The following is a 144,179-nucleotide window of genomic DNA, read 5'->3' on the forward strand; positions in this document are numbered from 1 at the left end:
TTGTTTTTGATGTTTCCAATTATAACTATAATCTAGGTTAAATGCATCTAGTAATATCCATGATGATGTATGACAGCTAGTCTGCTTTAAAATTTCATTTGCCAAATAAGCTATTTACATTACCTTTAAACTTAACTTCAAAATATCAGAGCATAGAAGATACACCTAGATATTTTACCATGGTGAAGCAAGGTTGACTTTTACTCCAGTTCCAAATAAATTTTTTTTATAACAAACCTCAGCATCATAGCATTTACTATTTACATTTCCATCCATCTTCTCATATTCTGAGACCTCACCATGTCTCCTGCTTAATGTTTGCTTTCAGCATTCAGGTTTCTCTGGCTCACCCCTGCAAATGAGATACAAACAAATTTTGTAAGCTTCCCAGATTGGCAGATACAAAGAAACATCAAAAACTTGTTCTCAGTGTCAACATTCTGTTGAACAGCTTACTGTCACCATTATGAATAACTAAGCTGATCTACTTATGGAGAGAAAAGGTTGAGTTTGGCTGGTGTGGAATATTTTGCCTGTAAGTAGTTGTCCCTGTTGCTTTCTTTGGACATGTGATATGATACCACATCATTACAGGCAGGGTGTGGCACAGTAAACCTACCTGAGAGCAGGCCAAAGAGAGAGAAGAGGGTCTTAAAATCCTCCTTAAGGACATGTCTCAGAGAGAGGAGACATGTTATTGGTCCCTACTGTTGTGAAAAGGAGCAGCAGCTCCCAGCAAGCTTTACCCGAAATAATTACATGGAAACTGTATTCATTTAAACACTGCCTGGCCAATTAGTTCTAGCCTCTTCTTGGCTAATTCTTACATCTTGATTTAACCCATTTCTAATAATCTGTGTTCACCATGAGGTTGTGCCTTACCGGGAAAGATTTAGCATGTCTGACCTGGCAGCTGGCTCCATGGCGGCTGTCTGCCTGCCTTCTTTTTCCCATTCTGTTTTGTCTACTCTGCATATCTAAGCTGCTGTCCTATCAAAAGGCCAAGGCAGTCTCTTTATTTGACCAATGAAAACAACACATAGAAAGAAGACCTTCCTACACCACCCTACCGGTTAACCTTCTGCTACCTCCCAATAGCATCATGCTTAGGGTCATTTCACTAAGTGTTCATGGACAGGAAATCACTGTCTATATAGGATGATTTCACAAAGTAAAGCCTTTTCCTTCCTTATATTTCTGTGTAGGAGGAGGGCCTGTTTGTTTGTCCTGGCCACCTGGCTAGCTTAGTCCCCAAATAACCACACAGAAACCGTATCAAATCATTGCTTGGCCATTAGCTCAAGCTTCTTATTGGCTAACTCTTATATTAATTTAACCCATTTCTATTAATCTGTGTATCACCATGAGGTCGTGGATTACCAGCAGAATATACCATCACATCTCCAGTGGCAGACCCACGGCGTTTCTCTCTGCCCTCCTTTCTCCAGCATTCAGTTCTGTTTTCCCTGCCTACCTAAGTTCTGCTCTATCAACAGGCCAAGACAGTTTCTTTATTCATTAACCAATAAAAGCAACACATAAACAGAAGGACCTCTCACACCATGCCTGTTGCAAAATTTATTTCACCATTGCTATTAGGAATCTAAAGGAATAAAAATCATAATTCCCTCTAAAGATGCTTGAGAACCATCTCTGCCTGTGAAGGACTTCACTGTTTCGCTAAGAAGGGCATATCTATTTTCCAGCCTGATTATACAAAAGTCAAAGAGGGTACTTTAATAAAAGTGACACTAATTATTTCATCAGTGTGGAAAATATCATGTTAAACAAGATTTAAAGATTTTTACTAATTAGTTTTACTAAAACAAGAATGATTCTTACTCAAGATATCTGGTCTATCTTGAAATCTGGATATAGACCAGAATTAACTTGACCACTTTGTTAAGATAATGATTTCCTTTGAAAATGCAAATGAAGACTTGGGAACTGTATTCTTTTTTACTGATTTTTATTGAGCTCTACATTTTTCTCTGCTCCCCTCCCTGTCTCTTCCCTCCCTTTCAACCTTCTCCCAAGGACCCCATGCTCCCAATTTACTCAGGATATCTTATCTTTTTCTACTACCCATGTAGATTAGATCTATGTATGTCTCTCTTAGGGTCCTCATTGTTGTCTAGGTTCTCTGGGATTGTGATTTGTGGGCTGGTTTTCTTTGCTTTATGTTTAAAAACCACTTATGAGTGAGTACATGTGATAATTGTCTTTCTGAGTCTTGGTTACCTCACACAAAATGATGTCTTCTAGCTCTATAGATTTGCCTGCAAAATTCAAGATGTCTTTTTTTTTTATTTAAATCTGCTGTGTAGTACTCCATTGTGTAAATGTACCACATTTTCCTTATCCATTCTTAGGTAGAAGGGCATTTAGGTTGTTTCCAGGTTCTGGCTATGACAAACAGTGCTGCTATGAACATAGTTGAGCACATGTTCTTGTGGCACGATTCAGCATCCTTTGGATATATATCCAAAAGTGGTATTACTGGGTCTTGAGGAAGGTTGTTTCCTAATTTTCTAAGAAATTGCCATACAAACATCCAAAGGAGCTGTACCAGCTTGCATTCTCACCAACAAGGCAGGAGTGGGGAACTATATCCTTAATTAAGACTATTATTTAGTTCCTAATACTTAGCTCAATTTATGTCATGATTATTAAAATAAAATAAATTTAACATTAGGAAAAATAATCACAATTTTAAATGACTTTTGATAGCTTATGGAAGAACAGTAGTTAAGTAGGTAGAGAACTTTCTCTGAAAGCAAGACCACCTGGATTTAAATAACAATTCACAGAAAAGGTGACCATGGTCAAACATGCCTAGCATTCCAGCGCAGTGAAGCGATGAGCCAGGAGGATGTCTAGGGCCAGAGCACTTTCAGGCTCAGTGATAGACTCTATCTCAAAGGAATGAGATAAGAGTGATAGAACAGTCCAGGTATGCTTCTCCTTTGGCCTCTACACCTACATGAACAGGTATGTATGACCACGTACATACATGCATACATACCACATATACACAAAATTTATATTCCCTCTTTGTCTTATCCTCAAAAGCTAAACAGAAGATCTAACTATTTGAAATTTGAATGTATTGTAGGTTTATTAATAGAGGATCAGCGATCTTCAACTGAACCATTACTGTTTTCAAAGTTGTGTCTGTATTTATTAAACAGTCCTTTAATGTTGATTTCCATACATCATAGATGTAAGCATTTACATATAGAAGATATGTTTATTGCCGGTAAGGTTTAGTTTTAGAATTTGCTTTAGTAATCAGAGTACCTCTATATAAACATACCCAAATATGTAAATAGATTTTTTTTTAAGTTAAATATGGAAAGGAAAACAAATAATGAAATGCTGCCAGTCAGTTCTTCAGTGCTCTTGGAGGATTTATTTCCAGTATCAAGTAGAAACTGGTCAAGAATCTAAATCCACTATGAAAACATTAACCAAATTCCCAGGGTCTGTGAAGAATGCTTTTGGCAGTAGTGAACACAAGGGAACAGGAACCCAGTCAGACAGAGGCCTTTCTTGCTATAACAAAATAGAGTCAAATAGAGTCAAGGATGTCATGAAGGACAGACAAATGGTCTTATTACACTGTGTATTTTCTTTAAGACCCAAGAGGACCATTTTAGAAATGTCATATCCGTTTTTTATTCCGTAAAGTAGAAAATAAGTATCTGCTAGAAAGTGTGTCATAAAAAAATGAGAATTACTTGGGTCACTCATGGATGAAAGCAACATTTCCTGACTTTTCAATATTTCAAATGAAAGTCAAATAAGGTTTATCACTAGCCTTTCTAATATCCTCGCAACTCTTCACTATGGGTCAGGACTTAATCCTTAACTCTAAGATTGTCCTCAAATGTATTCCTTGGAGGTGATTAGTAAACGGATCACTGTTCTCGAGCCAACAGGACACTTGATTGAGTCATTCTGACTCAAAATACATTAAGAATGAATCACTGAGGTTTGAAGGGAAAAATAGCCAGTTATCATATAATGTTCAGTTCTCTCTCTCTATATATATATGTACAATATTATACAGCTTCCTCCAGGATGAGAAGACTGTTCCCCATGAATCTTTATTTTAAGAATATTAAAATAATTAAAAGTTATAGTTGAAAAAAGTAAAATATTTCTAAGTGTAGGGATTAATTCAGATGTAATTCTACCAATACTGGATGTCATACTCTTGAAGAGGGTGGCGATGTTGCCACATATGTAAGTAGTATTCTTCTTCCACACTTCCATACCCTTTGTTTAGATTGCATCCTTGTGCATTACCATTCAAACCCAGAGCTTACCCTCAATACCAAGATTCCTTTTGATTATTTCTATCCAGTTAAGAAAACCACTGTAGAGGTTCTCCTGCTCTGTATTAAGAAGGGTCACTTGTTCTTCCCAGCTGCCTGGCTAGCTTAGACCCAAAATAATCACACAGAAACTGTATTATATAAATCACTGCTTGGCTCATTAGCTCTAGCTTCTTATTGGCTAACTCTTACACATTAATTTAACCCATCGCCATTAATCCATGTAACTCCATGTAGCAGTAGTTTACTGGCAAAGTTTCAGCATGTCTGACTCTGGTGGTGGCTACATGGCATCTCTCTCTGACTCTGCCTTATTCCTCTCAGCATATAGCCTAACTCTCCCTGCCTAGTTCTATTCTTCCCTGCCATAGGCTCAAAGCAGTTCTTTTATTCATTAACCAATAAAAGCAATACATAGACAGAAGGATCTCACATACCATTTCCCGTTTTCTGTTGAAACAAAAAGCAAGGCTTTAACTTTAACATAGTAAAATTACATATAACAAAACAAATGATCCCCTCCCCCAACAAATTGGCACCCACATGGCCAACTAAATAGATGCAAAACCTGGGCTTGAAAAGGAATTCTAGACACACAATACGCAGCTTCTTCCTGTTTGCTGGCGGCTTGTGGCAGCTCCATAAAGAGATGCCTTACTGATTCAGCAGCAACAGTCCTGTGGTTTCAAAATGGCAGCTTTACTGCCATGGGCTATGCTGTTAGCACATACTCTGTCTCTTTGGGGAGACTAAGCATTTGGGTGGGATTTGTGAGCAGACTGTTGCAGCTTGCTTAATGGCGGCATGGACTGGTTGTGTGCCTGGAAGTGGGGCAGTGTGCACGGCTCAGAGGCACAAGTGGCTCCGCCATGTTGAACTGTGTGCAACCAGGCAGTACCCTATATACCCTAGTAATGTCCCAGTTTAGATTCTCGTGCATTCTGATCAAGTATTATTTATTCTAAGCATGTTTGTCTCAGAGTCCTCTTTGATAGCCATTCTTGATGCTTCTATGACATACTAATTGACTTGTGTCCTATAATAAGAGAACTAAGATCATTTCCTCTGACAGCATCCCTTTTTGGATAGGGTCCTTCTGAGTCCTGAGCTCAGTTTTGTTTGGTTCCTGAGTGGTGGCTGAAGTCTTTGCCTCAGTGCAGTGACTCTGTTTTGTGACAAAGTCTGTCTTTGATGAAAACAATGATAAAATCCGATTTTGAATTACACAGTTAACATGTGGTAGGTGTTGAAATTGGGTTTCAGCCAGATGACAGTTAAAGAGAAATCCAGAATATGTTTCCTTATTAGTATTTAATTGATATATCTGTGTTTTATATGGAGTCTATTGTTTGGGGACATACAAAGTAAGTATCAAAATGTTCTCCTAAGAATTAGTAGACATTTTGCCTGTGTAATATATGTTTGTAGTGAGACCAATTTCTCTATTACAGAATTTTCAGACAAAAAGAAACTAAACCTCTAGAGTGTCAGCATCACTTTGGATGATGGAATGATTCCATTTGAGACAGGTAAAATCTGTTTGGATTTGAATGAGAACTAAAGAAAATATCAAAAAAAATTTACTAGTAAATAAAAAGAAAATCACAACATTCCTCAGGATTTCTATAGTTGTTCTCAAAATATCTAATGTGTTGAACCTGTCTTTGCATTTGTAAGTGTTTGATGATTATTAGTAGATATTGGCACTTTCATTCTACTACCAGGAAATGTTCCTCAATCTTGGGAAAGAAATTGTGAAATTTTATATTTTTTGAACATACACACACACAAAAAAGTCTCTACCTGTTATTAAAATTTGAAGTAAATTAACAAACCATAAGACCTCTTTCGATATTCACTATTAACAAACCCTAAGATTTATTTCAATTTTCAATGTAGTTAGAATCTATAATGGAATGAACAGGGTAAGAATTATTATTTACCATGAAAAATATCCCATTTGCTTAAACAAAATAGAACAGAGCTTACAAAACGACTCTTCTTAATGAAGGTGGGAGAAAATAGAACTGCCGTCCCTGAGAGAAGGGAAACAAATGGGATGAGCCTCATCCTGCTGTGGCTTCTCTCTGAGGGCGCATCTGGACTGGGATAGCCTCATCCTGCTGTGGCTTCTCTCTGAGGGCACATCTGGACTGGGATAGCCTCATCCTGCTGTGGCTTCTCTCTGAGGGCACATCTGGACTGGGATAGCCTCATCCTGCTGTGGCTTCTCTCTGAGGGCACATCTGGACTGGGATAGCCTCATCCTGCTGTGGCTTCTCTCTGAGGGCACATCTGGACTGGGATAGCCTCATCCTGCTGTGGCTTCTCTCTGAGGGCACATCTGGACTGGGACACAGACCTGGACCAAAACAAGCAGAAAGCAAGTGAAGAGTCAGGAACTGGGAACACTAAGTAACGCGGGAGTCATCTTAAAACTGACCAACAGAGGAACACTCTGAGAAGTGGCTACGGAAATATGAATAACTACTGCAGAAGGCTAAAATACCTGAAATTACACTGGTCAAATACTTTACAAAACTAATTTTTAAAAATGAAAAGGTCCATGATTTGCTAGAGCTGTTGTGACAGATATCACAACCTCAATGCGCTTAGTATAGTAGCAATTCATCATCTCTCTCAGGAGCTAAAGGTAGAGAGTGTTCTAGCTTTGTTTCTGTTACTGGGATTAAAAAAGACAAACAAAACAATTTAGGGGATGGATGGGTTTATTTCAGCTTACTGGTTCCAGTCAGTCATTGAGGGAGGTAAGGCTAGGAACTCTGGAGGAACTAGAAGCAGTAACTATAAAGGAACACTGCCTACAGACTTGCTCTCACACCCATGGCTGTCTTTTTATATATCATCTCAGAAGCCCTGATCAAGAAGTAGTGCCACCTACAGTGGTCTGGGACCTCCTCTCTTCCCTGTATATATCCCTAGAACAATCTAATCTGAGAAATTCCTCAACTGAGATTTCCCTTTCAAGAAACTCTAGGCTGTGTCAAGATGACAGTTAAAGCTAATATAGGAATTCAAATCTAATGATCACTTTCAAAGGTGCCATGAGCTCTAGGCCAGGCTGCAAATGAACAGAAAACACTAGACTGCTGCTAATGACTGTTAGTCTAGCTACTTTCCCTTACCAAAACTCTGCTAAGTTACCTCTTCACTCCCGCATTACATGCACAAACTAGAACAGAATAGAAATTGGAGAAATCAAGCAGGAACTGACCCAGAAGCTTCTACCCGAGGGCATATCTTTCATAGCTCTCATTGCAATATTCCAAGGGAGAAAATCAATCAATAGTTACATCTATCTATAAAACTTAAGAACAACAACAATGTCCAGCCCATAAATATACCCCAATGGTACAATAATGGTGCATTTTCATGGAAGCAACCAGTAGCTTTCTAATTGTACTTAAGTTCTACTCAGTAGGAAGAAATGCGTGTCTAATTCAAAGTTAGTCAAGTATATGTGGTTGGTAACATCATCAACTTTATAAAATAACAAAATAATAACTTATTTTTAAGTTAGAAATACAATTATAACATTAGAATACTTAACTAATGACTATGAGAATATGTCTCACAGATCTCGAACTGCATGGGCGTTGGATGACCCCAGTTGCAGTGTTCTGGAACTTATCCTGTTTATGGTAAAGCCTGTTTCCATGACATTTAGCATCACCAGCAAGTGAAACTGTGCTCATTCCTTAGAAAAACAATACTTTGAGCTGACGATTTCAAGAAAACTCTAGAAATTGTCCCCTCAGATTTGCATCACATTCCAAACATAACCATCAGATCTTCTTTTTCTCTCTCACTTATGTCAGGTGTCATGATCTGATGGCTCTCTCAGCCTGCTTTGGCTCCTCCCAGTGTTCTCTCATGCATAACCAACTCCTCTAATACATTTCATATATGTAATCGTATCTCATTCTTGCTGTCTTGGAGTACCTTAACTGATACCTTCTCTTTCCTTTATCTTCCATTCTTGAATATTTAAATTCTAAATTCATTTTGTATAGAAGGTAAGAAGCATCTAGGCATAGTGATTGCTTGACATGATGTGTCGTAATTGTTGGACCTGTATAGAGATCCTCCACAAGGCAGGACTGAGCCATCCACCTGATAGTGCAGTCTGGTACAAATCATTGGGTGACATGGAGTACAGAGGGTGTCTCTGTGGAGAATATGCCCAGTTGGGAAGTCAGAGCACAGAATACAGGCATGATGCAGAAATCAAAACCTATGAATAGCTACATTCTAGAACAGATATAAATATGCCAGCATGCATACATGTACATAAGTCGCTAGCTAGGTCAACTGAAAACTTCGTTGGGCAGCCACCCTCGCACACAAGCACTCTGGCCTCAGACCTCCATTTCTACAGATTAATTTTCTCTGGGAAAAAAAAAGACTGTGAAACCAGGAAAGGCCCAGGAGAAGTACAAGATGAGCCTGGAACTCTCTGTTATAGTATATGTCTTAGAAGTACTCATGAAATAATGGGACACAGTAATAAGAGATAAGCCAACTTGAACAATTCCTAGCCACTAAATTGAGGATAATTCGAGCACAAACACAAATAACATGATCAGTTTGAAAATCTATGAAAATATAATTAAGTTAACACAGTTTGAGCAGAAATAGAATAGGTGCCTAGTTTCAAAAAATAGTCCTTAATAATAGTAGGAGAAAGAACGAATTCTCTGTTAGAGAAGACACGGTGAGAGCTCCCAGAAGAAGTGAACAAAATGAACACTATCAGAGAAGGACTGGTGGAAGCTTGTGCTACTCATGTCCATTGAGCATCAGCAAGCACCATGGCTGCTGTGTCCCCAACACTGATGGATCAGCTGTGTTTAATCTCGGGAAAGCACAGGCAACAACAATAACAAAAAAATGGCCTGCCATTTTAAACAATATCAAAAACTAATGACAAAGAGTGAAGAACCATTCTAGAGAGAAAAAGCAAAGAGACACACAAGCTAAAAGAAAATCTTGATTCTGAGGTTTTTCTCTCTTCCCCCACTCTTCCTAGCAGGAAATTGGGGAGGCTCGAGAAGGCATGACAATGAGGTAGTGAAAATATCCGCTGTTTCTTTCCTTACTTGTCACAGAGTCCTGGGTATGTAGAGGCACATCCGTGTTTAGGAAATGCATTTAAACTTTCAAAGATGTTAGAATATCAGATGCACAATCCTTCCTAGTGGCTCAGAAAAACAACAACAGCAAAACCTTTCTTTGCTTGAAACTCATTTTGTGTGTGTGTGTGTGTGTGTGTGTGTGTGTGTAAGAGACAGAGACAGAGAGAGAAGGGGAGGTAGGGAGAGAGGGAAGAAAGGGAGGAAGGGAGGGAGAGAGAGAATTCTAAAAGCTAAAGCCAGATCCTTTGGGGGTCTATACTGTGGAGGTTTAGAATGTGATTTCTAGGTAAGCGTGGATTTTGGAATGTATGACACAAAAGCTTTTTTCCTTTGCAAGTGTTACACACAGCATTGTAAAATCATAAGCTATCATAGCTTGTTTAAAGATCTCATAGGTTCAGAGAGAAGAACAGAGTTAAATGTTTAACGGCAAATTCAGTTATCCAATAGAAGTATTGGCACCACTGGATTGATAAATAACTTTAATTCAGTATCCATAGGAACCTTGCAGTGGATTGGTGATTAAGTACGTGTGTGCAGTGAATAACACGAGCGTTCATTTTGCAGCCAGCAAAAAGGAAAGGGACTACTTGAATATAAACATCCTCCAAGATCTCAGGACAGATCGTCTTTGCTATTGGAATACATTTATAGCCACCTACTCCCTGGTTAATGTTGACATGTGTAAATCTGATGAAAATCACACTATTTTTGTTTTTTAGTAAAACCAGGAAAATGAAACACCAATAAGAGTTTTCTCAGAAAACCTCTCCAATATTCAGATTTAAAAGATGAGGACCGACAAACTAAAGCTAAATATCAGAGGCCCATGTTCTGTTTGGTGGAAATGATCCAGAACCTGTGAGATATTTCCCCAGTCTGTGGCTAGCAGGACACATTATTAACAGGGAAGGAGGAGGCTCCCACAGGGGGAAACAGCTGTTCATACTTTATTAAAACAGAAACTGAGCAAATCTGTTACCTTTTCCTTAAAGTAACCCAAGTTACTCAATTATAAGCAAATTTGTGGAACAACAAAGGCCTCTGTGAGTCTATGTCCCAGAGAATTCTAGGTCCAAATCTGGCCTGCTAAGTTCTAGATTTACGGAATTGCTATTTCTCAACATAGGAAATAGCATCCTTCTGTCAGACTCTTAAATATGTCCTCCCAAATCTTTGATGGAAATTCCACTTATAAGAAGTGCTATGAAAGGTCTTTCTGTGCGAATATTTCTTAGATATCCATTTCTAGTCTTACTTTCCCCAAAATCTTCCATGCATAATATTTTCACACTATTTAAATTGTATAGCTGACAAAATTTACAAGCTAAATGAGTATCATAGCTAGGTAGTCCTAAGGCTGACAATGGTAACACTTTCAAGAACATTTTTAGAATGAGGGGAAGGAGTAATGATGAACATCCAGAGGCAGTACCGGTGCAGAGGACCTGAAATAGTACAACATCAACCACGTAGATAAGGCGATCACTCTCTGAAGAGGATCGTCACTGATTAACCACTATTAACAGCAGCAGCAGCTGATACCTTTTCATTCATTGTCTGAAGATGTATGAGAACCCCCGTACTATCTCATTCACATCCAACATTGTGTGTTTTCTAAAAGCTCTAAAGGGTAAAGCATCCTTCTTCCCACTGGAAAGTGACTTCTGTCCTGAGCTGAGGGCTCGTTTGTGTCCCTGCACCCCTCTTCTTTGTCTCCACTCTCAGCTGGTTCTAGAGAAGAAGAATCAAACCCGTGGAGCTCCCTGGACATCCTAGGATGACACACGTTTAATTAACTGTGATGTGAACTAAGAGACAAAGCAATAGAGGTCTGGGCATAGGGAAAAGGGAAGAGTAACAAGATGTACTGTCAAAGAATCACCCAGGTCAAAAGCAATACCTGAAGGACATGTGGATGTGCTGAGGAAACTAGAGAGGATGATCAGGGTCCAGGCAGGAAAAGGTGGTTCTCTTAAGCCTTGGAGGCTTTAAAAAAGAAAGCACCAGAGCATGAAGACCTGAACTCACTTGAGAAGGTTTCAGTTGCTAGTGAGTGCACTGCTGGTTTGTTTTGGTTAGGGATAAGGTTGGAGGCACAGGAAACAGGTCAAGGCTTGTTTGTAAGTCAGAGTTAAGGAGACGGGAATGTGCTTTAGAGAAATGAGAATTAACTTCAGGTTGTCACTCAGAAAGTGACTCTTGGTTAGGATTCACCTTGTGTTGACCAACTGCTTCTGAGAATGGAACCTGCCCTGGGGTGTGGTTGATAAACCCAGAGATACTCCACTGGAGAAAACTGAATTCCCTTGTGTTGGCCAACTGCTCCAGGGAATGAGACCGCCTTGGAGAGTGATTGATAAACCCAGGGATACTCCATTGGAAAACACTGACTTCCTTATGCCAGCAGGAACCAGCTACAGATTGCATCTTAGTTGAGGATGTGTCCTCTCAGTGTTGAAATTTATCTGGCTTGAAACTACCTAGGTCTTGAGCATGCTGCCATGATCTGAGTTCATATGTGCACCAGGCCTGTTATATCCTTGTTCCTGCATCTAATAAATGTTTGTCCAATGCTAAATAATCCTATCCTCATCTTTAGTACTTTTCCCTAAAAATATCACTTAGTCACTTCTAATTTTGGCCTCCATTTCTTTGACTAAATGTGCCCCCATGCCCTGCCAAGAGTACTCTATGTCACAATGGCTATAGACTTTTCACTTTCTTCTGTTTTCTTGCACTTAGAGACCTTAGTCCTGACCAACCAGGTGATTTCTAGAAGGTTCCATAGACATTTTGGCATGGCTTCTGCTCCTTCATGGTGGAGGAAATCTGGTTCCAGCTACTCCATGGTAGCTGGCAGACAACCAAGGCTGTGGATACCACTTCTTGGATCAGTCCATCCTACTTCTTTGGAAGCAGCTAATTCAACTGCAGAGATTTACATGGCATTTAAAATAAAAAAGCGGCTATCACAATATATTATGTCTCAAACTCTGTAATGAATGATTTTTATCAATTATTTTATTTGTTATTTTTGCAAACTCTTGCTAAAATCTAGCAGGACACACGTGATTTTACTGACAAGGAAATCTACACTGCAATGACTGGCCCGCAATGAGCATGAACCCTGAATTCATCTGCTGCCCCGTCTACCATCCCTCTCTAATTTTTGCAAAAATGTCCATTAACAAAATTACATTTCAAGAAAATTAGTCCTCTGAAAACCACTTTTCTAGGGGACAGTATCTCATGAGACTGTTAAGAACCAATGCCTGCTCCGTTCCCATTTGCATAAATACTTTCTTCTCAATACACTCAAACTGTTTTTCCGTTTTCCTAGGGACAAAACTAAACTGAGAATCCATGTTCAACTTCAAAAACTACATTCTCAGTTCCAATTAAGGCTGCTCCATGTGGAGTTGCTATTAAGGTTACATCGGATTGTGAAGTCAAATTTACAGTGGTTTCTAAGAACTGGTGAGAATCCAGCATTTTATGGAGAAACATGCTGTGCGGGAATGATTACTGCTTAGTTTACTTTTTCAGAAAAAATAATAGCAGAAAACTCATATTTAAAAGCAGATGTGCCGGCTACAGCTGAAAAGTCTCAGGAGGGACATTTGCAAATGCTGCCTTAGGTAAACCCCACAGCTCATCAGAAAAAGAACTCATGCACTGTTGAAAAAAAAGTAATTGAATGAATTATTTGTTGGGAGTATTACCAGGTTCCGCAAACAAATTTGGAGAGCTTATTGACAAGGCCTTGTGCTTACACCAGAAACAGAAACTCCCTAGTATAGATGTCATGGTTTTTGGGATCTGTGACACAATTGCACTATGCTACCTATAACAAATATGTAATTATGTTCTACAATTTGTTTGTCTTCTCGTTCTCATGCAACTTTCTGATATGTCCCAGACAATTTTTTCACTTATCTATCTTCTGATTCTTATCAGTTTTACACAGTGAGTTTTTCAAACTATTTTATTATATAGATACACTTATTTTTATTTTAGGTATATGGGTTTTTTGGCAGCATGTATGTCTATGTACCACGTATATGTAATGCCCACAGAGGTTAACAGAGGATGCTGTTCTTCAAACATGGATCCCCTTGAAGAACAGACAGTGCTCTTGTTCTCCATGGCACCATCTCTTCAGCCCGATTCCTTTAGTTATTCACATTAATGGGGCTTAGAATTGAAAGACTCATTTTCTATGTGGATTAAAGATAAGAAAACCTTAGTTTAAGTAGTCAGATAGTAAATATGGCCATCTTGTGAGTCATACAGTTTCTGTTGCCTCTTCTACTCAGTCAAGTTTTTGTGAAATGACTATGGCTGTCTTCCGATGTACTTTTATTTACAAAATAAGCCACAGCACAGGATGGATTGTCCGTTAACACTGTCGGATGATCGACAAATGCTCTCCTGTGATCTTGACTTAAAGCTCAGGATGTTCTATTACAGTGCTTCTCAACCTTCCAATGCTCCAGTCCTGTTGTATAGTTCTTCATGCTGTGGTGAACCACAACCATAAAGTTACTTATAACACTAACTTTGCTACTGTTATGAATCATAATGTTAATATCCGTGTTTTCTGGTGGTCTTTTGCGACCCTTCTGAAAGAGTTGTTCAACCCCCAAATTGGGAACCGTTGTTCTTTTGTGTTTGTAAGGGTGATGTTGCTTAATTGTGTTACATGTGTGGCATTCAGTCTTTTTAAAACACAAACTCATGTATTTCCTTCCATATTTTAACATACTAGGAAGCAGAGAAGTTGGTGTGTTTCATAGTGAAAGAGAGACTGGATGGCAAGAGAACTTGAAACAAAGATGCAATTATAGTCATGGAAATTTTTGACTTTATAAACAGACTGCCAGAAATGCTGTACAGGAAATCTCTTCTGCTTACCTAGAGTTGAGGCTGCCTGATATGCAATAAAATGACAAAATTAAATTAATATTTACATCAAAGTCCAACTAAATAGCAAATTATGGTTTTAGTTCAATGATAAAAGGATATAAGTATCTCTAACACTGATGAGTTTGAGAGAAGGTAAGCAATCCTTTCTACCACAAATATAATAAGCCCTGATAAAAGTAGGTAGCCATACTTTGAGGGTCCCACCTCATTACTTCATGGAGGTAAGCACAGGCATCAAGAATTCATAAAAGATCTGGACCAAAGGAATAATAGGCAACACTATCTTTTCCACCAGAATTTGTGAGTACATTACCAAACACCTGTAATAAGCTGAGAAGAATTAGTGAGGATTGATCTTGCAGCAACAGCAAAAGGAACTGGATGAAAGAAAGAAGATTCTGGATACCAAACCCTCTGCTTAAGAGTCTGGATGACAGTCAGTGCAGTGAGGATGGATAGACTCCACTGTTGTGTTCCTCATCATCAGACTCCAGCACTCGGGGGCCTGGGAGCTCTGTACTTTTAACAGTCCCAACAACCTGATGAGCTACGGCCGCTTGAGCCTTCATACTGCAATGGTTGCTGCTGCACTGGAATTCATGGTCTAGAATCTTGAACTCCGATAAACTCAGTAATAGCTCAACTCCCTCTGCCACTGCATGGGCAGAAGGCAGAGGACAGAGAGATCAGTCCTGTTCTCTGGTATGTCTGATGCAAGACATGAGTCTTCTAGAAAACGTACTTTGTTCAGTGTTGTGCGGTTGGATGGATTGTTTAAAAGATACTGGTGTCTCAGCATGATTTAAGGATGTAGACACATTACAGAAAACGTCTCTCATTTTGAAGTACATTCTGTTTATAACCTACTGAATCCCTCAATTCTAGAAGACACAGAAGGTCTTCATACATAGGCCATTATAGCCAAAAGTTTATCTTTTCTCTTTTTCCCCACACTATCTTTCTCCCTGAGATCCTGGTATCAAGGCTGACAATGTGAAAGCCAACTGACTGAGGTTGCTACAAGAGCTTCTCAGCATCCAAGGAGGGTCTTCTATTAGTGACTGTGTTAGGGTTCTCTAGAGAAGCAGACCAATTGTTCATGTATGTGTGGGCTGATAAAAAATTATTTTCATAAATACCCTTATGTGATTTTGGGGATTTAAGACCCCAGTCCACAAAGTAGGTCAGTGTCATCACTCTGAAGGCCTGGGGAAACATCACCATTGCATTTAAATCTAATAGTTACCGGTTGCAGAATATCCTTCAGCTTGAGGGAGACTACTCTTATTCTAAAGATTCAATTAAGAAAATGAGACACACTCAAGTGACAGAGGGCAATCTACTTTACCTAAGGTTTACCAATTAAAATGTTAACCTCATTCAGATCTGCCCCCATGTAGCATTAAAGATAATGTTCAACAACGTAACTTAGAATTAATTTTCCTTTGTGTGAATAGTCTAAGACACACAAGTTTAATCCTAATCTCTAAACTTCATATTTTTATTATTATAATATATTATAAATTATATTATAATTTAAATTATCTATTACTGTATTGTTTATTTTTTCAATATGGGTGCAGTACATCCATGCAAAGGATTATGTATAGAACTCAGAGGACAGCTTAAGGGAGTCGTTTCTCTCCTTCTATCATAGGACCCAAGTAGCAAAGTCATGTTTGACTTTGAAGAAAGCACCTTTATTTTCTGAGCCATCTTGAAGGCCCAAAAGCTTCAGAGACCCCAAATGTGACTCTCCAGAGCCAACTGAAGTAGCAAACTACACAGAGTGATGATCCTCTCCCATTAAGGTGGCATACAGCTAACAATAGCGCATCCATCATCTTGACAGTTTAAAACAACCATTGTATAGACCTGTGTTCTGCTGGTGGGACCACAGTAACCAATGAATGTGAAATGACCCACTGAGAGGACTTCCACTTAGGACAGCTGTAATCTGTGTCCAGGGTCCTTCTTATTGCATTGATGTTTACATGAAACACTGTCATTGGGTGAGGAAAAAATAAGCATGAAGGTATATGTGGTGATAAAAACAAATGATCTCCACACATTTAACAGAAACTTCAACATCCATATTGCTGTTCCAAAAGGCAAATTAAACCAATAACGATGCTAATCAATTTTGCTCCACCCACTGTATTTGAAGAGTTTTCACATATTTTGTTTAAATATCCAAAAAATGTTATCAAACTTAATAATAACCAAAGACTGAGAAGCAATTCAAATTTTCTTTAGATGGAAAAATAATTCCAAATTTTCCTGTGAGGAAACTGAAGTTTTTCAGATAATACAGGTTTAGAAGGTAGCAGGTAAGAATAGCTGACCACATAAAGTGTTCAGTGCTTAAGGACATCCTTAAGCAATTAACAAAGAAACTTAACAGTGAGCAAGAAGATCAGTTTTTTTCTGATGTTAACTTCTTAGATTCTGAATTATAAAACTGTCCAAATGTATATACCAGTATTCCGCAAATGACCTGTGACTCAATATAGCTCTGATCATATTCCATCAAAATTTAAAGCCAAATAAATGTCTATGACTAAGTATTGTATGATTGACTAAATAGTCCAGAATTACTCTTAAAGTTCAACAATATGACATTGTTAAATGTAATAATCCATAATCAGGAGCATAAAAATCCCAAGATCAATACATTTATAATAATGTCAAGAAAACAAGATATATGACCATAATTCTATACAGAATAGGTAGAGTGGGAGTCAGGCCAATACATAGTTAGATACTAGGGAAAGGTAAAAGGATAGATTATGAAGTAACAATATCATTTGTAGTGAAAATGAACTACATAATTTTCCCTACTATCTAGATGCTTTAAACTTTATTCATATAAAATTTACCATTTTCAAATATCAACATATCTAAATAGTCAAATCTGAGTGAATTGGAATAGATCTCCTCCAAAGAGGCCAATTTTGTCTCATAAATCCATTATGATTGAAACCATCACCACAAATGATGCTAAAGTGTTTACTGAAGATAGTTGCTGACTCAGCATGAATGTTCCTCTAGGCTATGATTTGCCAACATAAGCAAAGTCCCAAAGTCAGTGTAAGGTAAACACCTTGGTCCCACGGGGGTGAGAATCACTTATTAGAAGCTTGCAATTCTTTGTCACATAATTTTATTGTATTGCCCCTACTCTTCTCTTGCCTCCCTCTGCCAAGTGTGGAAGGAGCAGTTCTCCCTGTAAACAGGTTGAAAGGCTCACAGGTTATAGAGTCTGTCTTGTTACCTTGGAATATTCCTCTTGGGACATTTTGACAATGAACAAAAGCAAGGGCTGAGGGAAAAGATCAAAATAGAGCAACTGATCTTTTCCACACTGGATAGAAAAGAATGACTATGAACATTCGGAGCAGTGTTTAATATGTGCTTTCAATGTCTTCGTTGCAACTTGCCCTTAAGTGTCAATACTGGTATTCAGTTAACTTCCACTAACTTCAATGTCGTTTTTGTTTGCTTGTTTGTTTGGATTTTATAATTTAATAGGATAACAGTTTTACAAATCTGCTTTGTTGTTTATTTAAAATTTATTTTTAGTTAAAATGGTACATCATTTTTTCTTTTCCTTTTCCCTTTCCTCTCTCCAATTCTTTTCATACCTGCCAGACTTTCAAAGTCATGCCCTCTTTTCCTTTATTACTTACATATATGAATGTGTAAATGAATATTCATTTACATATGTGTAATATGTGTACACATGTTCATACATGTACATATATGTATATTTGTGTACATGTATATATGAACGACCACTGGGCACTGGATAATTAATAGTTGTCAGTCCTACCTATTTTCCAAGCATAAGCAACACCTTCCTTCTCATGAGATGACTTCATCTCATTGGAATCTACTTAATTCCTTTCCTCCCTGTTCCTTGTTATGCACTTAAAGCCTTTATCTTCAAACATTTTGTTATTTTTTTTTTTGTCTTCTACACTGTCTGCAGAGCAGTACCCCACAGTTGTAAGAATAGTGTCTAGCCTGGGTTGGAATGAATTGAATCAGCATCATCTTAATTCTCACATTATGGCTTATACACATGATTGTTTGTCAGATGATCCCAGCCTAGAAAGTGTAAGCTATTAACTAAGTTCACTATGATACACGACAATACAGATAACAATAATTTAAATTAATTTAGTTATTGTAATTTTAATTATACTTTATCATCTCTTTTAATTGACTTGATGCTACTGTGACTTAAGGAAAATACTTTTATTAGCCAGGTTTACAGATGAATGTACAAAATTAGGTGACTTGATCAAATTTCTTTGGTAGGCAATAGGGCTTCTCATAATAGATTTAAAACTGTTTGCTGTACACCAACACCGTTGGACAGAATCAGCTTTTTATAAATACATAAAGCATATGTTACCCAGCAGAAATCATATTTGCACAGTTATTTACGTTACCTAAATTATATATATGCACATTTGTACTGTATATATATATATATGTGCATGCATGTATGCATATATGTATATTCAAACATATTTGAAGCCAATTTAACTTTGAGGGAAAGATTAATTTCAAATTATACGTTAATATGGAAGACAAATTTTATTGGTATTAAAATAAAAGATCTTGCTGGGCGGTGGTGGCACATGACTTTAATCCCAACACTTGGGAGGCAGAGGCAGGAGGATCTCAGTGAGTTCAAGGCCAGCTTGTCTACTAAGTAAGTTCCAGGACATACATATATATACATATATATACATATATATGCTTGTGTGTGTGTGTGTGTGTATACATACACACACACACACACACATATAAAATGACAAATCTTAAAAGGGGATGTCCCCAGCTAGGTCCTTGGGCAGCAGAGGAGAGGGTGCCTGAACTGTCCTTGCCCCACTATCACGCTAATGATTATCTCAAGTAACACCATAGAATCTTCGTCCGGCGATGGATAGAGATAGAGACAGAGACCCTCATCAGAGCAATGAACTGAGCTCCCAAGGTCCAGTTGAAAGGCAGAAGGAGGGAGAAGATGAACAAGGAAGTCAGGACCGCGAGGGGTTGGTCCACCAACTAAGACAGTGTGCCTGTTCTAATGGGAGCTCACCAAATCCAGCTGGACCAGGTCTGAATGAGCATGTGATCAAACCAGACTCTCTGATTGTGGCTGACAATGGGGGCTGACTGAGAAGCTATTGATAAAGGCACTGGGGCTTGTTTTTATGGCATGTTCTGGCTTTTTGGGTCCCAAGTCTATATGGATGCACAGTTCCCTAGGCCTGGATGTAGGGGGTAGGGCCTTGAACTTTCCAAAGGGCAGGGTTCCCTGTCATCTCTCAAGCAAAATGGGAGAGGGAGGAAGGGGTGTGGGGGAGCAGGAGGGAATTGGGAGGAGGGAAGGAAGTGTAAATATTTGAATGGAAAAATAAAAATAATAAAAAATAACAAATCTTAAATAAATTTATAAAATGGTGAACTGATTCTTGGGGCAGGAAGCGCAGGGTCTGTCACACAAATCTGTAGAATCTAAAAGATCAAGGAGCTTTCCCTTCACATCTTCAGTATATGTTTAAGAAAGAATAGAATCCTGGGAGCTACAGAAATCTGAAAAACTGACTCAACAGCAGCTCTTAAATGGTCAAGTTGTTAAAGCAGATAAGCAGAAAGACTGGGCACCGTCTGTTCAGTGATCCCCAAGTAATCATTTGCTCAGCTTAAGGGAGTGTTTCCAGTCTGTTTGAGTCACATTGTCTGAAGGGACGTGGAGCAATGGAGGAGTGGTTCTCAAATCTCACTGTGAAGCTGTACCAAAGAAGAATGGGGAGCAGAAGTGAGGGAAGGGAGAAGAGGAAGTTGGGAGGGCGGGGTAGAGGGAGAATACAGTGAAGGACGGAGGGGAGAAAATTTCTCAGACTCCATTGTAACGCAGCATTACCATTTTACACCCAGCACAGAATCCATCACAAGGGAACCTTATCCACAGATTTATTTTAAGAATTATCTAATGGAGAAAATTCTGTAAAATCAAAAATATCTGATCCACGATTGAAAAATAAAATAATGCAACATTTTAGAATGTCAAAATGCACATTGTTAATGAATTCTATTGCCAGCCTCAAAAGACATTGTTAGAATAATTTACTGAAATAAGATGATTTTAATGCTTTTTAACAGTCTGAAAACAGAAAGACTAACTTTATTGTAAGCCAAATTTCAAGTTTACTTTCAAAAGATATTCAAATAGGATTTCTATTTTGTTTCTGAAAATAAAATATAAGCTTAATAACAAATCCCATCTCGGTGCTAAAGTGGGTCAAATTAAAGTGTTTTAGCTATTTAGCAAAGATTGAATATAAATCCCACACAGAGTTTCAAAGCTAAATTTTGATGTTCAGTGAAAGAAATACTTCCTTTTAAGGAGGAGAACACAATGCCTTAAAGTTAAAAACTAAGGACAAGATTTAAATGTGCCACAAGATGGAACTTTTAAATTATTAGAACAATTCAGTAAAGCGGTTAGTCCCCCACTCCTGCACCATAAACTTGCTTGTGCTAAGTTGTCCTAGTAACTTTTCTACTCCCATGACAAAACACCATGACCAAGGCAACTAAAAGAATAAAGCACTTAATTTGTGTTACAGTTGCAGAATGTGAGTCCATCACCATCACAAAGAGCATGGCAGCAGCCAGGCAGGTATGATGTTGAAGCAGGAGCTGGGAGCTTGTATCTTGAAACACAAGCACAAGGCAGATAGATAACTGGGAATAGCTGGGCTTTTGACATCCAAATCCACCCCCAGTGACACACCTCCAACATGGCCATACTTCCTAATCCTTTCACCAACTGATGACCGAGCACTCAAATGGATCCTATGGGAGTCATTCTCACTCAGACCATGGCACGAGTGTTTTGCTTTTGTATACATGTCTTTTGTATCTAAGATTCTGATTATGGTGTCTTAGACATGGTCATATCCCTCTCCTCTGATCTATCTATCAGTGCTTATTTGACATCACATTGACCTTGATACTAACCCTGACACCATTGTAAGAGTATCTAGACATGAATAGAAATTTATCTCTCTTTATTGCTTTATTAAATGGATTGAGTAAGTCTCTGAATAAATACAAATATTTGGTGAGAATTTACATATATGTTTATATTAAAGTTCAAACAACAGTCTATGAACAAAAGCTGTTTGGTACTATTTTTTGTATTCCTTTTATCCCCTTTTAGTGAGAATTTTCAAAATATGTTTTGATCAAATCTACCTCCAATTCTCTCTCCTTCAATTCCTCCTGCTTACCATATATCATTTTTCTTTCCCAACATCATGTCCTCTCTCTTTGATTAAATTCCATGGAGTCTTCACAGTTTGGCATGTATACACATAGATGTAGAACCATTTAATGACCATGATTAGCCTTTCAAGCACTGCTTCCCTCAAGAAAACTGACCCTTTCTCCCCCAGCAACCATCAATTTCCAACAGCTCCTCAGCTAGAGATGGGAACTCTTAAGCTCCTCCCAACTTTGTGGGGTCTTAGCTGTCTTTATCTTGCATGGGTCATATCTATGTAGTCAGAGATACTGTGAATTTATATATGCCATGGCCCTAACATGTCCTGCAAATACTGTTTTGCTACAGACACTTACTCCTTGTAATGTTTAGAATCTTCCTATCGCTACTGCAAGATGATCCCAGAGCCTCACAGAGAACATGTGATGTTCATGTCCCATTTAGAGCTGCACATGTACTCCACTGTCTCTTATTCTCTGTATTTGACCAAGGTGGATCACTGTAATAATATTGCAAAAGGAAGTTTCTCTGATAACTATTGAGAGATCTCTTATTCTATCTGCATGAAGAAAGAGACTTAGGGGGCAATTTATTACTATGACCATTTAGCAGCATTATGTTTTACTATATTTTTAGGACTTATGTTAGATTAGGTCTACTGGGGGAAGAAGAATTAAAACAATGATTGGTCAATAAAGGCACCAAAATGAAATACCGGGGGACATTTTCCCAGCAGGGATACAGCTATCAGAAGCAACTTCAGGAAGAGTTCCTGATTTATATAGCTACCAAGTTATCACAATTATAAAGAGAGAGCACTCATGACATGTCAATCATTCAAACCTTGTGACACAGTCTTCAACTCAGCTGTTATGTGACTCCTTGCTAATAAGAAGACATGAGCAGCAATAATGTGCGCCATTTGTGCTGTAACGAATGCACTAGCTTCAGTCTGAGTTCACCAGGGTAAAAGATAATGATTACAGAATACTTAGCACATAATAATTATGGCATTATTTTAATACTAGCTACACATGAGTTTGTTGCACAACAACTTTGGGGAGCTAGACCAACACACGACTTTCACAGAAAGCCCTGATGAACGTACAAAGGGAACTTTAATCTTGTGTCCTTGTCCAGGTGTGGACTTGCCAAAGCTAGTTTAGGGCTAGAGCCGGTGTCTCAAAGAAGTCAAAGCTGCAGTTTCTGGGGACTTGACTCTTCCCTCTGGGCTGTGACTATCACTTATTAGGCAGCTGTGTCTGAGGTTTCCCATGTTTTTCTTTGTCAGCATTGTCTGACCTAGCTCTCTGTTGACCTTCACCAACCAACCAACCCCCCAAAAGTATATGTGATGTTGTACTTCTTAATAAACTTCATTGGCATAAGTCATCATCGGCTTATTCAAGATCTCCTGGACACAGCTATTGCCTTTGTCTTCTTTAGTTTTCATCTCCAGTCCTCTCGCTTGGCACCTCACTGCTCTGGATTCTTTTTCTGCAGGTTAGGGTCAAACAGCCTGGAGGCCTCTACAGTTACAGAGTCATGAGACCGCAACTGGACTCAACACCACTGCACCCTTCCACATGGGGCAGTGATCATGTGCAATCAGCCACCACCTGCAGATATTCATTTGCCTCTGCTTCATTATCCACAAGGGAAAATTCTCTTCAAAATATGCTCTAGAAAGAAATACTGTACGACTGTTCTCTGAAGTCCATTTTCATTATTGCAATTTTCCATGTATGAATCTAAACCATATACCCTGCCATAAAATGGCCTATAATAGCCTAAATCAGCTTAATTTTGCTGCACTTTGCTTTAATTCCCAAACAATTTGGAATATCTTGTCAAAATTACTGCTTAACACAGAAGTACTTAACACAGAATGAAGTCTGTAAGAGTTGCTCAAGAATGCAGTTCTCCCTGTTGCAGCCCAGACCATAACCTGTGTGATACCTGCCTTCCCTCTAACTTGAATGGGTGAAGGCACAGCCAGATAGCTAGTTGGACACAATTTAGTCAATTAGCAACAAAGAGTCATCTTCTCCAGTGTAGATAGGCATAATGCAATCCATTAAGGACTCATATCAAACAAAATGGGAGGAAAGGACAATTTTTCTCTTGCTTCTGAAGCCAGGACATTAATCTTCTGCTTTTGAACATCAAGGCTCTCAGTTCCCAGAGAGAATGTTCAAAGGCCTGGGACTGGGAATCACCCCACTGACCTCCTTGGTTCTTGGGCATTCAGATCCAAACTGAAGCATACCACTAACCTTCTTCACAGGTTACAGGAAAAATAATGGTGGGACTATGCAAGTGTATAAGCTAGTTAAGTTCAGATTGATAGATGGTAAATATATAAACAAATGGTAGATGAATATATAGCTGTAGATATAGAGATAGACAAATAGACAGACAGACAGGTAGACAGGTAGATAGACATACAGACAGATAGACAGACAGGTAGACAGACAGGTAGACAGACATATAGATATCTGTGAGTATACATAAGATAGGCATATAATAGAGATCCCCAATTAATATATCTTAAACACATGTAAAATTTCTCAAATTCCAGGCATAGTTTTTATTCAATAGTTAACGAATTGTTTAGTCAAATGGATGAAAGAATTTACACACTCAAGTCTAACTTTTAAGCCTAGTTTAGTTAGATCCTTTCCTCAAGTGTTTCCCATCTCTAGTCTGACTGACTTCAAGCTACTCCTTTACATATGACATGCTTAGATACCTAGCTAAATTCAATATGATTTTCATATTGATGATGTATAAAACAAAACAATTAAGAATTCTATGTGAAATTCTAGGAGACATCTTGGGTTGACATGGAATTATGTTCATTTAGTGCACACTAGTTACACTCACATGACCAAACCATGAAAAGGGTAAATCTTCAAAGAGGAAGGGCTTACTGTGGCGCATAGGTTCAGTCCATTTTGATGGCGTAGGTGTCACAGAGAAGAACGGAACCATATGCTGCACTGGGAAGCAGACAAAGCCAGATAATATTCTCCCAAAGGTCAGGTCCCAGAGATCCACTTCTTTCATCTAGACCCACTCTCCAAAGTATCTGGAACCTTCCAGAATAGTGCCACCCGTTCAAGAGTGATCATTCAAATCTGAGCCTGTAGAGAATATTTCAGATCCAAACCATAAAAATGTGGTGAACTGTAGCATCTGCATGATAAAGATTATAATAATATGTATAGACATATTATTAACATATTAATTAATTAATAACAACATATTAATGATCTTCATACTATTAGTATAGGGACAAATGCTAGGGAAAATTAAACTTTTTGTTGCTATTGTCAAAGTATTTCTTTGCATTTGATGTAGAATCCAAACAAAATTATAATATTAATGGGGCCATTAACTTTTTCAAAATTTGTGCTATAGCCTATGGTGATTAAGAATAGGAAGAAGTAAATACTAGATTGAGTATTTTAAAAAGGTGATACTTATTAAATTGTGTAGTAGCATTCCATTTGTATTTTAATAAATAAAGCTTGCCTGGAGATCAAAGAATAAAACTGTCCCACTGGTCAGCTTTATGGGACTAAAGATGGTTAATCCCACTACTATACTAGTTGCCATAGAAACTATGCAGTGCATGCCTTTCATTCCAGGGGTGCATGCCTTTAAACCCAGAACTAGAGAGGAATATAAGATGGGAGGAGACAGAGCTCAGGCACAGTTTCATTCTGAGATTCCTGGAGGTAGAATCGTCATTTAGAACTGAGGTAGAGGTAAGAGCCAGTGGCTGGCTGTTTTACTTTTCTGACCTTCAGATTGAACCCCAATTTCTCTCTCTGAGTTTTTATTAATAGTATATAAAAATTATGCTTAAGCTGAATAGATCAAGAAATAAATGTACTTGTCAAGTAGCATGTGTTAGAAAAGTACAAGCAAGTACAATGGGATTGAATAAGATTAAAATATATATATAATGTGTATGCATGAAGATGTCACAATAAAACCTATTATTATCTACAATTCATATATAAACTTAAAGTAGTGTATTTTTCCAGATGATCTGTTAAACATTTAAAACCATTAAAGAACTTGGGAGAAAGAAGGTGTGGAAAATGGGATTCTCTCTTCTTTATAATCATATTGGTGTGGATTTTAAAGGCATGCTGTATGCATTACTGACATCAGCAAGATTAAATTAGTAAGGAATATGAGCCCATTGCCACAGACATAAATAGAAAGGTGAGTCAGCACAGAACTTGGGGCTGAGCCACTGTAATGTTGCTTAGACTCAGGACTTGGATCTGCTGTGTAACACATCCCAGCTCTACCAAATACTGAACAAATTTTCAGACAGACATTTTATGCTTTATTGCTCTGGAAAGACACTTGGTGCAGTCCGCACACCTAGAGCCCAGAATCAAGTTAGAAAGAACTGAGTCATTCAGTTGCTGTATGGACCAAGCATAAATAGATAAATAGGAAGTCAGATCCATTCCTTTCACTTGAGTCTTAAGACTGAACACTCTCCCTCTTAAATATACAGCATAAGATAAAATAATTCACAAAGACAGCAAATAAATGAAAGCTTTGGATGTATCATTGACCAATGGAAGCTAGTGGGACAGACTCAGCATCAGGGCTCCTCTTCTGTTTGAACTCTGAAATGTACCCCATGGGCTCAAATGCTTGCACACTTGTTCCCAGCTAGTTGTGCTGTTTGGAGAGGTTATAAAACTTTTGGAATATGGGCCACTGTGTACAAGCTCTGGGAGTATTGTATCCCTGGTTTTATCTTGCTATATTCTCTACTTCCTGATCAGTCACAATGAACAGTTCTGACTTACACTCCTCCTAAATAAGGCAGCTGTTTTAATTACTATGATTTTTCTACTGTAATTGACCTAAAATCTCTGGATACCACAAGCCATTGTGAATCATTCCTTCCTCACTTAAGCTGCCCTGACAGGCATTTTGTTAGAGTAATGTGAAAAGTAAGGAATACACCCATAAAGAGATTTCCCCCTAAAATATGATGAGAAATGCTTGGATAGCCTTTTGGAGAATTTAAGGTCAATAACACTTATTTATTTTCATACTGCATTAGGACTAGCTCTGAAGAAAACAAAAGTTCAAGGGTTTCCATGTCCTCCTCAGGTTTGACAATTCTACAGAAGGACTACATGCAAATCTATTGAAGGAGCTAAAGAAATTTTACAATATAAGATAACGCTTGGGAAGGACTTCATGGAAAATGCATTCAGGAATAGTGTCTGAAGCATGCTGTGGTGCTGCGTCCAACTTTTATGAGATAGAAGCAGGAACATCAGGGGTTAGAGAACAGCCTCTTTTATAATGAGACCAGGGAGAGTCTGGGTTGCAGAGCAAACCTGAGGTGTGGGACAATTGTCTGTATTCTGTCAATTATATTTTAAATAAACACTGATTGACCAGTAGCCAGGCAGGAATTATAGGCAGGAAAACCAGACAGGAAGTAGAGGTGGGTCAATGAGAACATGAGAATTCTAGGAAGAAGGAAACCCATTCCTCGGCAGTCCTGGCCCAGCCACAGAAGAAGCAAGATATGACTGCCTCACTGAAAAAAGTACTGAGCCATGTGGCTAACACAGATAAGAATAATGAGCTAATACAAGTCATAAGAGTTAATAAGAAGTCTAAGATAGTAGGCCAATAAGTTCATAACTAATGTAGACCTCGATGTGGTTTATTTGGAAATTAAGAATTGTGGGAGCCAGGCAGCACAAGGACCGGGTGGGACAGAAACCCCGACAACAAACCTATTTCAAGTGATGCTGGAGGAGAAGGAAAAGAAGAAGAAATTCTTGGAGGACGTTCTGCATGCACTGAGCAACCATTCCTTCTCCCCACTGGGCCCTGATGCTTTGCCTACCTGAAATCTATGGTCACCAAAGAGGAAGTTTTTTGAGATGCAGTTGTCCAGAGTTTAGGGTCATGTTCTATCATTGGTCATGTGATGGAGTTCATGCTAAGTCTTCCAGGAGTGATCAAAATCCTGCATGAAACAATAATAAACATTTGTGTGGGATAGGAATTTGTTGTAAGAAACAACAAAGGATTTTGGAGCTCCATCTTCATTATTCCACGGGCATAATTTTTGAATAATTCTTTTCTTGAAGAATTCTAGCTTGAAGTAAATTTTTCTGAAGAACCTGGAAGGCATCACACCATGTATATTCTAGTAATTAATGTTGATTTGGGGAAGTCATTCATTGATTTAATTGTTCACTAAACAATTAAATTAAACATTAGGAACAAATAAGTTTCCTATATAAATAAATTCTCTTCCTGGTAATTTGAATGATATAAACAAATAACTTAGCAGTAGTTGGCAGTGTTGTATATGGCAGCTTCTTAAATACTTCACTAATAGTATGTCCATAAATTCACAAGTTCTTCTCTTTTTTCTTTCTTTTCTTTTTTCAAAAAGAAAACAAACTATTTTTCTCATTTTACATACCAATCCCAGTTCCCACTCCATCCCCTCCTCCCATTTCCTCCCTCCACCCTACCCCAAATCCATTTTCTACAGAGAATAAGGCACATCTTTGTGGAAGGTCCGAGGCCCTCCCTAATATATCTAGACTGAGCAAGTCACTTATCTATAGAGAATAGGTTTCCAAAAATCTAGTACAAGCAGTAGGGACAAATCCTGGTGCCACTCAGTGGCCCTCCAGTCCTCCCCATCCAAACAAGAGGTACCCACATTCCGAGGGACTAGTTTGCAGCTATGCTGCTTCCTTCCCTGTCTAGTTGGAGTTGGTGTGCTCCCATCAGCGCAGGTAAACTATTTCAGTGTGTGTCCCTTTCATGGTCTTAGCCTCTTTGCTAATACTCTCACTCCTCCCACTCTTCACTGGACTTTGGGAGCTCAGCCCAGTGCTCCACTGCCGCTGTTTCCATCAGTTGCTTGATGAAGATTCTATGGTGATATTTAAGATATTCATCAGTCTGACTACAGGGTTAAGGCCAGTTCGGGTACCTTCTCCTCTATTGTTTAGGGTCTTAGCTGGGGTCATCCTTGTGACTTCCTGGGAATTTTTCTAGGGCCAGGTTTCTTGCTAGCCCCATAAAGGCTCCCTCAATCCAAACATCTCTTTCCTTGCTTTCATATCTGTCCTTCCTCCATTTCCAGTACCCCATCCCCACTAGTTTTCCTCCCCTTTCCATTCTCCTCTCCTCTTACTTTTCCTCCCTCCCTTCTTCCAATTTGGTCAGATGATCCTCTCTATTTTCCCCTTCCAACTGATCTATGTTTGTTTTTCTTAAGTTTAAACTTGTTACTTAGCTTCTCTAGGATCATGAACCATAGGCTCAATATCCTTTGTTTTACAGCTAGTAACCACTTATGAGTGAGTATATACCATGTTCATCTTTCTGGGTCTGGGTTACCTAGTTTCTGTATTATTAATGACTATCATCATGACTCCAAAATAGATTGATGAACCCAACTTTCCGAATAAAATATGAAATTAGTTATAAACCACTATCCTCCCACTCAAGGCACTGACAAACATCATCAACTATCCTGACCACCCTCAAACTCTGCTCTAGTATCTGCAATAGTATCTAACTTCCACCTGAAAATACTTTAGACTCTGAAGTCAACTCAAGTAGCTTGGTTACTGAAGTCACACAGTTAGAATTTAATTCTTATTCATGTGTTGTATCAGAAATCAATCCAGTGTTTTTTGTTCCAAAGCAAAGAAAGGAAATATAAAAGTATGCCCTAAAGGAGGTATGCTTCAGCAGGAAGTAAAACCTGCATAATGTTTAATAAATCTTATTCTGTTTTTATGAAGTTTACTATTGGACATATTGATTCATTTACTCATTCCCACCTTGATAACTGTTTCCTTTAATAAATGAAAAGCACTGGCCTTTTGTCTTCTCAGTATAGAGCTGTCAGATCGCTATCAGTGCATTAAGACAAAAATAGCAATTCATAGTAAAAGTGTCTTTTATTTAAGTTAGGACAAATTCAGAGATCACCATAGGCTACCAAAAAGGTAAAGATGAGCAGTTTGCTGTGAATCAAATTTACATTAACTGAATGGACTGATTTAGAAAGTTTTGAGAGTCCTGTAATTTTTGCAACCAGCTCTGATAAACATTGGTTAGTTGACATCAAGATAAAATTGTCGGTTCAATTGACTGTTACTCAAACTAGTGGAAAATATTCTTGAAGAACACAATGCAGTTATAATTTTTTATTCAAAAGGCACCAGTATTTTTAATCTACCAGCATCACTGGCAACATCTATTCGGTGGCCACTCTCATAAACGTCATAAGTCCCTGACAATGCAGCACAAATTAGAGTGAATTTTCTTCCAGGAGTACCTAATTTTTTTTGAAAATATAATACAAATATACAAAAGTAACAATTTGTGGTATAAAATAGTTTGTAGAGAGTTCTAAAGACCATATTTAGATATTCAGATACCTGTCAAGCAGTCAGAGGTTCAGTAAGACACAGCAATTAAACTACCCCCTTTAAGCGATTCATAACAACAAAAAACAAAAACAAAACCAAGCAACAACAACAACAAAGAATGTGTGAGGTACTGTCTCAAGGTGTCCAAAACAACAAGATGCCCACTTGTAAAGGACCATCACCCAAAGAGGCTCTGAGAAACAAAATAACATTTACTTGCATACACAACTCAGGGGACAGAGATTCCTGTAGCAACCACTTTGCTTGCAGTTACAGAGGGTCTGGAAGGCTTTTTTAAGGGCAGGAGGAAAAAGTCTGACTTATAAAAGCCTTGTATCAAGAATTATGACTGTGGGGAAAATATTTCTAAAGTTCATAAGTTCAGAACATGGTAGAATGGAACATAACCATACACAATTCCCTGAAAATATTCTGGTTCAGCAGACAACTTGTCAAGTGTCAGCAAGTTCACCCAGTGGTCAAAACAGTGTAGTTCAAACTGAAGCACAAGATAGTAGTGAGAGAGGGGTATTCAGAGGGGGCAACAAAAACATTCCTGGAGGAACACTTGTTACATCATGCTAACAGGCATTGACTCAAGCAATGCAGGTTTAGTCTAAGTCACATCCCAGGCAATATTATGAGCCTTAATATGCCTAAGTATGCAAAAGCATAGTAGGTCACCAAGGTGGACTAGGGTTGTACATGTAGAGTTTATGGGCTTCCTAAAGTAGATACAGAGCTAAGAATTAGAGAGTTGAGGCACAGCATGGTGTGCTCTCTCAGCTGCATACTCTAGACCCCCCATCATCCTGCCATAGCCCCACACTCTTTCAGTCTTAGGGTTTTGAGTCTTGTGTTCCTACACTCTGTCTCTAGCTCCTGGGATCGTGAGCTAGAGGAGCTCTATTCTTTGTTCAATCTGGTTTCTTCTGAGAATCATTGCTATAAAGGTACATCAGAGCCTTTATTTTCTGCCTGTGTTTGCGTCCGAGCAACTAGACTAGTGGTTTAGAAACTTGATCATTGTGTGGCTAACATGCCTTGTCTCCTTAAATCCATTCACCTTATCCTCCTTTCTGAGCACTGAATGAGAGGAACTCACACTCTCCTGAATGAAAAACTGTGATTCAGGAAGTCATACTTCAGGCATGTCCTGATTGTATTCATGGAAACAGAAAGTTTTTTTCTTAACTCAGACAAAAGCTAATGAATCTATACGAGCTGCAATGCAGGTGAAGATGCATTGATAGCTGGGAGCCAAATTGGTGTGATACAATTGTCTATATTCTGTCAATTATGTTTTAAATAAATGCTGATTAGCCAGTAGCCAGGCAGAAAGTATAGGCAGGACAACCAGACAGGAAGTAGAGGTGGGTCAATGAGAACAGGAGAATTCTGGGAAGGAGGAACCCATTCCTCTGCAGTCCTGTCCAGACACAGAAGAAGCAAGATGTGTCTATGCCACTGAAAAAGGTATTGAATGTGGCTAACACAGATAAGAATAATTGACTAATGTAAGTTAAAAGAGTTAATAAGAAGCCTGAGCGAATGGGCCAATTGTCAGAGAATGATTAACTAAGCTGAAAAAAATGGTAAATAATATTGGAGGGAGAAAGAACAAAAGTGAAAAGTCAGAGTCAATAGTATGAGATCTGTTCCTTAAGTCAGGGAGAAGCACATGGCCAGTCAGATTGCCACAGGTTGAAAAAGAGGAGCCTCACCCCTAAAGTTAACAAATAACATGTGCATGGATGCAGATAGATTTACAAGTAAGAGTGGTTGAGAAATGAAGAGAACCTATAATTTTTTAATGAAGCAAGAGAAAAATTTTCAATTAAAAATTGAAACCAGAAACTGGGACATAGCTCAGACAGTAAAATGCTCACCTTTGCAGGCTCGAGGACCTAAATTGGAGCCTCAGAAATAAACATGCAGAGTACAGGAGCAAGTGATTGTAATTCCAGTGCTAGCAAAGCAAAGACACATGGACACGTGGAGCTCACTGGACAGCCAGCTTAGTTGAATCTGTGAGCCCCAAGTCAAATGAGTGTCTCTGTCTTAGAAAGACAATATAGATATCACCCAAACAACACTGGAAATTGACATCTGGTCTATGCATGCATGTGTACATACACGTCTACACACTATACATGTGCATACACACAAGCTTTTAAAAATAAATTTTAAAATAGATGAGATAAGGCCTGAGGATACTGTATTTCATTACACGTGGATATTCATGACTATTCTCTAGTTCAGGTTTTTATTCAAGTTCATTTCAAAGGACATAAAACCACAGGAACAGACAAAGAACTAAAGCCCTGTAATAGATAACATATTCTTCCGAAAACTTCCAATTTCAATATGGAATCATTCCACCAATGTTATCTTCTTTCTCTTTGCATTCATCATATTTCTTGTATCCCCATCAATCACTTGTGCAAGATTCATCTTTTATCTTCAAATCATGGTAATAACTTTATATTTACAACTCATTATGAATTTCCAGCACATTACTGCATAAAACCATTGAATGTAAAAGACATAGAACATATTCTAGAATTGAATATATTTCAAGATGCATTGACCTTGTGGACCCGTATTCTTGTGACAACGGGCAAGTTGCAACTGCTCCAACTTTACCTTCCTGAGATGATGCTGGGACCTTTTTAAAAAGAGCTGATTCTAATATAAAGACCTCACTCTTAAAGAAACTACAGAGTAGGGGAAAGAAAATGAAATAAAGTGCCCGTCTCTATTGTTAAGATCTATGTGAATTATATCTAGTAAAAGCTTAAAGGGGTCCTCAGTGGGATTCTCGTGCGGTAATTTTCTGCCTGAGGAGAGAGAAACTGGGTCCACAGAAAAGGAAAGGGGAGAAAGACAATAGATGGCAAGCAACCAGGGGTGTTCACTGTTTCCTTAATAGCCATCTATATTAACTTGCTCATTTTTTTTATTTTAGCATAGCTACCAAGTTTCAGACAGATGAGACTATTGATATAAATTAAATTCAAGCATCAATTAAATGGGAAATTCCTAAAAGAATAATTTATAATACATTGTTATAAAATAAAGATATGCATCATGACAGTATGCCATAGTACCTAAGAGTCATAAGAAATTTTGCAAAGACCAGGAGATGCTGCATAAAGAGGAAGGGGTGGCATAGGTTCTATTTAGGAGAGTAGAGGAGATGAAGTGAGGAGAAGGGGTAACGTAAGTTCAAACTAATGTAACCACAGAAGAACTGCTTTTAATAAGCAGTTTTCCAAAGGAGGTTTTGTAGCCCAGCTTGTGTTGGATTTGAACTCAACATGTGTGCTATTCAAGTTAGAAAAGCTCACTGTAATTTTGACATAATTATTCATAATCTGTTCAAATGTGTACTTCAGTACACATATTTTTGATACCTGTGCATATAATTAGTCACTTTTCAAAATATGAATCTCCACGCAATTGCCAATTGTTCCAAGGTACTTAACATAATTATCTGACAAACTCTTGTTGAATTATGCCCAGGCCTGTGCATGCAAAATAAAGTAGAAAAACTGAAGTTATTATGCAAGAAACTCAGAAGAAGCTTAATCACCTAAACCATTCAAGCAACTAAGGTAACTTCGTGACACTGAGCATGAATTTCTTTTTATTTGTGCTCACCTAGGAATCTGAAAACAACTATCCAGCCACTCTAGACTAATAGTTTTCTTATGCAATGGTACTAATCACAACAGGCCTTCATCTTCCATTCCTCCCATGCTAGTGGCAGTACAGAAATCAGTGATACAGCCTGAGACAGGAATTATCTTTATATTTCTCATGCCTTATAACAGTGTAACCTCCTATTAATAGCCTGTAAGTTTAAATCAGAGGTCATCTGAGCTCTATCTATTCATTAACACCACTGGCATCACCCTGGACCTTTAATAGAGATACATGTTGTCAGACCTCATTCTAATCCTATTGAACCAGAGACTTTGGGCCTGGAGACCAACAGAGCACTTTGTTGCTATCCCACAATTCTCATTATGTTCACTCCCTAAAACAGTTAACAAACACCATTAAGAACTTTAGAGAAGTGAAAAACACTTATTTGCCAGGAAATCATTGGCCGATCATGACCTATCAACAATGATACTGCTATCATATGGAACTGAGTAACAAAACATAGTTCTGATGATGACAGAAAAGTATTTGAATGTCTCCTGGTACAAAGAGCATTTCACAGGGTTCCAAAATTGGAATCCAACAGAGGACCTTGGAATTTGGGGCATGTCAGAAGTAAACATGAGAGGTAATAGAATAGTCCTATCTCTGCACAGGACAGTATCCAACATTGTCAACATAGTGATTAAACACAAAACACAAAACAGAGCCAGAATTGTCAGTAGTCTGTTGCCAGAGGTTTCTGTCCTGCCCAGTCCTACAGCCATTCAGTCCAAAATAAACACTGAGAGGCCTACTTTAATTATAAACTAGCTGGCCTATTCGCTCAGGTTTCTTAATAATTAACTCTCATTCTTAAATTAACCCACAATTCTTGTCTGTGTTAGCCACATGGTTTGGTACCTTTTTATCAGTGAGGCATTCTTATCTTGTTTCCTCTGCATCTGGGTGATGACTGCAAACTGAGCCTTTCCTCTTCCCAGAATTGTCCTATTCTGGTCACCTCCCCCCCATACTTCCTGACTGGCTACTGGCCAATCAGCATCTTATTAAACCAATAAAAGTGACAAATCTTTGCAGGGTACAAGACCATTGTACCACAGTAATAGTCCATTTATAACTAAGAGACACCTATATGTGCTGTCGTGACTACTAAATGCTAAGTGACCGTGCTTGGTATTGTAACACATTGTCTGTCTTATTGGTCTGTACTTTATTTGGAAGGATCATACAATCCCCATTTTACATACAAGGAAATTTAAACTTGGGCTAAATGAAAGAAATTTTCTCAAAATTTAGTCATGAAAATAGAAGTGTCAGGGAAATAAAAATCTATTGTTAAATTGATCCTTATATGCATGAACAAATGAGATATGATAGAAAATGGCCCCTATATGTGAGGTGGTTTAATTGATAAAATGATGGGTACACAGGTTGATTACAGATAGATAGATAGATAGATAGATGATAAATAGATAGATGATAGAGGTAAATAGATGACAGATGAATAAATTGATGATCAATATATAGATTTTTAGAATATTTATATATATTCTTTTATACATGTGTGTATGTCTGATTGTATGTGTGTGTGCATCACATGCATGCAGAAGCCGATGGATGTCAGAAAAGGAACCAGATTCCATGAAACTAGGGTTACAGATGTTTGTAGACTACTATATGGGTTCGGGAAACCAAACCTAGTCTTCATCAAGAGCAGTCAAGGTGCTTAAACACTGGCAAACTTTCAGCCCCAGCCCCAAATAGAGAGATATTGATCAGGGTGATTTTTTTTTTCTTTGTATGATTCTTCCCGGGGAGTGCCTTGATTTTGTCAATCCTCTTTTTTTCTATTTGACACTGTCCTCAGAGTAAAGTACAGACTTCCATTGGTGTGTTTTAGCTATACAGTTCTGTCACAAATTGAAAAGATTTATTAGCATGTCACTATGTACATTTCCCTATATAGATTGCATACTTTTATAAGTTTCTGTCACATGAACAATTTGGGATCAAAAAAAATGAAAAACTTTAGCTGTGACTCTATCTTTGATATAAAGAAATTGTAGAATGTCAGGAACATTTAAAAAAACTTCTCAAAATTTCAATTACTTTAAAAAATGAACAACTACACAAAGAGTTTTTTTTTTATTTTAAATCATGATTCTCCACACCATCTGTCCTGACAGCAAGGGCTCAAGTTTAAAATCGTTTCAAAGCAATTCTCTGTCTGTTTGTTAACCTGCTGTTCTGATTCCAGTCATTTCTTCTGGCTTCAGAGTGGGCACCTGGGACAGCAGTTATTTTGGAGCACCTGACCTCACTAAAGATTGACACTGTGTGAAGGCGCTGGTGATAGGCCAAATTCCAAGGCCTGAACCATCTCTTGGGATCCATTATTACTGTGAATGACAGAGCTCATAAAGATGAAAAGTGAATTTTGAATTATTATCAAGAGAAGCCTTTGAGATAATTCACCTCGGGAAATTTTATACGCAATCTTTTCATAATGTGTAAGCTCATGCACTTATTCGAATTCTTTAAAAAATTTTTCATTTTCAGTATTTTGTCTAAGCTACTTCTTATCTGTCAAAATACAGAGCCTTTCTCATACTTGTTATAATATTCAAAAAGAACTAATGTGTTCCCTGATGTTTCTAAATTTTAAATCTTTTATTTCACAAGAAAATTACATATAAAGAGAAGGCATACTATAGGCAAAATGCTTGTCTTTTCAGATAGTGGCATATTTAAACTCTCAGAAACCAGGTGCATTCTGTTTAATGGTATCATTAAACAGACTGAAACCGTGAAATGAGTTTTACACTTCTGGGCATGTCTGTCAGATGATTTTATAAACTGTAGTCCAGAAACTCATTTTAGCAGACTAAAGTTTCAGGACATTATAAAAATGCTTATAAAATAAATTTCATATGCTTCAAATTATGACCTTTTTATGGTAACTAATGGAGTATTTGCATCCCTATTTTTTCAGTAGTCTGAAGTTAATATTTTATGTAGAGGTTTTTTCATGTTTATACATGGAGGTTTTTGAGAATTTTATGCATGAGTACTATATTATGTCATTTGCATCTCTCCCTGTACCCCTTCCACAACTCCCCTCGCTTCTCCTCGTCCCTCTCTTATTGTGACTTCTTTTATAATTACTATTGTTACAGACACACTCACACACAGACATACACATAACCCACTGAGCTCATTAAGTGCTACTTGTATGTATATGTATGTAGAGCTGACCATTTGGGGTTGAATAATCTATCAGGGGGACTCATCCATGGAAAACATTGGTTCTCCCTCTCTCAGTAACCACAATTGCCTATAGTTCTTCATCTATAGGTGGGGATTATAAAATATTTCTTATCTTAATTGATATATATATATATATAATCTGTTATTATTTTTCTATCTTTAATTCTTCAGCTTTGAGTTTTTTGAATAGCATTATTAATATAAATTTCACCAAGATCTATTTGAATATGAAGTTGTTCTGATGCTGATGTGGTTGGGATACAGGGGGGAGGACAGAAGAAAACACTTGAAAGAAACTACTGTGACCAGAGAGACTATAGACCTTGGAGAACAGCCTACTGAAGCCATTTTCCTAAACCAATAGAATTTCTCACTCTCTCTTCACTACTAACCTTTATATCTGAAGGTAATTGTAGATCTCACCTTTTGTCTAAGAAGAAACTTTTTGCTACACATGGAGACTATTTCGAATATCCACATCTGTTCAAACTTCAGAGAATGAGTGACCATGAGGTGTCCCATGCCAATTGATGTGTTGATACTGTATCAGGGACCTCTAAGTGTCAGCCTCAGTGCCCCCTCAGGGTCCAGAAGAAGACTTAAATCTGAGGGCAAAATGGACTCTCCACTACACACTTTTCTGCATCAGTTTCTTTATTCTTCAGCTGAACTCCCTTATTCTGTAAAGTTTCTAGTTTATATACACAAGCCAAAGGCAATCCTCTGAACTTGGATGTCCCTTATCTTTGAAGGTTCCAAATATAATCTATATGAAAGACTCCATTCCTTGCTGCATGTCCTGCCAAATGGAAGATAGTTGCAGGGAGGTGACTTGGAATTTCAGGAAACAAAGCAGAAATTAGACTGTGGGAACCAAGGTCATTGACTGTGTGACTAAACTTCCCACTGGAGGTCCCACAGAATTGGGGGACTATCCAGTACCAGTACATGGGGAAAAAACAGAAAAAACTTGTGCGCACTTATCAAGACTCTGCTGAATCTTGCACCAAGGGAGAGTGCCTATAGCTTCACAACAGATCCACTGTGAGAATCAATCAATATGCAAAAGGTGGTTGTTGTAAGGGGGGGCTGTTAGCTTTTTTCTCTACAGTTCAGACCCAAAATAAACACACAGAAACTGTATTAATTAAATCACTGTTTTCCCCATTGGTTCTAGATTCTTATTGGCTAACTCTTACATATGAAATTAACTCATTTATATTAATCTGTGCATTGCCACAAGGCTGTGACTTACCAGATAAAGTTCTGGTGTCTGTCTCTGGTGGAAGCTCCATGGCTTCTCCCCAACTCCACTTCCTTTCTCCCAGCATTCAGTTTAATTTTCTCGGCCTACTCCTATTCTATCCTATCACTGGCACAAGACAGTTTCTTTATTAATTAATGGTATTCACAGCATACAGAGGGGAAATCCTATCACCTCCCCTTTTCTGTTTAAATAAAAAGGAAGGGTTTTAACTTTAACATAGAAAAATTACATATCATGTGTGATAAAAGGACTGAGAAAGAAATCAGAGAAACATCACCCTTCACAATAGCCACAAATAGCATAAAATATCTTGGAGTAACTCTAACCAAACATGTGGAAGACATGTAAGACAATAACTTTAAATCTTTGATGAAAGAAATTTAAGAAGATACCAGAAAGTGGAAAGATCTTCCATGAACTTGGGTTGGTAGAATAAACATAGTAAAAATTGAAATCTTACCAAAAGCAATCTACAGATTCAATGCAATGCCTCTCAAAATCCCAGCAAAATTCTTCACAGACATTGAAAGAATGGCACTCAACTTCATATGGAAAAGCAAAAAACTCAGGATAGCCAAAACAATCCTGTACAATAAAAGAACTTCTGGAGGCATCACAATCCTTGACTTCAAACTCTACTACAGAGCTACAGTACTGAAAACAGCCTGGTATTGGCATAAAAACAGATAGGAGGACCAACAGAGCTAAATCGAGGACCTGGATATTAATGCACACACCTATGAATACCTGATTTTTGATAAAGAAGCAAAAAATATCAAATGGAAAAAGGAAAGCATATTCAACAAATGGTGCTGGCATAACTGGATATCAAAATGTAGAAGAATGAAAATAGACCCATATCTATTACCATGCACAAAACTCAGGTCCAAGTGGATCAAACACCTCAACATAAAGCCAGCCACACTGAACCTTATATTATAGAAAAGAAAGTAGGAAGTACACTTGAACATATTGGCATAGAAGACCACTTCCTAAATATAACCCCAGCAGCACAGGTATGGAAAGAAACAATTAACAAATGGCACCTCTTGAAACTGAAAAGCTTTTGTAAAGTAAAGAACATGGTCAACAAGACAAAACAGGAGCCTATAGACTGGGAAAATATCTTTACTAACCCCACATCAGACAGAGGTCTGATCTCCAAAATATACAAAGAACTCAAGAAATTGGTCATCAAAAGAACAAATAGTCCAATAAAAGATGGAGTACAGACCTAAACAGAGAACTCTCAACAGAAGACTCTAAAATGGCTGAAAGACACTTGAGGAAATGTTCAGCATCTTTAGTTATCAGAGAAATGCAAATCAAAACAACTCTGAGATTCCGTCTTACACCTGTAAGAATAACCAAGATCAAAAACACTGATGACAACTTATGCTGGATAGGTTTTGGGGTAAAGGAAACACTCCTGTGTTGCTGGTGGGAATGCAAGCTGGTACAGCCCCTTTGGATGTCAGAGTGGTAATTTCTCAGAAAATTAGGAAACAATATTCCTCAAGACCCAATAATACCACTTTTGAGTATATATATCCAAAGGATGCTCAATTGTGCCATAAGGACATGTGCTCAACTATGTTCATAGCAGCAATATTTGTTATAATCAGAAACTGGAAACAACCTAAATGCCCTTCAATCAAAGAATGGATAAGGAAAACATGGTACACAATATTTACATAATAGAGTACAACATAGCAGAAAAAAAATAATATCTTGAATTTTGCAGGCAAATGAATGAAGCTAAAAAACATTATTTTAAGTGAGGTAATCCAGACCCAGAAAGACAATTATCACATGTACTCACTCATAAATGGATTTTAAACATAAAGCAAAGAGAACCAGCCCACAAATTACAATCCCAGAGAACCTAGACAACAATGAGGACCCTAAGAAAGACATACATAGATCTAATCTACATAGGTAGTAGAAAAAGACAAGAAATCATGAGTAAATTGGGAGCATGGGGACCTCGGGAGAGGGTTGAAGTGGAGGGGAGAGATAGGTAGCAGAGCAGATAAAAATGTAGAACTCAATAAAATAATAATAGAAAAGAAAAATTACATATAACAAAATTGGTATCAAGCAAGAATTATAATTACAATATTTATATCTATTTTATCTTTTATCATGAGTAAGGAAACTATAACTATCAATTCTTCAACTCCATTAAAGACCACAGAAGTATATAATATTACCTAAGTAAACAGGAAGTTTTTTGTAACCAACTTCCAAACCTCTAGAATTGACAGAGACATCTCACTGCCTAGACAGTCACCCAGAGTTCTTCTGTATCATTGGAGCCTCCAATCTTCAGCCCACAGGCCCATAACATTCAGCATACTTTTCCATGAAGCAGGAAATTTCAAAGACAATTCCACCTGTATTGTCAGTTTGTCAGTCCCTTTTTGCTGTGTCCTGCAGAATGTCTGGCAGACTCTTTAATGAAGCAGGAACCCTGAAGAACCATCTCACCCTTAGGCAAGTTTGGCAGTCATTTCTCTGAGAGTCCTGCATGTCCTATTCATCAAGCAGTCCAGGCAAGAGCAGTTCTTGTCCAAATGGCTAACCAACTCCATAAGGAGCCTCTTCGTTGCCTATCCCCCTCTTGGAATAATTGGTACTGCCAGAAGCAGATGGGTCTCATTTTATGAAAAGTCCTAAGTTCTTAAAACATGTTAAATGCCATATTCTGTTTGTCTTTGAAAAGTTTGAAGAATAACTATCCATCTGAATATATCTCTGTATATCTAGAAAATATAACATGACTACTAGATTGACTATTATAGATGACACTATATATTAACTTATATTTCTTAATTATTCATTACATTTTTTAATGAGCTGCACAAACACAATACCTTAATCAATAGCAGAAATATACACATAAAAAATTGACCTTAAATTTGTATCAATAAACCAAGATCCATACCAATGCAAATCTCTATAACAGGTAGTGGGTCCAGTGCCTTGAGAACTGGGTTTGTGTCCATCAGAACACATTTGTTCTGGTGGGTCAGCCTTCTGTCTTATCATCTGAAATCTCACTGCATGATTCTTGTAGATCACAGCAACAGTGCAATCCATATACACAATTTTTGGGGAAAGCAATGTAAGAGAGGCCAGAAACATTGGAGCAGTCAGAGGTCCAAGATACTTGCTCTAGGTAACACACTTAGATACAACAGAAAAAAAATTCATTCATAGAATCTCATTATGTACTTGTCAGGAGATCAATATAATGATATCAGTTGTTATGAGCACATGGACAGGGGGAGTTTCATGTATCCTTCCCATAGGTAAAGAGGTTCAAGTGGTCAATAACTGCTAAAAAAGAGCAATATTCTCCTTCAAATGAAGAGGCTCCTACATGAGTTATCCAATCCCAAAAGGACAGCCAAACATGTGTACTTATTTTTTTAATTTATTTATTTATAAAAATTTCCACTTCCTCCCCTCTTCCCAATACCTTCCCATTCCCCTCACTCCACCCCTCCATCTCCAGTCCTAAGAGCATTCAGGGTTTCCTGCCCTGTGGAAAGTCCAAGGTCCTCCCCCATCCCTCCATGTCAAGGAAGGTGAGCATCCAAATAGACTAGGCTCCCACAAGGCCAGTCCATGCAGTACAATCAAAACCCAGTGTCATTGTCCTTGGCTTCTCAGTCAGCCCTCATTGTCAGCCACATTCAGAGAGTCCAGTCTGATCACATGCTCCATCAGTCCCAATCCAGTTGTCCTTGGTGAGCTCTCATTAGATCAGTCCCATTGTCTCAGTGGGTGGACGCACCCCTCGCGGTTCTGACTTCCTTGCTCATGTTCTCCCTCCTTCTGCTCCTCATTTGGACCTTGGGAGCTCAGTCCAGTGCTCCAATGTGGGTCTCTGTCTCTATCTCCATCCATCGCTGGATGAAGGTTCTATGGTGATATGCAAGATATTCATCAGTGTGGCTATAGGATAAGACCAGTTCAGGCACCCTCTCTTCTGCTGCCCACGGAACTAGTTGGGGAAATCCCCTTGGACACCTGGGAATCCCTCTAGAGCCAAGACTCTAGCCAACCCTAAAATGGCTCCCTTGGTTAGGATAACTTCTTTCCTGTTCCCATATCCACCCTTCCTCCATCTCAACTATCCCATTCCCTTAAGCTCTCCCCAATCCTCCCCTTCTCCCTTCTCTCTCCCCATCTCCCCTTCCCCCAATCCACTCCCACCCCCCCTGCTCCCAACTTTTGCCTGACTCACTCATAAGTGGATACTAGCCATAAATAAAGGACATTGAGCCCTATAGTTTGTGATCCTAGAGAAGCTAAATAAGAAGGTGAACCCAAAAAAAAACCATATTTATTCTCCGGGATATTGGAAGTTGACAAGATCGTCGGGCAAAACATGTGTACTTATAAACAACATTCAATGTACTCTGCAGGTTATATATACATATGTGCATTTGTATGTATAAACATTTAATAATTAATAATTACTTAATGAGAGATCTTGAATTTGGAAGGGAGGGTAATATGGGAGGGTTCAGGAAGAGGAAGGGCAGGAAATGAAATAGATGCTGTGTACATGTATAAAATTATCAATGAAAATATATTTTTAAACTATTTAAAGTGTACAAAATTTTAGTATGATTTCCAGGGCTTACATTTCTTTTTAACTTATTATTATTATTATTATTATTATTACTATTATTAAAAATTTCCTCCCCCTCTCCCCATTCCCCCTCTCCCTCCAGTCCAAAGAGCAGTGAGGGTTCCCTGCCCTGTGGAAAGTCCAAGGTCCTCCCCTCTCCATCCAGGTCTAGGAAAGTGAGCATCCAAACAGACTAGGATCTCACAAAGCTAGTACATGTAGTAGAATCTAGGAAGGCTGACTGAGAAGCCAAGGACAATGGTATTGGGTTTTGATTCTACTACATGTACAGGGCTTACATTTGTAAAATAGCCTTTCTGATTTTTAATATCCAAAATGCTCTCTGAACTTCCTCACTCTAAGTTTGCTTTGAGAACTTTAAATTGTTCACACTCTAAAAACTTATATGTATTTAAGTATTTCTATAGTATACATGCATTTATTAGGAATTGATGAATATCTATATGAGATACTATTCCAAGAAAGCTGGAGAGAGAAAAAGGAGGATGAGGCAGAAAAGAATCATAACTAAGAACAGACCCAAAGAACAAAAAACAAAACATAAAACCCACGAAGGCAAAGTTGGCCTCCTTTGCCATTACTTTCCTACTACCATCCAAACGAAAGGCAGCAACCTCACCTTCCAAGAACTTGATGAAATTAAAGTTCCAGAAAAATAAACAATATTAAGAGTATTATGACAATGGACTATATCCAGAGATATTAAGAATGCTTTGAACCTAAAAATTACATGAGGAGAATTTCTCCTTCCTTGGGCTGCAATGAGTCTCAAGCCATGTCTTCCGATCTCACATTTGGTGAACCTCATGCAGCCTCCAAAGGTTTTCACAGGTACTGCATTTAATTCTTATGACAATTGTGGAAGTTAAGAATCATAGCACTTACAATGAGAAAGGAGTTGAGGGTTCAGTTGAGTAGCAGGGATGAAATGCCTAACTGTGTGAAGGTAGAAGGGACCATATTGCAATCTTCAACATGAAAAAAGAAAGAAATAGAGAAAGAGAAAAAGAAAGGAAGGAAGGAAAGAAGGAAGAAAGGAAGGAAGGAAGGAAGGAAGGAAGGAAGGAAGAAAGAAAGAAAGAAAGAAAGAAAGAAAGAAAGAAAGAAAGAAAGAAAGAAAGAAAAAGGAAGAAAGAAAGAGCAAGCAGGCAGGGAGATAGGAAATGGGAGGGAGGAACCACCACTCTTCTCTTCTCATTCAGAAATGGAGCAATCGGGTTTTGGGTGTAAGAAATTGTGTGAGACTGTGATTCTAAAAAAAAAAAAAAAAAAAAAAACAGAAAAGAAGGAGAGACTGGGAGAGGAAATGGAACAGAAAGAGAAGGGAAAAGGGAGGAGACAGGCAAGGGACGGGAAATGAAAAAGGACAACAGAGGTTGAAGCATTTTTATTGATTTTTTGTTTTCAAAAAGGCACAATGATTATGTGACACAGCTCAGCTTCCCAACCTCTTTTTCAGCATCGTCAAATATTGCCCTAGGAAATGCTGCATTAATTTATGGCAATCTCCAATCACTATATCTTTCGTAAATGGAAATCTCTGAAGGACTGAGAAAACATTGTCGTCAAAAAAAGATGGGATAAGCCCTAGGGATATGCTGACTTCCTCTTTCCTTCATCACGCAAAGGTTAACTACAGAACAGAAGCTCTCTTAGTTGACAGCTTAAGGGAGCTGAAATAAGCGGCATTTTGTCCTTGCTACAGACGCAGGTATTCTATGTGTCCTGTCTTTTTAAATGATGAAAACAAAGTTTTAGAAGAAAACAAGATTTAAGTAGAGTTAGAACTCCCTTTGTCCTCAGCAGACCTCTATTGGGCTCGGCGTTCAGCAAATCAGTTCTAGAAGAAGCAAAAGTCAGGCAGCTGCTTAGACCTGACCATCTCTCAAGTCTCTCACCTAGAAAGGTTCCTTACCCAACTGTTTGCAGCTGTTATTTTGACAGCTATGGTAAAGGACTCATTTCAAGAAGGCAGGTTGTTCTGTTTAAATGAGGGTGAAAGATTAGCAAATATACTGTGCTGCTTTGTGTGTGTGTGTGTGTGTGTGTGTGTGTGTGTGTGTATCTATGTGTGTCTGCTCTGTGTGCATGCACACCTGTATGCAGGTGTTCATGAAAGGGTGTGTGCATATATACACAGACATGTGAGTGTGGTAACCACAGGATAACATCAAGAGTTATTTCTTCTGTGCCTACCACCTGATGGTTATTTTTTGAGAAAGGGTCGCTCGTTAGTTTGGAGCATAGCAAGAATAGCTTGGCTGACCAGGGAGTCCCCCAACACCACCTGTCCCTGCCTCCCCAGTGCTGCTGGGATTAGAAGTGTGTATCACAACACTTGTCTTTTCTTCCTTCCTTCTTTCCTTCTTTTCTCTCTTTCTCTTGAGTTCTAAAGATTGAACCGAAGTTCTCATGCTTGCTTTGCAAGGACTTTACCAAATTATCCACCTCCCCAGCCCTGATTACACTTCAGGAATGGTAGGAGGAAGTTTGTCAGTTATCTCTTGCACACACATCTGTAACCCCAATCTTCAACCAACAAATCTAACTACGTAAGAGTTCTTAGGGTCTCTCTGTTCTCTACTCCTTCTAGTCAGATAGCTCTAGAGGAGAAGGTCAGGCATGTGATATTTATACTAAGTCTGTAAAATGAATAACTAAAGAATGAATGAACTAAGCTGGAGAGGCCACTTAGCTCCTAAGAGCTATTGCTTCTCTTTTAGGGGCAGGAGTTCAGTAACTTGTACTCACTTCAGTGGTTTACAACCGTCCCCCAGCCCGCACCTCCAGGTTTAGGGGTTCTGATGCCTTCTTTCGGTCTCCAACAGCACCCTCATCCATATGCACATCCCTACCAAGCACATGTGTTTCCACAAGCACGTGCACACACAGAGGAAGAGTTAAAAACTAAAATCTTTCAAAATAAAATAAAATGTCAAATAAATTAAGCTTTCCTCTACATCATTACTCCAAATAAACCTTGCCTGGAAAAAATAAAAACAAAATAAATAAATAAATAAATAAATAAATAAACAAACAAATAAATAAATAAATAAAGCAAACCAGGCTTTGGTTCGAATAGAATATGAAACTTAAAACTATTACTGGACAACTCAACATTTCAGTTTTAAAATGATCGAAATATGACTACAGGATAAGATTGTCACCTTCTCTGAGTAGAAATTATTTCCTTCAACTGCAGCATGAATGAAGAAAGCGTGAACCTCAGGAAGAGACAGAGTAATCTCTGTGTCCACTGAAGTTCCAGAAAAAAAAGATTTAGGTCTAAAGTTCTTCTCCAGTGTGCCTGTGAGGAAGAATACCCTTGCCTTCTGAAGCATCTTTCAGCCATAGGAAGAAGAGAAGCAGCCTTTGAGATCACAGATCCAACCCACCAGACAGTTCAACAGACACGACTCCTCTTACTTCAACTTCTTTCCCACCAACTTAATCATCTTGATCACACATTTTTCTACACTGTAAATTAAGAGCTGGGTACTTGATTTGTTTTCTTAAGAAACATTGCAGGGACTGGAGAGATAGTTCAGTGAAGAGCACTTGACTTCTCTTCCAAAGGTCCTAAGTTCAATTCTCAGCATAAAATACATGAATAAGCAAATCTTTTAAAAAGAGAACTGTTGCAAAGCGATGATATTGATGCAAAATAAAATGCAATCTTACTACCTTAATAAAAACCAAGCATGTGTTTTCTAAAAGACCTAATTATTTCATCCTTTGGAATACTAATGTTTTAAGAGTTTGGATTTGATACATTTTTTTTTCAAATAATGGAGGGACTCATATTGACTGATCAACTAATTACAGTAATAGTCCACATGAAAAACACTAGCCATCAGATTTTAGAAATGATCATAACCTCTTGAACTTGCTACTCTGTTGGGCTATCACTTGCCGTGTCCTCGTCCATAACTGAAATAATGTCATCATGAAAGAAGGTTAATAAGACTTGATAGAGAAACAATACCATTGCTCATCCAGCTTACAAATTCCACTTCTAAAAGATCTGCTTTTGCTTTTATTTTACAAGGGGAAGACAGCACCAGTGTAGTCTCATTTCTTTGTACAAAATTCTAGAGTATTTGAAATGCTTTCAGTTAAAGTAAGATACAGATATATGATAACACAGGATATTTTGCGTCTACACTGACAAAACCACTCTATTTCTTTCTTTCTTTGTTTTATTTTTATCTGAAGTAGAAATAGTAAGGCATGCTAATCTTACAGTATATTTCTACATAAAAACATATCCTATTATACCTCATTAAATCTATGTTGGTCAACCCAGTCATTAAAATTTGAACTTTGGGGTATATAACAGGCAAATTGAGGAATCTTTTATACAGAAATAATTTATCTCATAATTCCAGATTATGGTCTACTATAACAGGGAAGTCATGGTGGCAAGGACCTAAAGTAGTCATATAACATCGACAATCAGGAACACAGAAAAATGTGCACATGCTTACTACTCAGTCAGTTCCTCTACTCTTTCACAATTCAGGACCACACCCAGAGAATGGTGTCATTCACTTTTAGGTTGGATCTTTCCACATCAATGAACAGAATCAAGCCTATTTCCCATAAACATGTTCACAGACCAACCTGGTCAAGACACTCCATTATTGAGAGCCTCTATCTAGATGAGTCTAGTTGTGTCTAGTTGGTGATTAAAACTAGACATAGTAATAATTAACTTATGCTTTCTGTGTGAAGTGACAATTTGCCCACCTGGTATGTATTTCTGTTTCTTCTAGTAGCAGTGCCTTGATTTTATTCAGCTGAAAGAATAGTCAGCCCCAGGCTGTCAACATAGTTATCACTGTCCCTCAGGCCTGAACTAGTCAACATCACTGTTCACCTTCCTTGTCTTATAGATTTTTTAAAGAGACTGATTCAGTTAATCCCAGCATAATGAAGTCCATAAACTTAATTTAAAGATTTGGTGAAATGGTACTATTCCTTCAAAGAAAAGAGAAATGCCATTGACTCCAAATTGTGGGCATTAGTGGGGCTGAGAATTGAATTGACAGAGTACAGCCTAATTTCAAAGATAAGTCAGGTATGAAATCATTCAGGACCCTTACATTCCCTGAGAATATTAGGGGTTTGGGGGGGGTTGTCTGTGTGCCTGTGCTATGTGTGTTGGTGTGTGATTGTCTGTGTGTAAATGGTGTATGTGTGTGTGTATGAGGTATATACTTGTGTATGTATGTCTGTGTCTATGTGGTGTGTGTGTGTACACATGTATACTCACTTATATGTCTGTGTGTGAGTCTGTGTCTTTATGTGAGTGTGCTGAAATTTCCTTTTATAGCTTAACCTAGTCTCAGCTATAGTTTGATATTATTGTTATGTTTGTTACTTGTAGCAAAAGTTAGTATCAGTACTATGAAGATCAAACACATAATTCTTGAAGTGAAAGACAAAATTAAAATATAATAAACCTTTACAAAAGCTCTACAGTTCCAAAACAGAACAGCCATACATGGATTGTGTTCTGAGTACATTCATGGGTGCTAAACATTTAACTCAAGTGTAATGTGTTCTTTACAAGTTATTTTTAATATAATAGAGACTTTTAAATCTCAGTAATATTTACCTGCCACTTGCTATTAGGAGGTCTTTGTGCCAAATAGACATGGTTGAAAATTTGATTTGGCTAAAAACATATAATTACTCTTGCACAATACATGTGATGCAGAATACACAAGGAGTTCAGCTACTGCAATAATCTAAAGAAGTAATTTAGAGGAAAATTTATGTTGCCACAAAGTATTCAGACCTGAAAGGTAAGAGATTTCTTAATTTAACTGCAACAACTTTCAAATATGTGAGTCATCCTCCTACTTTGTAATGCTATCAAATTTTATTGGCAGTTTAGATCAGCTTCCAATGTCCAGCTTCTACTCCTTCGTTGCTTGAACGAGCATCAAGAAATTACTTCTCAATTGTCATTGGCTGCATCTCACTATAAATACTAATTAGTCAATAAACATTTCTGTCTTAAGGAGACATTCGTGTTGCTCGTTAAGGGTGGTGATGAAACCCTATATATGCACACTCAAGCCTATCCTCAAATCAGAGAAAACCTTGAAATTACTCATTATAAAAGTATGTCCAAAATAGAAAACTGACTTCTCTTTGATTTTCCAGACTCCCTGAAAAATCATCACTGCATTTAGACATGATAAATCATTCATATTTGTGTCAAAAACTAAACATCACAGAGCATTCCTCAAGGAAAATTTAATTTGAATACCATCTTAGGGGAATAGAGTCTGTCGTTTGCTATTTCTATTTAAATTTCCATCCTGGCTATCTTTCCAAATTGGCACCAGCAGCTGCACATCTTCCTATGCATTTATGCATTTATTGCTTAATATTGCTGTGCACATCAGCCATATTTAATGTTTTGAATAGTAAGGTATAGAACTTGGCATCTCCTCCTTGCCATCCTGCTTACACTTGCTATTTCTCTTAACTTTAACTAGCTAGAATTCGAGTTTGAAAAGCAGGAATCCACAGAAGTAGAACTCCCAGTTTGTGCATCTGATAAAAGATATACAAACATCTTTCTGTATACTGAGAACACATTTCAGAACACTACAGTATTTGAGTCTCTAATTCACGTTATAGACTAAGACTAATTCCAGCCACATGGTGGAGTCACAGCCTAAAAACATGATCAATATCAATGGACATTGATTTTGTGTCAATAAACCAAGATCCATATTAATGTAAATCTCTATAGCATATTCCCCTTTAAATGTAAACAAACATTTATAAACAATATTTGGGATTTTGAACATAGTTCTTCTCCAAACTGCTTCTTGTTTTTTATTGGGTGAAGTAATTTTTTGAGGGGTGTTCAAGGCAACCTTTCAGGGGATCTTGGTCCATCAAACCACATTCTCATCTTCTGTGGAAACTCTTTTTTTAAATTTATTTATTTATTAAAAATTTCCACCTACTCTCCACCTCCCTTTTCCCTTCCTCCTCCCCCTCCTCCCCCTCCATCTCCAGTCCTAAGAACAGTCAGAGTTCCCTGCCCCATGGGAAGTCCAAGGTCCTCCCCCTCCACCCAAGTCTAGGAAGGTGAGCATCCAAACAAACCAGGCTCCCACAAAGCCAGTCCATGCAGTAGAATCAAAACCCAGTGCCATTGTCCTTGGCTTCTCAATTAGCCTTTATTGACAGCCACATTCAGAGAGACTGGATTGATCACATGCTCCATCACTCCCAGTCCTGCTGGCTTTGGTGAGCTCACACAAAGCAACATATTGTAGACTCAAATACTGAAGTCAAGACCTATAAAATATACATGTTGGTTTAGCTTAGCAATCCCCAGAAACAAATGTCTCTCTGCAGCCAAAAAATTAAATAAAACACAATAGTATACACAATCCAGACTCTCTTTGCATATTCCTTGTTTACATGGCTTATTTTTCTTTATTTCTTTTAATCTTTGATTCTCGGTACTCTGTCTCTTTAAAGAATTTGTTTTATTTTTGATACCATTTATTTCTTTTCCAATTCTCTATATTCTTTTTCTTCTCTCTCCCAAGCCTACGTACATTTATCCAACACAGTCACCCATTTAGAGATCTTTTCCATCTGAATTTGTCTTTATTGTGTATCTGTAATTATTTTCTGATCAGGACAGCTTCTTAAAATGTTAAGCACTTCTTAAAAACTTAAGCTGCTGCATTGCTAGGATATATATGGCCCTGCCTGCTTGCTCTGTACACTCCAACACAATGGAAGTCCATTGTGTGTTAGTGTCTGAGACTGCTGGGTGGGAGCCATACTCACCACCTCAACTCTGATAACCAGTTGGCCCATGCTGCTACCAATTAACTTTCAGCATGTTGTCCATAAAACCCATTTAAATGCTGGACCTCCTGAAAGAGCTAGAGATAATGCTGGCAGCATGGCCCAGGAATCTACAGTTTCAAAATAGCATGGCTTTTTTTTTTTCTGCTACCAGTGAATTAGGAAAACCTCTCTTAAAGGAACTGCAGCATGCCACTAGCAAACAGCAAGAAGCTGTGTTGAACTCTGTATTTTTTTGCCTGGAATTCCTTTTCAAGCTCTTTCAGGTTTTTAAGTGGATTTAGCTGACCACGTGGGTGCCAATCTGTTGTAGTGAGTCCACTTATTGGTTCCCAGCAGCTCTGACCCAAAATAACCACGCAGATACTGTATTAATTAAATCATTGTTTGGTCCATCAGCTATACCGTCTTATTTGCCAACTTTTATATCTTATTTTTAACCCATTTCAATTAATCTGTGTATTATCATGTGGCTGTGGCTTACCAGGTAAAGTTCTGGTTTCTATCTCTTGTAGGGCTACATGGCTTCTCCCCTGACTCTGCCTTCCTTTCTTCCAACATTCAGTTTAGTTTTTCCTGCCTACCTCTATTCCTTGTGCTGGCCCAAGACAGTTTCTTTATTAACCAATGGCATTCACAGCATACAGAGGAGGATCCCACATCAAAAGAACATTAAAAACTAATGAACAAAGTATCAAGGGTGTATGCTATAGAGAATAAAGTCTGAAGAAACTGAAGACATACTAATTATAAGGAAACTTATAGTTATTAATAATTTAAAAATTAAAATGAAAGCAAAGTTCTCTTTGTAAGCATTGTGTTTATAAATGGTGATGATAAGGACGTACGAAGATCTGAAATTTGCAAAAATTACTGTGGATAATTAGTTATATATCAAAGACCTTTCAAGGAAAAGGTCAGTATTCACCTGTAGGATGGAGTAATTACCACCAAATGTAGAAATCTATACTTTAGTATTTTAAAATGATAATACAACCTAGAATCTGAAATATAATCTAGTAAGTATGAGTACTGAAGGTTAAAGCCATAAGGAATCATATTATTTTTTATTTATCTAAATTATATATACCTGTAAGTATATTATATAATATATAGATACGTAAGATACATATATGACTAAATGAAGGTATATCACTTAGGCTGGCTATGCTTCCCACAAGAAACATGAACCATCTAACAAGAAACGCTAGTACCAAACATGAGAAATCCTTTTTCAAGTTGTTGGTGAAGGGAATCCAAGACACTCCTAATACATATTGTTCCTGTTCTTGGTTGTCTCTCTGAGGCTGAAGATCCAATGCAGTTTGGACACAGGACTCAGAGGATTTTAGCTGGCTCTGACATGAAGGTGTCCTCCCTGAAGTCTTGCTTTGATAGTACTAGAAGGCACTATACAAGCTCCCTCGGGAGGCAAGAAAACATTAACCCTACCTAGCTAAGACACCTATGAACGACAACAATGGTCAGTATAACAAGATATCTCTATCTTATACAATAGGGATACTCATATATTGATGTAACCAATGGTTATCTAATTAGACTTAAGTCCCACTCAATAGGAGGAAAATTGTTCTTACTACTAGGAACCTGGGCAAATACCCATAGCTAGTGAGGTTATGGATTTTAGAGGAGAATCTGTTACCACCACCTTACTCATCAGCACCAATTATAACTGCATTCTAACCACTTGCCTTTAGAGCCACAGGTAAGTGCAGCTCTTGCTCCCCATCAAAACGCTTCTCTTTGCAGCAGGCAGGGACCATTACAGAAAACCACAACTGTCCAAATACAACTGATGGTCGGATATTTGGCAACCAATGGATACTTCTACAACACAACTCCTGCAGCTAAGGCTCAGTGAACACCACAACAAAGGGAACAGAAACATCGTAATAGTCAGAGAATCAGGACGTCTGCTGTGAGATTGTCTCCCAGAAATGGCAGAAAGGTGTCACTCATGATACCTCAACAATATGACTGTCTTAACAAGGCCTGTGTTTTGGAATCAGGTGCCTAGAGGCAAAAAGCTACTGCTGCCCAAGAGCACAGGGTGGAGGAACCATTTTTAAGAGAGTGGGAGTGGAGGATGGAAGGAGTACATTTTCAGAGTACAAATCAGCATGGCTTTCAGGCATCTGTGGGACAGATCTTCAGTAGAAATGCCAGAAGACCACCGGTGCTGTAGATCTGGAACTTAGAAACATCTTAGCTAAGGAAGGGGATTTGAGAGCATCCACAATATTACACATAGTTAGAAGTGGGCATGTCCATTCCTCTTGCATCCCTGTGACATAATGTCTTATGTGTCAATTTAAGAAAGCAATAGTTTATCTTGGCTTCTGCTTTCAGAGGGTTACAGTTTATCCTAGAATGTAGACTTGTCATCTCTGTTCACAGCAGTAGGCAAGGTATTCACATGACAGTTAACCAGGAAGCAGAGAGATCAAACTTGAACCAGAGGTAGGTATAGCCATCAAAGACCCACCCCTGGTGACTGACATACACCAGCCAGACTCTGCTTCTTAAAATGTTCCATATTATTCATAATAATCTCACAGTTGGAAGACAAAGTGTTCAAATCATGGGTCTATGAGATACATTTTAGATTCAAACAGCACCATGTAGGATAAAGAGATAACACAGAGGATCAGAAAATAATTAAGGTTGAGAGCTGAAAACACATCTACATATATCCTGAATGGTCAAAGAAGACCTGGACAGAATAATATATACTACTTTTCTTGCTATTGTTCTATGTTTGAATACTAAGCTTTCAGTGGGCAGCTTTGTTAATTCATGGTCTAATTAATACAATACTACCCTCTCTCTGTAGTCTCAACCCTGACCGGTCTACCATATATTCTCTGGTCTTCACAGTCTAAATCATATTTTACAACAACAACGAATGGTTCTCCTTACTCTCCTTTGGTCCTGTGAATTCAGGGCATCCCACTTTGAAGCGTCAATAGTGTTGGTCTGGAGCTTCATATCTTGAAACCTGAATAAACCCCTGTCCGGATCATGTCCTGTCTGAGCACATCTACCCACATCTGAGCACACGAGGGAGGGTCAGGCTCAATGAGAATCCAAAAACATGGCAGATATGTAGACAATTTTAGTAATACTCTTTCCCAGGGTCTGAGACCCCTGCTACACATCACTGGTTTCTCTTGATCACAGCTCGTATCTCAACGTCCTTCTCTTTTACGGTATCATCTTGCTGTCATAGGAGCCGTTCCTTACTTGTATTGCACCAATTCATAGCTAATCGCTGCTTTGACAAAGGTCTCTGAATGTGCTTTAATGACTCTTTGCGAAAAGTAGGTGCTGTGGAAGCAGAAATGGCTGCATCAAAGGCTAGTTTGTAAAAGTGAGTATTGGGAAGGAAGCTAGCTAAGATCCAATAACTGTTTTCATTGTACCCACCTACGGGGTAATGGCATTTGAGATTGTTGCAGCAAGTAAGGCCCCAGCACACATTTAGATCAATGTAAATCAAAGCAAGAATATGAGCACAATAAACTGCAGGCTCATCAATTGACAAAATAAACTTTCCCAGAGAAACCCGATTTTCCTGTGTCTCAGCCACCCCATGGTTTATAAATCTGTGAAGGAGACGGCTATGTTACTTGGACTTCATTTCTTCAATGTCCCCTTCATAGGATGAATCATGGCTCTTTCATAGTTATTAGGGGGATTAAACATTATTACATATGTGTGATTAACTGATAGAGTTGGGACATGGGTGGTGCTGGAGTTATGCTGGCTTCCCACATAAAGGCAGCAAATGTAATGGACAACATGTTAGGGGTTGGGGTGGCTGTTGTGCCTCTAATGTCAATCCTTTGTTTTGTTTTCTTTGTTTGTTTTCTGGCTTTTCAAGACAGGACTTGTCTGTGTATCTCTGCCTGTCTGGAACTCACTCTGTAGACCAGGCTGACCTCACAGAGATCCACCTGCCTCTGCCTCCCTGAGGGCTGGGATTAAAGGCGTGTGCCACTACCTCCTGCCTTGATGTCAGTTCTTGTGCACTTTGGGTACTACCCAGAGATGCTTAGAGCAGGGACGGCAAAGCTGGCCACAAAACAACAGGTGATAATATTCCCAACCAAGCATGTTAATCTGCAGCCAACAAGTCTCATGTGCTCCAGGACAACTGTGAATGTGCTCCAACATAAAACCATCCACATAATTAAAACATGAGATTTTCCTTTATAGCTATTCTGCAATTCGACTGTGCATGTTTCAAACTTGAACTTCGTAGATCACAGCATCTTGACAGGATGCTAAAAGTTTGTACAATCCGACGTGAGTTTCTTACCCTATATTCTCTTTTAAATACATGGAGATATAAAATATTAATTAGATACCGTGCACCTCCACTTCTACTCACAGAGTCCCATCTAGCGTACTTTTTCTGCAAGCTGACAAAGATTCCTTTCTAACATCAGGACAGAAGACTTTAGAAAAGATTAAAGACACATTTTAATATTAAAGAAAATCAGGCCTTTTTGGAAAGTGGTTTGACTAATCAAATCTGAAGGCATCAAACTGTCAGCGTTATAGAATCTGTACTGATCACCTCCACATGTGATCCCATGGGAATAAATGTCAATTTAAAACAAGATGCTAAGTGTGGGTTGTATGGAAGAAACCCTACTAAAATTTGTACTGTAAAGAAGATGTCAGCACATCTAGAGGTCACCCTAAAGTTCACCCTAGAGGTAATGTGGACATTGCCCTCAGGGACAAAGAAATAATAAGGGGAGAACTTAGCTTTATTCTTGGGGTTTATTTCCTTTTTATTTAATGTTAAAAACCAAGCATTCTATCATAAATGGTTCTGTTCACTTTCATTATGTTTACTTTTAAGTATCGTTTACAGTGTATTTAAGGAATATACCCTGATGCTAGAAAATATTAAAAAAATATAAATGAGTTACTAGAGAGAAATACACTGAAGGAAGCCTGGCATGCTTTAAGAACAACTTGAAATGTTCTACATAGTTGAGGTAGTGTTCTTGACTATGGCCAATAAGATCAATGCACTCAAACAGCAAAGAAACAAGGGACCAATTAGGCCTGGTATTTTTCAGTCTCGGTATTCCATTTCATCTCCTGCAGTCCTTTACCTTTGATTGTTCTGGGAAGAATTAGTGATCTTTGCCGAACTGAGCCGCTGCCAACCAAGTTGTCCATTTTATTATTACTGCACATAAAGTGTCTATGGAAATCACCTTTCGGCCCAGGATAATCACATCTCATGTGCTTTGGTTCATTCATATACTTGTACAGATAGCACTGAAGGCTGTTGTATAGCAGAGGCACACAGGACACTGTCGGGCTGTCCAGTAGTCATTCCTCAGCATGCTGCAAGTTCATTGGAAGCCACACGAACACACAGTATTTAGATATAATCCTTGTGCTGTCCTTTTCCAACTAAATGCACTATATGTAAATGAAAGAAGAGTGCATTAACATTTCAAAATAAGGTTATGTTCCTGTGAAAATAAGATGGCCCCTGTGACTCATGGAAGCTCCCTGTGCCTGCATTTCAAGACGGCTTATCGACAGATACATTTCAGGGAAGGAAATAGCCAGCTGACTCAGCCTTTCTGCAGTGGAAGGCTCTTCAGAGAAGTAAAGCATTGCTATTGCCAGTTTATAAAATGTTTTGAGGGAAATCATGTCTACAATCACAAAGAAGAGAATCTGGGCAATATATGTATTTAAGAGTTTTTCTCTCTCAAATGAAGTGATAGATTTTCAGAACAAGCTCAATGCACTTATTCATTTTCTGCCCCAATATGCCTCAAGATATAAGAATGTGGTACAGAATGAATTGATCTGAGGAAATGCTGGCTTGAGAAACTATATCCATACCTGGGATGAAAACAGCTGTGAGAAATACAAACACATTTTATAGATATGGTGACACACATCTGCCTGTGCAATCTTTTTTAAAGCATGGCTCCATTTAAAATGTGTCACCTGGTGTCTTGCTCTCTGTTTAGAAACTGCTCAATAAATATGTGACACTAGACTCACTGTTATGAAATAGAGTGGGGTCACATTAATTTTGAACAATAAGAAAAAAGGTAGCTATAAAATGCTTTGTCAAGCAGAAACCGCTAGAGACTGTTTGAAGTTAACTATGGAATGGCACCAGAAAGTCCAGGTCAGAAATGAATCCCACCATTAGGGAGAAAAGAAGCTCAAAAAAATTGGGTTACTTTGTAGTCACATTGGACACTTGACAAACGTGGAATATAAATAATTTTAGAGATAAAATATATGTGCTATCCATTCTACCATGAAAGGCTGTTTTGTGTGACCATTAATGTCTTTTTCTCTAAACTAAACACAGACATCACGTTAAAGGATCTCACAGTTAAGCCTTTTGCTCCAGGTTTATGATTCATCCTAATAGATGGAAAAATTGGGGACACTAAGAGGTCCCCAATTTTTTACTTTACAGGTGTTCCTGAAGCCCTGGGTATACGCTAGCTAATACAGTATATGTTAAAAACTAGATATTGGTGCAACATCTTTCTAACAATGATATGTGAAAATAAGATTTCTGGTAAAGGAGAAGATAATAACTCTGAATTCCCAAAGCCAGTGGACAGACTCTGAACCTAGAAATGTTCGTTATTTGTCTAGGGCTGCGGGGATAGTTAAACCGTGTTGTCTGTGAATAATGACACCATGGGTCAAGAGGAAAAGGTTAGCACCCAGGAGAGCAACGCTGAGTACCTGTGCTCTTCTCTATCGACCTTCCGCTTAGAATAATTTGAACTTGCACTGGGTAAAACATAAAGCGACATTTTTAACCATGGAGAAAATTTATCATGTTACTGACTTTGAAATAATCCTATTTTTCAACTCCGGAATGACCTAATAATGTAAGATCAGAAGTGGAGATATGACTTTTGAGCCCTTTTATATCTGAGAGACCTCCCAACAGATAGTTTTTTTTTCTTTTCTTCTCCTTTTTATTGAAACATATTTTTCTCACAAGGCATATCTTGGTTATCGTTCTCTTCCTTCTACTCCTGCCAGTTTCTTTCCTCCTCCCTTCCCACACAGATCCACTCATTTCCTTCTCTTGTTAGAAAACAAACAAGCTTCTAAAGGAAAAGCAATTAAGTGAAATCAAATTAAAACTAACACGTTGTAATTAAACAACACAAACAAACAGAAGGAAAAGAGCCCAAGAAAAGGCACAACAGACAAGAGACCCGCTCATTCACACACTCAGAAGTCCCATATATAACACTAAACTGGAAGTCATAATATAAGCACAGAAGTTCCGGTACAAACTGGTTGCAGACTTTGTGCGTGCTGTCTCAATTCTGTGAGTTCATGTAATTTAGAGAGACTTGCTTGCTTGGTGTCCTCCATCCTCTCAGTCCCTTACACTCTTTTCACTCCCTTTCTGTGGATTTTCCTGAGTCCTGAGGGGAGGGATTTGACGGAGAGATCTTATTAAGGGCTGAGTATTCCATAGTCTCTCATTCTCTGCATATTGTCTGGTTGTGGGTCTGTATTAGTTCCCATCTGCTGAAGGAGGATGCTTCTCTCATGATGGCTGAGCAAGGCACTGATCTGTGAGTATAGTTGAATGTCATTACTGTCCATTTTATTGCTGCATATTTTGTAGGATGAAAGATTTGATTTTACCCTCCATCCCTGGGCTATCTAGTCTCAGGTTCTCGGCACCTATGCAGTGTCAGGTATGGGTTCCATCTCATGTAGTGGACCTTAAGACATATCAGATCTTGGTTGTTTACTTCCACAAGCTTTGTGCTGCCATTACATATGTTGCAGGCAGGACACCACAATAGATCGTACAGTTTAAGGCTATGCTGGTGTTTACATCTCTCCTTTGGTAGCGTACAGAGTACCTTTCTATACCAAACAAATATGCTATCGCATACGGGTGAAGGGTATATTTAGGCACCATCTCAACTTCTCTATGTTCAATGATTTGAGTGGGTGTTACTTTCAGCAATGAGGACTTGCTTTCAGTTTGTGGAGAGCAACCTATAGTCTTGACTTTAGACTGCGTTGTTTGAGAATTCCATGAGAACCCTTTGGCTAACAACTCAATTAGATATAACCCAACCAAGTATTGAAATCTTGGGGGACAAGAGAAATACAGTTGGGGCTCAGTTTCCCCCATTGTTCGGTGATTTCATTTAGATCACCTTCATATATGCATTTATTTTAGGAAGCTTCTACTTCATTAGGAGTCTATAGTACCCTCCTATGGCCCTTATTTTCAGTTGTCTCTCCCCATAATATCTCCCTCATCCCCTTCTCCCTCTCCATACCCACTTGGTCCTCCCCATTCATCATCCCTCCCAATATATCTATAACTATTATTCTGTTTCCCTTTGCTACAGAGATCTATCTGTCTCTCTTAGTCAATTACTTTATACCTAACCTCTGTGGTTCTATGGCTGTAGCTTGCTTATTGACTTAAAAGCTAATATCCATATATGCTACATATAAGCAAATATGTATCCTATTTGTCTTTCTGGGTCTGTGATATTTCTCTCGGGATGATTTTTTTCTAGTTCTATCCATTAGCCTGCAAAATTCATGATGTCATTTATTAACGGCTGAATAATACTCCATTGTGCAATTGTACCCCATTTTCTTAATCCATTCTTCTATTGAGGGACATCTAGGTTCTTTCCAATTTTGGGATATTATGAATACAGTATAGATGAATATGGTTAAACAAGTGTCTCTTTGGTAGGATGAAATATCCTTTGGGAATATGCCCAAGAATGATATAGGTGGATCTTGAGGTAGATCGTTCCCATCTTCCTGAGGAACTGCCACAGTGATTTCTTTAGTGGCTGTACAAGTTTGCAATGGATGAATGTTCCTCTTACTCCAGCTCCTTGTCAGCATGAAATGTCACTTGGTTTGCTGATCTTAGCCATTCTGACAGCTGTAAAATAGAATCTCAAAGTAGCTTTGATCAGTATTTCCCCGATGGCTAAGGATATCTAACAATTCTTTAAATGTTTCTCAGCCATCTGAGTTTTCTCCTTTGAAAATTCTCTGCTAAGACCTTTACCCCATTTGTGAATGAGTTATTTGTTTTCTTTATATCTAGTTTTTCGAGTACTTATGGATATAAACCCTCTCTTGGATGTGCAGTTGGTAAAAGCTTTCCCATTTTGTAGGTGGCAGCTTTGCCTGAATGACAGTGTCCTTTGCTGCACAGATGCTTTTCTGTTTCAATTGTCACGGATCTCACTGGACAGATCTGGTGAGGGGTCAGAAGACGAAGCGCTAATGAACAGAGATGCTGCCTTACTATCGGGCTTCAGATTCAATGGCTACTGTGTGAGAAGCTGGAACCGAGGCTGCTGTTGTAGACAGCAAACTTCTAGACATGAGACTTTTTATGGGGCCAATTCAAACTGTGTAATGTACTACTTCACATAATCAAAGAGACTGTGAATCAAAATAGCATTCAGACAGTGGCAAGGGGTTTGATTGCTGGCTGCTTTTCGCCATAATTGAAGTGAGAATATGGATAGATAAGAGAGAGCTGAAAAACTTATAGTTTGGCCAGAAAAGGTGTGTTTCAGTTGTTCCAAAGATGGTTTAGAGATTGATGCCTTTACATAGAGCCACGTATTTTGTATCAGTAAAGATGTATGTTGAAGACCTCTCAGAAATCAGCAAGATACCATTGATTTTCTACCCTCACAGATGTAAGATTGTAAATTTGTTTCAAAAGCTTTCATTTGAGAAGAGAAAACCTAGGCACCCAACTTGCCCAGAGAACTCTTTCCTCAGGGTGGGTTTGTCTTTGTCAGCTATCTGGGCAGTCAGACACTACTATAGCCATGGTTCAGCCAGCCTAAGTAAACACCCCACAGAAACCAGGCTTTAGCATCATCGAAAGGGTTTGTGAGTTATTGGTGCATTGAAACAAATTCAGGTTTCAATGGAAAACTTCGAACAAGATGTTACCAGGTGAGATTCGTCACAAGTTTCTCTTGGCTGGGTGGAGTGGGAATAGAATAAAGCTGTAAGGTAAAGCCCAGGAAGGTAGCTAAGCCAAGCACAGGAAATGCCTGTCAAGGAGATGCAGGTATTGATTAGAGACAGCTCAGGAGATGGGCTTTGGGCTCCATAGCAACAGGAGCATATTTGAGGAACTGTACAATGATACAATTGTGGTATTCGCGACCTGAGTGCTGAACATGCAGGCACAGAACTTAATTTTACCTCGTGGAGTTTTTATCTTGCTTTGATCTGATGCCTCCTTTCTGCTCTTTCTTTCCTTTTAGAAGGATAATTGTTATATTTATGCTATTGTATCCTTGACATATATGATTGAGTACATATGTATGTATTATGCTTGTATGTACGTATGTATGTATGTATGTATGTATGTATGGGTCTAAAAGTGGAGTTTGTTTGAAGCTCAGAGGAGATATTGAACTGAAATTCTTGAGTATTATAAAAACAGTTAAGGCTTTGGGGATCCCCCAGAGAGGAACTAAATGTACTTTGCATTATGAAATATGTATGAGCCTTTGACAACTGGAAAAATAATGTGCTTGTATTTCAAACATTCTCCAGAAAAATCCCTATGCTAAAGGTTTGGTTGCCAGGCTGTGATGCTGTCTCAAGGTTGTTGCTGCCCAGTGAGAAAAGTTAGATCATTGAATTCATACATTAAAAGAGGATACTGGGGACACCTCTCTCTCTCTCTCTGTTTCATGGACACTGGGAGTGAGAAGGCGTTCCCTACCCCAGAGTCCCATCATGACAGCCTATGTTATTACCAGAATCAAAGGCATAGTGCCAAAGGACCAAGGACTGAAATCTCTGAAACTATTAGTGAAAAAATAACAAACCTTTTTACCTTATAATTTAATGTACTTTATTAAATGTATTTGTTGCAGCTACAGAAAAATGTCTTGTAGTGGTATCTTTAAAACTGATGAGAGAAAAACTTTGCTTTTACATCATAATTTATGGGCCTGACTGTTGTCACTTAATAGTCTCTCATTCCGCCTCTCACCATTGCTCCAAGATTATTATCAGAACTACTCCCCAATCCAGAATATTCCCAGAATACCTTTGAGGTAGACCCATGCTACCAACTGTCTCTTGCACTTTAACTCTTAACTTAAACTGAGTTCCCTGATAACAGCCTGAGGTGGTTCGCTAGTCTTAGGCTGCCATCAAACAAATACCACACAGTAGGTGCCTTAAACAGTAGGAACTAATATATCACAGTACTAAAGGATGAAGGCTAATGGTCAAACTATCAACCAATTCTGCTCTTTGTGAAGGCTTTTTTCCTAGTCTGTAGAAGGCCACTCTCCTCTTATGACTTCTGAAATCCTTCCTTGGTGCTGCTATTTTTTATTGTTGTTATTTATTACTACTACTACTACTATTGCATGAATCATACCTGATCAGTTCCCCTGCCCACCATGGGGGAGCATTTTTAATTATACCTGTGAGGAAATAGAGACAGGAAAGTGTGGATCTGAGCAGATCATCATGATATCCATTTCAGCACACCTCACATTTAAAACTTCAGTGCAGTCATGGCTCCCCTTGGGAAGCTGTTCTCCTGACCCACCCTCTTTCCTACTGTATATCACATGCTGTGGAATATTGTTTTAACTGGTTAAAGATGTGTTACATCTGTTTCTGCTGCTTTTGTTAACAAGGCAAAGATGTGTTACTTTTGTATTCTTCAATAAAATTAACCTGGGGTCAGGAGGCTGTGTCAGCAACTAACTGATGGGAAGTGGTGAGGAGGAGCTAAGCGTAGGGAGGGTCTTTAGTGGGGGCTCAGCAGAAGGATGATCCCTTTCATGAGAGATGTAAGCGAGGATAGAAGTTATCTCTCTGAGCTAGCAGGATTTCACCACAACCTTGGAATCCTGAGTTCTGTAGAAGGATAGAGATTTAGATAAAGTTTCCTTTAGTGGTCATGATAGAGTTGGTGAATTCCCATCTGGCTGTGGACCCTATGCCAAAGCACTGCTGTTAGCTGTAGAGTTGCATTGCTGGTTCGGACAGTAGTTGCTTAAGTTGTAGCCACTCCATTGAATGCCAAACAGCAATAGAATGCAACCAAACTGGGAGAAGGCTCCTTATGATGCACATTCCCAAATTCCTGTATTTTTCTTTACCCAACTAATCATATGTCTAATTATAGGATCATTGATGTGGTTGTTGTTTTACAGTCTATCTTCTTTGTCAAAGTTTTAGCTCCCAGAGGGAGGGTCTGACATTTGTGGACATCATCCCACCTCCTGTCTAGAAGGCCTGCATGTGTTAGTGCTTATTCAATATTTATTTTAATTAATATTGATTTGATGAGTTATGTCTGGATGTTGCTCACCATAAAAAATGGCATCTGTATATTGTCAGCTCAGCCCAGGAACAAAGAAAATATTGCTGCAAGAAAGCTTAATGACATTCATGTCACAGAGTATTGTATTTTTTAGGCAAAATTCACAGTTTCTGGAAAGTTACACATAAAACTGTGACAGAAGTGAGATAATGACCCGATTGTAACACTGCCATGGTAACTGCCGGAATCAATCTGTAGGAGACGTGAGCCCCAAGATTTACGTTTTAAAGGAGAGATGTAATGTAGGCAGCAAATCCTGGCAGCAGAAGCTCTCGACCCTTGCTGAAGAGACCAATAGATTCATGATGGAAAGACAATTGAGCAGTTCCTTTTAAGAGTACATCACATTCTTATCACACAGTCCAGCATATAAGATAAACCTGCCCCAGAAAGATAAAATTGCATTGTGTTTAATGTAGAATTATTCAAACTTGCCAAACCTTACAACTAATCAAAATCTCCTTCAGCAGATGTGGAAAATGAAGTCATAATACATGCAAACAATTAAATGTTAGCTTGCACTAGAAAGAGACGAATGATGTAGCCACAAATAAAAAACCTAAAAGAAACTTAAATTCTCATTACTATGTGAACAAAAAGCAATCTGAAATTGATTCATACACAAGACTTTAAAGTTATGGCATTCTAACTCAGGCAAAGTGTAGAGACAGTAAAATACTGGGGGTCCAAGTTATTTAAGTCAGTGTAAATATTCTGACCGAATGTAATAGTAGTTTACATAGGTAATTACACACTTATCTACAATTGTGCAATACAGAAACCCAGTGAAAAACAACCAACTGCAGACTGGAGTAAAAATGACCCCTCAATGCAGGCTGATCAAGCACAGCACATCATCTGTGCCGAAGATGCTGGGAGGTGAAAGCTACCAATACTCAAGTCATGGACCTTAAGAAAAATCTCTACAGCTTTCATTCAGCATTGGCATAAGCACTTGGTGTTCTGAAAATAAAGTCTGCCTTCAAGCAAAATGATATTCGACAGTTCTGTAAATGTACAAGAAGCCCTTACTAAACTATACCTACCTTTTTCCTCAAGAAACATGAATTTATATTTTAGTCCCTTGCTTGTTATCCATGTTTCTGTGAGATTCCAGCTCAGTGTACCTCAAAAGACTCACACTTAAAAGTCTGCCATGAGAGACGTAATTTGATATTAACAGATGATTCTTCAAAAGCTTGCTGTTTATCTCATCAAAGAGGGAGATTTCTGAACAGAACCCTGACCTAGCCAGTCAATACCTTGTCATTCAGAATTAAAAGGTTGCGTTAAGAGGGGAGTATAGAAAATCAGCATGTACCAAAGCAAATTGCTGAAGAAAACCTGGCAGCCTGACCTGCCCAGTGCTTTATTATGGAAACTTTCTTTTCACAATCCAGAGCACTAAATCTAGCAGCAGTATAAAGGGGCGACTCATGGGGAGGCCGGAAAAAGGAATAGGCCATGTTCCACATACTATCCCCCTCCGTTTACCGCCCTCTCAATAAAATATGGAGTATTTTCTAGCATTTATGAAACTGAACCAATTTTACTTGAATTCAACAAATGGGTGCACTGTGTGTACTGGGCCGAGCGCTCTTCTGGGTGCTTTATAATGTGAACATTTCTACTGGGCAGATTTTGGATGATAGATGTAGAAACATATTTGATATCATGGGGCACCTGTTCCAGTTTGCTTTATGTTGCTCTTATAAAACGTTCTGACCAAGAACAACTAGGAGAAGACAAGTTGATTTATTTCAGCTTACACTTCCAGTACCAGTCATCACTGAGGGAAGTCGGGGCAGGGACTCATGCTGTGAACTTGGGGCAGAAACCATGGAGAAAGGTTGCCTAGTGACTTGCTCTCTGGCAACGCTCAGCTTTCTGACCCTCACTATGGGTGGTATCATTCTTAATGGACTCAGTTCTCCAACATAAATTAGCACTAAAAAACAATGATCCACAATCCTGCCTACAGACCAATCTGCTCTAGACAATTCTTTATTTGAGGTTCCCTCTTTCCAGGTGATGCTAGGTTGTATCAAATTGACAATAAGAAGTAACCAGGGCATCTCCCCTTGCCAACTTGACCCAGAAACATGCCACTGTTAAATCATAACCTTTCTGTTCTTGTTTGTCATCAAGATCTCATATTAACATCATAATGCGAAATATAACACAAAATTTAAAAGTTCCAGGCTTTGCAAAATTTCAACCAGCATCTTTTAAAAATTCAAAACTCATAACTGTGGACTTCTGTAAAACTCACAAGACCTGGAGACTTTCCTAATGAAAAAAGAAAAACAATGGGATTAAAAATAAAGCAAAAGCATCACAAAACCACCAAATCTAGCAGTGTAAATCAAATCCTATAGCTCAATGTCCAACATTTGGAACTCACTTAAGATCTTATCGGTCTCAAAGTGACTTCCCTCACTGTCTATGCCATACACAGCACACATGGCTTATCTTCTAGGCTCAGTGCAACTCAATGCAACCTTACTATTCTCTTTCATGGATGTGTACTGGCATCTCTAACATCCTGAGATCTCCACTGCTATTTTACCTTTACCAATAGCTTCCCCAGGCCTCTTTTGAGGTATTTCTACTCTACTACATGGTTCTAGGCCTCACCAAGTTTTTGTTGACACTCATGTCTTCCAGCCCTGTAACAGCTGGGAAATTTTTACACATTGCCAAGTTCTAGCTAGTAGTTTGAGATGAAATATTGGTCTCTCTGTCCGCAGCTTCTGTATGTTGATCCTGAGAAAACACATTTCAGAAGATTTTACATGAATAAAGTGTCTTATTCACCACAGTCTATCTTCCAGACCCAGCTGACCAGTATTTAATGTCCTTTCAAAGCACAGGTTTCATCTCAGTAGTTCTGATTTTATATTAATTACAGATGATTCTTCACCCACAGAAAGAACAGCATCCACAGGTTTTTTTAACCCAAAATATTATACAAAATTTCCCAAAAGAATCTTTGAGGCCTCTCAAACTTCCCTCTGGAACATCACAAGGCCTCCCTCGCTGCTTGCATTTTTCTCCACACTTTGGTTTCAGGCTCCCATGGAACAGAGCGCTGAGGTCTGAGTACTCAACAGCTTCTCCAGCTCAGAATCCCAAACACTTCCACAATCCATTTCCTGAAACAGCACAATCAAATCCACCCCACCAGCACCCCACTTCTCCTGTGTATGTGTATGCATGTGTGCATGTGTGTATGCATGCATTTGTGCGTGTATGTGTGTAAGCTTGTAGAAAACCAGCACTGGAGTAAAAGTTCATGACATTTATACACAACATAAATCTACAGCCATGAAATATACATATGTTCATACATTCCTTTTAGTAAATACATAACATATATACACACACACAGCATACACTAAAGCACATACATGCATGGCTCTAGAGTTGATTTTTGCTAAAGTTTCGGCTACGCCAGCAGTCTATGTGCAGCTATTGTGGTCACAGCAAGCAATACGGTCACAGAGAAATGTTTAATTCATTCGCAAAATTGCTAGTGGCGTGGTTTGCCTTTCAAAAATACTTTGTGCAGAGTGTATAATTTTCTTTTGTTCCATGACATTAATGGATTGCTTGGTCTGTAAACTGCTCTCCTTATTTAATATAAACACCCACTCCAATGGAAATTACCTGACTTTGACAGATGACACACCAAAGGAACTACCAGACTTCACTGCGGCATAAGGGAGTACATGGAGTCATTTATTCTCCGGGTATTTTCACTGTAGCACACATGCTTACTCATTGCAAAATAAAAACAGATGCCAGCATCTCTAATGCTTCAGGCTCTTCTACCTTTTCTGTAGACTACTGAAACTTATTTGCAAATACATTCTTCTTTATTAATAAAAACCCATAGTCAGGGTGCCTGACAGCCTTTAAATCATTGTGAAAACTCAGCTCACTATGTATAGGCTGATAGTGTGGCCTTGGGAGGATGAAATTCTCTCCGTCATTTACCAAGTCTGGTTTGCAGGTTGAACTTCATCCTATTTTTATGATTCTTACAATGAGCTGCTTTAGAAGAGTTAATGACAGCCAGTGAACAATCTTAAAAACACTCATCTCTGAACTTGAAGAAAACGACACTACAGCACTCTGGGAAATAAAGGTGGCTGATTTCTGTAACTGTGAATGAAAGAGCTTTAAAAAGCAATTGTTGTAGACTGTAGCAATGCCTTGATTTGTGTGTCTTTAACTATAAATAACTTTTGCTAATTAAAATTTTTGTCATGCTGAGAAGTGATTGACTTGACAAGAAATAGCTTCATTGGAGTCCTAACTCCCGAGGAAATTGATGCTATTAATGGCATGATTGCATGTAGCTAAACCACCACTTCAGGTAAAGAGGTGTGTGATAGTGAAGAAGAGCTCATTTTAAGGGTTTATACTTCCTGGCCCACACTCACTCGGTGTGGAAACCTGATGGACTGCCATTCTAGCACTGGTTTTTCTACAAGCTTAGACACATTCACACACACATACATGCATACATACATCCACATGCTCATACATGTGTATGCATGCATATACACATATACACACATTTACACAAATATACACACACTCACATACATGCACACACACACTCACACAAAGCACACACACACACACACACACATCTATCTATTTGTCCTCCCAGCACTACTGTTGAACAGTTAACAATTTTTAAGATATTTGGCCATTTTTATGTTTTTAATAAAGAGCAATTATACATAGTATCTTTCCTGTACTTCTCTGCTGTCCCAAGTTAATAAAAAAAGTAAGACAATTTCCTTGAAACCAATAATATCCTTAGTTCTCTGGGAGTTAGGAACAAAGCTGACAAGTTGCTTAATTTCCACCAAGCTTCCTGGGAGGTTATGAAGACTTGTATCTCTCAGATCACCAAGGAGAATCTATTACTTAATCTAATAGTCCAAATCTTTCTGTGGGAAAAACCCAAAGTTATTCTCACCTCAGAATATATAGCTCATCAAAAGCAGGTGGGAGGCTAGACTTAGTCTGCAAAGTGCAACTGAAGACCTGAGTTTAGAAACCTGACAGATACATAAAAGCCAGGTATAGTGAACTTCTATAATGTCAGTGAAGGGGGATGGAGGCAGGACGATCTCTGGAGCTCATTGGTCATCCAGCCTAGGCAAACCAATGAGCTCCAGCTTCAGTGAGAGACCCTATCCCAAAACTAAAATGGAGATCAATTCAGAAAGATACCATGTTGCCCCTTGGCCTCCATGTTAACACACACTTGTGCAGGTACATGGACATTCACACGTGCACACATTGACATTCACATGTACTTATACACACACACAGTGCCAAGATCTATAAAGACAGAAAATAGATTAGCTCTGAATAGATGTGACAGCAATCCTTTGGCCCCACTTAATTCAGAGTACCCTCTATTTTAGAAAGTTATTAATATTATGCTTAGTCATTTCCAAATCTTTGCATATGTATTCATCACAATAATGACACCTGGCAGATAAGAAAACTTTGTCTTAGAAAAGTAAATAACCACTGTCACAGAGGTAGAAAATGAAACAACCTGGAGGTCTGATCACCTGTTATGAGCTATTTGATCTCATTATGAACACTAAGATTGTTTTAAGCAAACCCGAGGTCAGGAGGCAGAGTCAGCAGCTAGTTGACAGGATGTAGTCATAGAGGGTAAAGAGAGAGTCAGGAAGACAGAGAAATGCACAGGAAGTAGAAGGGCAGGACAGAGAGTTTGGTGGTTCCTTTTGGATTAAAATGGCACAAAAAGAGCTCTCTTGATGAGATGCCAGCTAAGGAGGAAGATCAGCTAGTTGCTTCTTAACCTCCTGAGCTAGCAAGGTTTTACCCCAGCCTTTGACCCCTGTGTCTTTATTGATAAAAGCATAAGATATAAATTTAGATAAAAACAACTTCATGAGGCTGTAGCTACATGCACTGTATTCATTGCTAAAAATAAGCACGAGTCTAAAATTAGAACACAAATAAACTGCTACCAACTGAAATGGAAAGGAAAAGATAATTCATCATTTTTTAACCCCACTAACCCAAGAGTCAGGGCCTTTACATCCCTTAGAAATGTTCCCTGTCACCAAGAACCTAAATATCAGACCTGTAAGACAATAAAATTGCATCCTCCTCCATTCTACTTGTGGCAGATCCTACTGGTCAAAGTGCCAATTGTCTATTTTAATGGTGCCAGCCCTTTGATAAGCCTGCTGGCTGTGGCACCTCTACTTGAGACTCCCCAGGAATCCGCTCATGCACTTGCCACCTCTCCTCTACATGGTCATAGGTGACAGCCATTTTCCTGAAAGTAGCCAGCATGATCATCTCTTAAAGAGACAATGAAAAAGTATATAAGAAGTATAAATCTTATTATTTGACCTACTCACACACAACTTACTTTTCCTAAGTGCTATTAGCCTTTGCCTACACAACACAATTAGATCTCTCTTACCTTTCAAACGGATTGATGGGTTGATGGGCCTGTTTTCTTTAAGAGTATGACCACAAAGCAAGACTCGTGATGGCTAGACATTTAAAGTTACAAATAAGCTGTTAGATTGGATGTGAGTTCCTTGCATATCTCAAACATATTCCATAGTACACAACAACTCGGAGAGTTTAGGAAACTGAACCATTTCTTCCCCTTCAATCACAATCATCGCTTGATAATTGATATTTGTGTGGGAATATATTAGTGTAAAAGGAGGGCACATTTTTTTCTTTTTTAAATTATTATTATTATTACAAATTTTCACCTCCTCCCATTTCCCTCCCCCTCACTCCATTCCCCCCTCCCCCTCCCTCTCCAGTCCAAAGAACAGTCAGGGTTCCTTGCCCTGTGGGAAGTCCAAGGTCCTCCCTCCTCCATCCAGGTCTAGGAAGGTGAGGATCCAAACAGACTAGATTCCCACAAAACCAGTACATGGAGTAGAATCAAAACCCAGTGCCATTGTCCTTGGCTTCTCAGTCAGCCGAGGAGGGCACATTTAAGATTAAACCACTTTGGTCTTGATAGACTAAAAACATAGATTTTTTAATGGATTCAGCTTCGACATTTTAAAATATCTAAGTTAAAATTTAACTATAACCTCAAATACAATAAAAGTTAAGTGTAAGGCAATGTACATACATAGGCAAGCAAAACAAGCTCTGCCTGTCAGATTTTCTTTGGACTGCCAAGCCACAAATAATGATACAGAGACTTTTTTAAAATTTCATTTTACATTCAACCACAGTTCTCCCTCTCACCCCTCCTCCAATTCCCCCTCACCTCACCCCAGCCCACCCCCAATCCACTCCTCCCAAAGGGTAATGCCTTCCATGGGTAGTCAACAAAGCCTGGCACACTTCCTGCATTAAGGGTAATCATGGGAATGGGCTCCAACAAGCTAGTTCATGCACCAGGGATCAATCCTTGCCCCACTGCCATAAATCAACCAACTTAGACAACTGTCTCCCACTTTGTCCATATGGAGGACCCAGTTCAGTCCCACAGAGGATTCACAGCTTTTGATCTAGAGTTCATGAGTTCACACAAGCTTGGTTCACCTGACTGTAGATTTCTCTGTTGTAGGGAGGCTGCTTGCTCATTCTTGCCACTTAGACCCTAAATAGCCACACAGAAACTGTATTAATTAAATTACTGCTTGGCCTATTAGCTTTAACTTCTTATCGGTTAGCTCTTACATATTATTTTAACCCATTTCTATTAATCTGTGTATTGCAACGTGGCTGTGGTTTACCAGATAAAGTTCCTGTGTCTGTCTCCAGCAGGGCTACATGGCTTCCCTTTTACTCTGCCTTCTTCCTTCCAGCATTCAGTTTAGTTTTCCCTGCCTACCTATATTCTGCCCTGCACAGGCCTAAGACAGTTTCTTTATTAACCAATGGTATTCACAGCATACAGGGGGGAATCCCACATCATTTCTCCTCCATGATCATGACCTCCCTTTCTCATATATTCTCTCCTCCCTCTCTTTGACTGGATTCCCAGAGCCTGGCCTGGTGCTTGGCTATAGATTTCTGCATCTTGTTTCACCAATTACTGAATGAAGACTGATGATGGCTATTAGGGATTCACCAATTTGATTACAGGGGAAGGCCAGTTCAGGTACCCTCTCCACTATTGCCAGGAGTCTTATCTGGGGTCATCCTTGTGAATTTCTGGAAATTTCCTAGTACTAGATTTCTCCTTAACTCCATAATGGCTCTCTCTATCAGATGTCTCTTTCATTGTACTCCCACTCCATCCTTCCCCCAACTCAATCATCCCATCCCCTCCTGTTCTCATCCCCTATCCTCTCCCCTTTACTGTTCCTCTTCCCCCAAGTTTACATAGGAAATCTCATCTAATTCCCCTTACCAGGGTGATCTGTGTGTTCCTCTTAGGGTCCTTGTTGTTACCTAGCTTCTCTAGAGCCATGGATTATAGTCTGATTATCCTTTGCTTTATACCTAGCATCCATTTATGAGTGAGTACATACAACGCTTTTCTTTATGAGTCTGGGTTACCTTACTCAGAATGTTTTATTTTCCTAGTTCCATTCATTTGCCTGCAAATTTCATGATGTCATTATATTTTTACAATTGAGTAATACTCCATTGTGTAGATGTAACACGTTTTCTTTATCCATTCTTCAATTAAGGGGCATCTATCTTGTTTCCAGGTTCTGGATATTATGAATAATGCTGCTTATGAACATTTTTGAACAAGTGTCCCTGTGGTATGATTGAGCATCGTTTGGGTATATGCCCAAGAGTGGTATCATTGGACCTTGAGATAGATTGATTCCCAATTTTCTGAGAAACTGCTATACTGATTTTCAAAGTGGTTGTACTATTTGCCATTCCCACCAGCAGTGGAAGAATGTTCCCCTTACTCTATACTCTCTTCAGCATAAGCTGTCATCAGTGTTTTGGATCTTATCTATTCTGACAGGCATAAGATGATATCTCAGAATTGTTTTAGTTTGCATTTCCCTGATGTCTAAAGATGTTGAACAATTCCTTAAGTGTCTTTTGACTATTTGAGATGCCTCTATTGAGTATTTTCTGCTAAGATCTGTATCCTATTTTTTAAATTGGATTTTTTTGGTATTTTGACATCTAGTTTCTTGACTTCTTTATATATTTTGGTGATCAACTCTCTGTCAGATGTGGGTTGACAATCTTTTCCCATTCTGTAGGCTGCTGTTTGTCTTATTTACCATGTCCTTTACCTTACAGAAGCTTTTCAGTTTCAGAAGTTCCTATTTATTGATTGTTGCCCTTGGTGTCTGGTTCTATATTTGGGAAGTGGTCTCCTGTGTCAGTACATTCAAGGCTACTTCCCACTTTCTCTTCTATCAGATTCAATGTAACTGGATTTATACTGAGGTCTTTGGCCCATTAGGACTTGAGTTTTGTACATGATGGTAGATATGGTTCTATCTGTAATCACCTATATATTGACATCCAGTTATGCCAGCACTGTTTGTTTAAGATGTTTTCTTTTTTCCATTGTACCATGTTGGCTTCTTTGTCAAAAATCAGGTGTTCATAGGTTTTTGGATTAATATCAGGGTCTTTGATTTGATTTCATTGGTCCACCTGTCTGTTTTTATGCCTATACCATGCTGTTTCATTACTATAGCTCTATAATAAAACTTGAAGTCAGGGATGGTGATGCCTCCCAAAGTACCTTTATTTTTTTTCCATATGAAACTGAGTATTGTTATTTTGAGATCTGTGAAGAATTGTGTTGGGGTTTTGATGAGGATTGCATTAAATCTGTAGATTGCTTTTGGTAAGATTGCCATTTTTATTATGTTGATCCTTCCTATCCAAGAGCATTGGAGATCTTTTCATTTTCTGATATCTTCTTCAAGTTTTACTTTAGAAACTTAAAGTTCTTGTCATACAGGCACTTTCACTTGCTTAGTTCTATCCCAGAGTACCCATCTCTGCCTAGAAGTATCACTTATTCTCTCCCGCCTAGCTATTGGCCACTCAGATCTTTATTAAACCATTCAGATGGTACCCCGGGCAGATGAGGCAAAACAGAGACACATCTTCATAGCGTACAAAAAGATTATCACACAACACTGCACATTTCATTCTGGGTGACTAGTGAAAAGATATTACATGCTGTTGGTCTTTCACCACTCAGAGCCTGTCTTGTACTCTTACAAAATGCTATGCAAACTTTGATAAGATATCACACCATGTTCTGTTTTCTCTTTTATAATGTAACTATAGTCAAAGTCTTCTTTGTTCCCTTAGTTCATAATTCCAGGAAGTATGCTCAGTCCCAAGTCTTTCTGAGTTAGAAATAAGATTGAAAGTATTTACTCAAGTAGAACTTATATAAGTAAATCACATTAGCTACAATATTTTTATAATAAATTAAATGCTAAAATACCAAAATTATTTTGCATTAGTTAGGCTTAATTTCACTATAGTTACAAATATTTAAAATTATAGGTTATAGTCTCATTTCATTTTAAATTTGGTGGCGAGAGACAATTTTGTATTTTGTCAATTATGTTTTAAATAAATGCTGATTGGCCATTAACCAAGATAAGAATAGATCTTAGCCATAGATAAGAATAATGGGTTAATATAAGTTACAAGAGTTAATAAGAAGCCTGAGCTAATGGGTCAATCAGTTTGTCATTAATTTAGACTCTCTGAGTGATTTTCTTTGGGGCCAAATGGCTATGGGAACTGATGGGAGGACAGAAACCCCAATAAGAAGGCCCATCGTGTTACAAATGACACCCAACTGGACAACTGCATCCACATGAATCCCAAGACAGCTTTGGAAGTAATTTTAGACAGAAAAGAATAGAGTAAAGCATGGCTTCTTGGTAACAGCAATTTCTTGGGTTTGCTCTGAATGCTAGAGGCAAGCAAGTGCTCTCATTTAAGAGAGGCCTCCTGACTCAGCTTTAGTTGCAAAACCCTGCAGCTCTTTAAGAGGTCCTGCAATGAAACACTTAAATGGTATTGATCAAAGATGACCACATGCTTTTTGATCTTCAGCTGTAGCAGGAAAAACCTGCACTATTTTAAAATTCTGGCTTTCTGGGCCGTCCTGCCAGGGCAAACTCTGACTCTTTCAGGTAGGCGGTTCGACTATGGAGCATTTGAGTGTGGTTTGTGAACACACTGTTGCAGCTTGCTTCCTGGCATGGACCTTGAAATGCCATGAAGTTGTGGCAATAAACTTGGCTTTGGTCAGTACCTCTGCCATGAGGCCGGAATCTGAGGAAGCTAGGAAATGGGCTGGAACTAGTTGACAAAGCCACAATTTAATCCTACCCATACTGCTTACCAAATTAAAGATTCATGTGGTCAGAAAAAGAGAGATATACAGTAAAGGGAGATTCAAAGATGAAGAAAACCTCTAAATGGTTTACAATGTGTTAAAAATATATACAGGCTTGGGAGAGAAAATAAAAACGTTAAAGTCCTTAAAATAAAAAGGAAAGAAAGAGACTAGTTGTGTGTGATGTGATATGGTGGTACACACCTTTAGATAGAGGCAGACAGATCTCTCTGAGTTCAAGGTATGGTAATACACACCTTTAATCCCAGCACTTGGGAGGCAGAGGCAGGCAAATCTCTGTGAGTTCAAAGACAGCCTGGTCTACAGAAGGAGTTCCAGGACAGCCAAAGATACACAGAGAACCTGTCTTGAAAACAAAAAGTAAAAATAAAAGAAATAGAGGTTAAAGTAAAGCCACATAAAAATGGAAAATACACAGAGAATCTGGATACTGTATATTATTATGTTCTCTTTGAATTGTTTGAATGCTGAGGAAGCAGCAACAGCTGCTAAAATATGTTTGTTTATAAATGCTGCTAAACTAATCCAAGATAGGTATTTTGAAAATACCTTGACTTCAAAATTGAAGTCAAAAGGTATGTTACTTTGGAGAAGAGATTTTTCTTTTGTTTCCACAGGAAATGAGAGGCTGTGGATTCATTCTGAGTTAAGAAAAATCAGGTTTGATCAAGGAAGACCACCTGAGAAATCTCTGGTGGGAACAGATGGCCCAGATGTCAGAGTTCTACATCCATAACAGGTGCAAGACTGATACCTGAGATGATCAAGACTCACAGGATACTCTAGTCAGTACTAGATCATAATTCTAAATTTTCTTTAGGTCCCTGTAAGATTATCAGTACCCTCAAACAGCAGGAAGTAGCCTGGAATACTATGCCCACATTCCCCCCAAATGGACTATGGATGTTCTTGTTTTCTAAAAAAAAAAGGGGGGGTGGTGCGGGACAATTCTGTATTCTGTCAATTACATTTTAAATAAAAAACGCTGATTGGCCAGTAGCCAGGCAGGGAGTATAGGCAGGACAACAGACAGGAAGTAGAGGTGGGGCAATGAGAACAGGAGAATTCTAGCAAGAAGGAAGCCCATTTCTCCACAGTCCTGTCTAGACACCGAAGAAGCAGGATGTGACCTACCCTGCTGAAAAAGGTACTGAGCCATGTGGCTAACATCGATAAGAATAATGGGTTAATAAAAGTTGTAAGAGTTAGTAAGAAGCCTGAACTAATGGGCCAAGCAGTATTTTAATGAATTCTCTGTGGTTATTTCAAGTGTAATATAGCTGAGTGGCCGGCCTGGACAAACAAAGGGCCCTGCTCTCCTTGTTACACATCCCCATATTTACATGCGTGTGTGACAAAGTTGAAGTCTACCAGCTGCTGATTTTGGTTGCAATGCAAAGGCCCAGAGTTGGGGTAACCTAGAGGTGATAAGTTGTTCTGTTCAATATGTGCCCACTAGTTTTGGGCAGTTATTTAAGTTTAAACCCACATTAATTAAACACTCAGTCCCTTTTGCTCCAGGCACAGGCCTTGTGCTCAGTAGCAGTGTCCAGCCTGTGGGCTACACTAATGGATAATAAGTACATAGCACAACCTCTGTTAAACAGCATTGTTACCAAATATTTACAATGCTTTGCCTTGTCAATAACATATGCACTTTATTATAATAGATCAGTTATAGCATATGACAGTAGGTTTGTTGATTTCATAATCAAAGCTATGTGAGAGTTATTTGTGTGGGAAGTCAGTTTGCTATAGACTTGAAGCTCGTCCAAATTATACATGTCGTTATCTTAAGCACCATGTCCCTAACATCTGCAGTGCCTAGCATAAGGTAGATGATTTTGAGTTTTGTTTACTTACTTGTTTTCTCAAGGCAGGGTCATGGACACCAGGATGGCCTTGAACTCCCTACAGAGTGAAAAGGTAACCTTGAATCCCCCACTTCCCAAATTCTAGGATTTCACTATACTCTGTTTTAGGGGTGCTGAAGACTAAATGCGAGGTTTGTGTGCGCTACACAAACCCTCTAAAAACAAAGCCTCCTTCTCCTCATCCCCTTATTGTTTCCATATCACACTGTTTTATAAAAGTTATGTATGTACAAGCAGCTCCTGTTTAAGCATAGTGAAACAGTACAAACTTATCACAGACCAACTGAACTTTGTCATACTCTAACTAAAGACATTGAAATTTATGTGTGGGTTTCAGAAGCGGCATTTAGGAAACAAATTAAACTAAAACGATACTATGAAATTGTTTTTTTTTTTAAAAAAAAAAAAGGAGTGGATACATGACTTTAGGGACTTTTAATGCTTCTGTTTAAAACACATTGATGACAAATCCACCTTCTATTGAAAGAGATCCCAAAGGCTCTATTTGACAAAAGTTTCTCGCCAGTGGTTCTTTTTAATTACAATAGATATTTAGAACAGCCCTGTGGAATGCGGAATGACCTTTCCACAAATGGTCTTAATTACTGAATTTTTGCTTTATGAGCTATGTTAACACATCATCTATTCTGTCATTATCCTGAAGCTAAATAAGCAAGAGAAGCTGCCATCTTAGTTGAATGGTGCTTAATAATTAAGAAAAAAAAATCTTTGGTTGCTCAATGACACCCATGGTATGAATCCATTGCTCCAATTGAACACCTGAAAGTTTTGGTAGCACATATCTTTTGTAAAATAGCATACACTCTATCTAGTCTACCATGTGATTAGCTTTTCTGGTAGTGCAAGGCTGAAATTTACAGCATTAAGTAGCTCTGCATTTTCTGATGGCATTAATACAAAAGGTGTGCTGGTTCTGCAGCTTTTGATAGAAACAAATGATATGTGTTTGATAAGGTAGCTGTTTTATCTGATTTAAATTTTATGTACCATATACATCAGTAAGAATACTCATGGTATCTAAATATATGTATTCCTTTGCCTTTTTGTCAGTTGAAATGAATATATGTAATATATAAGCATATATACTGTTGGTTTATGGAATATATCCTAGGGTATATTATTGCTAACCACTTGTAAACAATGTGTTTGAACAGAGGGTGAACTTGAAAGTGAATAATACCAGAAACAAGGAATGAAAGTGCTGTGGCTAGCCTCTGTAGTAAACATGCACAAATTAAACTATTGGATCCACAAGTTTTTACTTTACATCGTATGATAGCTATTCTTGGATGTCAACTTGACTACATATGGAATCAACTAAAAGTCAAAACTGGAGGGAGCACACCTGTGAGGGATCTTTGTTTAATTTAAGTAAGAAGATCCACTTCTAATCCAGGCCTTTGAGGTGAGAAGACACATCTCCAGTCTGAGTCATATCTTCTACTGAACGGCTATACAATGACATGGAAGAAGGAAGCTTTTGCTCTTCGCCTGGCTGCTTTACCTCACTAGTAAGTCCATTCCTTCAACTGGCATTAGAGCCTCCTTTTACAGGATTCCATTGCATACTGAAGACCAACTGAGACATACAGCCTAGGGGATTGAATGACAACTACTGAAGTCTTGAAACATCTGTACACAGGTAGCCATTGTTGGATTACCTGTAACACAGCATTTAAGTTATTTTAGTAAATTCCCTTTATGCATAGATATAGAGATTCATTCTATAAGTTCTGTTACTCTAGAGAAACCTGACTAATACACACAGAAACTTTTTAAAATACCTGTTTTTGTTGGAAAAAGTTTGTACATAACACTACAGAGCCTAGTACAGAACACATACACTCAACACAATTTGCAGATTGACATCAGAAGTTATACTTTTTGTTAATTTTTGCATCCTTTCTTCAACACATCTAAATACCAACAGACACATATTCGTCATGACTGAAATATAAATCCTGTCACCAGGGAATGTCATATGAACCAAACCAAAGTAATGCATTGGGATAAATACACACAAGCTAAGATTGAAAACCAATTAGAAGTTTTCCTAATTAAAATTAACCACCTAATTAGACCAATGGTTTAAATGAAACTCATCAAATAAGAGACAGTGATGAGGGTTTGAACAGGAAGACAGAATAAAAGGGTTCTCTGTAGTCAGCACTTTCCTAGATACCACTTTACATGGAGAAATGTCAACATGCCAGCTTCCTCTGATCAATGGTCAGTAGCAAACTTGCAGACAGGGAATTAAACAACAACAACAACAGCAATAATAATAATAATAATAATAATAATAATAATAATAATAATACCACACTGGAAGGTATCCAAGTTCTTTTTAACTCATTTTCAAGCCCTATATTTTATTCCTGTATTTAAAATAGCCAGCACAGCTTCAGGAAACGATAAAGAGTCACAGTCTGATGGCAACAACCTTAAGCATAAAGATAAACCAGTTTGATAGGGCTGCGAAGTCACAGGGTAAATTGGGACAGCAAATATAAGCTCATGTTTTCTGGCCCAAAGCTAACAAGACTGAAAAGTAAACTGATGGCAGTCAACGCGCTCAACTACATCTCCTCCTTATATTAAACTCCTCCTTAGCTCTAGGCTACTCAGAGCAACCCAGAAGATGGCAAGCTGATGTAGACAATGTTAGGTTAAATATGTCCTCCTCTGCTGTCTTGAATGAATGAGACACTGCTGTCCTGCATGAGGATCATGTCACCCGAATAGGAGGGCAACTGTGAATCCCTTCACAAAGAGCTTCAAGGACCACAGATAGATGTTGGTTCTCTCTTTCCTCAGTTTACATACTTTATCTTCTACAGTGTATGCTGAACTTGCATTCTATTAGAAGTGAAGCTTTCTACACACACTCCTTTTCCTTCTGCAATCAGCCTCCTGCCTCAGCACCGTCCTCAAAGAACTACAGAAAAGACTCTGCCCTTGTGTCCATAGTGAGCTCCATGTTAGCTCCAAACCCTTGCCCTTCACATATGTCTATGATCTAGACATCAAATCAAGCTAGATAATAAATTTCAGTTACGTAGTGATAATGATGCTGACATAATGGTTAAAAGGCAAAATAGAAGTTCATCTGTTGTGAATTCTCTGTTCAGTTCAGTACCCCATTTTTAAATTGGGTTAATTAGAGTTTTAGTGTCTAGTTTCTTGAGTTCTTTGTATATTTTGGAGATCAGACCTTTGTCTGATGAGGGGTTGGTGAAGATCTTCTCCCAGTCCGAAGTTAGCCTTTTTGTCTTACTGACAGTGTCCTTTGCTTTACAGAAGCTTCTCAGTTTCAGGAGGTCCCATTTATTCATTGTTTCTCTTATTGTCTGTGCTACTGGGGTTCTGCTTAGGAAGTGGTCTCCTGTGCCTATATCTTGTAGACTACTTCCCACTTTCTCTTCTATCAGGTTCAAAGTGTTCAGATTAATATTGAGGTCTTTAATCCATTTGGACTTGAGTTTTGTGCACGGTGATAGATATGGATCTACTTTCATTCTTCTACAGGTTGACATCCAGTTATGCCAGCACCATTTGTTAAAGATGCTTTCCTTCTTCCATTGTATACCTTTAGCTCCCTTGTCAAAAATTAGGTGTTCATAGGTTTGTGGGATAATATCAAGATCTTCTATTCGATTCCATAGGTCGACTTCTCTGTTCTTATGCCAATACCAAGCTGTTTTCAATACTGTAGTTCTGTAATAGAGTTTGAAGTCAGGGATGGTAATGCCTCCAGAAGTTCCTTTATTGTTTAAGATCATGCTCAACCTCCTTAGTGATCAGGGAAATGCAAATCAAAACCACTTTGAGATACCATATTACCCCTGTCAGAATAGTTAAACTCAAAAACACAAATGATAGCCTATGCTGGAGAGGATGTGGAGTGAGGGGAACACCCATCCATTGTTGGTGGGAATGCAAACTTGTGCAGTCACTGTGGAAATCAGTGTGGTGGTTTCTCAGGAAACTGGGAGTCAACCTCCCTCAGGACCCAGCAATTCCACTCTTGGGAATATACCCAAGAGATGCCCTATCATACTACAAAAGTATTTGTTCAACTATGTTCATAGCTGCACTATTTGTAATAGCCAGAACATGGAAACAACCTAGGTGCCCCTCAATAGAAGAATGGTTAAAAAAGGTGTGGAACATATACACATTAAAGTTTTACTCAGCGGTAAAAATCAATGACATCTTGAATTTTGCATGCAAATGGATGGGAATAGAAAACGCTTTACTGAGTGAGGTAACCCAGACCCAAAAAGAGGAATATGGTATGTATTCACTCATAAGTGGATTCTAGCCATAGTTAAAGGTCTTTGAGTCTATAATTCGTGATCCTAGAGAAGCTAAATAAGAAGATGAACCTGAAGAAAATCATATAGTTATCCTCCTGGATATTAGAAGTAGACAAGATTGCCAGGCAAACTTGGGTGCATGGGGGTGGGGGGTAGAAGTAAGGGGAGATGGTTAGGGAGAGGGGAGAGGGGGAGGATTGGGGATGGCTTGGGGGAATGGGAGGGGGAGGGAGGAAGGATGGTTATGGGAGCAGGGAAGTTTATATCTCAACTAAGGGAACCATTTTAGGGTTTGCAAGAAACTTGATTCTGGAGGGCTTCCCAGACCCAAAGAGAAGTCCCCAGATTTTTCCCTGGGCAGCAGAGGAGAGGGTGCCTGAACTGGCCTTGGCCCATAACCATATTGATGAATATTTTGCATGTCACCACAGAACCTTCATCTGGCGAAGGATGGAGATAGAGACAGAGACACATATTGGAACACTGGGCTTAACTCCCTAGGTCCAAATGAGAAGCAGAGGGAGGGAGATCGTGAGCAAGGAAAGCAGAACCAGAGGAAGCCTTCATCCAACGATGGATGGAGATAGAGACGGAGACCCACATTGGAACACTGGACTGAGCCCCCAAGGTCCAAATGAAGAGCAGAAGGAAGGAGAACATGAAAAAGGAAGTCAGGTCCACGAAGGGTGAGTTCACCCACTGATACAAGGGGACTGATCGAATGAGAGCTCACCAAGGCCAGCTGGACTGGGCCTGAAGGAGCAAGTGATCAAACCAGATTCTCTGAAGGTGGTTGACATGGGGGCTGACTGAGAAGCCATTGACAATGGCACTGGGTCTTGTTTTGTCTGCATGGACTGGCTTTTTGGGATCCTGGCCTGTTTGGTTGCTCTCCTTCCTGGACCTGAAGGGAGGGGGGAGGAACTTGGATTTCCCACAGGGCAGGAAACCCTGACTGCTCTTGGGAATGGTGAGGGAGGAGGAGAGGGAGTGGGGGGAGCGGGAGGGTATTGGGAGGAGGGGAGGAAGTGGAAATTCTTTAAATAAATAAATAAGGGGAAAAAAGGGCAAAATAGAAAATCTTTTTCTAAGCTGCACACTGGGCATTAAGGGGATGGAGAACCTTGAGACTATAGCCAAGAGAAATTGAAATTATCTTTAGCGGCTCTACAAATGTGACAGAGAGATGCATGGCTGATAACCCTTTGAAAAGTACTTTAAGAATTCAGGATATGAAGAACAAGAAAGCACGGCCTACTTTTAAGATCAGATAGCCGGGGAGGATTAGATGTGGGAAACATGATCTGTAACTCACCATAAGTAAAAAAAAAAAAAGTTCTTTGTGGTTAAATCCTCTTTGAACTACAGTTCAGCGCTTCTCAGTACATTAGGAACTAATACAGGAAAGGTCCTACTTCAAAAACTTCATTATAATATCACTTACATTAGTTTGGTAACACACACACACACACACACACAAACTGTGCAGACTTTCTCAAGAGGATCATGGGAATAAATACTCTTAAAAGGAGTTCCAGTCTATCATGATTCTATAGGGGGAAATGTTCCTTACTCTCATGAATATGCTACCCACTTCAGAAATAACCATAACCTACCTTGGTAAGAACAATAAAGCTGAGGACTCTTGTCTACTGCCATTCCCACATCTCTAGGGTGAACTTTTACTTTTCCTGACTATAGAAAGTCTTGCTCCCTCTGGTTTGCTTTGACAGCTTTCTTACACATCGCAGGTCTACCTGCCTATGGATGGTACCACCCACAGTGGGCTGAGCCCTCCTGCCTAGAGATGACACCACTCACAGTGGGCTGAGCCCCCCTGCATCAACTAGAGATTAAGAAAATACCTCACAGACATAAACACAGGCCAACCTAATCTAGGATACTCATCAGAGAGGCTTTTCTTTTTTTCAAAGTTTGTGTCAAGTTTTCAGGTTTGGGTTAAGTTGACAAATGAAGTTTTCATGAAGAACGATGAGAAGTGGCTTAGAAATCCCTCAGGATCCACCTGTTTCTGTTCCTGATCTGAGCATTTTATGTGTTTACTACTACGCCATGATTTTTGTGTGGGTTCTGGGAATGTAACTCAGGCATGTTTTACCAGCAAGCACTTACCAGCTGAGCCATCTCCTCAGTCTCCAAATACCATATTTTTCTCTCTCTCTCTTAATTTGGCGTGTTCTTTTTTCTCTCATACATTACATTCTGACTGCAGTTTCCCCTCCTCCACTCCTCCCAGTCCCTCCCACCACCTTCCTTCCCCTCTCCCTCAGATCAACACTCCTCTATTTCCTTTCCAAAAAAAAAAAAATACAAAAACTAAAACTAAACCAAGAAAGAAAACATGGCTATCCATCAAACATGCATACTGAGCTACAATAAGACTAGGCAAAACACTCAGGACATATAAAACATAGCCTTTCTATAATTTTGGGGTTTTATTTGAAAGTGATGCATTGATAACTACAAATCAAAGTTGACTATGAGGGTGAAATTGACTTAAGCAAACATTCATTTGGAATGTGATATAAGCCAACTTTGGGTCAAGGCAGGAGACGGGAGCAGGGAAGGCTACAGGAGTCAATAAGACAAAATCCTTTTTAAGTGGTCAGTGCTCTGGAGGAAATAGGATGTTTCTTACAAGCAAACATCCAGGTATTAAATCTGAATGCATTTACAGCATGTTAAAGGAGGTAAAGAACCATGACAATGCACAAATGAGGACACTGGACAGCCACTCTCACTCAACATCAAGTGATGGCCTATTTCTTTGAAAATAATAAAAAGACACATAAAAATGAGGCTTCATAAAACCCCAACATCCCTTGTAGAAGGTTCTAATGTCCTTGTCCCTGTTAAGGGGCTTCTGATGGAGGATCAGCTTTCACAAGTACACACTCATATGGCAAAGATTCTTTCCCTCATGATTTGGTGTTGACACTGTTTCCCAAAGAGGAGAGGTGAGAAGGGAGGCAGAAAGGCCTCTACTCACCTTTACCATGTGCCTGCTGAGAGCTGGATTTCTCTGTGGAGCACAAAAGCTATCTTCCACAGAGAGGGCGGGATGTAGTCCTTTATGCTACTGCACTATCTAATAGCAGTGGTGAATACACATGCCTTGTGGAAAAGCCCTGATATAGGAACTCTGGGCTCAGCTGCAAGCACACAGTGAAGACTGTGCACCGGACAGGGCAGTGAGGCTCACACTGTGCTTGCCGATAACTTCCCTTCCCTGAGGAGTTAGGAAGAGCAACTTTGGCCCACTGCTAAGATCACTGCTAAAATGAATGACAGGAATACAGCACTGAACTGAGTTTAGCTTGTGCAAAGCACCACAGGGCATGATGGTGGTTCACGGCTGAAGAAAGAACCGCTTAAGAATCTCATACTCCAAGCTGCACAAAGGCAGAGGCCTGTAAAAGACATGAATGCATAAAAATGAGCTGCTTCATGCAAATGCCTATGATCTTATATATGTCATCAGCAGATCATTAGCATCCAGTCAATGAAAGGATATACAACTGACTCATAACACGTGAGGTAACATCCGTGTTCATGACCAAGACGAAAGTAATCTACTGAGGCACGACCTGACTCCATCAGCCTCAGCAGGAAAGATTCACGAAGCACACTGGGCCAGACATTTGAAGGCACAAGTAAATGACAGCGTCCTCACAGTGCACAGCTTGACGGCCTCCTGACCAATCACAAAAGGACGTTCTTTCCACCTGCACAGCTTGATGACCCCTTGCCCAATCACAAAAGGACATTCTCTCTACCTACACAGTTTGACGACCTCTCATCCAATCACAAAAGGACATTCATTCCACCCAATACTTCTGGGGCCTTCAGCTGGTCAGGCAGTTTGTGCTTGCACAGAAAGTTTTTCTTTGCCACTGTTTCTGAATCCTGGGTATCCTAACATGACCCATATAGAGCTGAAGGAACTGGGGCAAGTCACACTGGGACTTTATACTCTGTAACGTAGAGATACGCAAAACCCATTCTAGCACCAAGTAAATATTGTTCTATTTCTTATCTGGAAAGCAGAAGATCCATTCCTAGTTACATGTTTATGCCTAAAGAAACCCTGAAAGTGTATAATTCCATTACTAAGTGATTAGCTACCAATGTTTCTTAGGATGTCAGATATGTTTTCAGAAAATAAGGCACTATCTGCTTGGAGCAGCTCTGCTTCTCAAACTTGGCTTGGTAAATCCACAGCAAATAAACCCTTTACTTGTCTGTCATGGGAGAAAATGATGCCTTCTGATTTCAAAGAATTTTTTTTTCAATTGAATGATACTGCCAAGCTTCATCCTTTCATAAGGTTCTACTAAGGTTTAAAATTAGGTCTGGTCCCTAGCTACAGGATATTAATGGCTGCTGAAGAATGAAGGAACAGTCTTTTTCAGGGATGAGGGCTCTGATAACTTATCCAATCCCAATCATTCAACCCTACAACACTACACACACACACACACACACACACACACACACACACACACACACGTGCACAAGTATGCACACATACCCTGGCACACACTTATATGCAAGAAACACTAAATGGGTTCAGAAAACTGCTCTTATATACAAATATACAGTGCAATATAACAATAATAATTGAAGAAGAAAACATAATTTGAAAGGGAATGGAGGGATATAGGAGAAATTGGAGGAGTGTTGCAAATGATAAATTACAGAATTCCTACATGGACTTCTTTATAAAATTAAAATTAAATAAACTGGTTTGCATTAATATTAATGATAAGTGAGAAAATACTCTCTCACTGGGAGTCATAACCCTTAATATATCCCTTAAACATTCCAGCAGCAAATATATACTAAGAAGTGAAGTACAGAAATATGGATTTATAGGTAAAAATATGAATTTCTGATTTTTCATAGTTTAAGAGATATGTCACCCTGGCAATTGGGTGAAGTCACTATCTGAGTCTGGGTTCCTATTTAAAACACTTGAAACCAGATCTTAAGGACAGGGGTTCTGCTTAAGAAGTGGTCTCAGCAATGAGGACAGTGGGCAACAGAGAATAAGTGAAGGAGACTGGCAATGCCAGCGTAACTTTTCATTAATGAGTTAGTCAGCAGTTTAGGTAATGAGTTTGGTTCCCCCTAAACCCTTGTAAGAATCACTTAGAAAATAGTAGTGTTCTGTCCTTTGATGCTAGACCAGGAAAGTATTCATCCATCAGAGTTAACCCTCCACACCTTACTGGATCAATGCCTTCACCCAGAATCTCAGCCTGAGCTTGAGTGTTTGAAATGTAAGTACCCATGTCTGTGCCGGGAGGAGTCTCAAAGCAGAAAGGGGAGAGAGAGAGAGAGAGAGAGAGAGAGAGAGAGAGAGAGAGAGAGAGAGAGAGAGAGAGAGAGAGCCGGAATGTAGAATGAGCACATACATGCCATGGGCTCTTGACCTTGTTTCTGGAATGAGAAATGATGCCGAGAGGGAGAATCGTAGATCATCAGGGTCTCCCTTAAGCAATAGGAAGTCTGGAGTCTTCGGGGATGTGCAAAGATGAACAGCCTGAAGAGGGAAAGCAGATTTGTAGAGGGAAGCCAGTTTCTACTCTTGTGTGAAGACAAGCTCTAAGGGCCCTGAACATAGTCCAAAGAACAGTCGTGTTTAAATGCACCAGATCGAGCAGAGCACAGTGTGATTAACACTGAGTCAGATGCCCTTCACTGTCTAATTTGAAGACTTAGGCAGTGTCTCATCATATACACAAACCTGAACTGATGCTGCAAGAATATATGTACATGTGGACTAGTGTTCTTGTTCATGTTTAATAGCTCTTTTCATGCTGTTTATTTTTAAGGCAGATTTTCTATTTGATTGTGTTTTCTTAACACTTGGTGAAGGAAGAATATTCACTTAGACATTTGATATGCTGAAAAAATGCAAAATACAGAATCTCAGCCAAACCATCAAGATGCTCACTTTTCCTTCTGTCCACTAGTATCACAATATCTCACTATTTCCTTGTGTATCTACTATATACCTCTGCTGAAGAATGTCCTGCTTGAGAACAGATTGAAAATTTCTGAATATATAATTGAAACCCCTTTAGGGGAAAATAGGAGCCTTTAAAGGCTTGTAGAAAATATTTATGAGCTAGATTTGGTGGTGCATTCTTTTAGTCCCTACACTCAGAAGCAAAGAGAGATGGAATTCTGGGAGTTTGAAGCCAGCCTGGTCCAGAACAGTCAAAGCTACATAATAGAGAAATCAAGAAGAAAAAGAAAAAAAGGAAAGAAAGAAAAGTGAAAGATATAGGAACCAGCAGCATTCATAAAGGTGTTCCCCCTAAAAAATAAAGAGCAATGCGAGAAAAATGAAGAATAAACAGCCAAACTATTTTTAGGAGATACATAAAAAATAAAATAACACACACACAATTAAGTGAAACTGTTAAACCCCTAATGTTGTGTGGCATGTAAGTCACATACTGAGAGGAATCTGATCTTCCATTTAAGGAGGCCGCTGAAGGACTCAGAGTTGTTTTCATCAGAACAAATTGGGAAAATGGGTAGTTCCAAGGTCAGTTAGGATGGGAACTGTTCCATCTTCTGGAGGAGGAAAGAAAACAGCAGCTGCTCATCAGACTTTAGGCTGTACAGCAGCTGAAGCTGCCCAAGGAAACCTAACAACCTGAGTCATGGCACATGACAAACTGAATTCAGGAAAGAGGATGCACGACTGTGTTGTAAGGAGGCTGCTTGTTTGTTCCTGGCTGCTTAGCCCTAAAATAATCACACAGAAACTGTATTATTTGAAACGCTGCTTGGTCCAGTAGCTCTAGCTTCTTATTGGCTAACTCTTACATCTTCATTTAACCTATTTCTATTAATCTGTGTATCATAATGTGGCTGTGCCTTACTGGCTAAAGTTCCATCTGGCTCCGGCGGGGCTACATGGCTCATCGCTGACTCTGCTTCCTTCCTCCCAGCATGCCATTTAGTTTTCCCCGCCTACCTAAGTTCTGCCCTATCAACAGGCCAAGGCAGTTTCTTTATTCATTAATGGTAATCGCAGCAGGATGGAACTGGAACTTTAGCTGGTAAGCCACAGCCATGTAGCAATACACTATACAATTCAGTGGCAAAATTATACAATACAAAGTAAGATTTTTTTTTCTGCCAATCCAATTACTGATTTTTCCATTCAATAGATAAGAAAGTAAATTTAGTATTTTAAAATAATTTACTCAAGATTATTTAAAATAAAACATAACTGCTAAGATAGACTTTTTTAAATATAAGATTTAAGCCAACAGGATAAATAATTGATAAACCTTAGGAGCTATGTGGTTGGTTTATAATCCTTCTATTTTACAGAAATGAAATGATATTCAAAGATTTCAGAGCATTGTTTCCAGATTGGACAAAGCATCTGTTTTTTTAATTTCTGTTTTTATGTTCAAGCTTAATAATAACTTTTTTCCATGACCCACTCATAATTTGTCTGCCATTGATTCAGAGCTAAAAAAAAAAAAAAACTAGAGAAGAAGGAAAAAAAGAAAGGGAAAAATACTTAAGTGTGTGTTTGTGTGTGTGTGTGTGTGCGTGTTTGTTGTTTATGGGTCTTTATAGCAGTAATTAATGAAGACAATATCTGCCTATTAGTAAGTGAAAGCTTTGTTAAATAGGACTGCTTTTCAAAACTGAAAATTTTATGTAAGGGAATACAGAATCTACCCAATGGTCATCAAAAATAAGTTGCTTCTGTTTGGAATGTTTTTTTTTTTTTGGTGGGTTCCCTGCTTTGTTTCCCCCAAAACAAAGTATCATTTGTTCTTGGACAGAAAACTTAAGGAAGACTGTGCAGTGCCAAATTTAACACCGGGTGTCCTTGTGTTGTCATTTAGGTGATTCGGAGCTCACGAAAGGTGTCATGTGCATCACAAATCTCTCTTGGAGTAAACAGTGATGCTTTCTGCCTTTCTAATCTTCCTTTGACTGAACTTTTTTTCTTGGAACCATGTGGTACTGCCATCTGGAACCGTCTCCAGGAAAACCATGATGGGAATTTATGGTTAAGGGAGGAAATAAATGAGCTTTGCAGACAGGCTTGAGTGTAAAGATCAATCTACCATTCACAGAGGCTTCACAATCTTGAACAAGTTACTCAGACTTTTTGATATTGCAGATTAGAAGAAAGTAGTATATACTCCAAAGCTTTGATATCTGACTGTATGTGATGATATGGGCTTGATGCCTACCTCAAAAGATGCCCACAGTTCAATCCCTAGAACCTGGAAATATGTTACTCCTCATGAGAAGAAGAACTCGGCAGCAGTGATTAGGTTAAATTTTGGAGGATATAATGAATATTTTTCTATCTTTTTTTTGAGTGATTCACACAGTTAGAGAGTTAGATAAGTAACAGTGATAAATAGATCCAGAGGGATCAGAAGATGCTATGCCTCTGGCTTTGAAGATGATCAAAAGGACCACAAGTGAAGATCTAGATGGCCTTTGGAAGTTGGACAAAGCAAAGAAACAGATTCTCCTTTGAACTCTCAGAAGTAACTCTGCCCTCCCAATACCTCAGTTTTATGACTGCTCATCTCCTAGGACTACAGAAAAGTATGTTGATTTAAGTCACTGAATGTGTGTTGTGGATTCAGCAACAATAAGGAATAACAATAGAAAAACTCACAGCATGGACTGAGGGAAAATGAGGAATACTAATGTCAAGTATAAGGAGTTAAAAGTGAATAGCAAATGGTCTCATGTAGATGAGGATGCTCCGTGACTAACAGGGTTAACAAATGTTAGCTTTTAAGCACAGCTATAGAAACCTGTCTTTCCAGAGTTAGAGCCTTGGTACACATAAGCACACTTGACTTTAAAATGTCAACAATCAATATCTTGGAAAGAAAAAAAAGTTATCCATAGTGAAGTACTTTAGCAGCTGAGTATTTTAGAGACACTTTTGCCTTCTACATTCTAATGATAGACATAAAACGAGAAATGTAATTGCTCATAGTCAAGTTTAATATAGATTGGAGAGTTGGGGGCCAGGCTAATTATAAGAACACACTTCTTATCAGAAGATAGCAAGTGACCTTTATGCCCAACTTCAGGCCTGCCTCTTCAGAACCTCTTGGGAAATGATTACATTCAGGAGCAGCAGAGGATGCCATGATTATCAGACTGAGAATAGAGATACACTGTCAGCAACTGCCTGCGCCTTAACCAAGTCTTGCATGCGGTATTTTCTATAAAACAGAATCTGTAGAATTTAATTTTGTTGGATTGTCTATGCATCTGAAGTCTTTTTGTCTTAATTAACTTTCAGGATGATGACTTATGGTTGAATTCATAATGCTTTCTTTAATGTCTAATTTATAAAAATTCTTAAACAGTAGTATTTTATAATATAGGTGCTTTGCAATTTTAATTAAGAATATTGGTATCTAAAATATTATTTTATGGTTAGTTTACTAAAACTAGTTTTGCCTAATTTTACTTTCCTCAGGACAACAAATTCAAAGATCTTAAAAAGGTTAAACCTGAGGAAATGGCTCAAATGACAAAGTGCTTGCTGTTGAAAACTTGAGGTCATAAACTTGACTCCCCATTACCCACCACATATAAAGCTTGGGTATGTTAGTGCAGTCCTGTAATCCCAACACTGGGGAAACATAGGCAGGTGGATCGATAGGACTGACTGTCCATCTGGTCTACCAAGTCCAGTGAGCGTTAGGTTCAGTGAAAGATTCTGTCTCAAAACAAATAAGGTAGAAATGGGTTAAGAAAGCTACATGTCTATTCTCTAAATACACCCACACACACATACACATACACAATTTAGTTATAACCCTGGCCCACTTTTCAGAGATACTGACCTGAACTGACAACAACATTCTAATACACTAGACGTCCAAGATAGCTAACTGATGTTTTCATTTATCCTTCTCTGATTTTCTTCTTCTGAAGCCCAAATATTTGAAACAGTAAGGCTGGTAATGGAAAGTGTTAAGAGTCACTTCAGTTTCTCCCATTTCTATTTTGAAATATATAGCAGACACTTCTCAGCTGAATTTTTTTTTTTTGCCTAGCATTTTCCAAAGCATGGGGAGTCTAGCATCCTCCAGAATGTTTACTAAGAGCATAAAGATAATGGGACCGTGAAACCAAGAAAGAGAGTAAAGAAAAGGAGACTGAAGAAGGGAAGAAATAACAAGAAGAAAGTTAAAACATCAAGACTAAAACCAACATATGCTAAAACTTGGACACAATTATAGAACATTGTCATAGTTAAATTTTTACTGCTATAATAGGACAACTAAAAGCGACATGGAGAAGAAAGGGTTTGTCTCACCTTACATATCCTGTTCACAGTCCATCACAATAAAGGAAAGTCAGGGTAGAAACTCAAGGCAGGACTGATGGCAATAAATGACACAGAGGCCATGTGGAGGAATACTGCTTACTGTCTTGTTCCTGATGGCTTGCTCCCAAATCAATCACTAGCGTCTTGTGAAGACATTTTCCCAGTCACGGTTCCCTCCTTTCGGGTGACTCTAGCTTGTGTTAGGTTGGCATAAAAACTAGCCAGTACAAATATGTAGATAAATGAAAGTTCAAAAGCAACCTATTCAGGTATGTATGAGAATTATTAAATAAGAAAGAGCCTGGGCATCACTGGTAGCCTGTTAATCTCCTTCACTGCCTCAAGTCAAGAGTCTACTACAATTTACATTAGCAGGGAGATCTTTTGTTTTGATCAACATTTTGATTTCTGTCATCTTAAGACATGCACTGGAAATACAGAACAATACTTTGTATCATCATTCATTATGGGAGGCCCGAATCCAATGCAGCTGTGCTAATTGTCCATTACTATAAGGAAATACTTGTATTAACTAACTTGTAAAAAGAAAAGATTTTCCTTGGTCATAGTTGTCTACCCTGTTACTTTGAGCCTGTGACAGCTCATCATGGTTAGTGGATATGACAAGACCGCTGATCCCATAACTAGGAAGTGAATGAAGAAGAAGAAGGGCCCAGGAAGAGACTTCTACTCTCCCTTTCAATGACCTAAAGACCTCTCCCAGGGCTCCTCTTCTGCAATGCCTCATAATAACACCCTTCTAGAACTAAACCTTCAGCAGACTAGACCTTTGGAAAACAGCCAAGGCCCCAGTGATAGCCGTGATCTGAACCTTCCTCCAGAGTCCTGAGTGTTTCTATGATGATATATTTTCTGAAAACATTTCTTGAGTTTTCAGAATATTTATCGTGATATGCATCAATACCCAAGATGCAACATATACAATCTTTATTGGAGGAAGTTTTATGACTTTTCAAGATTTCTTTGATACTCAGATATTTAGATACACCGAAGGGTTTGCAAAACAAGTTTTCAGAATGAACTTCTTCTGTTCTCTGCAAATCATTTAAAACTATGTATACCATCTGCTGTCCTGTTGCATACTCAGTCTGTTTAAGTTTAATCTTTAATGCCTTTAATGTAAACAAATTTACTATGCCTTTGATTTCCCATACATTCATCTTTTACAACCTAAAGTTATTTCACAGATTTAAGATTTAACCTTTAATTATATACTCTTCTATTCCCCTTACACAGAACATTGTGTGTATGTGTGTGTGTGTGTGTGTGTGTGCATGTGCATGTGTGTGTGTATACAGTGATAGCCTATAAAGAGTACATGGCATGAAATTATAGAACAGCTAAAAATAATATACTAATTTAATTCAATGCATTTTTCAAGAAAACTAATGACCAAGTCCAGGTTCCCTCTTGGGTACTGACAGCTGCAGTATCAGAGAGACACTGAGACTACCCAAAGATGTTTTCTCAGATCTTCAACAAGCAACAGACTTTGTTTTATAGTCACTTAACAGCCCAGGGTTCTTGTTCTGAATACTAAAACTGTTTTTGCAAGACCCTTCCATGATTACCTGAGTATCAAAGTTATCTTATAAATTAATAAAACTTCCTCCAATAAAGACTGTATAGGCTGCATCTCAGAAATTGACACTATCTCACAATAAAAGTTTATTAGAAAAATGGTATAAATCTCATCCCAACCTTAGACTCACGACTATTTTCAAAAATTAGGAGTTTTAAATATATAATACACACCAAAACAAGTTCTGTTGAAAAGGATTTCCAGAAAAAAATACACCATAAAAGCACTTCATAGCTAATGCTTTAGATAAGCACTCCAATGTTCCTCACACAGCACGTTGATTGATGTTTACGAAGGGTCATCTTCAATCAAATTCTGGGTCTTACACTTATGGAAAGGAATTTAAATCACTGTTGTTATCCTGACTGAGAAACTGACACTTGTTCTCTTGTAAATGGAATGATATTTACCAAAAGGTTCATCATTGTGGGGCACAGCTGAGCAGAAATGGAGATAACTGTAAATCAAATACCACTGACATTCAACAGAGATTTCAACCCCAGTGGCTGCTTCCTGCATATTTATTAAATTGTGTTTGATTATGTTCATACACTTTTGGCAGCTATTATGATATCTTTGTAAAATATGTGTATTGTTAGCCCTGACTTCTCTTGAACCAGCCATTTCTTTGATCTTCAAAATGAAAAATGTCAGGAAGAAAATATGTGTCTCTATTCGAAGACCCACATCTGTACGAAGAAACGTGGACATGTACAAACTGTGCTCTCGGAAGCAGCAGAACTAACTCACCTTCTCATTGGCCAACCCAAGAAAAGAATGTTCATTGATTAAAAAACTGTGTTCAAGTGTGTAAACAAATACGTTGTCAGACCTGAGGGACCATGCCACAGTTCATCACGCCTGGCCCAAGAGGACTAACAAACTGACTGTAAATCTCTAGGATGCAATTCACGAACGAGGCTGTTATTAAATGATCACAGCCAGTCTTATTAAGTCATAACACATGACTGTAACTGGGATGACTGAAGTTCGGAGCCTGCACAGCAGGAAGAACTTCACATGTGAGGCGTATCAAATTCCCCAACTGTACGGAGAAGCCAGGAGAGAGTATGCTGCAGTTTCAAAAGGAAAAACCATTAGCTATTCAGATTGTCTTCGGAAAAACCTTAAGGAATATTCTCTTGTCATAGCCCACTTATTTCCTGAGTCTCATTCTGAGGTGTAGCATTATATGTGCATGTTTAACGTTAAAGCCAAGAAAACAGCAAAATGTTAGATGCCTCAAGAGAACATCAGAACAGGCAAGGCATGGAGCAATGAAGCCATCTGCTCACAAGGTCAGTACTTACATGAATAAGTCCAATCACTTATAAAGACAAACTAAGATCCCTACAAGCTAGTTTTATAAATATTGACTAATTGGTCTTTGAATGCCTGTGGGAGAACAAAGAAATGCTCATTGAAGTTTATCACTCAACTAAAATATTCAAGACAGGGTCCAGTGTGTGATGTATGAACAGAGTTCAAAAGAAGAATATAGACAACCAGGAAATAGAGCCACACACAGAGTTAACTCAGTTTGACAGACATGGGGGCAATTCAGCAAGACTGGAGAGTCTTCCCAACAAGCAGCTCTGGAGCAATTAATTATGCTACAATTTTTAAGAAAATAAATATAGGCAGAAATTTATGGACATAAAAATAAAGTTTATTATAAAGTTCTATGAATGACACAATATGATGCAGATTTGCTTTTTGGTCAAGGTGTATATCATGACAAGAGAAAGCAAACTAGGCAAGTCCTCAGCACTTCCAACACCATTCTAAAAGAGAAGTGTGAGTCACTGCCATAGTTGTCTCAACCTTGAGATCTATGAAGAAGCATATGGATCAAAACAGTGTAACATCCTTGTAGTATCCTACAGCAGGAAAACAGAATAAAGTAAAAGCCAAGGAAGTTGTCTTCTATGCCAATGAGTTGAACGCTCTTTCCCACTTTCTCTTCTCTCAAGTTCAGGGTACCAATTTTCTGTTAACGTTTTGATCCATTTGGAGTTTTGTGCAGGTTAATAGGTATGGAGCTATTTACATTCTTCTACATGCAGTCAAGCAATTTGACCAGCATCATTGGTTAGAGATACTGTTGTTTTTCAAGTGTGTATTTCTAGTATACCACTACCAGGCCTATTCCTAAAAGATGTTTCATCCCACCACAGGTATGCTCACCACATTCAGTGTTGCTCTATTCATAACAGACAGAAATTAGAAACAACCTAGGTGTCCACCAACAGAAGAATAAAGAAAATGTGGCATATTTACACAAGGGAGTATTACTCAACTTTTTAATAAATGACATCATGGAATTTGAAGGCGAATGGATGGAGCTAGAAAAGTAAGGGAAAATTATACTGAATGAGGTAACTCAGAAATATAAATATTGTATGGATTCATTTATATCTGGACATTAGTTCTTAAATAAGTGATAACTAAGCTACAATCTATAAGCCCAGAGAGGTTAGACATAAGGAAGGGACTATGGTGGGGCAACATATGGATCTCCCTGGGAGGTTGGAAATAGAATAGATTTTATGGGTGACCTGGAGCCTGATTGGGGGTGAACGACAAGAATAGGAGGATCAAGTGGGAAGGGAGTAAGGAAGTGGAATTAAGATGGGAATGAGGTGAGAGACAGACTTAAAGGGCATTAGAGGGGTGGCATGGAAACCTAGTGCAGTGGAAACTCCCTATAATATATGAAGGCAATTCTAATGAAGTCTCTAAATAATGAGGGAGATGCAATCCAACTAGCCATTTCTTGTCACCAAATGAAGCTTCTAGTAACTAGAACTGGATTTCATTCAATTAAGTTGTTGGCTGAAGGTATCTCATGGAAATCCCCAAACAACCAAGGCTGTTGCCCAAACATTAGGTTGCTCTCCATAAACTGACAGCAAGCCCTCAGTGCTGAAGACAGCATCGATAAAATTCATGGAATATGGAGCGATCAGGCTGGTGCCTACATAGAACCTTCACCCCTATATTCTAGTGTGTACAACATAGAAGTAAACAACAATCCAACCATAAAATCTGTGATCTACAATCTGTTTTGCCTACAAAACATGCTAAGGAAATGGTGGTGCAAAGTTTGTGGAAGTAACCAACTGATGTGTGATTTGACTTAAGGCCCATTCCCTGACACTGCTTGGGTGATCAAGAACCAGAAATTAGATAGCGCAGAGACCCAGGGCACACCCGAATATTACTGTTTAAAAAAAAAAGTAACAATAAGATGTCTCCTAATGATGTTCTGCTATACTCACAGATCAGTGCCTTAGCCAGCCATCATCAGAGAGGCTTCCTCTTACAAAAGATGGGAATAAATACAGAGACCCATAGTCAGACCTTACACACAGAGAGAGACCTTAAACCACAGAGATCTAAAAGCGATGTTTCCATCTAACATTTCCAAACTGACCTTACCCTGTAGTCAGACTGATTAATATCTTAAATATCACCATAGAACCTTCTTCTAGCAACTGATGGAAGCAGAGCAGAGAGCCACAGTGGAGCACTGGGCTGAGCTCCCAAAGTCCAGTGAAGAGTGGGAGGAGTGAGAGTATTAGCAAAGAGGCTAAGACCATGATTAGGACACACACTGAAATAGTTTACCTGTGCTGATGGGAGCTCACCAACCCCAACTGGACAGGGAAGGAAACAGCAAAGAACAAAACTAGGCCCTCTAAATGTGAGTGACAGTTCTATGTCTTGGGCAGACTGCAGGGCCACTGGCAGTGGCACCAGGATTTATATTCACTGCTTGTACCGGCATTTTTGGAACCTATTCTCGTTGGATGGAAACCTTGCTCAGCCTAAATATAGTGTGAGTGGGGGTGCTTGGACCTTCCCCAAAGCAGTGTGCCTTACTCTCTCTGAAGAGTGGATGGGGGTTGGGTGGGGGGTTAGGTGGAGGGAATGGGAACTGTATTGGTATGCAAAATGAAAAAAAACATTAGTTTGTTTTCTTTTAAAAAATTAAATTAAATTAAATTAAAAATAAAAAAGAAATCTGTTCTTTTCTAATGTGAGACAGAAAGAGAGTAGATCCGGATGGGAGAGGATGTGGGAAGGAACTTGGAGGAGTAGAGGGAGGAGAAATTGTCTTCAAATCATATTGTACTAGAAGAGACTCTATGTTTAATAAAAGGAGGGGGAGCTACAGAATCATTGTGCAAAACAGCTTTGGGAGCCCGAGAGATGGCTCATCAGTTAAAAGCACTTGCTTCTCTTCCAAAGGAACCAAGATTAGTTCCCAGCACCTGAAGCCATCTTCTGGCCTCTAGAGGCAACTAGATTCATATTCACATCTCCTCATACCCAACATAGACACACACATGCATAAAAATAAATCTTAAAAAATAGTAATATATTGAGATTGGTTCATTGGTTGTTATAAATGTACCGTATTAATATAAGATGCTTAGAGAGGAGAAATTTTATTCTAAATATTGGAAAATTTTTTTGGAACTTCTATGCAAATCTAACACTATTTTAAAATGAAGCTTATTATAAAGCACAATGAAAAAGAATATGTCAAATCCCTCTGAAGGAAATACAGGTACAAGTAATTTTATAGAATTATAAAGTCAGAAACTACTTCAAATGAAGCTTAAACAAGTTAATACTCTGAACAACCCAGTCCAGCACCCAGAGCACAGAATGGTGTGCCCTTTCTGGCAATGTGTGTCTTGAAGATTGGGGCAAGTTTAGCTCGACCTTGCATATCTCAGCACTGCCGTGTGGAAAGCAGGACTCCATATCAAAACTCAAAAAAATAAATCCATCATGGTCTTTATTAAAAATGGAAAATATGTCCAGCAACTTATCTTATCACTCCCGGCTCCTGGACCCCCGAAACTGAATCAGCTCTGCCAGAAACCTTCCCTGGTCACACACATTTAAAGTGGTGTTGCTGTGAGGTATGTGGATTTAACACAGTTTGTAGTGCTTAAAATCTGATGAGTGGTTGTAGCTGCTGCTAGGCTCCTCCCAACTAGCAAACACTGAATTAAAGGTCACGTGTTTCCATGGAAAGCTCCCCATGTGTATGTTATTCTGCTGCTTTCAGTGACATGCACGGATTAGATGAACAAAACCAAGTTTATCTTGATATCAAAATGAATGGGATCCCACCTTCCCATACCAGGAATAGGACAGGGATGGGATGTTCAGAAATATACTTTACTTCATTGCTGACGAACCTAGAAGCAACTTTTAGAATGACTATGTAAAAAGTATTTTCAAGATCTGTTTTTAACTTTTAAAAATAAATAAGGATGTTATTAAATCACATATAAATTAATGGGCAGACTTAAGCAAAGTGTCGTGGCTTTTACCGAAACTTCTTGGTGGAACATGAGGGCTTCACGGTCACCCTCGGCTACAGTGAGATTGAGGCTTGCCAGCCTGAACTACATGAAACCCTGTGTCTATCAATCAATCAAGAGAAAGCCTCATGAGTAGAAATACAATAGGAATTGTATAGCTGGAGGTGACTCCAGGAACAGGAAGGGAGGGTAGAAAAAGAAGTTGGGGATCCACTCAAGCAAGAACCCCAGTCACCACTGAAGGGATGTCAATGTTTATAATAAAACAGATCCTATTCATCTCTTTAAGTTTTACCAACATAAGATTAGGAATACTTTCATTTTATCTGGACCAGGTGACGGCAAAGATGTCTTCCTGATTTGCCCACTCACCTCACAGTCCCCTCATGAGAGGAGACTGAGCAGCATGAGGGCAGTGTTTAAGGAGCATGGCGGATTTAGTCATCAGGCAGAGCTCGCTGGGCATATGGTATAATTCTGAAATGCTTATAGACTCATTCCATGGCCTACCACGAGCGTTGGAGGCAGATACAATGACTGAAGCTCAGTCACAAGACAAGGATGCAGACAAAGGAATTTACCTGTCATCTTAGATGTCCACTATCCCTGTTTATCCTATCCAAAAAGGGCAGGCCATTGCGCTGCTTTGGGAGAGACCACTGATCTGAAACCCTTCTCTGTGTCCATTGCTTCCCAGCCAACCTAACATGGAACCATAGTCACAGCACCCTCACTTTTCATTCATGCATCTATGTGCATGTATGTACAAATATGTATACATTCATCCACGTATGCACATGAAGAAGATGGGGATTGACACCAGGTATTAGATGTATCAAGTGTTTCTATCATTCTGCACTATTTTTTTTTTTTTTGAAATAGAGTCTCTCACTGAAACTGAAGACCTACATTTAGCTAAGACGCCAGGTCAGCGAGTCTCCCGATCTGCCTATCACTATCCTTCCAGTGATGGTATCACTGGCATGGAGCCCCGTTCCCCTCATTTGTGCAGATGATTAAAACCTGGATTCAGACCCTCCTAATTGCACTTGAAGCATTGTTCACATCCAGCTGTCTCGCCAACCTAGCTATGCTCTTGACTGAATGCAGTCTTGTTATTCCCGCTAGAATCTCACTGTGGGTCTTTTTACAAGACACTTGCCTTCAGTAAAACATATCAGTTCTGTGAGCTCTAAGCATTTATGGGGAAACCGGCTAGAAAATCATCCAGAGAAGACAAGGCTTTAGCAGATATCTCTAAGGGTTTCCAGGGAATTTATTTCCCTCCTGGGTCATTTTATCTTAGTGGTGTGGACTTTCTGGAAGGTCTTTATTAAGACTCCCATAAGAATCATCCATCTTATTGAGTTTTCACACACCAAACTTGCCATTTCCTCATAGATACAGATCTGAAAATCATAGGAATGAAAATCATTTTCCTGAGGAACTGTTGGTAACTTTATTACCACTCAGTCAGTTGTGAAATAATCTCTAACGAAATTGCCCCAAGGCAGAAGAAACTCACTCAAATCTAGAGAGAAATGGAATTTATGCTGACAAACTTTGATCAATTCATCAGCTTGTATTTAATAGGAATCTGTAAGAAAGAAAAAGAGTGTGTTTCACTCAGTTGCCTGTGACATTTCTCTATATTTGATAATAGGAAAATTAAGAGGGGGAAAAAGTAAATAGCCACATAGACCGTTACATCAAGGCCGGACTTTGATGACCACCGGGTTTGAGCCACAGCTTTACAGATGAGAAAAGAAAATCAATGAAGTTTAAGCAACCTTCTCTAATTCACACAGCCTAGCAAGCAAGACCACCACTGTGTTCAAAGAATTGTTTTTCATTTCAAAATAAAATTTAATAACTTAAAAGCAAATGACTATAATTTATAGAGATCAACAGAGCTGTCTGTCCCAGTGAAATGTGCTGGGAATGACAAACTTCTGGCAACCTTGTTCCACTGAACTCAACATTTGCCAATTCACGACTAACTTAAAAATCTTCTGTCTCTCCTTTTGTGTCCCTGAAGGAAGGACTTCAGATTCTAAACCCATACTCTGCATTAGGAATTTCACCTGTACCTCACAATTACACCAAGTCAGAATTCATCAGCAACCCCACCTCATAAATGAGAAGGTTATAGAATGTGTCATTAACTAGAACAACATGATTGATCATCACATAGAGTTATTTATCTACTGTCTCTACTGTCAATGCTGAAGCTATCCAACAAAGTCTTACTCAGCCATTTTAGATTCCTCTGTTGAGAGTTCTCTGTTTAGGTCTGTACTCCATTTTTTTATTGGATTATTTGTCCTTTTGATGACCAATTCTTCTAATTCTTTGTATATTTTTGGAAATCAGTCCTCTGTCAGATGTGGAGTTTGTGAAGATCTTTCCCATTCTGTAGGCTGTCATTTTGTCTTGTTTGATCACGTTTGACCATATCTTTTGCTTTACAGAAGCTTTTCAGTACCAGGAGGTCCCATTTATTAATTGTTTCTCTCAATGTCTGTGCACTTGGTTATGTTTAGGAAATAGTTTCCTGTGCCAATGCATTCAAGTGTACTTTCCACTTTCTCTTCTTTGAGGTTCAGTGTGGCTGGCTTTATGTTGAAGTCTTTGTTTGATACATTTGTACTTAAGGAAATGCTCAACATCCTTAGCCATCAAAGAAATATAAATCAAAACAACTCTGAGATTTCATCTTACACCTGTAAGAATGGCCAAAATCAAAAACACTGATGACAACTTATGCTGGATAGGTTGGGGTGAAAATGGAATACCCCTCCATTGCTGGTGAGAGTTCAAGCTGGTACAGCCCCTTTGAGTATCAGTATGGTGATTTCTCAGAAAATTAGGAAACAAGCTTCCTCAAGACACAGTAATACCACTTTAGGATATATATCCAAAGGATGCTCAATCGTGCCACAAGGGCATGTGCTCAACTACATTCATAGCAGCATTGTTTGTCATAGCCAGAACCCAGAAACAACCTAAATGCCCCTTGACTGATGAATGGATAAGGATAATGTGGTACATTTACACAATGGAGTACTACACAGCTGAGAAGAATAATGACATCTTGAAATTTGCAGGCAAATGGATGGATCTGGGAAACATCAAATTGTGTGAGGTAACCCAGACCCAGAAAGGCAATTATCATATGCACTCACTCATAAGTGGTCTTTAGATATAAAGCAAAGAAAAACAACCTACAAATCACAGTCCCAGAGAACCTAGACAACAATGAGGACACTAAGAGAGACATACATGGGTCTAATCTACGTGAGAAGTAGAAAAAGACAATATCTCCTGAGTAATTTGGGAGCATGGGGATCACGGGAAAGGGTTGATGGGAGAAGAGAGAGGTAGGGAGGGGAGCAGAGAAAACAGTACAACTCAATAAAATTTATAAAAAAAATAAAAAGGAAAAAGTCTTACTCAAGTTCTGTCAAGATCAAAATTTCACTAGGTGCTATGTGGATGATTTGATAAAAGTCTCCTTTGCCTCCATTTGGGATTAATCCACTGGAAGTCAGAGAACCTGTTTTCTTCCTGCAGTCTTAAAGTTATGACATTAGCAAGTATCCTGACTTCAGCTTTCAGGTATGGCTATATAGCTCAGACACCGAGCTGGGACTTACCTGTACCAGAGATCCGTTTCACGGGAGCCTCATTTTTAGGGCACTTCCATCTTGTTATCCTTTTCTTCTCTTCTGAGGATCTGGTACAGGTTTTCCTCCACGGTCCATATCACTGTCTTGGGAGGGCAGTGGAAACTCCCTTAACTCAGCCTTTAGAGTGAGTACTTTTCCCTATGAGCTGCAAGCTCTCAATCTTTTTGGTTATTTCTTTCTGTCTCTCTTGATTGTTCTTTGTCAAACTCTTTTGAGACTTATGCAATTCCATTCTCCACCCCAAAAATCCCTGTTGACTTAGCTGCTGCAGCTCCCTTCACCTCTTGAATTGGATAAAGATATATCTTTGTGATTACACAAAAAATATAATTTTAGAGCAATCTATCAGTCTAGTGAAGTGTGTCTTGTTAAATATGTATTATAAGCTGTTGCCTGTGTTTTTCTACAGTGACAACTAAATTAATCTAAGTTTCTTTCTATAAATTTCAATCATTTAATATGGTAATTAATTCCATTTTTCTGTAGAATGATCAAGCCAAAATTTATTTGGCATTACAATTGCATAATCTCCCACCTTCATTCCCTGAGGGAAGCATAAAAAGGAAAAGTTTTGTCAACTTATTAACTACAAATTACTTTCATAAAGATTATCAAAATACGCATTCCAGTGTCAACCTTCTACCTGTCTTTTGTCTTCCTGATAGTAACTTTGTTTTATTGAGGGTACTAGACCAGAAAAAGGTGTCTTGAATATCTTTACTATCCAGTCTCTCCTGCTTTCAATGACTCTAAAAAAAGGGCTGTTTTATCCTACCCATTCCATGTTTCGACAATTGGCCCTTCCCATTTATATTGAATTTAGCCTCACTCAGCTCCAGAGCAAAGTTCCGGATTTCCTGCTGGTGTTGAATATGGGCAGCATATGGAACATAATCCTGAAACTAGAAGAGAACATCCAGATAAAATGTTAAGGAGTGGACTCTTTGTTTTATTTGGTTTTTCAAGTAAAGTGAAACCTGGGTCTCTGGTTTATAATCCTAATATTTTTCTGCAACCATGTGGCACTCTGATAAGAAGTTAGTGAAGATATTTTATTAACATGATATGATGGTTAGTTTATAATCAATTTTACACCACCTAAAGTCACCTGGGTAGAGTTTCAGTGAGAAAATGGACGGATCAGAATGGTCTATGAGCAAGTTTGTGGAGAATTGTCTTGACTCACTTAATTGATGCTGAAGAACCATGACCAAAAGTGAGCATCATAATTCCATAGTCTGGACCATGAACCTTATAAGAAACATGAGGCTCTCTCAGTGTCAGGCATGCACACTTTTCTGCTCTTGATTTTGGATGTGATTAGAATATTTCAAGCTTCTGCTTTGACTTCCATTAATAATGATTATTACCTGGAATCATAAGCTAAGTAAACTATCTCTCCACTAAATAGCTTTTGGTCAAGAGATCTTATAAATCTAAGCCATGGTGGAGAATCAACATTGAGATGACATCAGAAAAAAAAAAATGGAGTTTTATTCAAACTGGAACTCAAGCTAACCCACGTCTTGTTTATAGTCACATTAGTCTATGCATCCTAATGCATGGTTCATGGAGATGAACTACTAATCCACAAATTGTACTGTAATACCTTAGTAAAGCCAAAATTACTCCTGCTATATATAGATATATATAGAATTAATGCTTCTGCCGCATTGTCTCTGTCTTTGAAGTCACGAGTTGTACAATAAGAGAACCCAGAATTTAGCAGAAGAAAGTAGAACAACCAACTTCCCAACATTACCTAATCCTTATTTGGAAAACAAATGTAGGAAAAGAAGGAATTGTAGTTGGCTATCTTATAGTTAGCTAGGTGGAGATTAATTCATTACTTTATTCTTCAATAGAGTACAGGAAGTAATCAAGGTATGTAAAACTTACAATTATAGAAATGTCCTTCAATATACAGTTGTATTCTTCATATAAAAGGAGTTAGATTAGTCATTGAGATTAGAGAAAACTTCAAAAAGTTTCAATTGAGATGAGGGCTAAAAATGTAAAAGAATTAAGTAAAGATTTTAAAATTTTAAATGCCATTAAAAAATAAAAATCTGCCATGATTGCTCTAGGTAAAATTCTTCTGCTATAAAATTAATTCTTCTAGCATTGTCCTGGTCTTTGAAAGTTCACGAGTTATACAGTCATAGAATTCTGACGTGAGCAGAAGAGGGTAGAAGAAACATGCTAACATCACCCAACTCTTATTTCATAAACAAAGGCTGCAAAAGAAAGAAGTAATGCTTGCTATAAAAATGGAGCCAAGTCATTATTGCTTTAAATACTTTGTTGACTATAATAGATTGTATATTCTCACTAATTAAGAATTTGTATTTGAGCTTAAATTTATGAAAAATATGTTTCATATGCATACATTTAGCAAGCAACACATTCAGTATTTTATTCTGCTCATACCAGATTCCTGTGATAATATTTGTCTTTGTTTAACATATGCAGATATGATGCAAATCCATAATTAAGTAGGTCAACCATAAGAATACCATTTTTCAAAATGCCACTGCTTAGTGAATGTTCTGGTCAGCCTATCACACTGCAATACTTCTGCTGAAAATATTGTGAGGGCTTCATTGTCACCCTAATAGCCTGTCTGAGACCCAAAAAAACAGAGCAAAGAATGAAAACAGAAACAAAATACATGTTCCACACTGTCTGACTAAAGGTTAACAACCTTTTTAAAATGCTTCTCAAAAAAAAGATAGACATTTTTCAACGAAGAGCATCAAAAATGCATTTGTTAAAATATTCATGAATATTGATAAGATTTTTTTTGAAAAGCAGAGGACTGAAACTCACAGGTCTAATTACATCTAAAGTTTGCTAGTAAAGTTATGCTTAAGTATTTTAATTTAAATTTTCTCTTTTTAGCTCACTGTTGTAGCCACTTGGGCAGAAGGTGGCAGTCAGCAGGCAACCGTCAGCCACCTATTGAATAAGAACAGAAATGAATTCGCAGTCTCTGCTTTAATTTCTCATACTCACACAATCTGAAAAAAATTAATGTTCAAGGGGGCATTTCTCAGTCATTGGCGACCCTATTCTTTGACTCTGTCGTATTTTACCCATAAAATGGTCCCTATGTGACTAGAAATGAATCATTTGAATCTGTCAGCTATCAAGGCACAGGTTTCTATAGAAACAAAACTTAAAATGCCTTAACATTTTTTCTCAAGCAGAATTACAGTGGCATATTTAAATTTACTTAGAAGATAAATGCTTTTTGAATGATTTTGAGTCTGTTTTGTGGGATAAATATACAATGAAGATTCTAAATTTCTATGACTCTTATTACCTACTTATTGTAAGGTTTAAAAGTTTTATACTGTTTTGTTTTCTTAAACATCCTAATTATTGTCTTGGTAAGAAAGTATTCATCATTACTATTGATGTTGATTCTTCACATAATTATCTAATAATTATATTTTCCTACTTCACTATGCCAAACTAACATATTTTAAAAATAATTTATTAACAATAACCCCTCCAAATAATGAATAAATAGAAGTTGGAAAGTTCTGCTGCTGTTTTAGCTACACTGTAGATATCTATATATTCTTTTATCTACATTTGCCATCAAGGAATATATGTGGGTGTGAAAGGTTCTTTCAACGTTTCAAAGCAACGTTTGTTGCTTGTTTAGTCCATAAGTTCTGGTCTTGCTCAGTTGCCAGGGGCGGCCTTGAATTTCAGGTCTCAAGTGATCTTCTTGCCTCAGCCTCACAAAGTGTTAGGGCTCACAATCTGTATTTCCACACTTGTTGAAAATATTGCTATACAGAAGTGGTTGTTGCCTTCTCAAACATTTTAAACACTCACTCAGACTTCCTAAAGTCACCCCAATCCTTAGTCTACTTATGGGCATTTAAGACCCAGAGACTTGACTTGCATCCTCCACTTACGTACTTGCTCATGGTCAATTCACTTGTCATCAACCCTCATGACCTAGATTCAGTCTCTGGGACTCGAGTGGCAGAAGAAGCATGGTGGTGACTCCTGAAAATTATCCTCTGGCCTCCACACATGTGATCTGGCATATAAAAGTATATAAGTATAAAGAAAATTTAAAATAAATAGCATCTTCACAAAAATCTCTAAATCCATCTACTGATAAAAAAAAATCTCTGGCTCATCAGTTAAGAACACTGACTGCTCTTCCAGAAGACCAGGGTTCAATTCCCAGCACCCACATGGTGGCTCACCACTGTCTGTGACTCCTGTTCTAGGGAACCTGACACCCTCACATGACGTACACGCAGGAAAAACACCAATGAACATAAAATAAAATAAATAAATGTTTAAAAATCTCCCCAAGTAGAGCAGGCCAGCAACCTCCAGACAACAGGTCCTGGATCTCGATGACTGAAGAGAGCTCGTGACAAGTTAAGAGATGGAGTCAGTCTCCAAATCTTGGGATGATTGGGCTGTGAGGAATGAGATGCAAATATCTCATTGTTAATGGTAACAAAAACCGTGAATTAGAACTGATCTTTATACTGTATTTTCTTTCATTTTGATTTTACTTCTGTGGACGGAGTTATTGTTGAAAGAAAGCAGGGAGGGTTGAATTGAAAGGTTTAAAAGGACTGGTTTGGAGAGAAAAAGAGGCCCTGGGTGAAAACTGAGTAATTTTTAACAGCACTACGAGACACAGCTATTATGATGGAGATATGTAAGTAAGACAACAACAGCAAGGAAGAAAACTTGACCCAAGAATACTTTAATACTATTTCAGAACACTCAAAGAAAAGGACTTTATAGTATTTGTCCCTCTACAGATAAAACAGACAGTGAGTCACGGTTGTCACGTGTGATCTTCCTAGCCCTTGTGCAGTGTGCCTCTCACATCTCCAGGCTTTGCCTTTGTTGAAAACTTCATGTCTGGCTGGATACATTCCTTCCCAGGTAGCGTTAATGACACAGCCCATGCTTCTTCCTTATCTGCAATCCTGCTTACTTCACCATTTCTCCTCCTTTCCCCCTAAGATGTGTATAAAAGCATTTATAACTTTATGTCCTTAAGAGGAACAAATTGATTAACAACTGAAGAGAATTTGTGTGCAGTTCAGCACACAAATATCTGGGGAAAGCTTAAATGTTCCAGAGTCTCGTGAATTTCAAACAAGGTTTAAAAGTGAAAAGATACAGTCTGAGAAGGAGGTTGCACTGACTGTTTAGTATTTGATTAGTAGAGGGAGGTGCTAATTTGTCTTATCAGAAAGGGATAAGGAAAATTAAAACAACTTAGTTGTTAGGGAAATAAAGAGGATAGGACCAAAGAAATCCAGAGAAAGAACAGGAAACCAGGGGCAGATGAGTTTGCTGTCTTTCTGTGAAATGTGGACTCTCTGTCCTCCAACATAAACTACAGGATGCGCCAAGTGACACAGGCTTAGAAGTTTATTTTGAGATAGACATGACAAGCCTGGACTCTCATGTTCTCTTTTCCTTTATTTTTAATGCTTCAACATCCCATAAGCATCCTTTGAGCACTCCTTTTGATCAATTAAACTTCTATATAATAATTCCAAACTGAGATTTGGCAATGTGTAAAATCATAAAGACATCATGAATTCCACACATGAGAAACATCATCTCCAGAGTTAGGGAAGGGAGATTATTATGTATTAAACTATAGCAGACTGAACAAAGTTTGAAACAAAGAAGACATTGGAAGCTTCTTTTAGAAATTGTTTTATTTTTAATTATATGTATACATATGTGTCTTGTGTGTGGTGTGTGAGTACAGGTGTCTGGAGAGGCCATCAGAGGGCATTGGGTCCCCTGGAACTAGTTCTGTGAGATTGTGAGCTGCCTGATGCAGGTGCTGGGAACTGAAGTCAGGTCTTTTGCAAGAACAGCAAGTGCTCATAACTGCTAGTCCACCTCGCTAGTCCCACAAGGTATTTTAAAATATACCTGAATACAGTATTTTTATACACAAATGGAATCATCTATTAAGTTAAGGTTCAGAAATTCATACCTGATCATAACTGAAGGAACATTTGGTCAATCTATTGAAAGAAAAGATTATGTTTTGGATATCATTTTGTCCTAAGGAAAAAAAAAAGAATATTTTCATTTATAGCATTAGTGGTCAGAGAAGTGATATCCAAGTGAAATGAGCTAAGGAGAAGCTTGCATCGCATTTGTGGAATTAAAACAAACTCACTTATAAATGAGGAATAAAATGATGATTGTTGAAGGATCGGGAAGAAAACGAGCAAATATTGGCCAAAGAAGATAAAGTCTCAGTAATAAATAATGGGTACATTCTAGAAATCTAAGTTAGAATGTATTGACTACAGCTAACAACAGAGTATTATATACTTGAAATATTGTATACTTGTATACTTAAAATCCGTGGATAGCTAGTAGAGGCATGCGGCTAGACGCCTTGTTAGAAAGGAATAGGCATATACCCACACACAAGACACATAAACTTACACATAAATAAAATAAAATAAATCTTAAAAGGACATTGTAATGACTTCATTTTGATTCCAAAGATCTTGGACAATCTAAAATCTAAGGTTAGTGTGTGATTTAAAGGAGGAGGTTGACTTGAGCTTCGTTCTAACACTAGGCTGCAATGAACCAAGTCAAATGGAAACACTCCTGCTTGAAGTTCCAAGCCACAATACTCCATCTAAATTTATTGACCAGAGAGACCTCAAATGAAAAATACCAGCCAATTCAACGTCCAAGGTCGTTAGGCCAGCATGTTCTTATTCTGACTCTATGTGCTTTGGCCTCGATAGACAAAGGACTTTGAAATGACCTGTCCCCTTTCAGTCCATGTTTCCAGGTTCGTCAAACTTTCTGTCTATAAACACTCACTGCCCAGTGCTGAGCACAGGTCTCTGAACTCTCATCGTTCTGGTGGCTGTGCGTGGGAAATCCCTCTTCAAACTCTATTAAGTTTATTTGTCTAATTTTTTCCTTTATCCAAGCAAACTTTCTTTGTGTGTGTATATCTCTATGTCTCTATCTGTCTCTCTTGTGTCTGTGTGTATATCTGTCTGTCGTTAACACACACACACACACACACACACACACACACACACACACTACCGGTTCAAACAATCCCATTCAAAGTCACTAAATCGGTGTTGAAATTTATCCCAGAGAAACTTCTCTGAGCTATTATTTGCTTAGGTGGTGAACCACAGACACAAACATCTGCCTTGTAATTTTTCATTAAAAAAGTCCCTGAAATATTAATGCGGTAACAATTCTGATACAGTTCTAAGTGAAGGAGAATACATAGTGTATAAAATAAACAACAGAGTATTTTAAGGCTCTGGGTGAAGAAAATACTTATCATATTTCGCAGTAAGATGAAGAACTTGTAAACCGCTGTTCAGCATCTAGTTTTGATATTTAAGCTCCTCATATCCCTTAAAAATACAGAATTAGGTGTTGGGTCAAATGGAAAATTTTAATTAACATCATGTTACAGAGCAACAGGTGTGGAATACTTTCTGCTTTAAGTTAATCTAAGAGATTTAAGACAAAAATTAAGAACATGGTATGTTTTCCGAGATTTTCGGGAGCAGAGATTGCTGGCTATAGCTTATTTAGAAGATTCAATAGGGCGATATTGAGGGTTCCAATGTTAAAGCAGCAATGGGAAGTCTGTACATCCTGATCTTACTGGGACAATGAACAAATACTTCCTTGGGACCAAACAAAGGTCGCTATCAAAGAGCTACAGTCTGATTTAAAGGACACCATCAGGAGGAGCAAACGGGCTCCAGGGGAAGGATATGGTCTGGTGACAAGGAGCTGGAGAAGGAATGAATGATAGAGATGCAGAGCTCATCGCGTCCACTTGGGGGTTCTGGGGTGCCACATCTCAGCACTGGAACAACTCCAAACGTCCTGCTGGAGCCTTGCATAGGAGAAAATGTCTGCTTTAATTCCTGCCAAGTGAATCTGGTGCTGACAATGAATCTCCCCAACAGAACAAGCCAAGCAAGGATTTTCCTTTCCCCTTGACGCCTTCTGCCCATATGGTCCAACTCCGAAAGAATTCAGAAACTTGGTATCAAAATCTTGCAAACTAAATAAATAAATCTTGGTTATAATCTCAGTTGGTTTCTTTTTTTGAGATTATAATTTGATTATAGCATTTCTCTCTTTTTTTTTCCTACCTCCAAATTCTCCCATATACCCCTCCCTGTTCTCCTGTTTTTAAAAACTAATTGTTATTGCATGGCCTCTTTTTTTTAAAACTAATTGTTATTGCATATGTGTGTGTGTGTGTGTGTGTGTGTGTGTGTGTGTGTGTCCTAAATACAACCTGCATGTTACCTACATGTATGTTTTCAGGGCTGACCCTTAGCACTAGACAACTAATTGGTGTGCAATACACTCACATACATCACTGTCTTTGTAAGGTATCTGGTCTGTGGTATTTTGTAATAGCAGCTGAATGGCCTAAGGAAGTAAAGAAGAATTTGTACTTTCTGCCTAGAGTATAACCCTGTTTTTACTCAGACTCATAATACAATCTTGCTGTTCAAGACCTCTAACTTGTGCAAAAGAATCTTGGGACTTATCACCCTCCATAACACGACACCTTACAATAAATCTGTATCTGTGGCATACATATTCATGCAAGGTAAATACAAGTTGCAGTAGAGATGTCTGCCTGTTGGTTGTGTTTCTCTGCAGTCCTTGGCTGCTACATATTCAAGGCTGTTTCTACCTCAGGATGACGGCAGTAATAAAGGGAGCATCCTAAATCAGCAGGTACATTGCTCCTTCCAGACTCCTGGTCCTCCCAATTTCTCCTCAGTACAGGACTAACTGAAGATTTTGAATTGATTTTTTTAAAAATATTAGTTACACATGTATTTGTGAGTGTGTGTGTGGGGGAGGGGTGAAAATGTACTCATGAGTTCAGGTGCCTCCAGAGGCCAGAAGAGGCTATCAGGGTACAAGATCACCTGGAGCTGAAAAGGTGATTATGCACTTCCTGATTTGGCTGGGAGGAATCAAATTCTGGTCCTCTGTAAGAGTGGAGCACACTCTTAACCACTAAGCCTAAATCAGCATTTCAGAGTTACTAGTTTAGGCCATGGCAAGTCATGGCAAGTCAAAACATCTTGATTGGAGTTATGGAAAAGCCTGTTGACGATTCTCTCAACAATCTCAGAGAGTATGGGCAATTTCACCCTCTGTGTCTTTGTTGATACAAGAAGCTTGCTACTCTCAGCCCTGACCAAACAATGAAAATCATGCAGCCTATGGGCAATAGAAGATTATTTATAAATCAGAGGCCTTCTTTTCTTTCATTTCCACATAAAGAAAATGCACATACACATAGACAGACATGTGTGCATGCGTACACACTTGTACACACACACACACACTAACTTTTTCTGAATATTTAAAAAAAATTTAACAAGTTAAAAGTGCATGCATTTTTCCCAAGGCATATCATCTTTGTAATTTATGATCAAATGTATAGGCAGTCTCTGCAAGCAGAGTGAGCGGAGGCTCCTTTTCAACAAGGGAAGGCATCCTAAAACTGGTCTGCTCCACTGTGATCAACTCCTCTCCCGTAATTAAGGACCTGCCACCCTTCTGAAGCATGTTTAGTAGGTGACCAAAGCTCTGAAGACAGGAAGACAACTGATGAAGTACACGAATGGCTGCCACTTCAATCGCCATCTTTCTTGCTTTGCCAACCTACACTGGATGATAAAAAGGATGGAACGGCGTAGCCTCAGCTTCTTTATTCCCATGGTTTCCTGAGGGTTTGATTGCTATTCCACTTTTTGGTTGCTTTTTAAATAATGGGACTAAAACGCGGTTGTGGAATGCAGGATGTTCCAGATGCTCCACAGTACTATCTACCAGCGAGCTAAGCCACCACCTGGCCCTGCTGGGTGGCAGCCAATGCAGAGACCAGCCAGTCTCTGCCCTGGATGTGTTTGTTTGTCTTCAAAAGGATGATTTTCAATGACACTGGAAGAGTAAGGACAACCCTGGCCACAGACCAGAGCTTAGCAGAGCTCAACACCAAAGAGCAAACTGCACCGTGGAGACCAACCATACACAAACCATCCCTTTGTTATTTTTACCCCAGCGTCCACTGGGCTGAAACACACACATGGGGTACTAGGAGAAACCACTTGGCAGCCTCTTCTGGATTTAAAGCACACATGGGGGTGGTGCTTGGAGAAACTCCTTGGCAGACACAAATTTTGAAATATGATTGTATATTAGCATGAGCACAGGTATTTGCTGGAGTTTAAATTCAGTCTGATTTTTAAAATATATGTTCACAGCTAAGCGAAGCATCTTCAAGATCCTGCCATTTTTTTTCTTTAATAACAAAATTTTACTAACTCGTAGTCTGAGGTGTGCCATCTAAGTACCCTTTGCCCAGGTTTTCTTATGTGTGTACTCACACCTGTCCCTCAAATCTTACAGGGCAAGAAGAAATAAGTGTGAAAATGTCCAAACACTATGAACGCTCAGAGTGATGAGAGACGGAGTCACACCTGGGAAGCCCAGCAGTGCAGAACATCCAGCAGACACAGCAGTCAGGAGATCTGGATCTAATTTATGATTCCGAAGAGCCAGGTATGTGGACTTTAGATGACAAGAAAGATTAGCAATAAAGAGTAGAAAGGCCATTAGCTCATTTTTGTAGCCAGACAGATAAAGGTTCACATGCAGGCTTTGCCCCTTACTGAAGATCACATGCAGGCGTTGCCCCTTCCTGGACATTAGTCATTAGCCAGCTTTCTCCACCTCTTTAATTAAATTGGTTTCATCTCACTAAACTGAAAGTGAGCTTCTCTTATCACGATGAAAGATAAACCTCTGCTAGTACCCATGAAGAAAGGGAAAGGAAAGTCGAAAGAAATCTAGCAAAAAGCCCCAGGGAGTTATATATGCAGAAAGAACTGTAGAGATTTAAGGAAGGAAGCAAAGTACACAGAGGAGGATGGCTGCTGGGGTTTCCAGTAAACAAAATGAGCAATTGTTTTCAATAAGCACCGTAACATTGCGTAGCCTTGAGAAAGTTGCCTGGCTAGGCAGCTGAGAGAGACAACCTCAGAAACTTAAACACTGGAATTAGGAACAATTTACAAAAACACCAAACCCTGCCAGTGCCTATTCTGCCACCATTCACTCAGAAATACGGCTGGATATTTGGCAGCTAGGAAGACTGGCAAGGAAAATGCCTAAGGCAGGGGCTGACTCACTAACGCTGGCTGTTTGTGCTGTTTCCATGGCTGTTCTGAAGATTTAGGTTTCCTAGACTGACATTCTACGGCAGATCCCACCAACAGCAACAGGGAAGCAAACTCAAAATCGCAGCAACCTGCATCTAAATAACAATAAATGTGTCTGATAGCTAGGCTACAATATTTATGCCCCGAAATTTCAAAACAAAATGAGTAATATGCTAGATGCATATTTATGGAAAATATTTCATTGTTACTTGATATACTTTTGGGGGAGAAGAATTGAATCACTAAGTCACATCTGAGGCAAGTTATGAGCAATTCAGCTGTTCATGCTTTGAGTATGAGAGGTATCATTTTAAAATAAAGATAAAAGGGTTGGGGAGGTGGCTCCGTGGGCCAAGTGTTTGCTGTAAAAGCCTGAGATCCTGAGCTCAGATCCACAGCACCCACGAAGGAGGGTGTAGAGATGTGTGTCTCAGATGAGCCAATTCCTGTGGTTTCTCTTCAGTCCATATGATCTGTTCTGTAATGTTCAGTCCAGTGCCAAACACTATCTGTTATTCTAACAAGCAGATAAAATCTCACCTTGAAAATGTTTCTGTGACTCTGGAAGTCATTTATCAATTGCCAACATCCAGAAAGATATAAATAAGGGCTTTCTCTTTCAAGGTCTTTCTGCCTATAAACTATTTAAAAATTCAGTACAGAAGGCTTTAAAGTAAAATAATAAATTATGATCTCTGAGACAGCTCATTGGAGTGTCTATTTAGAGGACACAATTCACGTACAAAATAATACTTTTTACAGCAACTGTGCGGTTACCTAGAGTCTCCACATCACTTTTTGTTTCTGTCATTCCCCTAAAGGATTTCATGGAGGCTATTAAAGCCTGTTGTCCTGATGCTGGAGTTTACTATAGGGACAGGATGTAACTTTGAATCAACCAAGGAAAGAAATACACAAGACAGAAGTCAGGAAAGATTTTAAGTAAAGACTCTGCTGTCTTCTCCCAAGGAATGGGGGAGAGGTTACTCTTCAGGCACCAATGGATGACAATATGACTACCCCTAAGCCCTAGGTGTCTAGAGATTTTAATGGACTCAGGGATGTGTTACTCATGTCATCTCCCAGAAGTCACAATCACGACTTCACTCTTTTCTTTTTTCTGAGTAGAGCATAGTCCATGCGATCCAGAAATCTCACTGTTGGGTTGTAGGTGACAAACGCCTCCAGACAAACAAAGACATCAGCCCAAACGCAAAAAGTCAGACAATAAGACATCAGTACCTTGCCCCAAGTCTGGGTAAAGTTAGGATGGGATCAAAGTGTAGGAGGGGAAATTCAAATCATTTGTAATTCTCATTAGACCCTCCAGGAAGATAGAGACTATTAATTAAGCTTTGTAGATCCATGCAGAACCAGGAGCATGATACACTTTTACAGGTAAAAGTAAGGTAAGAATTGCAGGTCTATTTGATAGGATACCATCTGTCTCCTGTTTTATCAAACAGTTTTATGAAGGTATCATTTATAGACAATAAAATTTACCCATTTTAATTGTAAAATTCACTATTTTCAGTAAATTTAAAAAATGTAGTTATAACAAGTTCATTGTAGCATGAATTCTAATTGTTTTTAATAAGAACTCGGAGTCAGATATTAGGGGATAAAAGCTGAGAGATCAGAGAAGCAGTGCAGCCAGCCACTCGGGAGACCTTTTACCTCTAACAATGCTCAGACCAAAGGGACGATTCTGTCTTCAGACTACCTCAGACTGCATCTCCAGATGGCACCTCAGACTGCATCTCCAGATGGCACCTCAGACTGCAATTGTCTCCACCAAACCTCAGATTGTAACTGTTTCCTAGCTCCTTCCTTTTAGCTCTGCACACTGATCTTCAGGCAAGCTTTATGTGTTAAAATGTAAACAAAGTATCTCTACAGATACTTTGCAATCGCTGTGCAGTTGCTTTGAACACATTAAAGATTCCTTGCAGAAAGCTCCTAAATGTGTAGACTGAACTCTGAGCCACACATGTCAATATCATATTTAGGACACACAATGACACATATCAGAGTCACAGTTAGGAAAGAAATCAAAGCATTTCCCCTTTTGTCATCTAACCTTGAGTGAGTCTGGATCTGAGTTCTCCACATCACTCGCTCTGTGTCTCTGTCATCCATGCCTGTCTGTTGTGTGAGTCTCAATCTGTGCCTGCCTGATGCTATCATGTGACTATTTTTGTGTCTGTGTCTGTCTGCTGTGTCTGTCCATCACAAAGGGCTTTACTCTCTCTTTTATTGAACAGCATAAAAAGGGAGGAGATGAGGAATCTTTAGAGAAATCTTTGACAGAGTTTTAGAAGGGATTAACTCAGATTCCAACTGATTCATGATATCTGATTGACACAGGTATCGAGTAATAAAACAAATATCACTATTTATCAAGCAATAGCCATATGCTGCTTTCAGCATTCATAAATAGTGGATATTTATTTTATAATATAAAATATATAATTCGGCCTATTTTGTTTCTAGAAAATGATTATAGCATCCATTTGTTATTCTATGTTAGGGACAGGGAGGAGAAGATAATTTAAGATTATAATAATGCATGAGCCAAGGCTGTAAACGCTGATTACCTGTGATCCAGGACAACTTCGAGTGCTACATTGTTTTCTTAAAAGTAGGGTAAACCAGGCTGTGTACACAGTAGGATAGCAGTCTTAAGGGACCGCTGGCGATTAGGTCCATTTGTATCATAGTGCATTGCCACACCACTGTCCTCAATAGATAGGGTCCTTGTCTACTATTACTCCATCCTTTTTCTCAGTCCCAACCCCTTGAAATCCTCAATGGATTTTTATAAATTAAACTTCTCGGCACCTAAATGGAACCTCAGAGTAGGTAACCTTCTGTACTAAACCTCTAAGCATAATGTTTTTGTGATTCATTCATGTCTGATAAATTGACGATTTCATCCTTTTTGCTGGTGAGCTGTATTCCACTGTGTAAATATACCTATTTTGTCTATGTGGACACCATCCCTGAACTTTGAATTGCTGAGTGGCAGCCTACTTTCCCCACTATGTCGGATGTCACTGATGTGAATGGCCTTTTAGGTGACGGATTTGGGGTTTCCTTTTAAAAGAAACCTTCCACGGTGGTTGTTAGGCTTCTACATGCCACCAGGACACATGGAGACTCTAGTTCTTCTGTGTAATTGCCACACCCTGCTGGGTCTTGCCCTCTGTTACAAGCATGGTTATGGTACTATGGTTTGAGTGACTCCCATGTAAGTCAAAGATTAGAATTTAGATCCCAAAAGTCAGCTGCTAATGGTATTTGGAAACAGAGCCTCAATTTGAGAGTAATTAGCATTATGCAGGTGTCTAACATTGATGCCCTATAATGGCATCCACAGCTTGAAGAAGAGTGAAGAGAGGCCAAAGCTTATACGCTTGCTCTGTCTCCCTATATCAGTGGGTCTCAACCTTCCTAATGGTGCGGCCCTTTAGAACAGTTCCTCATGTTGTGGTCACCACCCCATGATAGAATTGCTTTTGTTGTTATTTCATAACTGTAATAGTGCTACTGATAAGAATCGTGATACAAATAACTTTCGGAGATAGAGGTTTGACAAAGGGTCATGCCCCACAGGTTGAGAACCTCAGTCCTATATAATTACATAGCACAGAGGACCTCACCAGAGGCTCGGTCCTGATATGTCATTTCTTAATCTCTGGCATGACCTAACTAAAGCCATATTATTTGCAGATTATCCATCCTGTGGCTTTCAGTTACAGCAATAGCCAAGGCAAATACATAGGAATAACTTCACAGTGCTTTTTAGGTTGGTTATGCTGCATTGGAAAATATGGATCTTGCCATGTGCAGCAGTGAAAATGCCAAGTTGAGTAGCAGGTACTGCGTTACTGCCTTCAGTCTGGAGGACCAACTTCACTGTGCTTGATCTTGTTGGTGGTTCTTGTATCTTATACCTGCTAGCTCTTGCTGTTGCTGAAGAACACCAGATCCAGGCTTTTCTGCACTTCACACAGCTGTCACGTCTTTCGATCTTTCTGGTAGTGAGTCTATTGTGGTTTCTTTGTCAAGTTGTATGTATTTATCGAAAAAGACTGTAGCAAGAGTAATGTGGGTAAGGTATGAACAGGAATCCCAGAAGGGTAGAAGTGACCGAGAGCATGTCTGCATGTGGATAAAGGATCAAAGTCCTCACAGCATAGTGGAAAACTACACTGTAGCCCAAATGGGATTGAGTGACCTCTGCGTTCACCTTGAATTTGTAAAAGAAACATTCAGGCGTGACTAACCTTACTCACATCCTTAAGAAAAGCACCATGCACAATAAATGAAACCGTGACAAATGGCAAGAGAAAAATACAAAGAGAAGGAAGGAATAAAGACGGAACCTCACAATGTAGATAAATGGCATAACCAAGCCCTAGGGTGCTTAATTTCATACGATTTATAGCAAGACACTTCCAGGCTGGTTGGGCATGATAACAAGTGTTACAGAAATGACTGTTCAGGGGACATAAGAAATTGCAAAGCGCTGGGCATTAGGGTCACTGACCCCTTTAGTTTTCATAATGCTGAGCAGGCAGCTATTAGTAAATATATCCTTAATCTGTAAACTTTCCATTGCCTGGTGTTCATGCCCATGTTCAGAGGTCATTTTGAATGGCCTCAACATTTATTATGTGAATCTCAGCTGTAGAACATCCTGCAATGAAAAGAGTGGGCTCCTATATCACAGTGTCTTGTCCAGAGACAAGTAGTTCTGAGGATGAAGAATGTTGCCTTAAGAACAATGATGGTATAGTGTAACTCAGTAGGAATGAATATGCTCAAGTTATAAGACTGCCTTACACAAAAGTCACCCTTTTGCTATAGGTCACCCTTTTGCTATAGGTGCTGTCCTCCTTACCAGTAACTGCTCATGACTCTGAGGACCCATAGGAATGATGTTGTGGGATCTACTGAGTATACTTTTCCACATATTACATTGTTTTAGTTTGTGAAGCATGAGCAGAAATGTGATCTCATACACTGAATGGAGAGGTGTGAATGCTTGCTTATGCATGGGTAGTCTTCCTCCTGCCAATTTGTTTCATATCTTAAAGGCTGAATATATCTTTAAAAATTAAACTCAGATCCTGACCCATACCTCTGGTAGAAACCCCCTCACCTAGCAGAGGCCAAGTCAGCATCTTAAACCCCAAGTAAGACTGCTCTCCCAACCCCCTTGTTTGCCCAGCATAACTCCAACTCAATTGTCCCTCCCCTCCACAGTACCATACCCTGGCCCACAATTCTGGCAAAAGCCTTCCAGCCCATTAGAAGTCAGGCCAGCATCATGAACTCCAGAGGCCGGACCAAGATCGTGAACCCCAAAGACCAGGGCAACTTCCTGAAAACCAGGCAGAAACCTTCTATCCCACCAGAAGACAGGCCAGCAACCTGAAACCCAGAGGACCCCAGACCACATTAGAGGCCACACACATAGCCAGAACATCATCCACAAATGTGAGCTGTACCAGAGGCCACCCAGGCCATTGGAAATCCAGGCCCCAATGCTGAAAGATGCCCTCTACTCAACCACAGGCCATGGCAGCCAGAAGACCAGAGAAGAAACTGAAACCAAGGAAGAAAATGGCCATCCTACAAAGATAAATCCAGAAATTGAAACCTAGGTCTGTACACTCCAAATCCAGGTGCCTAAACATAAGTGTAACAATATATACAGCAGCCAGGGCCTTATGTCACCATCAGAGCCCGGCGATCCCACTACAGCAAGACTGCCTATTCTAACATAGTGAAAACATAAGAAAATGACCTTAAAATCAACTTTATGATGATGATAGAGTTCCTCACAGAGAACATGAATAAATCCCCTAAAGAAATCATGAAAAATACAATCAAAAAATTGGAGAAAATCAATAAATTTTTTAAAGAATGTCAAGAAACCAAAGGAGGGGGAGGCAAACAGTTGACCAAAACAAATAAAACTGTTCAAGACCTGAAAATGGAAATAGAAACAATAAAGAACACAAACTGAAATAATTCTGGATACATAATGTCTAGGTAACTGAACAGGAACTACAGATGCAAGCAAAACCAACAGAATACAATAGATAGAAGAGAGAATCTCAAACATTAAAGATACAACAGAAGAGAAAGATACATAGGTCAAAGAAATGTTAAACCAAAAAAATTCCTGACACAAAACATCCAGGAAATTTGGGACACTGTGAAAAGACCAAACATAAGAATAATAGGAATAGAAGATTCCCAGTTCAAAGGCTCAGAAAAAATTTTCAATAAAATCACAGAGGAAATTTTTCCTAACATGAAGAAGGGCATGTCTATAAAGGTACAAAATGCTATCAGCACACCAAATAGATTGGACCAGTAAAGAAAGACCCCTTACCACATAATAATCAAAACAGTAAACACAGAGAACAAAGAAGGAATATTAAAAGCTATAAGAGAAAAAGGCCAAATAATATGTAAAGGCGGGCTGATTAGAATTACTCCTAACTTCTGAATGGAGAAAAAGCCAGAAGGGCCTAGACAAATGTACTGCAGACTCTGAGAGACCAAAGATGCCATCCCAGACTACTATGCCTAGCAAAACTTTAATCACCATAAATGGAGGAAATAAGATACTCTATGATAAAGTCAAATCTAAACATTTGACTACAATTCCAGACATACAGAAGATACTAGAAGGAAAACTACAATCCAAGAAGGTTAACCATGAAAACACAGGCAATAAACAATCTTATACCAGTATAACCCAAAGAAAGAAAACACACACACATACCCACACACCCACCCCCCCCACACACACATGCTCACACACTACCATCATCAATAATTAGAACAATATAACAGTAATTAACAATCATTGGTCATGATATCTCTCAATATCAATTGACTCAATTTCCGTATAAAAACATATACTAACAGAATGAATGGGAAAATAAGATCTATCCTGGGGCTGTATACAAGAAACATATTTTTTTTTTACCATGATCAAGTAGGCATCATCCCAGAGGTGCAGGAGTAGTTCAACATATGAAAATCTATCAATGTAATCCACCATATAAACAAACTGAAAGAAAAAGTTTACATCATTGGTGTAGGGGGTCCTTCTGTTTATGTGTTGCTTTAACTGGTTGAATAAAGAAATACCTTGGCCTTTTGATATGGCATCACTTAGGTAGGTGGAATAGACAGAACTGAATGCTGGGAAGAAAGACAGACAGGCAAATGCCATGAATCTCTTGCTTGAGACAGACGTAGGCTAGAATCTTGCCGGTAAGCCACAGTCACGTGGTGATACACAGATTTAATAGAAATGGGTGAATCGAGATATGAGAATTAGCCAAAAAGAGGCTAGAGCTAATGGGCCAGGCAGTGATTTAATTAATACAATTTCCATGTGACTATTTCAGGGGTTAAGCTAGCCGAGCGGCCAGGAAAAAAAGTAGGCCCGCTCCTCCTTTAACACATCATCTCATTAGATGCTAAAAAGCCTTTGGTAAAATCCAACACCCCTTCATGATAAAAGTCTTAGTGAGATAAGCTATATAAGGGACATACCTAAACATAACAAAAACAATATACAGCAAGCCGATAGATAACATCAAATTAAATGGAGAGAAAGTCAAAGCAATTCCACGACAATCAGGAGCAAGACAAGGCTGTCCACTTTCTCCATAGCTACAGTATTCAAGCAGTAAGACAACTAAAGAGGATAAAGAGGATACAAATTGGAGAGGAAGAAGTCAAAGTATCATTATTTGCCAATGATTTGATAGTATACATAAGTGACCTTAAAAATGCTACCAGGAAACTCCTACACATTTAGTGAAGTGGCTGGATTCAGATTAGCTTGAAAAAAGATCAGTATCCCTCCTGTATACAAATTAGAAGGAAATCATGGAAACAACAGTCTTTATAATAGCCACAAATAATAAAAAAAAATATCCTTGTGTAACTCTAACCAACCAAGTAAAAGACCTATATAAGAAGAACTTCAAGTCTTTGAAAAAAAAATGGAAAAGATATCAGAATATGGAAAAATCTCCCATGCTCCTAGATTGGTAGGATTAACATAGTGAAAATGGCCATCTTACCAAAATCAATATACAGATTCAATCAATCTCCCATTAAAATCTCAACAATTCTTTACAAACCTTGAAAGAACAATATTCAACTTCATGGAGAAAAACAAAAACTCCAGGGTAGCTGAAACAATCCTGGACAATAAAAGAGCTTCTGGAGCCCTTGAACTCACCATCCCTAATTTCAAGCTCTATTACGGAGCATTAGTAGTAAAATCCGCATGATACCTACATAAAAACAGACAGGTAGACCAATGGAATCAAATGAAAGACCCAGACATAAATCCATACACCTATGGACACTTGGTTTTCAACAGAGCAGCCAAAATTATACAATGGAAAAACAAAAGCATCTTCAACAATTGGAGCTAGTCTAACTGGATGTCAGCATGTAGAAGAATATAAATACATCCATATCTATACAGGGGAACAGAAGGGGAGAGTATTGGAAGAGGTTAGTAGATAAGGGGGCCACTTCTGGGTTAGGTAGAAACCTTTTGCTAGAGAAACTACCTGGATTCCCAAAAGATGACCCCAGCTAAGACACCTAGCAATAGGGTCTAGCAATAGGGACATGTACCCTGAACTGGCTATCTATTTTGACCAGGTAAGACTTCCAGTGGAGGAATTGGGACACCAACCCAGCCATATAATCTTTGACTGACAGTCTGTCCCATCTATTAAATATGCTGGGTTAACAGTAGCACAGAGATTGTGGGAGTGGCCAACCAATGACTTGGTCCAGCCTGAGACCCTGCCATGAAAGTGAGCCCACTCCCGACATTACTGAAGCACCAAAACCCAGATACTGGATGACTCAGAGAACTAGAATAAAAAAAAAAGTCTTGAGGGAAAAAAAAGTCAGTGTATTGATGCCTAATGATACTCTGCTATACTAGTGCCTAGCCCAACTGTCATCAGAGAGGCTTCATCCAGCACCTTATAGAAACAGCTTGAAGAAGAGCAGGAGGAAGGCTTATAGGAGCCAGAGGGGTGAAACAAACACAAGAAAACCTACAGAATCAACAAACCTGGGTGAAGGGGCATGGTTGATCGATAATTAACCAGGCCAATTCAATACAAAAAGATTTAGTTTTTAATAAAAGGGGAAAACTTACACAACCAGAGATCCCACGAACACCAGGTGAGCAGGGAACCAAAGAGAGAGGAAGTGACAAGGCACATTGATCTTTTATTTGTTTTGTGTGGCCCCAGGGGGACACACCTTAAGCAGAATGTGATTGACTGAACTCCCCTATCATCTGGGTTCATTGGAGTTCAGAGACTAAAATTACAATCAGAGAGACTACATGCGCCCTGCACATGTGACAGTTGTTCATCTGTTCTTCTTGTGGACCTCCTAACATGGGACTAGAGGCTGTCATTGACTCTTTTGCTTGCTTTTAGGGCCCTATTCTTCATACCGGGTCACCTTGTCCAACCTTAAAACCAGGCGAGGTGCTTTTTCTTACTGCGACTTGATATGCCATGTTTTGTTGACACCCACGGGAGGCCTGCCCTTTTCTGAATAGAAATGGAAGAAGAGAGGCTATATGGGGTGGGGACAGAGAGGAGGTGGTGGGGAAGGACTGGGAGAAGAGGGAAGGGAAACTGCAATCATTCAGGATGTAAAATAAATAAGTAAATAATTTCAAAATACAAACTCCATAGGTAGTGAGAGTTGTTTGAGATCATTGTTTCAAATTCTTTTCCTCTTGCCTTGTTGTTGAATTTGTTATGGAAACACCAAAACAAACAGCCTTGGGTTTTACTTCATGCATCCAACAATACATTTAAAATTCAAAAACACATAATGATCTGTCTTAGAAAGCAAACTGAAGAAAGGAAGAAAAATACAAGACACAAACCACAAAAGTAATCCCTGCAGAAGTATCTAAGGGAGTTCTAGGAATTATTCTTGGAATGATTCTATTATACCACATTTTATCCCTCAATTCTACCGTCATAGTGGACTTCTCTGGACTTTCATATCTGCAGTCACTTTGTTTACTAATCATAGAGAAGGATCACTTCTCACTGTATGAGCTAACTCACTGGCCATCCGCCTGCATATGGGAATAAGTGAATTGGGCATGTTCTGTCCTAGAGTGTTTATGTTCTGTCCTGGAGTGTTTAAGCCATTTCATTTCTCCACTGAAAATTTGTGTAACATGATTAGAATCTGCATTGCCTTTGGACGCTTCTTGAGGGCCCAGGGAAAGGAAGCTGGAATAGTTAAGCTGTACTGAGTGTTCTGGGAGACAGGACGAATGTCAAAAGAAAATACAAAAAGAAAGTAGATACATCAATGACTTTTCAATTCATTCCAGAGAGTCGGGTATGCTTTGTGTTTATGAACAGTAATTAAACTTCATTCATCTAAACAAAATTATTATAAAGGTACCAAAAAAGTGAAAACAGAAATAAAATAACTCAACCTAAAGTAATAGATGAATATGACTGTGGGGGTGGAAAGAAAACACAGAACATGGGTTTCTTCTTGGTTACCAAGGAGTGGGCAGATAAGAAGTTTTATAGAGTAAATGTAAATATGTCTTTATAGAGACATGTAAATACGTCGTTATCACTAAAACCTGTAACTCTTTAAGGAAAAGTTGATGGACAACACCCCATCACTGCTCCTAAGCCTGCAGGGATGCATCATTCTTCCCACTCCCAATAGACAAATGAATATAAACATATTTCTGGTTATTAAAGTTTTGTCCGTCTAATTAAAACATTTTCTTTTAGAAACTAGATTTGAGTTTTAACTTTAGCTCCTGGAGTGATGGAGAAGATGGAGTCTTTCCTAGTTTCCTTTTCCTCCTTTTTTTTTTCTCAGATCTGGGGATGGGAGGATATGCAGGCAGAGGTTGGGCATCAGCAAGCTTCATCTCCCCAGCTTTCTGCCTAGGGCTCATTGTCCTAACTGCTGATGGCATCCATGTTTGTGGAGGATCCTCTGTGTTCCCCTGGGCAGTACGCTTGTGCTACTGTTGTCCTCCCACAGCAGGAAGGGCTTCTTTAACTACAGCAGGGTTGCATGGTCCCAGTCACTTGTGTGGGGCGGACACCGACCCACACGTCCTCACCTGACTGTGCAGCCGCACGGAGTCCCAGAAAGAGCACATACTTTCTCCTCACACTCAATGTCGCTGAGAACTGAGACGTTTTGAGAGACCCGTTTCTCTCATCCCCATCCACCACGTACCGTGGTCCTTCCTTGACAACTTGCATGTTCCTTTAGTTTCCAAGGTTGTGTTGATTCTGGTCTGAGATGCAAGCAAGGGTTCTCTCAGCATCATCTCCAGCTCCAGCTACAACTTCCTGTGACTCCGCTTTCCTAGAACTCTTACGCACAGATTAAGGACATTTTTTGTATTTGGGTCATTCTGCACCATGTGCTTACTTTACTTTACATCATTTAGTGCCTCTATCTGTGTATCTATGTATGTATCTATCTATGTATCATTTACCTATCTCTCATCTATCTATCTATCTTCTACCTATCTATCATCTATCTATCTATCTATCTATCTATCTATCTATCTATCTATCTATCATCTAGTTAGCTAGCTATCTGTCTGTCTACACATGCACACATACACGTTAGAAATTCAGAACCTCAAGAACATCTATCTGTATATGTACATATACATATATGTATATAATGGCATTTCAATTGTATTTTAATAAATAAAGACTGCCTGTACATATACATATATGTATATAATGGCATTTCAATTGTATTTTAATAAATAAAGACTGCCTGTACATATACATATATGTATATAATGACATTTCAATTGTATTTTAATAAATAAAGATTGCCTGTACATATACATATATGTATATAATGGCATTTCAATTGCACTTTAATAAATAAAGACTGGCTGAAGATGTGAGAGTAAAACAGTCCTACTGATCAGCCTGACAGACCAGGTTATGGTAACACACACCTTTATCCCAGTAACCACAATGACATGTACCTTTAATCCCAGTTAGTTGCCATAGAAATTGGTGGTGCATGCCTTTAATGCCAGTGGTACACTCCTTTAATCCCAGCCCTAGAGAGGATTATAAAATAGGGGTAAACAGCTCTCAACACACAGTCTCATTCTGAGATTCCGGGAGGCAGGATCGCCATTTCAGACTGAGATCGAGGTAAGAGCCAGTGGTTGGCTGTCTTGCTTTTCAGATCTTCAGATTGAACCCCAATTTCTGACCCTGAGTCTTTATTAATCATGCTTCATTTGTGTGTGTATACAGATAGATAGATAGAAAGATAGATAGATAGATAGATAGATAGATAGATAGATAGATAGATTGGTGTTCCTGAAGTTTTGCATTCCTAACACACACACACACACACACACACACACACACACACAGAGAGAGAAACAGACAGACAGATAGACAAAGGTTCTTGAGGTTATGCATTCCTAACACGCTCACTGGTACTGCTCCTGTTGCTGATTCAGGGACAATACTTATACTGACAAAAGAAGAGAGTAGTAAGCTCCAGAGTATAAAAGCAAGGGTCAGTACATCCTTATTTTCTATTCAAAATCCATTTTATGATTGGAAATTGGTTAAGTAACACAGAGACATGAACATTATATTAAAGGATTGCTGCCCAGACTGAAGAAAGCTTGAGTTACATTTTTCTTAGTCTCTCTGCTATATAAAGTCTCCCTTTATTTTTTTCAACTATTAGTGCTTGTACATGCATGTGACAGTTCCTTATGCAGCTAGGAGAAAAGCCGTTATTGTCTTCATTGCTCAAGATGGACTTGCCAGTTAGAAGGTACCTGCTTCAGGGAGGGAGTTTAAATAGCATCGCGAGACTTTGGCGGCTGTACTCCACACAACACACAACTGTCAGATTTCTGTTTGTTAAACCTGCAAAGAGTACAATCGGTCTCTCGGCAGTTAGGATATAAAAGACTGCCACCTCCCCTTGGTCCGCCTGCCAAGTTAAAAACTTCCCTGAGGGTCGATTTTATTTAAGAAGACACAGGCTGTTCAAGTTCCCTGAGGTCTTTGGTCTGTATCCCTGTTGTCTCCTGCCTTGTCCTGTTGGCCACATCACTCTGAGGGATTTTTTTTCTACAGCCTTTCTAATGCGAGGTGCCCCTAACTCCAGTCGTTTTGGTTTGTTCTTCTGCTCTGCTTCACTTTCTATCTTGCAGATTCTCTCTCCTAGAAGGCATGCTGCTGGAATTAGTTAAGGATTCATGCTCACAGACTGGAGACCCATGGCTTTCCAGTTTCTAAGGCAGGTAACTTTAGGGTCCCTGTACACTCAGCGCCATCTCTGGTCATCAGCTGGAACTGCAGTCCAGTCAAGTTAGGAATCCTGCTTTTATCTTTAACGCTTTTATGAACCAGCAAAAGGTGACAAATGCCAGCTGCTATACTTTCTAACCCCAGAGGAGCAAAGCGGTGACTTCCAACAGGAGGAAAATAATAGACGGGTAATAGGCCTGAGGCTAGCTCTGACTATAAATTGAACAGCCCTCAGACGTTCTTCCTTTTCTTGACTTTATTTTCTCCAGATTATGCCATTGGCATGTTTTATGTGTATCTGATTGGCAGTGCTTCGTTGTGCACTCGGCAAAGTAAATACCTGTCTCAAGTTTTCTCTTGAATATTATGTGCCTTAGTTACTAAGTTTTATTACATTTTAATTTGATTTAAGCCTTGTTCTGTTCTATTTTCCCTACTTTTCACCCTTAATCCTGACATCTTCTACCCTTTCATTTCTATGGATTGGCACTTGAGTATACCATGCCTAGCTGTTTAAAAGATAGGCATTGTCTCTGTTCTACTTAGATCAGGGGTAAATCAAACTGTATTTCTTAAGTAATACTGAATATTTAAGCAAAATGCTACATTTCCACTTAATCAAAATTATGAAACCAGGTTTTTTTGGCTTTTTTTTGAGACAGGATTTCTCTCTGTAGCTTTGGAACCTGTCCTGCAACTCATTCCATAATCCAGGTTGGCCTCAAAATCACAGAAACCTACCTGCCTCCAGAGTGCTGGGATAAAAGGCATGCACCACAACCGCCCAGCCATCCCAGGGCATTTTCATGAAATTATTAAAGTATCACTTGCTCCTTTTTCTTCCTCCCCCATGATGTTGAAAAGCAAAATGTTCGTCTCCCTCATCCTGCCCAATAAGGAAGGTACTGCAGCACACCCACCAAAATGAAATCAAGTACTAACTTTGAAAACCAAAATAGACATGAGTGCCTGGGAGAATTTTAAAATTTAAAAGTCCTAATGGGTTTTAAATGACCAAGTCGCATCTGCAGTGTAACTGTATTATTTTTAATGCCTTTGAAAATATGTGCCTCGAAGTATCGATGTGAAAATTAAATGCCTTGTAAGGATTTGGTTGACTCTGATCGGATTTCCTATTTAAATGGCTCTGTCTTCCTTATCACAGTCTAAGCCACTTAAGGGAAAAAGAACACCTTGAGATGGAGCAATGGCTCAGTCGTTTGAAGTGCGTGTTGCTCTTGCAGAGGACCTGAGTTCCATCCCCAGCACCCAGACAGCTCACAACTGCTCACAATTGCTCACAACTGCTCACAACTCAAGCTTGGTCCAGGAAACCAGACACTCTCCTTGAGCACTCACTTTCAGCTGGCGCACATACAAATACACGTGTATACGCACAAATAAAAGTCAGTCCTTAAAAACAAGGTACAGGGCTATTTGCACATCGCGTCCTCCCAACCCAGCACACCTCGCACACAATGAAAGATTCAAGCTTGGTGGGAACATGCTCTTCACCGAACACAGTCTTTCAAACTTCCAGCTTCAGGTGTGACCATTGTGTTTCCTACAAAGCAATTTCACACCCAAAAGCCAATGCACCTGTCTTAGAACGCAGGGTCCAAAAAGGCACTGATATTGAATTACCTTTACAGGAGGATACTGCCTTGTGGGTGGAGTCAGAGACATCAATTAACAACATGTAACCACTCAAGAAGCAATATGTACAGTAATAAACCATGAGCCTCATGGTAAAATATAAAATAATAGAAATGGGTTAATTTAAGATGTAAGAGCTAGCTAGCTAGAAATATCCTGAGCTCTTGGTCAAACAGTGTTGCAATTAATATAGTTTTTGTGTGTTTATTCGGGTCTGGCTGCCAGGAAATGAAAAAGCAGCCTACAATTGCATGTAGGAGTTCTTTCAATTCTAAAACGTGGATTCTGTTTGCAGCACATCTCCAAGCACAAGTACCAATATAAGAAATGATCAAGGAAAAAAAAATACAAAAATCGTTGTAACACTGAAAAGGGGGGGAAAAAGGCTTGACAAAAATTAACAATGTAAACAAAGCAATAGTGTAAATTTCTTAGCCATAACATATTTAAACAAATGACTAATATTTCTACTGTAATAAACATTTACAAAAATGGGAAAGGGCTGGTGAAGGTGACCTACCAAGACTAAACTGATTCCTAGGAATAAAAGCAAGCAGGTTAAACCCTGTGAGTGGTTGTAATAACATTGTTCCTAATAAAAAGACATGCAAGTTAAGATGTGTTTCATTTATAACATGGACACAAACTCTGAAAGCGTGTTTGGTCAAATTGTGTAAAGGATTTCCATCTATCTCTAGAGATAGATGTACTGTAGAAGATAATTTGAAAGGATACACTAAAATTTCTCATAGCATTTGCCTTCTGACCTAGCAATTCCATGCTCAAAAGCATATCCCACAGAAATGCCTGTAAACGCTTAAAGGAAAAAAGAAAGAGATGCATAAGGTATTTTGTCGTTGGGATTGTTGGTTAGAGAAACTTAATGTACCTCAGTGGGGAACTGCTGGAATTGCATTGTCACAATGGATTACTCTGCAACAATAAAAATAAATGAGGACTATGTTTATATACCATTAGGGCTTGTTTCCAGAGAAATGTTGTTAGTTTTCATTTTGTTTTGTTTTTTGGTAATAAAAACAAGATAAAACGAATGGATATAGTATGTTGAAGTCTGTTATTTAGCAATGTTACTTTGACGTTGTATGCACTTTACATTTAAAAACAAAAAGGAATGAACATTTTAAAACAGACATAAAGGTAAAGGAGGATTTGAGAACAAGGAAAAGCAGTAGATACCAAGTTTTATGAAAACCAAACGTGACTTGGTTTTTTAATTAGAAAAAAATGGTTTGAGTTATGAAAAGCAATTTTAATTTTTAAAAAGAGTTTAGAAATCTATTCTTGTGCGCTGAGATTTAACCCAAAGACCATGTCTACACTAAGCAAAAGCTCTACCACAGAGTTAAAGCAAAACCCCTCCCGAGAAAAGTTAAGGCTAAATGTGTGTTTTCATGATGAGCTATCCATGCAGAGGGAAAGACTGTACCATGTGACTTGGAAATGCAACAGAGGTTTGTGTCACTAGCAAGGAAATATAAAACAAATGACACAAATAAACTGAATAAAATGGAAGAATAAATTGAGCTGTTTTTGAAAATTATATCATTAGCATGGGGCTTCATATTATAAATCTAATACTATTGTATTTATAGCAAGAGATAACTTTAGTAAATACCTATGTAATACTTCATCACAGTTTGTGTACTTAGAACTCCCAATGTAGGAGTAAGAAACACAAGTCGAAGGATCTAATCAAAATCTCTACAATGCCCAATTTGAATTGGATGTATAATTATGACACATCGCAATATTTCCTATCTTTTATTTCAGGAAATAAAATAACTCTTTGGAGATTTGGATGACTTCATCAAATAAATAAAGAGAGTCTGAAACAGCTTGCTTCATAGCAAATATTAAAGAAATACTCCGACGATCCAACAAAACAGCTCAGCTAACCTCAGGACATGCCCCCATCCCAACACAAGTTATGAACATTACTGAGAAAAATAAGGAAAATGAATGAAAGGACTAGAGAAGTGGCTCAGAATTAAGAGTATTTGTTGCTCTTCCAGAGATCTCAAGTTCAGTCCCAGCACTCACACTGGAGCTAGCTGAAGCTCTAGCTCCAAATGACCCAGTACCTCTTGTGCAGGCATAAACATGCACACACACACCACACACACACACACACACACACACACACGCACGCACGCACGCACACGCACACACACACAGAGAGAGAGAGAGCACATAAGCACATTAACTCTCACACATACATAAATAAATGTAAGTAAAAATTAATCTTTTGTTCTTTGTTTTGTTTTTCGAGATAGGGTTTCTCTATGTAGTTATGGCTGTCTCGGAACTTGCTCTGTAGACCACTCTAGCCTCAAACTCAGGGGCCTGCCTGCCTCTACCTCCTGTGCCTGCCTAGATAAATCCTTTTTTATGGGGGAAAAATTATCTAGCATGAGTTTGTAATAATGAAAGCAAAACATGGCCAATGGTGGCTTAGAGATTGGGAAATAAATAGAGGCTGGTAAATAATGTCTAACTGTCCTAATTAGGGTCATTACTGCTGGATAAAGCACCATGACTAAAAGTGACTTGCAGAAGAAAGGGTTAATCTCTCACAATTCTGTTCCTCATCAAAACAGTGAGGGCAGAAACCTGCAGGCAGGGGCTGAGGCAGAGGTTATGGAGGGGTGCTGCTTATTGGCTTGCTCCTCTTGACTTGCTCAGTCTGCTTTCTTATAGAACCAAGGACCATCAGCCCAGAGATGGCACCACCCACCATGGGCTGGGCCCCCACCCCATCAATCACTAATTAAGAAAATGTCCTAAAAGCTTACCTACAGCCTGATCTTATGAAGGCATTTACTTAGCTGAGGCTCTTTCTTCTCAGATAACTCTAGCCTGTGTCAAGTTGACACAAAACTAGCCAAAACACTGATGCAGACACCAAACAACAAGAAAATGTTTTTCTATTCATGGTACTAGTCTTGCTGATAAAGGAAGAATGAAGAGTAGAAGGAAAATACCTCCATGTCACACTCTGTAGTGAATTAATAGTTAAAGGGGTTAGGAGTTTTGTGGAGAGAGAAAGGCAAGCATCACCTAAGAATATGACAGGACCTCTAGAGCAAACCTTACAAACATAAATAAATAAACCAAACATAAATAGGAATGAAACTCTATATCCAGCTCTCAAGTAAGACAGATGAGAAGACAGAAGAACATTCTAGAAAAAAAATAGGTGCAGTTCAGCAAAATCCAGATAGCTGAAAATTCCCATTGATAAACAATCTAATTTCTTCCATTAAATAAGTTGCCATGGGGAACATTTTAGAGATGAGAGATAATTTAATTCCTTCAACAAATAAGTTTGTCAGAAGGAACACTGAAGAGAAAAAGTACAGAAAAGTGAACACACAGACAATTTGTAATGGTTGATCCTTACTTAATGGTAGGCAGAGACTAATTGTTCTTTTCCTGGTCACCAAAACCCAAAATAATCACACAGAAACTATATTAAAACAGTGCTCAGTCTATTAGCTCACTCTTCTTATTAACTGACTCTTACATCTTAAATTAATGCATTCCTATTATTTTGTATTTTATCACACGGCTCATAGTTTACTGATAAGTTTCCAAACGGAGTCTATCTCCTTTAGTGGCTACATGGCATATCTCTGAATATGTCCTCTTTTCTCCTTTATCTCTATTTAGAATTCCTGCCTTGCTCCACTCTGTGCTGCTATAGTCCAAAGCAGCTTCTTTATTAACCAATGATAATAAAACATATTCACAGCATACAGAGGGGAATCTCACATCACCTCACCTATTTTGTCTAAATTAAAAGGAAGGTTTTAACTTTAACATAACAAGATTACATACAAATATCAAACAAAACAAATATCAAGCAGGAATTATAGTTACAATATTTAGTCTGTTTACATTTGACAAATTAAGGAAAATACTCTATCATCTTATCTTTGAATGTCTAAAGTTTTATATCTAATCTATCTTTTACAATTATAGCTATCTTTCTTCAACTCCATTAAAGACTCCAGAAGGATATAATATTACCTAGGTAAACAGGAAGCTCATTGTAAGCAACTTCCAAAACTTTAGAACTGATAAAGACATCTTGCTACCTGGACAATCACCCAAAGTTCTCCTTTAACATTGGGGCATCCAACTTCAGCCTACAGGCCCATAGTACCCAGCAGACTTTTCTAGGAAGCAGGAAATTTCAAAGACAGTTCTGCCTATATTGGCAGTTTGTCAGTCACTTTCTTCTATGTCCTTCAGAATGTCTGACAGACTCCTTCATGAAGCAAGAATCCTGAAGGATTGTCTCATCTTCTTTAGGCAACTTCAGCAGTCATGTTTCTGTGGGTCCTGCATGTCCAATTTATACAGCATACCATGAAGCAGTCCAGGAAAGAGCAGTTTTTTGCCCAAATGGCTAGCCTTGTCACATTGAAGGAAAATTCTATATTGAGTTTCTTTAATGCCCATCACCCTCTCTGAATTAATTGGTGCTGCCAGAAGCAGACATGTCTCACTGTAGAGAAAAGTCTAAGTTCTTAAAACATTTTAAATTCTGTATGTCTTTGAAAGATTTGAAGAATATCCATTTGAAATATAACTCTGTACATGTAGAAAATCTAATATGACTACAAATTTGACTATTATAAATAACTATTAATCTGTATTTTTAGCTATATATTATATTTTTAGATGAGCTCACAAACATAATACCTTAATCAAAGCAGAAATATACAATTAACAAAACTGACCTCAAATTTGTATCAATAGACCAAGATCCATATTCACCTCTATATCATATCCTCCTTTAAATGAAAACAAACATTTAAATATAATATTTAGAAATTTGGGCATGGTTCTCTCCAAACTGCTTCCTGTTTTTGTTGGCTGAAGTATTTTGGTGAGTTCATGGAGACTTTTGGCGGGGGAGGGTCTTGGTCCATCAAACCACCTTAGTCTCAAAGGAATCCACAGGTTCTCATTCTTTGTAGAAACAAAAGCAGAACCTCTTTTTCAAAGCAATATATCCATAGATCCAAATTTTGAAGTCAAGATACTTTTAAGCTATATATGTTGATTTAGCTTAGCAGGCCTGAGAATCAAACATCTCTCTGCAGTCAAAAACTCAAAGAAAACACAATAATATCCATAATCTAGGCTTCTGTGTATATTCCATCTTTACATGGCTCATCTTTCTTATCTATTACTTTTTAATATTTATTTTATTATCTTTATTCCTTTAATTTATGACTATAGGTACTCTTTTATATTATAACCATCTATACTCTTTTCCCTATCTCTACCAAGCCTATATATATTTATCCAACATTGAGACCTATTTAAAGGTCTTTTATCTGAATTTGTCTTTATTGTGTGTGTAACTATAATTATTTTCTGACCAGGAACACTTTTTAAAAAATATTAAGCAGACATGGCTATGATCAATTCCACATCCTTGCATATTGGTCCACATAATCCAGCATGGTAGAGGCATATTCACTGCCTCTTAAAGGCATGCACACTGCCCCAGCTCCAGTGTTTCAGTGGGTCGATGTCACCATTAAGCAATTTGTAACACACTGCTCACAGATCCCATTTAAGTGCTTGGCCTCCTGAAAGAGCCAGAGCTGTTCATGCAAATAGCATGAAACAGAAAGCCCTCCCCTAAAGAAGCTGTGTAGCCTGTGCTGCCAATGCTGAGTCAGGAAGACCTCTCTTAAAGGAGGCACGGAGTCTCTGCTCACCCCAAGCCAATGCAGCCCATCTGGGGAAAAAAGATGCAGCTACCAAAAAGCTGCACTAAACTCTGTTCTTTTGTGTCTAGAATTCTTTTCCAAGCTCTCTCAGGTTTTGTGTGGATGTAGTTCCCTCATGTTGGTGACATTTGGTAGGCCCAAAGCACTTCTTTATTAACCAATGGTAATAAAACAAAATCACAGTATGCAGAGTGGAATCCCATTTTACTTAATCTAGATTTCTGTGACAATTAACCAGTTGATTAATTAAAATAAAATCAGGGAGTAAAAATTACAAAAACAATAATATGAGTGAGACAGTTTGATAGATTTCAGTATTTGAGCATTTGTAGTAATTATTTTAGGTAACATCACTAAACTATGATTAAGAAAAAATAACCTCAAGATTATGGCATTACTTTTCTATTATTGTAATAAAGCATACCAAGGCAACATATAGAAGGACGAGTCTATTTGGGCTTGTGTTTCCAGGAGGATGAGAGTCCATCATGCAAGGAAGCATGGTGGCGAGCAGGCATGGTGGCCAGAGCCAGAAGTTGAGAGATCACATCCTTGATTGCAAGCATGAAGCACAGAACAAATGAAAAGTAGGCAGAAGTTATGAGCTCACAAAGTCTACCACTTTTATGAACTTTTGTCACCATGGCCATGCCTTCTAAACTTCCCAAAACAGCTCCAACCACCAAGGCACAAGTATTGGAATGCCCAAGGCTAAATGGGACCTTTCACATTTAAGCCAATGCAATTGTGCCTTAAAACATTGGCACAACAGATTGTGGTGAGTAGAATTGTCTTATAGTAACAAAGGAGTAACTCGAAAACTTGACCACAAGTCAACAGTGGGATATGAGTGTTGCCTCATGGAGCTTTTTACTGCACCTTTAATTTATTTTCTTACATTTCCAATTCTCCATTTAGAAATTATTGAAGAAGCCTGTCTGGTTATCTTGAAACATAAATGAAACTTAAATTTAAGCTTAAGGAAAGGTTTCTTATCTATATCGCCTTTGCTTAGAATTGTAAAGAACTGGGGATCAATATAAGGCTGGAGTAAAAGGCAAGGGCTGGGAGGATTTTTATTCCGCAAAAGAAGCTGCATTTGTTGTGAGGGAAGCGTGGTGTAATTAAGTTTTAAACAGAACAGTAACACCACTGCAGTCGAATTTAGGAAGCTTGGGGAAGAACTCTAAGGAGAATTAAATGAAATGGGGACAGAGTGAAGCCCTGAAAACTGGCACGGTAACTCAAAATAATTTTAGAAAATTGACAGGTCCTAATGTTTGACTAAAAGAGACAGAAAATAGAGACAAAATCCATGATGATTTCCATATCTTTTATCTTGCTACCTGCATGCATGGAAGAATAATTAAAAAATAAAATAGGACTAATCTCTCAGGGTTGTGGTAAGGTACCTAAGCTAATGAGGACCAACACATCACAAAATAAAAACTCTGAATCACAAGTGATGGGCAGGTCTAAAACCAGTGTATGTGTGACACAAAACCAACGGTCCCTGCACACAGTGCTTTGAATCATCTAGATGGTTCTGTGTGTAATGTTAAGTGGGCATTGCAGTCATTATAATGCTATAAGAATATGTGCACTAGGGCCTGAGAGATGACTCAACTCAATGGGTGATGGTGTTTGGATCTTGATAACCCCTGTTAAATTGGGGTATGTTATTCTACTTGTAGCACTCAGGAAGTAGAGACAAGGAATCCATCTGGGCAGACTAAAAGCTTTCGTGTAGTTATATCAAAGAGTTCCACAACAGCCCAGAATGGAGTATAACAAAGGCTTATTTATTTGGAGATAAACTCACAGTAAGGGTGGCGAGCCACAGTCCTCTACATGCACTGGGAACTGGAACCAAAGCAGTGAAAAAAGAGGCTGCTCACAGTTTTCGTCTACACTTACAGTACTTGAGACCATGCAACAGTGGGCCCATATTCTTTTTTATTAATTTATAAAAAATTTCCACTTCCTCCCCTCCTCCCAATACCCTCCCACTCCCCCAACTCCCTCTCCTCCTTTCCCTCTCCAGTCCTAAGAGCAGTCAGGGTTTCCTGCCCTGTGGGAAGTTCAAGTTCCTCCCCCCTCCCTCCAGGTCCAGGAAGGTGAGCATCCAAACAGACCAGGATCCCAAAAAGCCAGTTCATGCAGACGAAACAAGACCCAGTGCCATTGTCAATGACTTCTCAGTCAGCCCCCATGTCAGCCACATTCAGAGAATCCAGTTTGATCACATGCTCATTCAGTCCCAGTCCAGCTGGCCTTGATGGTGGGCCAGTATCTTAAAGGCTATTGACTGAAGGAATTCCCACAACACTTTTGTTCTGGATTTTTAAAAAATTCTTTCTAAGTGATGGTCATGTGCTATGCCATTTGGACACACAGCATATTTTATCCATTTCCTTCAAATTTTTCTGTTGCTGTACATATAATCAAAATGGAATAATTTGCATACTTTGTGTGCAAATAAAAGAAGATTTTGTGTATTATGTGTGTGATAGTATATGCTCGTGTATATAGGAAGTTCGTATATGTGTGGGTATACATCTATGTGTAGATAGGTGTGCACATATTAAGGGTCTGCCTCCATTTCTCTCCTTTTTATGTAATGAGGTACAATCACCAGCTGTATCCAGAATTTGCCAGTTCTAGCTGGTCTATCCAGCACCTTGCCCTCGGCAGTCCATGTCTCTGCCTCCCTGTCTGGATTACAGATGACTGTCACACCTGCCTGTCTTTCCAAAATATGAAGGTATATTTTACATAGTTCTGATTCTAGAAGTTTTAAGTGATATTGTTGGTCAATTTTCTGTTGCCATGAGAACACACCTGGAGATATACGTTTAAAAGGAAGAAAGATCTGTTTGTCCTCACATTTTCTTAGGTCTCAGTCTGTAGACATCTGCTGTTGATGTGGCCTGTGGTGGCACATGATATCACAGCGTGCACATCTCTGTGCTCTGGTGTAGGGAAAGCAAAGTGCTCACTCCAGAAAGGGGCCAGAGTCCCAACAGGGGTTCTGTGAAACACTTCAGAGGCCTAACTTCCTTCTACTAGGTTCCAGATCTTAAAGGTCCTCTCCTCCCAACAGTAGTGTCAGACTGGTGATAGCTTTGATGCCGAACCCTTGGGGAACACTTCAGATCTAAACTAGAGCAGACACACAAGAAGATGACAAAGACCAAGAGTTCTGAACAGCATCCAGATGCCATAATCCTTTTTACACTTGGTCATTAACTTTCAGGAATTCAGAAAAAGGAGAATTCCAAAGGAAATATCTGGGAGCTATACTCAGATGAGCAGTGTGGTTTATATTAGAATGGGTGCCTGTTTTGGTGGTTTCAGAAGCAACAGAGGCAGAGGGATGCAAAAGCCCAAGCCAACATCTGGTTCTAGCATTGGTTATCAGAAAAGGACTCCAAGATTAAGTCTCCTATTTGTCTGGTTTCAATAAATAAGTGAGGAAAGGAAGCCAGGGTTTCCATTTGTAGTTCAAATGGGCTCTTAGATATAGGGCATCATGACCTAAGTCATGACAGCGTGCTATGGGCGGGCATCATTCAGAGTTTTGAAGTAAGTTCCATCTTTCAAGACAGTTTGATGGCCTATTTCATACAAGTTTTATTTAGAGCTGCTTGTACCATAAATGTGACACCATTGGGCAGCTGTTGTGTGAAACTAAGTTTGTGCACGGAGGGGGGAAATGCACAATCTCTAGTTAGACAATGCAAAGAATAGAAAATATTTGAATAAAAGGAAAAATATCTATTGACCCCATCTATGCCAGGGTTTTGGATGGACTGATCCAAAACCTATGTGTGTAGGTCCTATGCATGTAACCCTCTTCTCTCTAATCCCCTCCTATGATGTGGGATTCACCTCAGTAAGCTATGATTGCCATTAATGAATAAAGAAATTTCTTTGGACCCATAGCAGGGCAGAACTTAGCTAGGTGTGAAAAACTAAACACTATGCTGGGAGGAAGAAGGGGGAGTAAGAGAAAAGTCATGGAACCACTGTCAGAGACAGATGTGCTGAAACATTACTGGTAGGCCACAACCTCATGGTGATGCACAGGTTAATGGGGATGGGTTAAATTAAGATGTAAGAGTTAGCAAATAAGAAGCTAGAGCTAATGGGCCAAACAGTATTGCAAATAATATGGTTTCTATGTGATGATTTTGGGGCTGAGCAGTCAGGACATGAACAAGCGGCTTCCTAACAACACTCCTATATATGTCCCAACACAAAAAAAAAACCCTCTCAAATACATAACTCACCAAGTCCAGTTAATTATGCTCCTATATGAACCAGGATGAGCCCATCCCCTGGGACATGGGAAACCTGCCTGTGACCACATCCTAAAATAGTCTTTCCCCTACCCCCAGTAACTATCCAATGCCAATGGTACATAGATCTGATCATATTTCCACTGTAAAAAAAATGTAAAAATTAGGAAACAAATTTTTAAAAGAGACAAAATACAAGTAAAATACAACTTCCTACAGGACTCACGACCTCAGCTCTAAGTTGGGTGTTGCTCCAACTGTTCCTCCATTAAGGAAGATGTTGTTAAATGCATCGGCCTGGACCTAGAGAAACAGCTAAGTGAAAGGGCTCATGCTCAACACCAGGGGTGTCAGGTTTAATCTCCAACTCAAAACAACAGCCCAGCATCTGTAAATCTACTGTGCTGAGGACTTGCCAAAGCTTTCTCTTGCAGTTCATCAGTTTGGAACACCCCTTTTCTGCTTTTCCTCGATGTCATTTCTAGTAACAGGGTAACTCAACCTCTATTATCTTTGTTATTGAATTTGATGTGATTCTGATTCTGATGTATGGACTCTTACATGCAATGTACCTGTCGAAGCAGGACACAAACACAGTTCTTGGTGGGGGGATGGGTGGGCAGGATTATACCTCCATGCCCAGGTATCAATTGTTGTTACAGTGGGGTTTGATTTTCTCCAGATGTAACTTTGCATGATCCAGCAAATTTAATAGTGTGGCTTGAAACAGCCTTTAACAAACGTTGATTTCATTACCTTCTAGCTAGTGATTGGAACTTAGAGGAAAGTACATTTACTCCTTGGAAAATATTTACTAAGGACAAATAATTTCTCTCTCTCTCTCTCTCTCTCTCTCTCTCTCTCTCTCTCTCTCTCTCTTTCTCTCTTCCTCCCTCCCTCCCTCCCCTTCCATACAAACAGATGGGAAATAACTGGCTGTTTTAATTTTATAAAGTAAATGTTTATTGAAACCTAAGAACATCTGAATCTCTGAGCCTGAAAAACTCCAGAATTTTACAAGACTATTTCAGTATCTAAAAAGGACAAATATTTTGCAAGCTTTAACAAGAATCTTGAGACATTTTAAATCTCTTTTACAGAGGAATATTTGAAAAATTTATATCACTGAGATTCCAAAAATTGTTAATAAGAAAATATGTACATTAAAGCCATAGAGGACTGCTGTCTTCTCGATTCAACCAGATGACATGATTTATCAGGGCTGGGTATCTCATTCATAGAGTTTGACCTCACAATCAGAACACTACAGCTATCATTGCCACTAACCCAGTCAAATGTCGTGTTCTATGTTGGTGAGAAAATAAACTTGATCCCTGTAACCTCATTCTTTTAACATATTTGTGCATGAATTTTTTATTGTCCATTTCAATTTTTCAAAAATATAAATTCTACACACACTAAATATGTCTTCACGGCTCATTTTTCTCTTGTTTCTGGGCTTAAGCACGTCATGTCAGCTATGTACCAAGCAGCTGTTGCTAGGATGTGTCTGTTACCATAGCAATAGATGAACTCTGCAGATGCATCCAGAATTCCTCATCTTGTACATTATCCTTGTATCCCTTGTCCATATTTAAATTGATGTCCAGCTCCTTAACTGTAACGGAATTATTGATTGTATAACACCCTGCATATAATGTACATGGATATACAGTGTTAAGAGAATGTTGATTTCTTTCCCTCTCTAATCTCTGCATCCTCCTCCCAAGCAGCTAAAATTGTGTGAAAAGTCTGAGGGAATTAAAACTAACCCAGGGATTAACGTTCTGCCGACTTAAAAAGACAAGAAGCATTTTCTGTCAGTTCACGTCTCAGAAACAGTAAGTGATAAAGTTTAAAAAGAGAAGAAAGAAAAAGAAATAAAGCAAAGCAAAAAGTATAAACTAACCATTTCTTTCTCCTTTTCTTGTTTCTCTTTAATGTGTTCAGCTTGTAACCAAGGATACTGAAGTAGTAACAACCATATGGATGTGAGCCAATCCCCCCAGATTTAGTACAGATTTCAAATAACAGTGAGGTTGACCCTCAGACATACTGCCTGCTTCCAGGACTTCTGAAGATCTGGGTGGGTGGTGCTGCTCCCCTCGATCCTCACATCACGTGACTGCTTCCACTGCATCTAAAATGGTCACAACAGGTTTTCTTTTATAACTGTTCAAAGTTTTTCCAGGAGCTTCACAAAGTCACACGTGGGATGACTTCCCCTCACCAGCTGACACTTCCTGAGGAAACAGAAAGCGAAACCACTGAGCTAGCGCTAGCTAGACACCTTATGTTGTGGTGGGAATCCCGGCTAAGCACCAGGATGAAGGAGCCTGCAGCATCTGTGAGAAACCATGAAGTGAAAATGGGTGGAGACAGAAATCTCCACAGATTTGTGCTGACTTTTGGAAGCAAAGGTTTCCTTTGGGAACACAGAGGCTCTGACACTGACTTCTTTATTCAACTTTAATCTTTCCAGGAAGAAACAGTACCACATTGTGCTTCATGTTGTGAGCCCAGAGCACACTCCTGTGCCCCAGAAACATTTCTGCTTCCCTAACCACCCATCTGCCCTAGAAATGAAAGAAAGAAACTCCATGTTCTTAACCACACTCAAATCCCAAAGCTGAAAAAAAAGATTACGATTATTAAATTATACACTGATATTTTATTATGCTTCCAGTATCACTATTACAGAAAGAGAGGAACAACTATACCTTTGAGACAGAACCTTGTTAACGCGTTATCTTGTTGCCACCTGTTTCTGTGCCCATAGTCAACAATACTGTTGTATTGAGAAGGTAGGTTTCAAGAGCTGTTAACACAATAAAACAAGGCTTAATTTAGAGTTATAACATGAGTGTTTGTTCTATTTATATAAACACATTATGGAACAACTTGAGACTGTGAAACAATGTAAGTGACTATAAAATGAACTTGCTCATATTCTTCGGTATTACTTTTGTGAACAGCAGTTGCACAAAGGTGGTTTCTAAGAAATCCTGACTGTCTTAACTTGTAAAGATTGTTCAATAATTTCCCCAAATTTGTGTTAGATGCACTAGAAATAGCATCATTTTCTAAATATGGATTTTTGTGTTGAAATGCTTAATAGAAACATATATAATAGTGGTGTCTGTGTTCCCTCCTAATAGCAAAGGGGTGTCACTGTCTACAAGGGTCTGGTTTGGATAGAATTGAAGATTATAACTATGCCATCTTTATTTACACTCAACCTTTATTAAAAGTAAGCATCAGGGCTAGGCATGGCTGTTGTTGGTAGGCTGGAGCTGCGGGGGTGAAGAAGGAACTACAGAGCTCAACAAACCCACCTAGAAATTTATCAGGAAAGGACAGGAAAAGAGAAGGAAGTAAGAGAAAGTGTGGTTGACCAAGGAGGAGCAGAGAAAAAAGAACAAATGGGCAGGAAGAGGTTAAGTGAGGAGTTTTGTTGGGGGAAGAATTGGGGATGGGAAAAGGGAGAGAGTGGAGGATGAAAGAGAGACAGACAGAGAGAGAGAGAGAGAGAGAGAGAGAGAGAGAGAGAGAGAGAGAGAGAGAAAACAAGTTTTGCTGGCACCTGACCCCTTCAGAAGAACATCAGGAAAGAGAGACTGGGAGGGGGCAGAGTTTACTTAAAAGAAGAAGCTTGTGCATGCATACAGAACCATAGGCAGTCAAGCAATGCATGACTTAGAAACATAAGGTCACAGGACCCCTGGACTGGCTAGATGTTTGCCTGAATGCCAGTGGGCTCCGTGGGGTGGGGGTGTGTCAGAATAATGCTGGCATCCTAACAGCAGTGGTGCATGCCTTTAATTCCAGCCCTCGTTCAGAGGCAGAAATGGGCAAATCCCTGTAAGTTTGAGGCCAGCCTGGTCTACAAAGACAGTTCCAGGACAGTAATACCTGTTATACAAAGAAACCCTATCTCAAAATACCAAAAAAGCAAGCATCAGAAGATTATCTCAACAACAGTTACATCACTCAGTCTTCGTTCATGTAGGAAAAGTAGATCAATTTCACTTAAACTTCCGTTTTAATAAGCATTGCACACAACTTTTCTCGTCATTTTACATCAAATACAGGTGGAGAAAATGCTTAGAGATTATAATTGAAGCTATTTTCTTAAATTAAGGTCATTAGTTTGTGCTCACTCGCTGAACAAAAGGTTGAGCTTCATCACTGCAGGTTCAGGTTGAGCATCCAGGTGACAGGGATGAGTCATGACACAATGTCTACCAAATCACCATGCCATTTCTGCAATGCTGCAATGACATTAAGTAGGAGTTATTGTTATGGGTATAAATACAAGTGCTATCATGTAAGTTTTCATTCTCACGGAGTAATTACAACTAGTTCAATACATATGTGACTGACTAAGTTAGCAATGGATTATTTAGAAAAAAGCAAACATACATAAAATTGAAGGACGAGCAAAAATAGTTCAGAATTGATTTCGGAAAATCATAAAATCGGCCTTTCTTATAAGAAATCACCTCTAACAAAATCGTAAGAGGTTTATGCAAAGATGTTTGTAAAATAGAGTTTAGCTAATGATAATGATGAGACTCACATGGAATAAAATTCAACATTCAATCATAAGACAAAGGTTTGATAACTTACAAATGTGTTTTCAAAATATATTAGGTGAATAAAAAGATGACCATGTGATAAGTAAAATTTTAAAATAAATCAAAGGTAAAAATAGTTTTCTATGGTAGTAACATCATGAGTTGATATTTTTTAAATTTTTTTGGTGCATTTTCAAATTTTTCTGAAATATACACATATATTATTTTAAATTCATTTTTGGTAGATATAGTTGAGAGATAAAATAAAAAAGATGACTCACAAGTATTTGAAGTATAAAGGTGGATAATTATCAGAAGATAAATCTATTTTAAAAGGAAAAGAAACTACATCACATAAGGTTTGGTCTGCCTAACCGTGGCACTAGAAATTCTGAGGAAAAAAAGTATCCTTGTTTGACATAAGTAGAATATCAAGTCATAAGTTACCCAAATTTTCCTTCTATACCAAATATGTAAGATGTATGTCGAAAGAAGACCATGTGAAAGACCTACACAAAGGACAGTACTCTGAGCTCTGAGATCACAGGGACATTTGCTTGAGAGTCATTAAAACCACAACACACATCATCTCTTGCTCCACAGGTTTAATGAGTAGCAGTGAACTCGGATTTACTGTTCAACGTTTCTTCTATGAATCATGAACAGAAGTCAGGACGGGCTGTGTATGAGCACCTGTGTGCAAAGACATGTTCATATATTCATTAAGAAAAGTGAATAGAAATCCATCTAAGTATCAAAAATACGTCAAGGTACAGATCTCTGTAAGAAATCCCATGAGGATTCTTGTTAAAAATACTTCATCATTTTGTTTGACAATGACTCTGAGCTCCATTTCCAAAGCACACAGCGTTGTTGTTTTGTTTTGTTATTTACCTATGTTTTTTGTCCTTGTGATTTGTTTGTTCAGAAATTATTTTCCAATTTTACCTCTGTGCTTTTGAAAACTCATGCCTATTTTGTTTGTTTCCATTGTTTACCAGTGAATGAACTATCGCTAGCACACAGTAAGTACTACATAAATATTTGATGAATGGATAAACAATTGAAATGCCTGCTTCATATGACTTTCACTCCAGGCAAAGTGTTATTGCCCGCTTCAGACTGTCCCACTCTGCTGATATTTGTCAAAGGCCACTTAAAACACATGCCCAAAGATATTGCATTGTTCTTGAGTTATGTACCCTCCTGTGGGTGA

This window comes from Myodes glareolus, chromosome 1, assembly GCF_982192425.1.
Source record: "Myodes glareolus chromosome 1, mMyoGla1.1, whole genome shotgun sequence".
Lineage (NCBI taxonomy): Eukaryota > Metazoa > Chordata > Mammalia > Rodentia > Cricetidae > Myodes > Myodes glareolus.